General features: G+C 37.5%; 1 protein-coding gene across 1 annotated transcript; it reads right to left on the bottom strand.

Annotated features, from left to right (window-relative positions):
* Positions 1-43,736: 43,736 nt before the first annotated feature.
* RSPO3 (R-spondin 3) lies at positions 43,737-130,515 on the bottom strand. Its single transcript, XM_045499492.1, is given in 6 exon segments — positions 43,737-44,944; positions 89,701-89,757; positions 89,760-89,897; positions 95,472-95,618; positions 97,214-97,405; positions 129,885-130,515. Coding segments are annotated over 6 exon segments (825 nt in total). The 5' UTR covers positions 129,982-130,515; the 3' UTR covers positions 43,737-44,750.
* Positions 130,516-144,179: the final 13,664 nt, after the last annotated feature.

Genomic DNA, 144,179 nt, shown 5'->3' with positions numbered 1-144,179 from the left:
TGACTGAACCACCCAGGTGCCCCTACCATATCACACTCTTAATGTCACCAGAATATTTTTTATTACTTGATAATGTAAAAATTTATTTCTTGGTTTATTATCTGTCTTTACTTCTGAGAATGTAAGTTTCTTGAAAATAGGGGCCTTGAACATCTTTACAGCCCATGGCTCATAGAAAAGAGGTACATAGTTGATATCAATGAAAGTCTTACTTATTCTCTACAGAAAATGTAGTATGATGAAATATCCGAATAAAAATCAGAAGTGAATTACTAGAAAAGTAAAAAATAGCTCCATTGAAAACTTTTAACAAATAAAGTAATTTTTTAGGAAAATAAAAATGACTAGAATCACAAGGCCTATCCAATAATCATGAAATTACTTCAAAAAATAGTTCAAAAAAATGACAGTTTTACTGTTGAGCCCTTGCAAACTTTCATAAATAAAAACTCTCCATGTTACATAACATGTTTGCTAGCCCAGAAAGTGATGACCAATTATTCAATTACATATTTAAAACACCCAAAAGAAGAAATTTTAAAATTCTTACAACCAGAAAAACCTTAAGCGAAATATTTAGAAACAAAACAAATATATAAAAATTTAAATATTTTTATTAAAGTATTAAAGTAAATATTGTATTAAATATTAATATTGTTTTAAAAATTATTTGAAGTAAAAAGTACTCAATTTGTAATTAAAATTCCAAATCAGAATCTGGATGTTATTGGAGGTGGATGTTACTCTTAAATTTACCCAAATAATGTGGGAAATAATAGACAGCTGCTAGTATACAAGTGTATAGGGTTTGATAAAGGAAGAATAAGAACTTAATAAGAAAAGCTATGTTTTCAACACTTTTGTGGGAAAATTGCCTACCTGGAGGAAAAAATATATTACATCCAACTCTTATATGATAAAGTAAATATTGCAAACTGGCTACCCTGGTACTGTAACTGGACCACAAACCATACTGTTTGTTGCATGGTATTTTAAAAACCAGAAAAATTTTCAACAAAATATAAATGTTTTAAAAAAAAAGCCGCGAAGAAAAAGTAAATGAAAAAAATTAGCACTACTGGACTCACATCCCCAGATGGCAGCAATTGGCACAAACAGAGTAATGGCCCCCTGGTGCCTTGCAATTTGGCACAATTCTTTCTACCTCCTGTTTTATTCCAGTTTGTCTCATGAATCTATATGAATGGCTCCAGTCCTGCAGGCATTTGAAATTAAAAACTTCAGATGGGTCAAGTGTTAGATATAAAAGATAAAATCTTGATATAAATTAGAAGAAAACATAGGTATTGAACTGGTTCTTGTGAACTGGCCTAAGCCAATTTGATTTTGTACAACTCTTCAGTTATTTTTGTTAGCTAATAGTAGTCTCCAAGGGCTAGAGGCGGGTGAAGATTAATTACTTCCTCAACAACCCCTCTCTCAGTTTATAAAGAACGCAATTTTCAGTTCAGATTCTTCCACACATGCAGCCATTGATCAGATTGTTATTAGTAGGCAAATCACCTTATTAGGGGTCAAGTCTTGGTGCCATCCCTGAGCAAACAGATATAGGGTTCCCTTGATTTTTGTATACTGCTCAACCAAGAGCAGAAGGCGTCTCTGAAATTTTTATCCCATGTACCTATCTTAAATGCCATTAATTTCATCAATAAGAATCCATCTCACCAACAGATACCCTTGTCTTGATCATTCATATGTTGATTAGCAAAATTCCTGGTGGTGATCAGAAACTAGCTGAAGCACTCGTACATAGTCTTAGGGGAGTGGCCTTTCTGACCTAATGCTAGCTGATTACCCTTTAGATGGGAAATTCTGATTACAGCAAATGACTACACATAATATGTAGCCTAAAGCAAGTTAGCACATACGTGATAGCACACTGTCCATGTCAGCATCCTTTACTTATTTATTATTATTTTTATTTTTTTATTTTTTTAAGAAAGAGAATCTTAAGCAAGGCTCCACGCTCAGTGCAGAGCCTGACTCAGGGCTTGATCCTATGACCCTGGAATTATAACCTAAGCTTTAATCAAGAGTCAGTTGCTCAACTGACTGAGCCACCCAGGCACCCTAAGCCAGTATCTTTTAATGTGAATTATAGACACATAATATTGGTCTTTTGCAGGGAAGGACTTTCCAAGCATGAAAGAAATAGAAGAAATTATAGAGGAAAAGAACAGTATTTGCTGCCATCAAAATGGGAAACTTCTGAAAATAAATAAATAAATAAATAAATAAATAAACAAAAAAAAAATGGGAAACTTCTGTACAGCAAAAATACTTTAAACAAATTAAAGAATGAAAAAGTGTTGGAAATATTAGTAGCAATTATTTCCTAAATGAAATATACATTATGTTTATTACATGTACACATATGTACACATTTATATATATGTGCATGTGTTTCTGTTTTCTTATCTTTTTATATGTTACATTATGCAAGAATGGTTACATGGATTTTCACTAGATGGGTAGATACATATGCTTGCTCTGCAGTAAGCAGATTCTTTCACTAAGCAGATTCTTTCACTCCGGCATGCTCATCTTGCTTCTATGCTGTGTTGCTGCTGCTGAATCTTTCGACTGTTTCTCTGCTGGCCACAGGCCATCTACTGATCACCACTGAGGAAACTCCATCCTGATCTTAGGCAAAGAAACCTCATGTGGTCCAAATAACTGGAATGTTTTGTTTTGTTGCTGGAGAGGGCATTATTTTTGTTTTTTTTGTTTTGTTTTGTTTTGTTTTGTTTTGTTTTCACCATGTACCAGTTATCGACCACTCACTCAGAGGTACCTTCCTTGACGTGGGAGGTTTCTACATCTACCATCATAGATACTGGTAGCTTACCTTTCTTCATTGTTGTTGCTGTTTCATTTCACAAAGCAAACAGAGATTCCCAGCAGCCACCATAGGCGGGTGTAGTTCTAAAATAACACCTTGGGGTCAGCATAATGCTTCCAGCCCCAGAGAGTGAAGAAGTTTCCCTTCCTTTCCTAGACAGGGGTCCTACTCATTTTCTACTCTCCTATTAACCACTGTCTAGAATGGGTAATCTTGAGAAAAATCCTTCCTCTTATATATATTAAAAAAACCACAGTCTTGCACCAAGTTTCAACTGACAATCACAATGTCATTGTTTTACACTGGTACATTTCCCAAAACCTGTGTTATTTGGTCATGCAGTGGACATCTGGTGTTTATGGCTGCCAAAAATCCATTTCCTCTTCTTTTGAAATGGTGCCCTGAACTTACATTGGGAAAACCACTCCTTCACTATTAGATACAACCATGGAGTTATCAATCAAGATGTCCCCATTTCCCCTGGCCAAGGGATGGACATGTGACCCAAGCTATACCAGTCAGATTCTTTCCTCTCCTTGGAATTTGAAGCTCACATGGAATGTGGAGAAAGGTGGAAAAAGCAGTAAGGGATGATCAATCCCATCTGGCTGTGACTGGCTGTTCCTTTCTATTTCCCCATAGATACTTCGACTCCTCACTTTTCCAAGAGTGACTCTGAGATTGTGTAAAGATGTCCCATAGTCTTCAATCCTCCATATATTCCCCTGTGCTTCTTAGGCTGCGTTGATTTTTGTTTCTTGTACTTAAAGAATCCCAAATGATACAAGTTCTATTCATGGTTGCATTTTTATGTAAGTATGATTTTTCTCCAAATTTCCTGTTACTTGGGTGCATCTATCTATGAGGAGAATTCCAAATTGATCTTACCGACACCATTCTTCCATCTGGTCTACTTTTCTCTTGAGTTGCTGGATCTATTCACAAAATGGGGCTAAGATCAGATCGCACCTGTAATATGGTTATTGAGGTCAAATGACTGTCATGACTTACTCTCTAATTATAATACTTTCATTTTTGCTTTTTATTGCTACAAATCAAAAGCAGTCTTTGAATTCCTGATGGGAAGAGAAGAGAATAAATGAAAGCAATGACAGTGATGTGGAGGGTTCTCCTTTCCCCTCTTGTTGCCACCGGGAAGGAGTGAATAGGCCAATGCAGGTATAATTGAGGCTGAGGTTTCTGAGTTTTGGGGTAAAAAGACTGAATTTATCTTTGAGGAAGACATTCCCTTGTTTTGTATCAGACTTCTTAAAAATGTCTCTAATCATATAGATCTAAGGCAAAAACCTGTGAATGAATATATATATATATATATATATATATATATATATATACACACATACACACACACGCACACACACACACACACACACACACACACACACACACCTGGTACAAAGCTCCTAAAATCCTTGTAATCTCCTAAGTGATAAGAATACTAGGAACATCTTTTGTTCTATTATTTTATATTTGGCCCTTGTTCCTGACACAGAGTTTCTAAATCCCTTGGAATTTCTTGGGTGATAGCACTGTTTTTTGTTGTAATGAGGTGTTTCACAGTGGACTCCAGGATGGGGACTGGTCACCAGAAAGACCAAGACATAATTAGAAGCTTGGAACTTTCAGCCCCATCACCTATCCTTCAGGAAGCGGGGAGGGAGTTGGAAATGGAGTAAATTATGATCACGCCTACATGATGAAGCCTCTATAAGAGTCCCAAAGGTATCAGGTTCAGAGAGCTTCCGGGCCGTTGAACACACTGAAGTGTTGGAAAAGTGGCATACCTGGAGCGGGCATAGGGTCTCAGTGCCCCTCCCATATAACTTTCCTTATGCATCTTTCACATCTGGATGTTCATTTGTATTCGTTATCATATCCTTTTATAATAAATGGGTAAACAAGTAAACTGTTTTCCTGAGTTCTGTGAGCTACTCTAGCAAATTAATTGAAACTGAAGGGGATAATGGCATAGGAGTGCGTGTGAGTGGGGGAGAGGCAGAAAGAGACAGAGAGGAAGAGAGAAAATCTCAAGCAAGCTCCATGCTGTCAGTGCAGAGACTGATGTGGGGCTGGATCTCACAAACTGTGTGATCATAACCTGAGGCTAACTCCAACATCCAACGCTTAACTGTCTGACACCAGGCGCTGCATGCAATAAGTTTTTTACTGTAAGTATGTCCCATATAATATTTGAGAGATACTTATACATAAGAATTATTCTGAGTATTCTCTATTTTTTATTTGCTAAATCTGGCAACCCTGATTTAGGAAGAAATATCTTTAAAATACCGAGTCACCCTTTTCACAAACACTCTGTACTCTCCATGTAGTTAGCATTTATATCACTAAGTGATTAGGGTTGTATATCCTGCTTATTTTGTTAGATTTATTCCTAAGTGACTTAAAAATTTTAAGGTTATTGTGAATGAGATCTACTGTTATTGCAGAGGAATCCCACTGATGTTTATACAGTGATCTCCTATTGAACAATCTTCTTGAACTTTATTAATTTGTCTATAAAGTGTCTTGAATTTCTGTATATTTCTTCACAATATCACTGAGAAAAAATGAACTTTCTTTCTTCTGACTGATACCCTTTTACTTCTTTTATTTTTTACTGCACAGACTGGGGCTCCCAATACAAGGCTGAACAGAAGTGGTAATAGCAGGTATCTTTGTCTTGTTCTAAGGAATAGATCTATTATTTTATCAGCATACTATGGTTGTTAAAGGTTTTAATGATAGTTTTGATCAGGTTAAACTTTTTCCATTTCTAGTTTGCTAAGAGTTAATAATAAAATATTATCACGAGTGGTTATTTAAACTTACCAAAAATACTTTTTGTATCAATACAGATCATCATATGGCTTTTCTCCTTTAATTTATTAACGTGGCAAATACAGTAACTGATTTCCAGATACACAAACATCTTTTGGTTCCTGGAATATTCCCATCTTAGTCATGGCCATACAGACAGAGACAAACACACACAAGCGCTAGTGGATTCCATTGTTGATACCTTGGCTAGAAGGTTTATATTCCCTGTGACATCAGCTCATATTTTTTCTTATAGTATTTATGCCTGATCCTGGACTGAAGGCTATATCAGCCTCTTAGAGGAATTTCTTTTTCTATCCTCTGAAAAAGTTTGTATTACTTCAGGTTGATCTTTTCCCTAAAACAATCATTCTCAAACTTCAGCATGCATCACTATACAGATTCAGTGACCTCACACCCAGAATTTCTAATTTAGGAAGTGTGAAGAGGAACGTGAGAATTTGCATTTCTGACAGGTTCCCAGAAGATGCTGATGCTTTTGTTCTGAGGGCTAGACTTTAAGAAGCACTGGTCTATATAGTTGGTAAATCTTATTTATAAAGCCTGATAAGCCAAGTTGTTTCTTTTGTTTTCTTAACTAATGGATAAATTTTAAACTATCAATTCACTATCTTCATGCCCTAGTTCTCGTCTAGTTTGCTTTTAGGTCTATTTGGAAAGTGATAGCTCTTTAAGAAATTATCTATTTTTTCCAAGTTTTTATTAATGTTGAAAGAATTATTCAAGACGTTCTCTTATAATATTTAAAATTTTTACTGCATTGTGTCCTATTTTCCAGTCCTAACATTATTTGTTTGTGACTTCTCTCTAGTGGTGTGCTAGAGCTGGCTTGTAGTAGTTCTCCAGAGCCAACTCTATGCATCTTTTCCCAATCTGTGTACAGTGACATTGTGTTGGTAGATTAAAATCAGCAATAGTGTCAATATTTACACTATGGAAATCAGAAATCTCACAAACTGGGGCCTACCCCCATTCCAGAGAGAGCTGATTTACCACAACACTCTTTCTCTCCTCATCCTCCCCTCCCTTTTTCTCTCTCTTCCTCTGTCTCTCCCATCAATCTTTTTCAAAAAGATTTTTTTGGTTTACTTGATTCTCTGGTTTGTATCTTTTTTTCTTACACAAATTGATTCTAGTTTTATTATCTTCCTTGTTCTCTAAGATTGTCCTATTATTTTTCTTTCAAAAAAATTGTTTTAATGATTATTTACGTTTGAAAGAGAGAGAGACAGAGTGTGAGTGGGGGAGTGTCAGAGAGAGAGGGAGACAGAATCTGAAGCAGGCTCCAGGCTGCTCTGAGCTGTCAGCACAGAGCCCAATGCAGGGCTCGAACCCACGAACTGTGAGATCGTGACCTAAGTGGAAGTTGGATGCTTAACTGATGGAGCCACCCAGGCACTCTTCCCTGTTATTTTTCTAAGCTGATGAATAGCTCATTGATTCTTAGTTTTTCTAATTTTGTAATATATGCATTTTAAGATATAGAAACTGTTTTAATTATATTGAACAAGCTTTACTATATTGGAGTTTAGTTATAATTCATGAATTAATATTTAATGATAAACACTATCTATTATGATTTCTTGACTCATGACTTACCTAGAACTGTGGATATATTTTAAATGTCCAGATATCTGTCATAGTAATTTCGATTTATTTATGTTTTACACTGTCAGTTATTGGTTTTCCATTTTGTAGCAGAGTAGTTAAGGAATGTGGTATCTGTTATTAATAGTCTGGCATTTATTGAGAATACTTTGTGGTCCAGAACCTGATCAGCCTTTGAAAATATCTCATTTGAGCTTGAAAAGAATGTGCATTCCCTAACTGTTCTCTAAATTATTTTCTTGCTCATATCTTTAAAAGTGTTTTTTTAAATATTAACTATTAATTACTGTGCTTTAACTACCACTTTCTGAAAGAAGTGTGTTAAAATTCTCCACTATGTAAATACTTTGTTACACCTCAATCTTCCTGTTTGCCCTAGAACCCCAGCACCTGCTCATATATCTGGTTGAATACTTGTAGGCGAGGACATCAGCTTCACCTACCCTCTCTGTTTATTGCTTCACTTCTGTGTTTATGGCTCCTGGAGTTTTCTTGTTTTGCTCTCAAGCTAAGAGTTATATTAGGCCATTAAAAAAAATATTTCATCCAGAATTTTCCTTATAGTCCAAGGAAAGCCATCTGTACCAGCTCAGCTTGCTGTTTGTGTGTGCTCTTCTCCTGCTTTCCCATTCTAACATTAATTTCCTTTTACTTAGATAAAAATTCCAACTTGTAGCTTCATTGATTCTTGTCTTCTATATCTTTCTTATTTTTCACTTACTATTTTGTTCTAATCTCTTGGGTCCACTCCTCATTTTCTTGTTATTATTTTGTTCTTAATTTTATAAAAGCATTTAAGACTCGACTTCTCTGTGAAGAATTTTTTAAGGAGAGGTATATGTTTTGAGTACAATTTTCTTAGTTTACATTTGTGGAATCATTCTTTTTTTCTTCTGTATCTTTTTAGAAAACTCACTGAGGTTTTACTTGTGCAAAATTTTCCTATTGGGAAGTATGCTTGAAAAGACCATGCAACTTCTGTAGAACTTAGTCAACACATAGCTATTATATAAATCTTATTAATGAGAATATTAATTTATACCTTATATTAGCAATTTTTCATTTAATTGACCACAATGAACTGAGAATGACACAGCACATTTATTTACTCCTTTTGTGTTTCTGAATTTTTTTAAAAATATTTTGTGTTATATTTTTAATGCTATTTATTCAGATGGTAGTTAAATAAATTGGTTTAAAAAGTGATATGATTTATAAGAGATGCAATGGTTTATAAAGTTACATGCCTGTTAAATAGTCATTGTGGCTTTTATACTTTATCACTATATATCACTCTTTTTCCGTAGTTTTTTGCTTGAATTATAATTTGTTATTTCAAGATGCCATGAATAAATAAATAATTGCATCAGTTATATTCTACATTGCCCATTTATATATAATGGTTAAGATGACCAATTCTGGAAAGAGGAAGATCATATATACATCTCATATCTGTGATATGATCATTGTGTATCTCTTTAATTGAATGTTTCCTCAACTGTAAAATGAAAATAGGTGTGGAGTTTATGACATTGTATTAAAATTAAATATTATATTATTATATGTATTATTATGTGTAACACTATACTATATATAACCCTATAGTATCTATCATCTAGGTGTCTAACATATGTATATAGCACTTGGAAGATAGTGAACATTCAATAAATATTAGATCAAAAAATAAAGAAAATTATCCTTAAAGCAGCATTCAAATACTGACAAGTAAACTTTAAAAAACCCAGGAAGCTTAACATATTCCAGTTTATTTTTTTTTTATTTTTTTATTATTTTCTTTTTATTTTTTATTATTTTTTTTTTTATTTAAAAATTTTTTTTTCAACGTTTATTTATTTTTGGGACAGAGTGAGACAGAGCATGAACGGGGGAGGGGCAGAGAGAGAGGGAGACACAGAATCGGAAACAGGCTCCAGGCTCTGAGCCATCAGCCCAGAGCCTGATGCGGGGCTCGAACTCACGGACCGCGAGATCGTGACCTGGCTGAAGTCGGACGCTTAACCGACTGCGCCACCCAGGCGCCCCAACATATTCCAGTTTAATACCAATGAGTCTGTGACTCACATTGTTAGTGGAAAGAAGTTAGAGGTTTTTTTTTTTCTTTTTTAAATTTAAGCAGGGTATAATTCTATTAATAAATAACATTTGTTTTGTGGTTTAGTTTATTAAGTAGTTCAAATTCTGAAAGTTTTGATTTAATTATGTGAGCATTAGAAAAATATCTTTCAATTTTGAGCAGGATACTATGGTGAAGATAGTGGTAGAGAACAATCTATTCTGCGTTGATGGGCGAGAGATCTGACATGGGGTTGAGGATGGGGCCAGAAGGATCAGACAGGAGTTTATTTTAATCTAGAGACATACGATGACAAGAGATCTGAGAGACAGAATTGAGAAAAATAGGAAACTTGCCAAGGAATAACATATATCTTGGTGAAAATAACAGTTTCCAGGGTTTCAAAGTAAATCTGTAAAAACAAAGTCCTTCACACATCTATAAATTCTCAGAATTTTTAAAGGGGAAATTAGTTCTACTTCTATTTAAAAAATAAATATTTTTTCCATTTTTGATCACATAATTATTTGTTTAAAAACACACTTAATATTTTAGATGAGAACTTTCTCCTTCAGTCAAGATGAACTAGTAGGGATCAAATTTTACCCACATCCATTGCCTTAACTTAAAAAAGAGACACAGGGGCGCCTGGGTGGCGCAGTCGGTTAAGCGTCCGACTTCAGCCAGGTCACGATCTCGTGGTCCGTGAGTTCGAGCCCCGCGTCGGGCTCTGTGCTGATGGCTCAGAGCCTGGAGCCTGTTTCGGATTCTGTGTCTCCCTCTCTCTCTGCCCCTCCCCCGTCATGCTCTGTCTCTCTCTGTCCCAAAAATAAATAAACGTTGAAAAAAAAAAAAAATTAAAAAAAAAAAAAAAAAAAGAGACACATAAGAAAGAAAAGTTAAAAAAAAAGAAATAAAAGTTTTCAGATATTGTATAGCAAACAGCATAGGCTTGTGACCCCTGAGAGAAGAAAAGTAAATAGTATGAGCCCTATGATTTTACTAGTAGCTTATATGCTGCAGTATATTTATAGGAACCCAAACAGAGCCCAAGAGTCTTGCTAAGTTGGTGAGTGAAAAACCAAATCTTAGGGAGGCTGAGTTTGTTAAAATTTGCTGGTGTGAATACTGGAGAAGAAAAAAACTGCACAGAAAGAGTTTCAGAGGTTTTCAGAGGGATCTTTTGAGTCTTTAACTGAAAAGTTATCTACGTATAATAAGTAAGAGGAAAACTACTTGAGGATCACATAAAGAACCACCATGAAGGAGTAAGAGGAATAATTCCTAGAAATAATACAAATTTGGGAATTGTTCATGTTATTACCTAAATATGTGTGAAAATCATGTAATACAAAACTCATCTGATAGAATTTTCAAAAGAGTATTACCATAGTGGGACTACATTAGCCCTAGACTGAAGGCTACTCTGGACACTGTTCTGATGAACTCCTATTTGCCCTGTTGGTGAAGGAGGTGTCCCCCACCCTAAATAGTATGAGATTGTCAGACACATGGCATCCAACAATGCACAGAAGAGATTGCCAGCATTTTATTGGTTACATATACTCACAGCTCAAGAATGGACACAAAGTTCCATGCAGGGCTACATGGGGGTTGCCCTTGGGAGCAAAGTAACCCCAGTGGGAATGTAGGAAGCAGGATTTGTAGTTATAATAGGTTCTTATGAGATGTTGTGATTGGCTTGTTTGAATAAACTTGTTAATGAGATGAGATGTGTTAAACCAAGTACAGTGGAGCAGGTCCAGCTGATAGAGGAACTAACCAGATGGACAGCCTTTCCCAATGGGTGAAAAGGATATTTCCATTGAGAGCAGAAGAACACATAGCAAGGCCTGTAGGGACCTGTGAAACTCAAAGCATTTGAAATTTTATTTATTTATTTATCTATCTATCTATTTATTTATTTATTTGTTTTTGAGAGAGGCAGAGGAAGGAGAGAGGGAGAAGGAGAGAGAGAATCTTAAGTGGGCTCCCATGCAGGGCTTGATCCCACGACAGTGAGATCATGGGCTGAAATCAAGCATTGAACACTTAACTGACTCAGCCATCCAGGTGCCCCAGCACTTGAAACTGTAATTTTCTATACTACAGCCACACTATAATAAAGTTTAAAAGAAAACTCATAATGATCTGATTACAAGTAACTTATGTTTCTGTTGTGTAACTTACCTATAGCATATGTGTTATAAGTAAAATGCCAAAATAAAATTTAATACAATTTAAAGAAATGTAACACAGCAACTGATGCTATAAAATCCACAATGTCCATTACCAATCAAAATCAAAATTAAAAATTTTCTGCAAATGAGTAAAAAATTGTGACTTACAACTATTAGAAAAATCAATGAATAGAAATCTATCCAGAAATAACAGAGATAATGAAATTAGCAATGACATATAAACAGCTGCTAGAAATATAACCCACATGTTCAAGAAGGTAGAGCAAAACATGAAATGATGAGGTGAAAATCTTTTATAGAGAAGCTATAAAAATGGCTAACATGGAACTTCTAGAGAGGAAAAATACAATATCAGATATGAATAATGCACTTAAGAACAGACTAGATACAGTAGAAGAAAAGATCAGTGAACTTGAAGACATGGCAATATAAACTATCCATAATGAAGCATAGGGAGGTAAAAACAGATTGAAAGAACCAAGAATCAATGTCCAGTAAAATAATATCTAGCATTTTAATATATGTGTAATTGAAATTCCAGAGAAAGGGATGGAGTGGAAGAGGGTGTCAGAAAAACATCTGAAGAAATAATGGGTAAACATTTTCTAAATTTGATGAAAATTATAAACCCACTGATCCAGAAAGTTCAATAAAAATTACTCAAAAACCATGTCAAATCATATCATAATCAAATTATTAGAAAACCAGAAAAAAATGAGAAAATCTTAGCAGCAGCCAGAGAAGAAGTCACATTATAATGGAACATATCTAAGAATAACATCAGAAACCATGGATGCCATAAAACAGTGGAGGGAGTACCATCTTCCAAGCACTGAAAGACAATATGGTCAAGCTAGAGTTCTTTAGCTAGTGAAAATATGTTTCCAATACAAAAGCAAAATAAAACTTTATTTCATATTAATAAAAGTTGAAAGAATTCATTGCCACCAGATATGTAGAACAAGAAATTAAAAAAGCAAAAAACAAGAAACATAAAAACCTTCTTTGGGCAGATGGAAAATTATATCAGAAGGAAATCTGGATTTAAGGGATGAAGAACACCTGAAATAATAAATAGATGGAAGATGAATATTTTGTTCTTAACTCCATTATTAATCTTCTTATATAATTACTATTTAAAGCAAAAATAAAAACAATGCCCTATGCAGTTTAAACCATTCATAAAATAACATGTATGACAAAAATAGTACAAAGGATAGGTGGGGGAAATGGAAGTATACAGTTTTATGGCTCTTAGACTATATATGAGTTTTAAAAAGTTATTTGAAGGTAGACTGTAATGTTGATGTAAATGTAAACCCCAAAGTAATCACTAAACAAATAAAACGGAGGTAATTAGTTAGTAGTAGGAATAAAATAGAATAAAAAATAATACACAATTCAAAAGAAGGCAGGAAAAATGGATCAAATTGCAGATGGGGAAATAAGAAAACAAATAGTAAGATAATAGATTTAAACCCCTAAATACTAATAATTATATTTAATGTAAATGGCCTAATACACCAATTAAAATGCAAAAATAGTTAGACTGGATTTTTTTTTTAATGGAAAGGCCCAAATATATGCTGTAGACAAGATTGGAATTTAAATAGAAAAGAGCAGATAAGGGGCGCCTGGGTGGCGCAGTCGGTTAAGCGTCCGACTTCAGCCAGGTCACGATCTCGCGGTCCATGAGTTCGAGCCCCGCGTCAGGCTCTGGGCTGATGGCTCAGAGCCTGGAGCCTGCTTCCGATTCTGTGTCTCCCTCTCTCTCTGCCCCTCCCCCGTTCATGCTCTGTCTCTCTCTGTCCCAAAAATAAACGTTGAAAAAAAAAAAAATTAAAAAAAAAAAAAAAAAAAGAAAAGAGCAGATAAGTTAAAAGCAAAAGCACAGGAAAAGATAGACCATGCAAGGAAAAATAAATGCCTTGCAAAGGCCAATCAAAAGCATGGTGGAAGACTTTTACTCTGGCCAAGGTAAAGAAACAGGGATAGAGTTTACCCACACATAAGGAACAAATAAAAAATTGTATAAATAATATGAAGCAATAATTTCAAAACACTACACATAAAGTTTCAAGGAGAATGACTTCTGACAGATGGGAAACAAATGAGGTGAGTACTATGATATCCTTATCAAAATGCTTTGAGAGAGTTTCCAGCTCATGAAGGAGGGAGGAAATTGTCAAATTCCTTGAAAGACATTAATTACCAAAGGTCAGTCATGAACAAGTAGATAATCTAAATACCCCTATAACTATAAAACTTCCCACAAAGACAACTTTAGGCTCAGATTGCTTACCTGGTGAACTTGAACAAATATTTAAGAGGGGGAACAATATTAATACCACACACACTGTTCCAAAAATTAATGAGTAAGGAAAACTTCCCAACTTGTTCTATGAAACTACTATTAAACTGATTCCAAAATTAGGCACAGGCATTCCAAGAAACAAAATTAAAAAAGTAAGAACAATGACTGATCAATATTCCTCATGAGTGTCTTTATAAACGTTCCAAACAAAATTTTAGCAAATTGAGCCCCCAATTAACATTAAATGGATAATTCATCATAACCAAATGGGCTTTATCCAAGGAATATAAGGCTGGCTTAACAGAAAATATATCAACGTATTCACTATGGTACAAGCTGAAAACAAAAAGTCATATTGAAAACCTGTCTCAACAAATGCAGAAAAAAAGCACTTAATAAAATTCTACATCCATTCCTTATAAAATATTCAGCAAAGAAAGAACGCAAGAATACTCCCTCAACTTGAAAAAGGAAATCTATAAAAACCTACAGCTAACATAATACTTAATGGTAAAAGAACAAGTATTTTCCTTCCAACTAAGGTAAGGAACATGACATAGATGTCTGATCTTCCTAACTGCATCACTGGAGGAGAAATGGCTTCATTGTGATGGTGTTGCGTATCTGGAGTGAAATTTCCTGTGTATAACTGTGTGTATACATGCAAGTGCCTATGTGGTTATTCCCCAGTGATAGGATAAACAGAATGGTCATACACTGCAGGATTCCTTACCAGCAGCCAAAAGAATGCAACTTTTCCATGCTTCTTTTTATTTAATAACTTTTGGTTAAGTTAATAATTTATAACTAGTGACTATAGTTTGGATCCCAAACTTCACCCAGCATTAATTCAAATTCCACCTATTAATTCAAAGCCATTTTTTTAAAAAGAGAAAATGATATTTTTAGGGGGGTTAAAGTGAAAAGAACATTGGTCTGGAATCAAAGAACAGAACACTCGCCCAGGTAAGTATGCCCAAATTCCAGACTCACAAAATAATGGCATATAATAAAATGGTTATTGTTTTATGCCATTAAGTTTTGGAGTCATTTTTACACAGCCATAGGTAATGGAAGCAAATGGATATTCTGAATCTTGGACTTAACTTCCCTTATGGGATGGTTTGTGTCAGTTTCCCTCTTCTCTGTCTCTGAAGATGGATAGTTCCCTTCAAATCACACCAACAAAGCCATTCCTGCAATAGGTAAAGACATGTCTGCCTGAATTCTGGTTCCCAGAATGCTTTAGTTGGCATGTCCCATTCTTCTTGAGTCCTGTTTATTTATATGTACATCCTCTTCCACCTTGGTTTGTCTATTGGTCTGTCTTTATAAAGTTTGCATGCCTTATTTTTGTGTGTGGGTATCATTCTGAGCCTTTTTATATCAATTTCACATTGCCTCTGTGCGATGTGTGTGTGTTTCTCTCTGTTGATATCTTTATGTCTGAGGCTTAATCTTTAAGTATGGGTCAGTTTTTACATATTTAATTAACTTTCCATTTTTCCTTTTCAGTCACTGTTTCTATGTGTTTGTTTGTTTTGAGAGAGTGCATGTGCAAGTGGGGGAGGGGCAGAGGGAGAAGGAGAGAATCTCAAGCAGGCTCCGTGCCCAGTGCAGAGCCTGATGCAGGGCTTGATCCCAAGACCTTGAGATCAGGACCTGAGGTAAAATCAAGAGTCAGGTGCTTAACTGACTGAGCCACCCAGGCACCCCAGTCTCTGTCTATTTCTACTTACTTCTCTCTCTCTCAGGACAGGGAGCACAGTGAAGTAGACAGGTAACACATAGACACTGGAGTCAGATTGCCTGGAACCAGACCTCAGCTGTGCTGCATACTATGTGAAAACCTTGGACAAACTTAGCATCTCAGTGTTACAGCTTTCTCATCTGAAATATGAAGATAATAATAGTTCCCAACCCAAAGAGTTGTTGGTGGATAAATACATACCTACGCACACCACATCTATATCTATACGTAGATATGTGTACAGTTCACCCTTGAATAACCAATCCTCATGGAGACAATAATCCACAGATAAGTTTTGACTCCCCCCCCCAACTTAACTACTAATAGCCTACTGTTGACAGGAAGCCTTACTAATAACATAAACAGTCAATTAACACACATTCTGTATGTTACATGTATTATACACTGTATTCTCACAATAAAGTAAGCTATAGAAAAGAAAATGTTATTAAGAAACTCATAAGAGGAAAAAAATTTATAGTACTGTATTGTAAAAAATTTGCTTATAAGTGGGTCCACATAGTTTAAACTCATCTGAAACATGAAGATAATAAAAGTCCCCAACTCAGACTTGTGGGTGGGTAAACACATACCTATAGACACGTGTATATCTACATTCCCATATACGTGTGTGTATTCAGATGATACTTGGCCCACAATATGTATATGTACATTCCCATATACGTGTGTGTATTCAGATGATACTTGGCCCACAATAAGCACTCTCTAAGCATTAGACATGATTGCAAATTTGATTCTCATTGTGACTCCTTGTCTCCATTCCCTGTCCCCTGTTCTTTTCCTTCTGTTCTTCATCCTTCTCTAGAAAGTAATTGAAATACAAATTTTATTATCTTTGGAATAAATCAATAGAATTCAATATTCCCATTAATAATTTTAAAAAGGAATAGATTATGATTCATTTTTCTCTATTAAAAAATTCCACAAGGGGTGCCTGGGTTAGTCGGTTAAGCGTCTGACACTGGCTCAGGTCATGATCTCACAGTCCATGAGTTTGAGCCCCGCATCAGGCTTTATACTGCTCAGAGCCTGGAGCCTGCTTCAGATTCTGTTTCCCTCTTTCTCTGCCCTGCCCCTCCTTTGCTCATGCTCTGTCTCTCTCTCTCAAAAATAAATAAACATTAAAAATATTTTTAAAAAATTCCACGATTGGTCAACTATATCTCAATAATAAGTAAAAAAAAATCCACAATTAGATAGAAGAATCTTTAAACTTGTATGGACATTAACTTATTTTTTTTTCTCTCTTTCCTTTGGTACAAAGACTGAATATATAAAAATATTCTTCATCCAGGCTTAGTTTAGGGAGGGTTTCAACCTTGTATTTTTGTGGTGACATTTGACAGATGCCATTCCTTTGACGGCTAGTAGTTCTGTGGATGAACTTAGAGCCCTGTGCATTTTTTTTTAATTTCTAAAATATTTATTCACTTTTGAGAGAGAGAGAGAGAGAGAGAGAGAGAGAGAGAGAGAGAGAGAGAATGCTAGCAGGGAGGGGCAGAGTGAGGAGGAGACACAGAATATGAAGCAGGCTCCAGGCTCTGAGCTGTCAGCACACAGCCCGATGTGGGGCTCGAACTCCTGAACTGTGTGTGAGATCATGACCTGAGCCAAAGTCAGCTACTTAACCGACTGAGCCACCCAGGCGCCCCATTCTATGCAATTTCTGATAGATCATCTCCAAGTTTATAATTTTTTCTTCTATTCAAGACAGCATATTTTCTTAGGCCAGGTTTCTTACAAGCATACCAACCCCCAGACACATGATTTGTAAAGGAAGTGCTCAAGGAAGATCCCAGGAAGGAAGTAGGGTTAGCAGGACAGGGAAGAAAAAGAAGCCAGGGAGGAGCTTTAGCCTGCTTTTCAGAGAATGTTAAGTCTTCTGAAAAGTAAAATTCACCTCAGCATTTGTCCTGACTGGAGGAGAAAGGGTTAGGCATTCATATTTTTGTGTCAGTAAGTAATTGGCCAAAGGCTGGGGGAATGGCAGGTACATAAGATCTCAGGCCCTCCCTTACTGATTCCCTGATTTCAAAAGTGCCACATGGGCAATTAAACCCATTCCCTAGGCTTTTCAAAGCTTCTCCTCTGCTCATTCTTAAGCCACAGAAAAGGTCAAGCACTGAGGTAGAGAAGTTAGTATTTGGCAGCCTCAGTCTCTCTTTTCTGAGCCTCTTTTTGCCCCCTCTCTGCGACACCTGTGTACCTATTGCCTTTGTGGTTATCCTCTATCAAAAGAGGAGGAAACTGAATTTTAACTATGTTTTTAAACTCTATGGCATTATGGGTGAAACTGTTAAATAGATACTTTCTCAATCCATATCATGCATGATATTCATGTTTTAGCCAATACGAAAGTTGTTATCAACTAGAGATAACACTGGAGATAACACTTGTTGCCAATGTTTGTGGAATACCAATGCTCTCTGAAAACTAACTTTCCTCTTCTCTTCTCTCCTCCCCTCTCCTCCCGTCCCCTCCCCTTCCCTCCTTTCTCTTTCCTCCCTTTCTCTCCTTTCTCTTTCCCTCTCTTCTTTCTTCCTTTCTCTTTTTCTTTTCCCTCCTCCCCTCCCTCTCTTCTTTCCTATCCATCCACCATCCATCCAAGAAAGAGATGGGGCGGGGGAGAGATCATTTCAAGGTTAAGAAGTAAAGCAGGCTGAAACTATTTTGTGGAACAAATCAGAGAAGTCAATTCTCTATAGAAATCAACTGATAGTGAAATTCGAACATGTAGATATAAAAGAAAAAGACTACTCTGAAAATAGTAATGAGGGCTTTTAAGTAAGACATAAATCCCAACGCAGGTGGCCTGCTAAAATCTATCACAGTCATAGAAGAGAATATAAGAAGATTTTAGATTGAGGCAATACAGATACTATTTTTCCTCATTTACACTGGCTAAAGGGGTCTCATTAGCTCCTTAGGAAAAAAGGAATTAAAAGTCAATTTTAGAACTCCACTATACTAGGATATCAGTACCCCACACATATATGAATGTAGTCAGTTGTGATAAAGTATATGAAAGTGAGTGTGTGTATATATGTATATGTGAACTGCAAAAGATTTTTATGGAAAGAGATATGGCTAGCTAGGACACAGAATCACAAGCACCTTAATTGTATTCTTAACAGGTACCTATACCCACAAATAAAACAAAAACAAATACCATGCAGAGAAAACAAAACCAAAGAGCACTTTATTGCTATGTGGGGTTTGGCTCTTCCTTGGAGAGCTCCAGTGGCTAGACTAGCCTCAACCATATGCTGGTTCTTTTGACTTGGCTAACTGGGCCTAAGTAGCCTAGGATCAAACTCCAGTGGAAGACCTACTTGCTTTCTTTGCTTCTACTTCAAATTTTAAATCTAAAGTCTGGATGTCAGCACTCTTTGAGTCAAGGGAAGCACACCATCTAGCAACAAACAGTGCAAGAACACAGAGAAAACCAAGAAAGTGTCTTCCGCCCAAGGCATAGGGCAGAACTGGTTGGATTCCCTTCCTGTGTTTTTTGGGTTGGCTGGGAGAGGAACTCAAGGGAGCTCCCTTGCTCTTCTTATGCAGCTGGGTGGAGAACTAGCCAGGGTTATGCAACATCCATCAGATAAAAGCCCAGCTCAGTTATATGGGGCCAGAAATATAATGTGTCTGAAAATTGTTTTCTTTCCATAAAACTAAACAAATTGCATCTCTTCTCTTAATCAAGAACATCCTTTGTTTCCACAGAGAAATTAAAATTTCTTAAATGGATCTTCCTCTCAAATTATTCCTGAAGAAATATTAAAATTCTAAAATATATACAGAAACACCTATTCTCTTTTTGTCTCTGATTCTGCTACTAGACTGATGTTCGGCACTTCCAAAGCTCTCCTATGTCAGCTCCAAGTCTAGCAGACCACTGTTGAGTTTATTTGCTCAGTAGCTTTCCTCCTTCCTCATGCACAGCTCCTCTGTCTTCCTGTTTTCATACACTTGGCTCACTTGGGGACTGACAGTGATTGGTCCAAGGATGGAAATATTCCTCAAACTGGGCCAATCAGAGTCCCTTTCCAGGAATCGAAACTCCTTCTATCTCTTCTCTGGTCAGGAACTGTTAGGCATGTTTGAGCAGCTGGCAGGCATGTCACATGTTTACCATAATGAGAAATCCAAGAAGATAAAGCTGACCTCTCCACCCCCTCAAAATAGAGGTTAGTGTCTTGAGAATATTACTGTAAATAGAAGACACTTTCAGTGTCTGGTTTATCCTTGAGGCTAGTTCAACACCTGTCTTCCCAAAGTCTTGGTTGTTCGGTATTTTTCTAAGTTCTGAGCATTAGATGAATATCTTTTCATCCCCTTTTGCTTAAGCTAGATCAATGTGGGCTTCTGTCACATATATCTGATAGGGTCCAGACTATTGCATCAAAACTTTCATTTGTTCTATTTTTTTTTTTATCATAAAAAACTGCTATACTACTTCTAACTGGGACTCCAACTTCAAATTCTATACTGGGAACTCTAGTTGATGAGGCCAGCCACATAAAGGTCTCCTTTTGTCTAGACTGGGTTAGCCTGAGTGGCCTAGAACAAAACTGGCCTAGAGTTGTGGACTTTGCCTACTCCACTCAAATTCATTTCCTGCTTTATACCACATGGCAGAGACTGCTGGTTGCCTACTCCAGTTTCCATTTTCCTTTTCTTCCTTGTAATGGAAACTCTGGATTTTAGTTGGAAATAAGCTGCCTGGAAAAAAGTCTTCATTTTCTAATTTTCCTTGCAGCTAGATATGGCATGCAATTGAGGTGAATGAGAAGTAAGCAGAAGGTTTTTGTTTGTTTGTTTGTTTGTTTTTGTTTTTACAGATTCTGGAAACTTTTCTTAATGGGCAGCTGGCTAACGCTCTTTGCCTCCTTTCTTTTTCAGGTCTTCTTCTTTTCAGCTGGCTGTTATGGAGTCCAGCTGGAACTTGACCAGTTCCCTTGGACCATGAGGTAGAAGGAATGAGCTGAGGTCTATGGAACCTGAGTTTATGGCATCATGGAGCCCAGGACCAGCCACAGAAACATATCTTCAGGATTTTTTTTTTAACATGACATAGAAATAAACAATCTTGTTTGAGTCATTATTATTTTTTCATATACAGCCAAACTAATTCTAAGTGATGAGTCATTCCAGTTGGATAAAATTCCAACTGGAGATCACATCTACTGATCACACTGAGATCACATCTACTGGCAAGAAGCATCCCTAAAAAGAAGGGGTCTTAGTGACTAGACTGCCACAGATATATCTTAATGGCACCTGCTACAACTGTGGCCCAATACAGTGCTTCAAGCCTCGAACAAAATTAAACTAGAGTTGTTCTTCTTCATTGTAAGTAGAATTTAAGGTAGGCTGATGAAAGATGCTTGAGTTCTTGCTAAAGCCAACATAGTTATATGTTTATGTGTGGTAAAGAGTACCAAATACTCAATTTCATAAATGGGTCCAGTCATTCTCAACAAACATTAATTTCTTAATAATGTTCAGTGCCATCTTCTAAAATTACTATCTGAATAATGTCACTACTCTGCTAAAAGCCTTTCATTGACTGAAAGCTCTAACCATATTTAGAAAAGATTGTATCCCTCTTATTTTGGGGGGTGGGGTGTTCATTTGTTTTATTATTCCAGTACTAGTGATAAGCTCTGTGAAGCCTAAAGCCACGCCTATTTTATTGTCACCACTGCCCAGCACTGTATGCAGCATACAGCAGATAGTTAACAAATATTTAAGTGTATCATAGAGATAGATGAAGGACACAAAAATGTTTGAATTTGAGAAATTCTGGAGGTAACACGTTGCTGAAGTGGTACCTAGACTGAACCGATTATTCAATAGAGTCAAGATTCTGGTGTGTCAAAAAGATTAAACCAGGCAGCACTTTTGATAAAATCTTGTTTTAAATGTCCTATTTGCAGAGAGTGGGTGTCATTGTATGCTACATTCAACAGACAGAATTCTAACAGACACCCAGTGACCCATGACCTAGTATCACCTGCACCCAATGAGTGGGTGTAAGTGTGAGTATGATGGGATTTCACTCTTATGATTTAGGTCACTAACCAGTTGACTGATAAATATCAAAATGGAAATTATTCTTAGTGAGCTTGACCTAACTGAATAAACTCTTTTCTTTTTAAGTTTATTTACTTATTTTGAGAAAGAGAGAGTGTGAGTGGGGGATGGACAGAGAAGAGAGAGAATCCCAAGCAGAGCCCAACACTGGCTCAATCCCATAAACAGCAAGATCATGGCCTGAGCTGAAATGGAGAATCAGATGCTTAACCAACTGAGCCACCCAGGAGCTCCTGAATGAACTCTTAAAAGAGATAAAAAAAAAAACATACAAACAAACAAACAAACAAATAAAACATCAACAGATTCACTTCACCTGGTCTGGAAGAAAGCAAACATCTGCGTTGTGGCCTGACTATGGGAACCATGTGGCAAAGAACTGCAGGTGGCCTCTGGTCACCAACCAACGGGCAGAAAATAAAAATAAATGGGTACCTCAGTCTTATACTTGCAAGGAGCAGACTTCTGACAATCTGAATAGGCTTGGAAGAGAACTCTGTGCTCCAAATGATAACAGCATCATGGCCAGTACCTTGAATGCAAGTTCATGAGACTCTGAGATGAGGATCCAGGTAAGCCATGCCCAGACTCCTGGCCCATGGAGAACTTGAGATAATAAATTTGTGTTGTTTTAAGCCTCTAAGGTTGTGGCAATATTGTCATACAGCAATAGAAAATGAATACAAAGACTTTCATATATATTTTGTTTTTTATAGCAATATACAGATTTATGTTTATTTCAGTGTCTAGAGATAATGAAACTTATTTCAGAGGGGTTAAACACACTGCCAGTGTCTATCTACCTAGGAAGTGCATAGAATAGGGAGAATTTTAGAAAGGCCCTAATAGCAGGAATAACCTATCTCGTGTGTGCAAATGCTAGAGCTGACCGGGAACTGAGAACTTCAAACCCCTCCACAAGGGGGTGTGATTGCTCCTAGCCAGCTGACAGTAGTGATTGAGTATCTTCATTCCAATCAAGGTATAATAACCTAAGCTAAACCTTTTCAACATTTAATTGCTTACAGATCAACTATTACAGCTCTTTTGGTGCTATTTATGGTGACAGATTTGTATTTATTTCTACTCTTGGCTTTCTATTCCTATTCTCATTTTCCCATTATTTCATTGGATATGTTTTTTATTGAAATCTCTCTCAATCCCGTATGGCATGAGATGTAATAGGCAGAAAGGAAGCAGAAAAGGAAGGAAGAAAGGAAAGGAGGAAGGAAGAAAAAGAGAGAGTGAAGGTGAGATGGGGAGAGGGAATGAAAGAAAGATATGAAAGGAAAAAGACGAAGAGAAGCAAGAAGAAAAGAAAGACAAAAACTACGGAAAGATGCCTTGCACCTCAGGAAACGATGACTCAGGTTAAATGACTTGCCTAATATCAGTTTTTAGATATAATATAGAGGTCCTAAGTATTCTGTCTTTACAATAACCATTGTTTTTTTTTTTTTTTTTCAGGCTGACATAAACATTTCATTTTCTCATCCTAGGATTTTTCAATTTTTGAAGCAGTGTGAATATTTTCCCTGGGCAAGTCATGAGTCAAGTACCCATTCCACCAACTCTGAATGAGAGTCACCAGCACCCTTCTGTTACCAATTATACTTTGTAGTAGGTTTGGCACTTTTTGCCTTGCTAATAGGAAACTGATTAAAATAAAACATGATGGATTTGGATGAACTTTAATCCACATATGTTCCAGAAACCACATTTTGACTTCAGGATAAAACCAATGCCTTCAAAATTTAGTGGACAATGAGAAACCAGGACAAAATACAATTTTTGAAAGGAGAAAAGAATGACAAATTAGAAGGTAATAGAAGAGAGAAGGGTTATAAAACAAAGTAAAGAAAAACAGCTTTTTTTCACAATAAATCTTCAAATCCACTTGTATTTATACGGTATTTTTGCAAGCCTTAAACAGTTCCTGTTTGTGACTCATTTATTATGGATGCAATTTGATTTCTACTATGCTTTAGACCATATGGACTATCAGAGTATCGAGAACACACTGATCCATCCAACTTGTCATTATTTTATTGTACAATTTGAGATGAGATTGTTTGGTTCAAATCATTTTTTTCTCCAGGGATCAAGATGGTTTTTGAAAGTGTTGATAATACAATAATGCCTGTAGTTCATTGAGGAGAAAAGTTATGCTTGGAGAGAGAATAAATGCTAAGGCCTTACCCATGGTATTCCCCATCAGTCAATAGCCATTCAATCCTTCTAGTTGCTCTCATCAAAAAATACTGGAGTCATGCTTAACTCCTTCATTTCCTCCACACCCCACTTGTAATGTATGAGCAAATCTAGGAGCTCTGTTTTCAAAATAATTCCAGGATCTGACCTTCTATACCAGCATGGCTGCCACCATCCTATTCTAAGACACCATCTTTTCTCAGCTGCTTCCTTTGTTCCTTTCCCTCTAATATCTATTCTTAGCCTAGAAGCCAGGGTGATTCTGTTGAAATATTAGTCAGATTATGCTACTTCTTTGCTCAAAACTTCCAGTGGCTCCCCATTTATCTCAGAGTAAAATCTTAAAACTCAAATGTCACCTCCCCCAAATCTTCTTTATTCCACTATAAAATCTAAAATCCACTATATTTAAATTTGCCAACTGCCACTCTATCTCCCTCCAGAATGAAGCTTTACAGTGCAGGGATTTTTTTTTTGGCATATGTTTATTTTATTCACTGATGTACTCCGAGTACCCAGAAGAATGCCAGGCACAGAGGAAGAATGCACTGATTACTGTTCAAAAAATAAATTATTGACTTGAGCCTCCTCTGAGGAATACAGCAGACACAGTTATCAGACCTTTTATTAACCTTGATTAAGTTAAATTTTTCTACTGATATTTGGGCATTATTTTATTATCCCAACAAAGAAGTTATCACAGCACAAAGATGAGACAGAATATGGCCATTTAAGGAAATGCAATTAATAGGTTACTGTTGGAATGTTGCAGGTACAAAGAAAAATGTTTGCAAGAAATGAGGCTGGAGAAACAGAGACCAGACGATGAATTCTCTAACATGGTGTGCTATAAAGTTTGGATTTCATCCTCAAATGAGTATAGCATGGTTATTGCTAGGGTTCAAGGGACTTGGGGTTCATCAAGAAAAAATAAGCCCATGAAGAGCAGTAACACACAGAAAGCTTTATTGGGCATTGCTTGCACAGGGCTGCATGAGAGGGTAAGTCCCTCACATTATGAGGCTGTCCAGGGGCTTCTGAGCAAAGAAGCCCATAAGTATTTACTTACATAGTGAGTTTTTAATAAGTGGAAGTTGTTAGTAAGTTTTTAAAAGCAATGGAGAGCTTTGGGGGAATATTTCAATCGGGAGGACACCTGGCAGCAGTGTGGTTGATGAGTATGACTCCAGTAACTTTGGACAGACACAATGAGGAATGTCTTGTAGAAAACTACACAGAGAATTCCAGTGTATACCAGTCATCATAGGATAATAATAACAAAATTATGGATTTAAGGAATATTATGGGAAAAAATTGACAATTCAATAACTAGATAAATGTGAAGGTTGGATGCAATCTATGACTTGACAAAATGTTTGGGATGTGGTAGTTTCCCAAGATAGGAAAAAAGAAGATAAGCAAATTTCAAGGTAGGAGGAAGATGGGGAGTTCAATTTGGGATGTAATAGGTTTGAAATGTTATATGGCATCCAAATCAAGAAGCTTTGTTTTTCTTGAACTATCCATTGGCTACATGGATCTGGACTGGACCAGGGTTGGAGATTTAGATGTGGAAGTATTAACAATCAATGGTAGTTAAAATCCCGTAAATGAATGACATTTTCTATATGGTAGATAAAGGAGGAAAATCAAGAGTAGTTGATGTCATAACAATCATGCAAGGAAATGATTTCAAGAAGATGATAAATAATATGAATAGTAGAGAGGTAGTGAAAGGTAAGAGCTGAGCCATGTCTGCTGCTTTTAGCAACTAGAAAGATGTTTGTAAGACTGGATTTAATGGAGATAAAGTAGCACAGAAACAGTGGTGGAAACAGTCTTAGGAAATGGGGAAATGGAGGTAAGAACATATTGGTCTTTGGAGCAACTTGGCTCTAAGAAGAAAAGGAAAAATAAAGGGATCACTAGGAGATACAGAGACAAGATGGGACATACTGAAAGAAAAAGAGACATTAGAGATACAGAAGAAAGGAAATATACTGATTTAATAAGGTTCCAAAGATGTCCTTCAAAGAACAGATGGAAGGACTGACATTCAAAATGCAGGACACCCACTTAGCTAACACAGAAAGGAAGGGGGTAAGTCTAGCTATAACTGTATTTACATTTGTATTATACGGAGAGACAGTAGGTAGGGAATGTTCTTGCATGATGGTCACTATTTTCTTACTAAAGTAGAATTCATTTTCTGAGTGTGATGGAGAAAATCAGAGTGAATGTTTGAAGATGTTATTGTGGGGAATAAGAGAAGCAGACCAGAAGCTTTACTGTGTAATGTTAATAGCTCAACTGGTGGGGCAGACCATGGATTTGTAGTGGCATCAGTCCTCATGGTTGTGACATTTGTTTTCAGTAGTGCTTGGCAGCCAGATATGAAACTGGAAGAGGAGTGACTGGTTGATCCAAGGACAGAGTTTTACTAATTAGATGCAGAAGAAGGGTTAAGGGCAAGGACATTGACAGTAATGGCAAGGGAGTTTATTAAGTAATAAATCATGAGCGTTAGTGGACCAGCATTGATAATGATCATTTAATGCCTACTCTTAGCAAGGAGCAATGCTGTGTGTTTTACATAATTCATTTCTTAATCCTCATATTAACTATGATGAGAAAAATGAAGCTGAGCTGAATAGCTGAATGAAATCAGAAGGAGGATGAAAAATTAAGATAAATTAAAGGACCAAGTCCTTAATGAGACTGAAGAATATTATCTGTGGACCAGCACGTTGAGGAAGCAGAAAATTTGGGAGATTGTGGAGAGTGGCAATCCAGAAATTATAAATCGAAAGCTGGAAGAATTCCGAATGTGGTATGGTCCAGGGTGTCCGAATAGAGGTATATAGACAATGAGGTTGAGGCATTGAACATACTAGCTGCACAGAACAGACAGTCATCCAAGATGCAGTAGAAACAGGGGTGAAAAGCTGAGCTGGTGATTGGTCTGCTCAAGGCTTTGATAAACGTGTAGCCAGTGAGTAGGGAGTCAGAAAATGGCAGTTGAGCATAAGTGTAAAGCATGATTATGCTTGATGTCCTGAGTTTCAAGGAGAAGTTAAGCTTTAAAAACAGCAGAAGGAAGTTTCATTCTTCTGGTTCCTCTTCCTCCATGAACATCCCTCTCATCCTTGGTCACCCACCAACATTTGATCCTTTCCCTCTTTCATCTGTGTTGCTTCATGTCCGAATTGAATTTCCTCCACTTCTCACTTTCATCTCTCCTAACCCCATACCTAGAATCCAACATATGACCAAACTCTTTGTAAACCGAGCCCTCCATGTCCATTTGAATGATTCTCTCAAGACAGGGGTGGGCTGGAGAGGGTAGCTGGTGTTTAATCCTTATGTGCTGGGATTCTGTGGCCTCACATTTCCTAAAAAAGCTCAGGGTTGAACTTGAGCAGGTAGTAGCATGAGAATACAAACAAATTGTATTCAAGATTGTATTCAAGATTCCAAATTGTTAACGGGATTTTATTATGGGCCTCTGAAGAAATGTGCAGACACTCAGATGAGCTAGTTCCCACGACTTGACCCTAAGGTGAAAATGGCAGCAGCCCTGAGGGATGGCAAGTTGTCCACAGCACTGCTCCTTCACTAGATCCTTTAGGCACCGTATCAGATGCATCGCTCCCATTAAGCTTGTGATCAAGTAAAACCTTGAAGAGTTGATTTTTTTTTCCTTATGCCAATAGCCATTAACTCTCTTGTTCCTGTGTAGTTCCTCGTACTTTCATGTGGACCGAGGCTTTCTTTTCTTATTGATTGTATCATTTTGGTCCCCGTCTATCATTCTAGTTTTACAATTTTAATCTTATCCAAACTATCAGTTATTTCTCTCAGCACTGTCTTATTTTTTTCAAATTTAGATAAGCATGCTTTCTTTAGCTTCATCTAAGCTACTGAGATGAACTAACAGTAAAGGATGAAGGGCAAAGACTTTGGTGTGCCATTATAGAATCTGCAGGCTGACATAGATAATTTTATCACTGTTCCTTACACCGAGTGGCTCAGCCATCTAATTGTAGCTGCTTCTGTAAATCTTATTCACAAAAATATCCAGAGAAACTCTGTCAAATCCCTTGTTAAATTCAAGATATGGTCTATGATATTTCCCTAATTTATTACTTTAAAAACTCTTACCAAAAAAAGAAAAAAAAAAACCCTCCCAAACCAACCAACCAAACAAAAAAATGGACATGACAGGAAAGTGCAAATTTTGAGGCAGCTCCTGATGTCTGAGACGTGTGGAGATTCCAGGTGGCCTGTACAGTCCCTTTTGACAGTAAAGTCTGGCCTTGCTACCACATCGATAGCTTAATACTAGTTTTAGAATTTTGTCAGGTATAAACGTACAGCTTTAGTGTAGTCTTCAGAATCTACCTTTGTTCCCCAGAATAGGCCCTGCGATTTAGGCAAAAGAAAATATGTTTTAAAAATAAGGGAATTTAAGAAAAATGAGCATTTTTGAGAAGGTGATAAAGGTGATAATTTTTTTTAATGTACAAGAGATATGAGAAAATTGCTTGATTTTCTGATCCTTGATACTTGATTTTATGATTTGGGATCTGACTTGAAAACAAGTGTTTCTCTTTTCTTTATTTATTCAGGGGAACTGTGAAGATAGGAGATTTTTACCGGTTACCTACGTTTCAATTGAGCGGAAGACTAAAATTCTATATTTATCATTGGATCTATACTATAAGCATTATATTAGGTTTTTTATTTTAGACATCAAATAAGTTAATGGAGACAATTTAGCCCTATTTTTGCTGAGCACAAGATGCTTCCTATCAGCAACTAAACACATTAATAAAACATCTAATTTTTAATAGCATAGCTGAACGTGTGCCAATATGTGAAAGATGGGGTTATAAACTGTAACAAAATAGAACAGATTTCAGTAAATAGGACTGTAACCAGTGGGCTGCCACTGCATGTATTTGAAATAAAGAAAAGCAAGTATGGAAAAAAATGTATGCTTAATATAAAATAATGCTTCATAGATCTTAATTTTTCTTAATTTTTTTTTCTAGTAGATAGTCATAAATTGCCATAAACAGTTTTCCTTCTTGTTACTAATTTCATGTTATTCATGATTCAAACACCGGCTTACGACATGACTGAGAAGGCAATAAGGAATCCTTAAAATGATATTAGTAATATTGTTACACTTTATGTTTCTATACTTTATATTAAATATGTATTTTATATATTTTATTACTGTACTTTGTATTTCACATTTTTAAAAGGACTATTACATCCATTTTTTATTGTATCTGTAATTCATTTATAAAGTCACATAAAAAAGTAGAAATTCATGTAAATTTTGGACAAAAGTTGAGCAGGCAATGTTACCTAAAAGTTGAGAAACTTGACCTAGGTATTAAGGAGGGCAGTAAATATATAGATTGGTTTCAGATAGAAAGACCATTTAAGGCGAATTAACATTGCCAAATGTGTTTTTATAAAAAAGGAGACAGTGAAATAAAGGAGAAGTTAAAAAAAATCATCTTTGAGAATTATGAAATGATATGGGCATTTGAGATAAAACTGGGAGAAACAGATTAGAATGGCAATTCTGTTTAAGTTGGTAATTGTCCACCATACTTAATACAATATTTTTAGTTGCACTTTTAGTTTTTTACAGGTTTGCGTAATTCTACTCCTTGTCTGTCAAGCTAGGAAATTCTTTTTTCTCTTTTGCTGTAATGGCTTAACATGCTCCAGTCTAATTTCTGTCTTCATAAAGCGGACCCAAGTAAATCACACCTTGTGATTTCCTCTCAGGCCCTGCTCTGAGAGCCCCTCTTACTGCACCACCAAAATGATTCCTCTGTTGCATGGCCCACATTTCACATCTGCCATTTCCTACCTCCCATTCTGTTCTCAATACACTGAGGTCTGATTCCTCACAGCTTTTTGGAAACAACTTCTGAAAGATGAGCAGATGACCAGATGAGGACCTGGAAAGATGTTCCAGATCCCAGGAACACAGGGGTCTTCAGATCAATTGATTTTGTTATGGCGTTCGGTATACTCCTACCTTCTTTTGATTCTCAACCCCAGTGTCTGTGTGTTACCAGTTTCTCTGTTTGTTATTTACCTCTCAGTCTGGCTGTCTCAGTTTCCTTCACCACCTCCTTGGCCTCTGCTCTCTGGTTAAATATTCCTAGTTGTTCAGTCTCTTCTCTTTAACTGTATTCTCCTCAGGTCCACTCACCCATGCCCTCAGATTTATTTATTAGATGATTATTATTCTTCAGTCGATATCTCCACATTTCATACATTTTAATCAAGAACAGACTTATATTTCAGATTCCCTTGAGTTCATCTCCAGTGAATGTTTCACACATCTTAAAAAGAACAAAGCAAACAAGCAATTCTACTCTTGCCTGTGGCAGATTCCCTGGGTAGTGAGTGACCTTGCCCCCTCAGGTCCACCAAGAAAAACAAGGACTTCACTCACCTGCTTCCTCCTACCGGTTTTGTGACTACTACTTCCAAATGATCCCTGGTATCTAACCCCTCCTCTCCTTCACCTCTTTCTGAGTTAATTCATGCTCTAGCTATTTGGAAGTTAAATAATACAATTTTATACCCATACACTTAAAACTGCTGCTCATCGGAATCTTCTTTTCTTTATTCGTTAAAAAATTCCATCCAGTCATTGCCACCAAAGGCATCTTGTGAGGCAAAAAGAATCATCCCACTGCTCTTCTTAAACTCCTTACCAGACTCATCACTGTTTTCAAGATAAAGTCCAAAGTCTTGTGCATGGCACAGAAGGCTGTTTGTCATCTGTGCTCTACTCATGCACCTCCCTAGTTTCTTGTCAGAGAACACACATGCTACTTAGAGTTCCCCAAACAGTGTATGCTCTTTTCATGCCAGACTCATGGCCTGTGGTGCCATGAATCCTCTCCTATCTTGTTTCACTGGCAAAGAACTACTCATACTTGAGAAATTAGTTCAGGTTTGTAGTCTGTAATCATAAGTTCATTTTATATAAGAGGATACCAAGACTCAAAGAACTCAATAAGGTTAGTCTATGGTGGAAGCATTTATTTTTATTTTATTTTATTTTATTTTATTTTATTTTATTTTATTTTATTTATTTTACTGTATTGTGTTGTATTGTATTTTTTTTTTTTTTGAGGGTCTGGTGGTACTTTTGTCTTTACTTCTATATGTTTGGATTTTCTGAAATAAAGTTTTTCTTTTTAAAGGCCCCTCCCACTCTACCCCTGGCTGCTGGATGCATATTGGAACCATGGGACAGGGGCGGACTTCTCAGAGGGAGAGTACAGTGAGGTGGGAAGGAACAACGAATGCCCCCACCTCTCTCTGGAGGACCCTAGAACTGGGTAACATGTTCTTCCCAGTTTTGAACATGGGAAGGACCCCTACTAGATCCCAACAGGCGCGCAAGCCCAGAAAGCCGGGCCAGGAACACGGGTTAGTTCAGGGTTCGTATCCTGGCTTCTGAGCTGCGTGTAGCCCTGGGCTAGCCTCTCCAGCCACAATTTTTAGCCTCAACAGTCTCGGCTGGAAAGTAGGAGCACCTGGTGGGTTGCGGAGAGTGGGGGGGAGGGGGAGTTGCAGAGCTCACTGTGTATACAGCGCACCAAGCTAGCCACAGGCTTCCCGTCATCACATTATCATCGGGACCACCGGAGTGGTGGACCAGCCTACTTCCCTCATTTTACAGAAAGACATCCCTTCTTGTGGGGTCACTGTGACGAGCCAGGGAGGTATCCCGCAGCAGGGCGGCCCCCTGGGGGGACAGCGAGGAAGGGGCTTCAGGCGCCAAGCCCCAGGGAGCCTACTCACCCCTAGCAGCTCCGCGAAGCCCCAGACGTTCTGCAGTCTTGCTCTCGAGCGCTGGCAGAGGAGGTCTTTCTGCGGCCCCAGACGCCACCGAGGGCCGCTTCCCCGGCCCAGAGGCCCGGGGCTGCCAGCTGGCCATGGGACCCACCAGACCTACGCGCAGGGGCCCCAGCAGAGAGCCAGCCCTGACTGGCCTCACCGCCCACCTGTGGTGGGAGGATTTAAATGCAAGTCTTCTTATCTCCAAAGCGTGGGCTCATTCCACTACTGTTCACTAAATAAGGCAACCCCAGACCTATTTCCTAGGGTTCTCCAATGACTCCATTTATTCAACTTGTTACAGCTTGTAGCCTGGGTAAATCTGACCTACCTCCAACTTTTGCAGAACTGTATCGGATAAAAGACAGACTAGAATTTAGAACATCCTTTAACAACGGGTGTTTGGGTTAATCAGAAAAATAAGAAAAAAAGAAAAATATATGTAATAATATGACTGTTATTTTCAAAAGATAATTTTAAAAGGAAAACCGAGTCCCCCATTTTGCTGGTGTATTGTAGATCATATGTAAGAAATACAATAAACATGTATCTTGGGGAGCAGTCAGTAGATGCTAGGGTATCTCGGACCATGTCTCATCAGTTTTCCTCTGCTAAACACTACTGCTTATGGAAAGAGAAATAACATTTTTTAAACGTTTATTTATTTTTGAGAGAGAGAGAGAGAGAGAGAGAGAGAGAGAGAGAGAATGTGAGCAGGGAAGGGCAGAGAGAGAGAGAGGGAGACCGAATCCCAAGCGACTCTGCAGGCCCAGGACAGCTCAGAGCCCAAGGAGGGGCTGGAGCTCACCAACCATGAGATGGTGACCTGAGCCAAAATCAAGAGTGGGTTGCTTAACCAACTGGGCCAAGAGGTGCCCAGAGAAATAAGTACACTTTTTAAAACCACTTATACAAGATTACATATTTTTACATACTTATTTGACTAAATGAGAATTATTATTCCACTAGTTATTAACAGGTTTATTGCATTAAAAAAATCACGATTTATTGGGGCTCCTGAGTGGCTCAGTCAGTTGAACATCCAACTCTTGATTTCCATATAGGTCATGATCCCAAGGTCATGGGATTGAGCTCTGTGTCTGGCTCCTTGCTGGGGTGGAGTCTGCTTGGAATTGTCTCTCTATCCCTCCGCCCCTCTCTCCTGCTTGCATGTTCTCTCTCTCTTGCTGTCTCTGAAATTAAAAAAAAAAAAAAAATCATGATTTATGAACTGGGAACAAGAAATAACAGTATATGAGTTTGGAATAATTTAGCTGATTATTATTATTTACATAAATTAGGTATAAACATTTTTTAGGAGGTATTACAATTTACTCATAAGTTACATAAGTTTCAAATGCTTCTGTTTCTTTGGCATTGGACATACAATGCTTATTAGGTCACCTACAAAAATATTATCAGAGCGTTACAGAAAATAAGCAAAGTGAGTCCTGGGCAAGTACCTATCTAACAATCCTTAAATGTATTAGCAGAAACTCAAGCATTTCATGTAATTATTTTGCACAGGAAGAGAGCCCGACCAGTTGCTGTAGGGTCTCTATAAACAATCGAATGGGATCACTATACCAAGCTGGATGTTTATGAGAAGCACATAAAACATGGTCTTTTTGCTTGTCATTGCAATGAATAACACTTAAATGTAATAATTACTGTAATATTCTCTTATAATAGAAGTGTTTCATTGTCCTAGTATATTACATTGGAGGTTTTGGTTTCCCAAGGCAAAAAGATGATTGCTTTCTTGTTTACCAGTGCCAATAATAATTAGAACTAATAATGAACTATTTTCATATTTAAATGTATTGGCTTAGTAATTGAACACTTCTTATCCTAGCATCTAACGGTAGAAAACAAAAGAATTAAAGTATCGCTAAGATTAGCCCAACTTGTGAAAAGACATTGCGTACAGACAGTATTACATTCTTTGGGATTTTATTTATTATTATTTTTTTTTTAATTTTTTTTTTCAACGTTTATTTATTTTTGGGACAGAGAGAGACAGAGCATGAACGGGGGAGGGGTAGAGAGAGAGGGAGACACAGAATCGGAAACAGGCTCCAGGCCCTGAGCCATCAGCCCAGAGCCTGACACGGGGCTCGAACTCACGGACCGTGAGATCGTGACCTGGCTGAAGTCGGACGCTTAACCGACTGCGCCACCCAGGCGCCCTCTTTGGGATTTTAAATTAAAATCAGGATGTCTTTGGTTTGTGTTTGGTTAATCATGGGAAGCATTTCCTAAATATAAAAAAAATGAAATCTATATTAACAGAACTAAGAAAAATTAACACTCTGTGTCACTCCACCATATCCTCCGCTTTGGGTCCAGATGTTATTTTGTATTTATTTTGCAATGTCTATTATGACAGTCCAAGCCCTTTTCGTTTTAAAGATACATTGGTCTGTTTATTTATAGAGAGACAGCTTCTCCAAGTGAAGACCGTTTACTCTGGGTGTGAGTTAACGCTACAGAGCGCTAGAAACAGTGCGCGTGTCTGGGTTTCTCTAGTGTGTTCTCTGTTACTCCTTTCATTTCCCTTCATTATGAGGACTCTTTTCCTTTTCATTTTCTCTCTTGCTTTTTCTTTTAATCGTGTAAGGTTTTACATGATTTAGTTGTAAGAAAGAGTTGCATTCCTGCAGCAATTACCCTGCACAGAGAATGAAAGAAACACAAGGTAGAATGGGTAACTGTGCCTCCGTACATTTACTTACAGATCTGGCTCCTGTCGAAGGTGAAACTGGAGATTGACCCAAGGCAACCAGGTTACAGAGCAGTTAGTTGTGTTTTGATACAATCTCTGGTGTATCTTGAACCAGGCTTGGTACTGGCTGTTGGGCAGGGGGAGTGCGGGGGGACGAAGTGGCTGTGTTTGTGAAGTAAAGCTCCATCAAGGTTGTGAAGGGCCCCTGCTGAAAGATTCTGTTATCCTCTTCCTCTATGTGTTGCAAAATAAAACAATATTAAACTGTAACACCAGTGTGAGAAAGTTCAACAAAGTTCTCATTTTTCCCACTGTCACTACTTCCGTACCACTTTGGTCATGTGGAATAGCATTTGCTTTTCAAAAATTGTTTTGTAACATAAAACAGCATTTTTTTCTCAAAAATTGTTTTTCTTACCTCTGTTTTGCGGAGTCCCTCAGAGCATGCTTAGTCTTCCTATTGGGAAATCCAGCACTGAGTTTGTGGTGGGGGCTGGGGGCATTGCAAAACAGAAGCCAGGAATGTGGCATCCAGTGAAGGTTGTGGAGGCACTGAGGACAGTTTGGAATTAGGGCTGGTGTGGCATCTTCAGAAAGTAAGTGCAGCACTTTGCAGTAAGGTTGAAGCTTCATTTTGCAAATTCAAATATATAGGCGATTCCACTCTTAATTATTTTCTCCTACTTTAGTATTATTTTTCTTCCCACATTTTAAGAAGTCGTTCGAGAATTAATTGGTTTTCTGAAGCATTCTTCTCAATTCACTTTTAACCTGATGATTGAGTCTTGTGTAGTTTTTACTGGCTAGTTTAGTGGTTCAGTCATGATTGCCTTCATTGAGAAAGACATTTTCCCTCAAAAAGATAATTAAATCACTTTATCTCTGCAAAGTTAGACTGTATTTTCACATTTTCTGATTTTTTTTTTTTTTGGTTATCAAAACCAATAAAGTTATGTAGCTACTGAAGCAATAATATGTTTTCTTTATTATTTGTACAGACTGGAAAACATTAATAATTATTATGAACACAAGGGTTGGTAAAGCAATTATTAAAATAACACAAAGCCTTTAACCTCTACCCAGAGACCTGATAGAAAATTTTAGAAAAATATTTATGTAGTCCATACATAGGAAAATACTAAGTGTGATTGGGTAGCTCTTTTGGCCCCTCAAAGCACTGTTGCTAATTAGCTATACAATAAGGATGGCAGATTCTATAGCTTCATTATTCATTTATTTAAATGGCACTTCATTAATGGATGGTGCTATGTCTAAATGTGTCCCATCAAAATTTGTATGTTGAAATCCTAATTCCCATTGAGATAGTATTAGGAGGTGGGTGGGGCCTCTGGGAGATGCTTAGGTCATGATGGCAGAGCCCTCATGAATGGGATCAGTGGCCTTATGAAAGAGGCTCCAAAGTGATCCCTAGCCTCTTGTACCATGCAAAGACACAGAGAGAAGGTGCCATATATGAACCAGAAAGTGGGTCCTCACTAGATACCAGATCTGCCAGCACCTTGATCTTGGACTTGTAGCCTCCAAAAGTGTTATCTATAAACTAACCAGTCTCTAATATTTTGTTGTAGCAGCCTAAACAGACTAAGACAGGAAGGGAGTACCTCTATTAATTGTTTTTATATTCATTTCCCAAAGTGATTTCGTTCCCAAAATATTAAACCTGAAACAAATGATGCTCTCCTATAGTAATTGCTCTTTAAGTTTATTAATTTTTAATTCTTCTTTGCCAATTTAGTCTTTATTTATTATCTAATTGACTGGTTGTTTTGGAGAGTGGAAAGAGTAGAGACAAGAAAACTGATACTAGCCTGGAATTTCAGATTGCTTAGGATTGCAGGAATGTCGATGACCAAAAAATCTTTTCTGATGATTGTGGGAAGGATGATTTTTCATAATAAATTTAGAAATCTGGAGACCTAGAACAGCAAATTCTAATGATCTCTTCTTTTGTATAAATAATCCCATCTCAAATTTGATTGGATCATACAGGTACACAAATTCTATTCCGTAGGCCCTAACACATTTGTATATCAAGCTATGCTTTAAATATTCCACAGTCAACAAGTGGAAATATTGGTTTATTCCAATAATTCATTTTGCCCTTCCATTCTAAAAACTCCAACATTTAAAAAGGGGCTAGGATGTCAATCAAGAAAACTAGAATTAATTTGCATGAAAATGACTCCCTTTCCTAAGGATTCTGCTTCTCTTTTTTTTTTTTTTGGAATCATAAATTATTCTCACTGATGGTTTCGATAACACTAAAATCTATTTTCCTATAGCATTTGGTGTATTCCTGAAGTGAATCATACCCATTTTTCAAAAAAGTTTATTTATTTATTTTGAGAGAGAGAGAGTGTGAGCAGAGGAGGGGCAGACAGAGAGGGAGAGAGAGAATCCCAAGCAGGCTTCATGCTGTCAGCACAGAGCCGTATGAGAGGCTTGATCTCACGGACGTTGAGATCATCACCTGAGCTGAAATCAAAAGTTGGGTGCTCAACACACTTAGCCACCCAGGTGCCCCACTATTTTTTTTAACTATGGGAAAAAGATCAGTAGGAGCAAACTTAGTGATAAATAGGACCTGCTTCTAAATAGTTACCGCATGAAGAAATTTCCTTGTATGTTAAATACCAAGTGTTTTTATTTTTATTTTCCCAGTTTCCTTTTGTTTTGTTTTTTGTTTAAAAAATTTTTTTTTATGTTTTATTTATTTTTGAGACAGAGAGACAGAGCATGAACAGGGGAGGGGCAGAGAGAGAGGGAGACACAGACTCTGAAGCAGGCTCCAGGCTCTGAGCTGTCAGCACAGAGCCTGATGCAGGGCTCGAACTCACGAACCGTGAGATCATGACCTGAGCTGAAGTCGGATGCTCAACCAACGGAGCCACCCAGGCGCCCCTCCTTTTGTTTTTATTAAACTACTGCTTTAAGAAGTATAAATAATATTCTTTCCATAGTTTTATATTAAGAGTAGAGGAACTTGCTAAACTATTTTTTTTCCAACATATGCCTACATTAATTTTTAAATCATTGGGTAATATTTTTTCTTCTTCTTAAACTAGTCAACCAAAAAACATAAACAAGCAAAGTACAGGATCAAAGTGGGGAAAGAGGCCAGAGGCTAGGATGATTGACATTGCCACCAGGGAGAGCCCAGTTCCAAGGCTAGAAGTTTGTTTTTTTGTTTTTTGTCTTTTGTTTTTTGTTTTTGTTTTGTTTTGTTTTTGGCATAGCATTTTAGGCTAGAGGCAGTGCATGGTTATCACAGAGTACCTATAGATAAGGATGAAAGTAAGCACCCTCTCCTTCTTTTCAGAATCAGAAGCTTTGTATTTTCTTTTCTTTTGCTTTCTTTCCTTGCTTTGCCTTGCCTTGCCTTTCCCTTTCAGATACTGAGACAGTCATGGCCAAATGCTTGACTGAGCTGGTATAGAACTTCCTACCTCTTGAGAGGTTGGGAACAACCAAGAGTATGCCTGATCTGGGGAGAGAGAGAACATGCACAGTACCATCAACTGACTCAAAAATATTCCTGGTATAGATTAAAAATTTCGTAGTAGCTTATGTTATTATGTCTGAGCACCACAAAATTTGCGAAGTGAAGTGGTGGTGATGTCTCCTGCCCCATTTTTGACAAAGTTCCAATGATAACAGTTAAAGAAAAATATGCCAGAAGGAAAGGCTGCATGCTGCATTCTTAAATATGTGGTCACCTCAAGTATTAGTACTTTTATTAACTCCTTCTTGGGAAAGATATGGGTAATTTCCTCTATGAATAAAGTGTCCAGTGAGGTCAACAGTGTGAAGAATGAGGAAAGGCAATCAATCTGTTGCTGCAGCGAGTGACAGGCTAAAAACAATATTAGCTTATATATTTATTGTGTTTATAATTTCAAAACATTTATAAATGTGTTGTATTATTTTATTATAGAGGTAGATGCTCCTATAAAATTTTTAATGAGCTATTAAATTGGTTGAAGAATCTTTCTCTTACTTAAAATCCATTTGTGATGGAAATTTGATAGGGGGAACTAAAATAGTAACTGATATTAATAGTATAAAAGCTAGTATATCAGTTAAACCTCAACTAACCAGAAATCTTTGGTAATTAAATTTATGATTTATTCCACTTAGCTTGAAATTTTTTCTAATGCATATTTGCCAATTTTCTATTTTTAAAAATAAAATTTAATCTTCAGTAGATGATTCAGTATCTTGTATGGTCTCAAAATAATTTTCAACAATATTTTTCATTGCATACAACTGTAGATATAGAAGCATAAGATTATTTTTCAAGCTGTTGGTATATCAGATTATTTTATGGTCATGCAATTCTGTCTTCTGAAATTACCATGTTTCCAATTTTCCAGTGAATGAAATATTTTTACTAGTTGAGGTTCTCTTAAAACTATATTTTAATGACTATAAATAAAAATGGTTACTATTTTTTGTCTTCTTTCTTCTTTCTTCCTTCCCTCCTTCCTTTCTCTTCCCTTTCCATTCTTTTTTTAACCTGTTTATATGATGAATATGTGGGCCTCTAAAATGCTTGAGAGACAAGATGGGCAAGAAAAGGGGTGTGGCAATTAAAATATTGATACTTATTGTCTGAAGTAGCTGGGAGAAAATGAGGCATTATCTAAAGGAAGTTGTTAGGGCAGGTCCAATAGCAAAAAGACTTGTTGATGTTTCTTCCTGTATCATTTTAATTCTAACCAGAAACTCAATGAAAAGAGGGTCATGTTGGCAAATACCCTGCTTACACTGAGAAAGAACTAAACAGAGCATCAGTTCACAGTCATAAAGGGCTGCAGTAATCCATGACTTTCCCAAGGAGCCATACCTGCTGACGTGCTGTTCCTTTTCTGTTCAAACTATGGTCTTTTCTGATGGCACATATTTCTCATTTTTCCTTACCCTCTGAACATACTTGCCTGCTCCCATTCACTTCCCCACCAGGTAGCCCACAGGCCCTCTGGAGCTCACGCAAAGACAGACACGGATATAGGCACACACACACATTTATACACACATTCAGAGTTGAGTCTTATCCTTGGTTAAGGCCTTTGTGATTTGACTTCTTAGATTCTTGTTCATGAGGTACTGATTCAGATCACAGGAAAATACTTCCACAACGTGTGCCATGGACATTCTTGGAAAGAATAATAAATATGATTTTAAAGGGACATAATGTAGGGGAAGGAACATGGGCTTTGGAGTCAGCTAGAGCGAAGACTGATCTCCAGGCTTATTGGTTGCTAGTTGCGTGACTTTGGACACTTCCCTGTGCCCCAATTTCCTCATTTTTTTTCTTCCAAGATTTTTTTTTTTTAATTCAAGGTAGTTAACGTATTGTGTAGTATTGGTTTCAAGAGTAGAATTTAGTGATTCATCACTTACATATAATACCCAGTGCTTATCACAACAAGTCCCTTCCTTAATTCCCATCACCTATTTAGCCATGCCCTACCCACCTCCCTCCATCAATTCTCAGTTTGTTCTCTGTATTTAAGAGTCTCTTATAGTTTGCCTCCCTCTCTGTTTTTATCTCATTTTATTTTTCCTTCCCTTCCCCTATGTTCATCTGTTTTGTTTCTTAAATTCACATATGAGTGAAAAAAGGAGATCAATAACTCACTCAGACTGCTTTGGGGATAATTACAGAATATAATTTAGTCAAAGGGTAGATGGCTGCACAAAAGAAGCTACAATTTTATGAACTCTCTATTGTAAGAAGCAACAAATCACCCTTAGAAAGAGGACTTTTCGGGGCACCTGTATGGCTCAGTCGGTTGAGGGTCCGACTTCAGCCCAGGTCATGATCTCACGGTCTGTGAGTTCGAGTCCCGCATCGGGCTCTGTGGTGACAGCTCAGAGCCTGGAGCCTGCTTTGGATTCTGTGTCTGCCTCTCTCTCTCTCTGCCCCTCCTCCACTCATGCTCTGTCTCTCTCTCTCTCTGTGTCTCTGTCAAAAATAAACATTAAAAAAAATTGTTTAAAAAAAAAAGAAAGAGGACTTTTCCTTCCTAATTTGTATAGAAATAGTGCCATTGTTTTGAAAAAGTCTAGTCAGTTCCTCTGCTATTAAAATATATCCATGGGAAAGATGGGGTGTCTTTATTTATGCTAACTGATAAAATACATATGCATACTTGAAAGAATGAGTAATTTCTCAGTTTTAAGAAGATTCAAGACAAAACTTGTGTTTTTAGTTATTATTATTGATGTAATTTCATGGTTCTTACATATATAACTTGAAATTATTACATGTGTACACTTATATGGATATTATCACTTATCATTAGTCAAGAAATAAAATTGATTTATATGTGTCACTTGTGAAAGTAGTCATTACTTTTTTAAAAGTAAATGTGTAAACATTTGAAAAAAAGTTTATTTATTTATTTTTGGGGTGGGGGGAGGGCAGGAAAGAGAGGGAGAGAGAGAATCCCAAGCAGGCTTCACACTCAGCACAGAGCCCACTGCGGAGCTTGATCCCCTGATCATGAGATCATGACCTGAGCCAAAAGCCAGTCAGATGCTCAGCCGACCGAGCCACCCAGAGGCTCCAAAATTAGGCATTACTTTTTTAGTGATGTTTATTTATATTCAGAATAGTTATATTGAGTGATGACCATTTTAAATATATATATATATTTTTTTTTTCTTTTTTTTTTGAAGGAGGGAGACAGAGTGTGAGCGGGGGAGGGGCAAAGAGACAGGGAGACTGAATCTGAAGCAGGCTCCAGGCTCTGAGCTGTCAGCACAGAACCTGATGCAGGGTTCCAGCCCATGGACCATGAGATCATGACCTGAGTTGAAGTCGGGGGCTTAACCGACTGAGCCACCCAGGTGCCCCAAATTTAGTCATTCATTACTTTTTTAGTGATATTTATTTACATACAGAATAGTTATTTTATACTGAGTGATGAGCCTTTTAATTCCCCAACGACTTCGCAAGGTACATGTTGCCATTTCCATTTTTCAGATGAAGAATGGAGGCTCTGAGAAACCATACAACTGGCTCAAGGTCATACAGGTTATGACCGGTTAAGTAAAAGAACTGGGATGTTAACGCAGACCACCTAACTTTAGCTATGGAGAATGTCCTACTTTTTTTGAGATCTCCCTTTGTGGAGAAATCTTGAAACCTCCTGGCGTTAGCTGTATTTACATATTCCTTTTTTTCTTTTTCAGTGCTATTCATTTCAATATTTTAATAACCAGGAATGTGAATAACTTTTAAGTCAATAACATCATAGTTCAATCTGTATCCTTTAAGAGCCTATACATATGCACTTTTGGGAAAAAGCAGAGTTGAGGAACCAAAGAACACTACCACTGAAGAGTACTCATTAGGGGCATCACCCTGAACACAGAGGTCACATGCTCCCTTGCCAGTGATCACCTCCAGCTGACTTCTTTCAGGTTGCACTTAAATAGAAACCCACAGCACTTGGGTGATTCGCCAATGATTAACACCTGGGACCAGAACCTAACTTTTGATGATAGAAAAGAGACCACCCTTCAGTTATGAAGCAGAATTTGGAGACCAAGAGTGTGGATCTGATATAGATGGATTTATGTTGCTGTGCACTTTCTCTCCATTTTCTTTGAATCAAGAATTTACCAGCCATCCATTACCATCAATAGTTAAACAGATCCCAGAGACAGAATCAGGACAGAAGCTAATGAGTTCTGTGACTAGTGTGGGAAATTTGCCAGAAGTTGATCATGAGTTTTTGCTCAAAGGTAAGTAGGCTGTCAGTTTGAAGATCACAATGATTCCGTCTGCCTCAAGATCTATTACAGGTACATTTAAAATTAATGGTATCTTTGTCTTCATTATATTTCACCCAAGATGTGCATATTAATGCTAATTTTCATTTCTTTTTCCTTTGTGATAATTCTATTTTTATTTAAGTGCTGCATCAGGAATTTAGATTATCTGCTGTTGTCTGGAGGATCTTGGGGTAAAAGTCTTGAGTCAAAACCCTTGGGAAGACTTGATAGTCGTTGCCACAATTTTTACATCTTTGTTGATTTAGACCATTTTCCAGCACCTCATTTGCAGGCATAGACCTTCCCAGTAATTGCTTTTTGAAAGAATGGAGATATGATAAACATAGAAAGAGACACAAATAATTTGTCCTTAACTTAAGCTTGACTAGATAAGACTGAGGACAAAGATGGTGTCTGAAACCATCCAAAAGTTCTAGAACATGGGAATATACTTCCATTTAATATGGTCTTGTGGGAACATTTTTATTTCTCCTTGGTGATATAAGTTATAGTTGAGAATAAAATTGTTTTTGTACTTTGGGAATCGATCTAGTTGGTTGAAACACTTATCTCATGCAGACTAGAAAAGAAAACACCAGAATAAGAAACAGAAATGCATCATTCAAAAATTTTATATCTTGGAAGACAAAAAAAGAAACGAAAAACGAATTAAGGCAAGCAGTCTACATGAACAGTACAGTTGGTGGAAAAGGGGTGACCAGAGATAGGCAGCCAGAAGCCAGAGTCATTGCCAATTCTTCAGGAAGCATGATCTTTAGAGGGCTAGGCAGTGTAGTGGGCAGAGCAATCATGCATCCTTCCATTACAACAGAAGGTTAAGGTGGGCCATGAGCTCCTGTACTGCTCGCTCAGAGATGCCTCCTCTTGCCCTGGGCTGGCTGTGTCCTCTGTGAAACACTGGTGAGGCCTTCAGCTAGGGTGACTTCAATCCCCAAAAGAGATCCACAGACTGAGAAAATATGGAGAAGAAAAGGCCAAATGTTCAAGATGCAGGAGGAACTGACATACAAGGAAAGATGCCAATTTCTAAACAATGAATGGGGAGCAGTGAAATAATTTTGGGAGGCTTATGCATCTATAGTAGAATTTTGTTGAGTAAGAGAGAAGTTGAATAAATATCTCCTAATATCCTATAAGTAAATCTCTATGTACTTACATAAAGGTGGATTCAAAAAACAAACATTGAGAAATGTAATATGTTCAAATTACATAGGATACAGAATCCTCTTTCCTAATTCACGAGTTTGTAAGAGTAACAGCTTTCCAATAAAAACAAACAATAAAACAAAATGAACAAAACTTTAAAAACTATCAACAAATATATTTATTGTGGTGGCTTTCCCCCCTACTAGACACACCTTATTAGAAAGTAGTATCCCTTTTAGTTCCAGGTGGACCATTAAGCAGGTAATAACATTGTTTTTCCCTCAGAAAACACATGACTTTGCAAACATGTTCTATTCTCCTTGCTCTAGCTTTTGTTTTCTATGAAATCAGAATTTTCTTCTAATAGGTATGATTTTGTTTGTGGAAGTTACAGGTACATGTTTACAGACTTATATAACCTGAGGGGTAGCAGAGGCTGAACCACACAGTGCTGACATAGATTGGAGACCTGTTCCCAGTAATCACAACACTTCACAGTCTTGTAAAGCACAGAAATCATCTCCAATGCTATGGTTTCTTCCACATTTTGCCTTTCTCCAATCCCATATGGTATTCTTAACTCTGGTGTACACTCTCATGTTTCTTGCAGAAGGACAGGGTGAGGGCAATAGAACCAATCTTAACACGGTTGTTTCTGTGCTGAGAAATTCTATGATTCCAAATGCCAGGCCCTAGTATCTGAGCACTCTCTAGATCTCCTGGACAAAACAAGGCTGTTTCTCTTCCCTGATCTCTTATATTACTTTGAAGGGATAATGCATCTTTGAATTTGCAGAACTATCTTTTCGCTTCTTAAAGCAATAGCTTGAACAATTATTTTTATAGGGAAAAGATGGTGCTTCTCCAGATGTCATCATTACGCTGTTGCATCTTATAGCCTATTGATAGTTATGTACAAGATTTCTTGTCTCTCAGGAATGCACAGAAGCATGTAAGATAACCATTTGAAAACATCCCTTCTTTGAACTTTTGGCTCTTTGTTGTTAACTATGCTTGTATGAAGACTATAGCAACTATTTGGAATGTTGTTTAGATTGAGCAGTAACTGACACGTTGTCCATTTGTGGTCCTAATGGCTACAGCACCTGTCCTGGGCATCTGGTTGAGATAGCAGCATCATGAGTTTACAACAATCTCATGGGACCCTCTAATGTACAGTGCTGACTGATACCGATTTCTGTTGTTTGTCTTGGACCTTTCGCTTCTTCTGCTGCTGTTTGTCTTTGTTTTCTCGTTGTTCTGGAGTTTCTCTGCTGGGTTCCAGACCTTTGTTATCAGGTATTGCATCCTTACTTTCTTCTTTATTAAGTTTTTTTCTTTTCCTCTCCCTTTCTTTTTTTCCTAAAATGAAAGAATACACCTTTAAAAAATATACTCAACTATGCTCTCTTTGGTTATTCTAAGTTTTAAAAAATGAGTTAAACTTCTCTGTTGCAAATCGTACTCATAGATACTAAATATCTACTATTTAATTTTTTTTGCTTTTATTACTTATTTTTGAGAGAGAGAGAGAGAGAGAGATGGAGTGTGAGGGGAGGAGGGACAGAGGGAGAGGGAGACACAGAATCCGATGCAAGCTCCAGGCTCTGAGCTGTCACCACAGAGCCCGACACAGGCCCTGCACTCACAAACCGCGAGATCATGACTTGAGCCGAAGTCAGACGCTCAACTGACTGAGCCTCCCAGGCGACCCCAAATTACTATTTAAATTATTCAACTACTTTCGATTAAGTCTGTATTATATTTTAAGAAATGTAAACATGAAGCACAAAATATAAGGAAGCAATGGATATATGATAATTCTAAACAGTCTTAGAGGGTTCTATAGTTGGTAATATACATTATAGTTTTGAATATTTAATATAAAATTTTGAATACATTCCCGCCATATAAGAAAATTTTAATGTGTATTTTGCTATCTGGCTCCCATTTAAGGCACTGTTTTGTATTTAAATTTTTCCAAGTAGTAGTTACATATTTGCAGTCTGCTGATATAACTGCATGCCATCTACTAAAAGAAAACTGGTTTGCATAACAAATACGCAAATAACCAGGATAACTGTACCTTAGTTCAACACAAATATTTATATGTTGAAATTAATTTCCTTTGCAATTACATGCAGGGGTGGTGGCAACTATAACTTGTCAATAACCCTATGGTATAAGCTACAAGGGCAGGAACACTGTGTCTCTATCAATCAAATGAGCAAATATTTATTGGATATACACTGGATTCAATGGAGGTCTCTGATCTTGAACTGGGTCTGAACTATAGATTTAGTTCATATTCACAGTATAGAGCATTTTAAAAAGTGGAACCAACATGATATTAAGGTTTTGATGTGGGAAGACATACTGCAAGGTAGACTGGAGCCAGGGTGGAAACTGTTTCATTCTGTTGGTATTGGAAACTTGCTGAGAGTTTTAGGGGAAGAGAGTAATCTGAGCAAAGTGCATGAGACTTGCACCAAATTGGATAGACTGTTTTTATTTATTTCTGGACAGCAAATTAACTAAATATTTTATAATCATGTAAACATTATATATATGTATACACACACATACATACATATATATTCTAAAGTGCAAAATAATTTCCGGGGAATGGTGTTAGTAACATCCATTGCTACATATATTCCAATGAGAAAGTACTGAATTAAATCAAAATCATAGGAAATGAAAATTAAGAACCTACTAACTCCTTGATGTGGGACAAATTCTGATAATGTATATCCCCACAGACTGAGACGTGTAACATTTGCAATTAGTATCTGTCTACAAAGGATCATTTTGGACAAAAGTATTTTGGAGACTTTATTTGCACGAGAGAACCAAAATATTTTCATGTCCTGAAATAGGCTGCAGATATTGAATTCAGTGGTTTGGCTTTCTTTTCCTTGAGCTCTGGTTACAGAATCCTAGGGAGCAATATTATTAATACTGCATATATATCCTTAGCCAACACAGTCTCTTTGGATTAATGATTTTAGGCCACAACTAGCTTTGTCTGAGATTATATTTGTAAAACCTTCCAGCTGCTTTATGAAAACTTGCTTCATTGGGCTCGACCTAGTGCACCTCCAAATTCTAAACTTTAAAGACAGTTAACAAAAATGAGAATTCAGACCACTGTAAGGCAGTCAAATTGTTTGGATATGAACAAAAAATGTTAAGAGTTGAATATTATGGCTAGAGCTGAGCTAGTTCTACACTGATTCACCAATTCCATTGTTCTTTCACTTAAAAGAATATTGCTGGATTGATAAAATTTTGGTGGAAGGAATCCAGGTTTGGTTTTGTTTTTTTCTTATTCTGGCTTTAATTATTAACACCTTTGAAGTGCTGACAGGAACTTGGTAACAAAACAGAGAAAACTGAAGAGTAAATTTACCTTCTTAAATATGTAGCCTAATGTAATTTTCATGAAACTGTACAAACTGAAAGAAAGAAATGCTGGTTTTCATGATTTGTGCTTGGTTTTCAGAAGGACATGGCTGCAAAGGTTAGATTACATAATATTTCCATTTGAGGAGCATTTTGGAGGTGTTCAAGTTCAACTCTAAAAAAACGGTCAGTGAAAATCATTCCAGAATTCCATAAAAACTACTGACCCCAAACAAAATTTTTATGGAAATTATCCAAAAGTTCAGTGTTTGACATTGTTCTCTTGATGATGGTCCAATATCTTACAGCTGTGATCTTAACCATAATGTTCTGGATACATAAGAAATATATTGTTTCTTTCTTGGTTACAGATTGATTTGTATGTTTTTTAGCCACATGTGACAACATACTCAACTTACAGTGTATTTCTGCTTATTAGCAAACTGATATGATTATTTCTTAAGACAGGCAGACACATTTTTGGAAGTAGCTTGAAACTCAGTATTATAGTTTTATTATCCAAGGAATAACTATTTTGTCTGGGCGGTGAGTGTAAGGGGAGGCTCTAGTAAAGCAACAGGAAACTAGCACATTGTACATTGTTGTTGCCCAACAAAGGGTGATTGCACAATAGAAGAATGGGATTATTATTTTTTACGCGCCATGTGTTAGTGGTTGGAAATACTAACTACCCTTTTGCATAAATAATATATTTTCTTCTTGTCCAAGAAATAAAATAGAAATGCAGAAGAGTGGCTGCAGTCCATTAAAAATCACGTGCAATTGGGGAAATTTTGTAGGTTTTCATTAAAGGGGACTTTTTTTCTATTCTGCTGACTTTTTATTGATGGGATCAATAGTTGTTTTTATACTTTTTTTTTTTTTGGATAATTTTGCAAACTAGGCATTCCAGTTATCACAATCTTACATATATGTTTGTGTTTTGTCATTCACTGCTTAGGCATGTATACACATGCACACAGATAATGGAATTGGGTTGTAGAGGGCTCTCACGATTAAAAGAATGTTCATCATCCCTCGATGTTCCAGGTATGAGGGCAGTGTTAGATAGACACTGTCCAAGAGAAATTGCTATTAGCAATCGAGCACATTCTGAGCCTTTGCAGAGAAGCACTATGGTGCAAACATTTGTTTAACAATGGTGTTTTTAAAGTCAGAAAAACACAGTGTTCAAATTCTAGGTATGTCACCAACGAGTTGTGTGGCTTTTGACAATTTGTTGGTATCTCTCAGGATTAGCTCTCTGATATTTAACATACGGATAATCATTACTACCTACTAAATGTTGTAAAGATTACATGAGATACTTACAATGCACTTAGCATAGTGCTGGGCACACATCAATCATGGGTGAAGTAAAAGCTAATGTTATTAACTCATTACACAAACATGAATTAAGCCTCTACTCCATGCCAAAATGTGCACTAAAACCTGGGGACACTAATGAGATATGGAGACAGGCATAATAATTATAGTTACAAGCTAATGCTAAAATAGAGAGAAGCATGAACAAGATCCTACTGGGAGCACAGCAAGGAAAGCACTGAACTCTGCCAATGGAGATCGAAAGAAAACTCCCCAGACAGGGTGATGTTTCAGCTGAGCCTTAAAGAATGAATGAGCATTTGCCAGGCCACGGAGGGAAAAAGGGCATGTCAGGCAGTGAACAATATTGTCAATGAAGGCATGCAAGGACATGATGAATCTGGGGAGCTGAAAAAAGTAGACTTCCTTGGTTTGATCAGAGTCTATATATAGGACATTACTCAGAGAAGCTGGAACGATATACTGGACTCAACTGCCATGTTGGGAGTTAGTCCTGAGGATCAGTGATACTGAAAACTGGAAAAGGGCAAGAATCAGAATCCGAGAGCAAGGCAGAGTTTGGATATTTCTGTGACTAGTTTACAAAAGGCCAATGGGATACTCTGACATGTGACATTATTTTTTTTATTTCAGGGACACTTTGAAAGTAATTAGAATCCATAGAGGGAGTATAGGCAGTGACAGGTATTTATTTTTGAGCCTTAACTTTTAAGAGTACCTAAAATCTCTGTGCAGACCATTCTAGACATGTGTTATTTAATATTTCATTGCAAACCACTATCATGTAATTGAATACATGATTGATGTTTTTGTGATAGTGAAATTATTTATTATTAATACAGAAATAATATAGTCATTTATCTAAGCACCTCCTAGGGCCTTCTGCAGACCAGGTTTCCAAGTATAGGTGACTTTGAAAAATACATATTCCTAGGCCCCACACCTGGAGTTTATGATTCAGTAGCTTTTATGATGGGCCCCAGGAACCTATAGTGAATAATAAGTTCACTCCTAGTTTATTCTGATGTGCAGCCATAATTAAGAACCATAGCTGTAGGGGCGCCTGGGTGGTTCAGTTGGTTAAATGTCTGACTTCGGCCCAGGTCATGATCTCGCAGTTCGTGAGTTTGAGCCCTGTGTCCAGCTCTGTGCTGACAGCTCAGAGCCCGGAGCTTACTTCATTATTTTGTGTCTCCCTCTCTCTCTGCCCCTCCCCTGCTCATGGCCTGTCTCTCTCACTCTCAAAAATAAATAAAAACAAATTTTTAAAATTTGAAAAAAAAAAAAAGAACCATAGCTATAGACCAAGAGGAGATCCAATTTCCCTAAATGTATACTCTTAGAATTTATTTCACATCTCACGGTTTCTCATTTAATTTCTTATATATAAAGTATGTTTTTTTCACATACTGTAGCTACTAGTTTTTAAGGCAAGTTTTCTGGTTAGGTGTATCTGGAATAGACACCTAGATACAAAATGAAAATTAGTTGCAGACTGTCTTTTAAAAACCTGTTCAAATAGAAATATGAGCTAAAAGGAATAAACATGTAAAAAAGAATGGAGAGAAAAGGAAATGGGCCTGAATTATTTTTCCTAAATTTTGTATTACATATTTAAGTTCCAAGTGAAAAATGAAAACTGGAAAATGCTCAATTACCTTTTAAAATGTAATAGGGTTATAAATAAAAAAGTTGCGTTCCCCAGAATCACAGATGGGATTTATTTGTTGAGAATTAGTCAAATTGTGAATATTAATTCACAATTTTCTGAATGTTTAGAAATGTCTGTGCAGAAGTCTTTATGAAGGTGGCTTCTTGGTGAATTTCTTGCAAGACATCACTAAGGGGAGCCATTGAGCTTTATGGAGCTTCACTTCCAAGGCAAGCTGTTAGAAATTTTCTCAAAAAGCTAAAAATGTATCCCACACCCTAGACTGAGGATTAAATATCAATTATTATAACTAAAACCAATTAAGTAAATATCCCATTAAAATATAAAGTTTATTATTTCTAGGTCTTTTGTCATTATTGGGTGTGGAATGAAGTTCAATTGGAAATGCATGGTTTTATACCTTAAAAAAGCACAAATGATGTGAAAATGGGGTTAACCTGATGATTTATAAATCTAGAATTGACCTTACTTTTATGTATAGAGGAAGGAAATTTTTCTTTTTAGTTAATATATCACTGGGGGAATTTTGAAGAGGAGGGGAAATTGCTGTAGTATTACTTCTTCGGCAATTGTGATCTAGTAGGTAGATACATATTTAAAGGCTTTTGAATTGTGAGCTATACCAACACAGGACAGCCTGACCCAGTGGTAAAGAACAGGTTGAAAGTCAGACCTTCTCAGCTGTATTATTACCAAGTAGAATTAACTTGAGAAATACATTCAAACTTTTTATCTTTTGTTTTTTAAAAAATAAAATTGGAATACTCATTTCCTTGCTATTATTTTAACCTAGGAGTTTATAACAAATATAGTGAAAATATAAAGGAATGGATAGCTTTTTGAAAATAGGCACTTAAATTATCCAAACTGAAGTTTAAAGCTACCTGAATTATTTACTCTCTAGTTTAATACCTGAATTAATTTCATTGCATTTCTACTTAACTTCCAAGATGCTTCTGATTAATTATTCACAGAAAAATAATTTAGCATAGCATTACAGACTCCACCAAATGCTGTTAATTTGGGAAATTACCTTGAACCATTTTTGCAAAGATAGCTCTGATCATTAAAACATATTAAGACTGAAATAGCATTTTCCCACCATTCGAAAAGGACTAATATATGAGATGCAATCTATTTGTGTTGCATTCTTTTTGGGAATTCAGAAACAAGATTGCTCTGACTGTAACACACTGAGTATAAATTTTAGGAGGTGAAAGGGATAAACCTAAGTTTCTTAATGGCCTCATACTTCTGTTCCTACTCACTCCTGCACTTTACTCACCAGAACCCACTATGTTTCCTGACCCCATGTATTTGATACATTTACTAGAATGCACTTTCTACATCCCTTGCTCTAACTCAGACTTTGTGTTTAATTCTCTGCCCACATGTCACCCCTTCAGAGGGACCTTCCTCACTCCCTCACCTTTTCTTAGGCTAGGTTATTTGTATTTCTACCCTCTTTGCTCAGTAACTCCCAATTACTAGCCTGTTGCAGTAACCATGGTGAAGATGACAGGGCAGTCTGTTTCTAAAAATAGTAAGAGTAATGATAATTAAAGTTTAATGGACACTTACACATACCAGGCACACTTCTAAGGGAGAGCGTTGGGTCTAAAAACTCTACTATAACCTCCATCTAACACTGAGGACAATGAGGCTTTTAACCACAATGCTCTTCTGCCCCCCATCACATCTTAACAGAGCACACTGTGGCACGGCATCCTTGTTTTAGTTCATATTTAAGCTACTGAGTAAAAAAAAAAGGAAAGGGTGTGGACTAAACACAACAGAGAGTTTGATAGAAATTATGGTTTACAGTATACTTTCTTAACCTCTTGTAATTTGAATTCTGAGCAGCAAGTTGCTCATCAGATCCTACCAGCATTTTGAAAGAGATGTTTTATGTCAGCACCATCCAGTCACCACATTCTTGCCTCTCTTCCTTCTTTCTTACTGCTACAGTTTACTTATTTTTCAGTATTTCCATCACCTTCCCAGTCACAAAAATGTAGGATGTAGTACTGTGGGTTTTGGAAATTATTTACATATTATGCCATTTATATCTTATTTAGAAACTTTATTTTACCTCTAAACTACCACTGCTACATTTCTGAAATCCTAATAAAATTATCAGAGATTTTTATATTTTGTTACACTCAATATCAAAAGGGAGAAAGAGAAACTCTAATGATTTAAGTTTAAAAATCCCAGTAAGGCATGAATGCAGTCCTAATATAAATCATTTTATTTATAGCAAACATCATAAATATCTAAAATCACAATTTTTTAGAACCTTTATTTTCATGATCTGCTTTAGTACAATAAACTTTCTTTTGTGAAATCGAATACTTTCCTTAGGAATTGATTATTTTCAGTTTGCCTTGACAGTTTTTCCCTCTGTTGTTTAAGTAATTTCATCACTCACTGAAGATTCAGGATCTGAAATTTTGAATTTTAGCTCTATGTGCTGACAGAAATTTCCACGGCCCTTTCACCCAAGGTAACTCCATTCCATCTCATTCCTTCTGCTGACCAGAACCTTAGCCTGGACTCTTTGCACTCAAGAGGGACATTAGCTAGAGTCCAAAACAAACTGTTAAAGATACTGGATATTGCATACTATGCATACTAAAATGTCTTCCGGTTGTAAATCATCAGTGTTAAAAGAATAGTTAAAAGTGCAAAGGAGAAAGCACCCAAAGATTTTTTTTTTTTTTTTACTATTTGCAATATTTACAACCTACTCATCATGAAAGTAAAAGGTATCTTATATTTTAATTTTATAATATTAAAAAAAACATAGGGCATTACAATTTCTATAACTATTTCACTTACATAACTACTTTAAGTTTAGTATTCTTTTATATAAGCTTATTTCTCTTGAATCAACTACCTTTTGATTAAAATTCATTTGTAATTAGTGTTTGCAATGTTCTTTTTTGTTTGTTTGTTGTTTTCTTTCAATGCAAAATCTCTTTGAGATTCTACCCACCACATTCGGTTAGATTATAAAACTCTTGGAAACTAAATCACGCACATTAATTCATATGTTGAAAATTTCTTGATCTAAGCATGTTTGTATAATATGTTTTGAACTAGATCTTGGATCTTATGAAATTGTATCTATTGGATAAGCATGTAAACTTATTCTGATTTTCACTTATTGTCAAAGGGTGTGCTGGTAAATTTCACCTATTAAATTCAGTCAAATTTAGTTCACTACTTTTACTGTAAAATTCATGGCCAGTTTGTGGAATGAATATTAGCTGGTCTCTTAAGGAAAAAAATCACTCTGCATATAATATTTTGATGGTTTTATATACTGTTTATAAACTTATAATGGGGGATTAATGTGTATATTGCTTTCTTTAGAAATTTAGATAATGGTATGGCTGGCTCCACTATTTAAAAAATGACTGAAGCCTGCCTAGTTGCACTGCTAAATGTCCTTTCTGAAATTTTCAGTTTAGACCAGTCTTCTCAAATATTAATGGCTATTTCAAAAAAGTTGATGAGTTTATTTTTTTTTACAATTCTCTCCTCATGCCCATCTGAGGCTTATGCTGCCTGCTGCTATAGACCATCAGCTTATATGTCAAGGTACAAAATATGTCTGAGTCTAAGGAATTTTTATGTCAAATATTTCTTTCACATCATTCTTTAAAAAATCTATTGCAGCAATTTAAATATTTTTAAAAAACAGTAAAATAACCTCTTTGATCATTCCTATCATACGCATATTGCCAGACTTAAAGTATATAAATAGCATCATAAATAGGCTTTCTTATAAAATTATTATAAAACAGAATACATAATTGTCATTCAGACTACTTATCCTGGGATTCCCTTAAGAAGGCTGGAAACATTATTTCTTTAGTATTACAGTATAATTAACTCCTTTGAAGAACTTTTCACATTCTTTGTGATAAATCAGTTTGCTTAATTCTGTGTCAATTTAAATTTTAAATGTGTATTTAACATATCATTAATCAACAATTAAGTTGCAAGTACTGTCTAAAGTGTAGGTTGTGTTGAAAATCTGAGTCTTAAATATTTTTTTCCTGGTTAATTTTATTTTCTTGCTCTAAATCTTTCTGAGTTGACAATCATGCTATTCCTGTCCTCAAAACACATGTTAAAGTAACAGAATAAAGAATCCTTAAATTTGTTGCCTTATGCAATTTCATTTACCTTAGAAAACCAAAAACGTCAGTTGTATCAATATTTGATTCTGAGAGTTAATAACGTTTGATTTTTTTTTCTGTCCTTACATATTCCTCTCAGGAGGGAGCACAGTATAATACCGAGTTTTCATGCAGAGCTTAGAATAACACTGGTATTTGAATTTTCCCCAGTTTTCTTTAGTTAGGTATGTATATAGGCTCACAGCTCAGTCTTTCACACTTGAAATACATGTTCTGGAATTTGTTGAGGGTAAATATCCACCAAATGCCTCTCTCTCTCTCTCTCTTATTATTTTTTTAGAAAGAGAATCACTAAGCCAAGAGCACAGTCTTCATCTTTGATGAAATATAGCTTTCCAATTAACAGAAAAATCCTTCATTTCAAAAGGCTGAACAAAATGCTACTTGAAAATTCATTCCAGCTGGTTAAGCTGAAGAACTGAAAGAATTCCAAGGAAAGAATATTCTCTTGGCATTTATCATTTGATTTTCATTTGGATAAATTTCCATTTGTTCCAAGAACTTGTCTCAGAATTTTGTTCTTCTGAGACAGTGAAAGGAGTGTTGATAGCCATGTTTGACTATGCTGTACTTCCTGCCTAACCCAGATTGTCTACTTGGTTGTATTGACAGAAGGGGATGCCTCATACTTGCTGACACATTTGCAGTGATTGATTATATAAGAAACATTGATACTATTCTAAGCTCTTTCATCATTTTATGCACTAGTTGATTCTGATGTCTAATTCTCATTGTACCACAGCCCATTCTTTCTTTTCTTTTTTGTTGTTCTATTGGGGAAAAAATGAAACTCTGATCTGGAATTACATCACAGAGGGAAAAACAACTACCAAATCTCCTATTTAGCACGTGTTACTCAATGATATTTTTAGTAGAGATATTATACACCTCTATAGCTATAATTTAATATTTTCAGCTATTTATTTTATTTTTTTTTTTTTAATTTTTTTTTTCAACGTTTATTTATTTTTGGGACAGAGAGAGACACAGCATGAACGGGGGAGGGGCAGAGAGAGAGGGAGACACAGAATCGGAAACAGGCTCCAGGCTCTGAGCCATCAGCCCAGAGCCTGACGCGGGGCTCGAACTCCCGGACCGCGAGATCGTGACCTGGCTGAAGTCGGACGCTTAACCGACTGCGCCACCCAGGCGCCCCTATTTTCAGCTATTTATTGATTACCTATGTAAAGCTCACTTTTTTAATGCATCTCATTCTCAAATGTTTTCACCTTGCTTCAGTATTAGAAAAAAAAAGTTTAATTACAGATGCTATCTCAAACTATTGATTTTTTTAAAGTAGGCTCCACATATGGAGCCCAACATGGGGCTTGAACCCATGATCCAGAGATCAAGACCTGAACTGAGGTCAAGAGTCAGATACGTAACCAACTGAGCCACCCAGGTACCCCTCAAACTATGGATTTCTTAACTAGTATGGAAAACAGAAAAATCTCACTTAGCCTGTATTATATTAAAATTTATAAGAAATAAATTTCATTCATGAGGCAAATAAGATGATAAGCGGCATATTTCACTTATGGCAGATAATGCAAACTGTTTTAAGTACTTTTTATCCTACTCTGTTCGTGCAAATATCTGTTCTTAATTGGAAATACTTGCCACATGCATTTCTATAACCAGCAAGATAGCTCCTTGTAATTACTTCATCAATAGTGGTTACATATACTTGAGTGGAATGCAACTGATTTAATTTCTCTAAAATATTTTAGCAATTGAATGTTCACTAACCTAGAAATATGGACCCTATAATTAAACAAGATTAGTAAGATTTTATGACATCTCATTTTACAGCTTTCACTGTACTCCTTTTATCACCGCATTGATGGGTGTTAGGGTGGGAGAGGAGAGCTGGGGAGGTGGGCACATGTTCAGCAAATGTGTGTCTATGTTTGTGTATAAATATAACTATATATGTACATATTTATTTGTCGGTTCCTTTCCACCATAAATGGAAAAGTTCTATTTTTTAGGTGGATTTAAAATATCAATTCAATTCTTTGAAATGTTTATTCATTTTTGAGAGAGATTGAGAGAGAGAGAGAGAGAGAGAGAGAGAGCAAGCAAGCAGGGGAGGGGCAGAAAGCAATGGAGACAGAGAATCCGAAGCAGAGTCCAGGCTCTGAGCTGTCAGCACAAAGCCAGCTGTGGGGCTCAAACTCACAATCCAAGAGATCATGATCTGAGCCAAAGCCAGACACTTTTAACCAACAGAGCCACCCAAATGCCCCTAAAATATCAATTCAGAGATAGAAAGCTTGTTTTCGCATTTAATTTTTAACATGTCTAAAAGGAGATTCATCTTATTATAAGGGTTCTTCAGATGCTTGAACCTTTATTTATTTATTTATTTATTTATTTATTTACATGTATATTTTTAAGAGAGAAGGAGAGACAGAGTGCAAGCCAGGGAGGGGCAGAGAGAGAGAGAGAGAGAGAGAGAGAGAGAGAGAGAGAGAGACAACAGAATCTGAAGCAAGCTCCAGGCTCTGAGCTGTCAGCACTTCGGACACCTAACCGACTGAGCTACCCAGGCACCCCAGCTGCTTGAACCTTTAAAATTAACAGACTCTGATAGGCTATATGACTTTTAACTTTTTCTTACCAAACATATTTTCCATATGCCAAATTAACATTTGCATCCTCTTTTTTTCTTCACAAACTCAACATGTTGTGAGAAAAAAGAATATGGTCCTCTAATAAGCATTTATTAATGCAGAAGCAATTAAAGAATTACTTTCATTCTTTGGAAACTCAATCTTCTATATGTGGACTTTCTCTCCCAACATTGATATTATCCCTATGTCCTATTTCTTTGCTGCCAACTGGTTCATTTCCTTCCATTGTTTTGATTGGGTACCTAAGTGTATAACAATATACTATCGGATGAATTTTTATCTATATTTCTAGGCGCTTTTGTAGTAAGTCAAGGTGATACTGAATGATACTTCTACTTTTTGTAATATTAGGAAGAACGTAGTAATAATCGCAAAAATGATGAACTTTTCTTTGTAGAAACTCAACTTTAATTTTGATTCCCTATAAAAATATTTCAAAAGAAACACAATTCTCAGAACAGGTTATTTTGTTGGTGGGTAGATAATACTGGGGCTTCTAGCAGTAGTTTTCTGATTCATTTGCACAAGTTTGTACACAGAGAACCTTGAGGCGTATGAGGGCCACATACCAGGTACACAGGTAAAGCACTGGTACCATTGCTCCAGAGTGGGGCAGGTAGTATGTAGTAGATACTCAATAAATATTTGTTGAAAAACTTAAATGAAAGATAAATAATACTCTCTTTTCTTGGTTTCATGCCTATCATTGTATTTGGGGGAAGGACAGATATAGAGAGAGATGCTTTGATGTTATTCTTACATATGCAAGCATGCCATGATTACCCAGTATTTCAAACAACTTGTCTTAATGAGTGCTATTTATTATTATTATTATTCTTTATTTTTTTAATGTTTATTTATTTTTGAGAGAGACACACACACAGTGCCAGTGGAGGAGGGGCAGAGAGAGAGGGAGACACAGAATCCAAAGCAGGCTCCAGGCTGATCTGTCAGCACAGAGCCTGATGCAGGGCTCGAACTCACAAACTGTGAGATCATGACCTGAGCTGAAGTCGGACACTTAACTGACTGATCCACCCAGGCCCCCCGAGTGCTATTTATTATTATGGAGTCCTCAGTCAGTAAGCCACATGTGTTCCAATATGGGCTTCAAGTGACAACATCCCGCTCCAGAAAGCTACATCATGGTCGCAGGGAAATAATTTGACTTATTACGCTCTAGAAGATCATCTTTGGGGCCAAACCAATGACAAATAACTAATGTATCCCTAAGGCTGCTTCGAGAAGTTAGAAGTCCAGGTTGCAATGGAGAGGTATCCTACTGTCTTCTATATTGAGAAGGAATTTAAATTCTAGAACAGTTTCAGGGACTTGAAGGCTCTGAAGTTTCACTGAGGTGGGGAATGTGGACCCAGGCCCAAACTGGGAATCAGTGGCCTCACTAAAAGTTTCTGAGAGTGGAGAATGAGCAGTAGTGAGGGAGAGGGTGGGAAAGGGGAAATGGAGGAAGAGAGGAAGGGACTTGGATGATTGTGAAAAGTTGAAAGATGGCAAAATAACCTTTTCTTCCTTAAATTGTCTTCTGTAGCAGGCATGAATGATGCTTTATTTGGTGGAGTTGGGAATATAGTCTTCTTTTAAAGTAATGAAATATGATCCTGGCTCATCTTGGCCCAGTCTTGGAGCTTTTGAAGTGGTACTACACAGTCTCAGAAGTCTGATTTTCCTCTTGATTTTGAATGACCACGGCTTTTGTTGTGATCTATTTAATTTTGCTTGTAGAGGAATTCCGCCCAAATAAAGGGCCGTTGGGTAGTATGATGAAACTTTCAATTTAAGAGGGTGTAGCAAGGGCAGCAAATAGTACGTGTAATGCAATTAATGGGGAGAGAAAGTCCTAGGAAAGACTTAAACAAATGAGCTAAAAATTAAAGGAACTGTGACAATTCCTGAAGGAATGAACTCTGTTTTACTCAGTCTCCCTGAAAACGAACATTCATTTGAATATTTAAGAATCAAATAAGGTGATCTTTGAAATAAAAAGGCCAACTGAAATAGAAAAAGCTTTTAAAGGGATAAATGCTTTTCGATAACCCATAGTTTTGGTTTTTATTTTCTGAGCACAGTGAACAATCTTCCTCTGTACCAGAAGACCATGTTGAGGTAGAAAAGGGAACATGTGGTCAGTGATTGTCTATAAGCCTTTCCCTTATCTTCAGGGCATTTTAGGGAAAGGGGTAGTAGTAGGAGGTGATTAAAAATACCTAGGAATAAAAATGCTTACGGCAGATGTAACACTGGCAGATTTGTCTTTCTGCTGTGCTGGGGGTTAGGGAGGTGGTAGATGAGAGGGAAAATCTTCTCCATTACACCTGGGTCACCCTTAATCAAATGCATTTGGGAGCCCTGCAAACTCTGTTGGTACTTTTTAGTTGCAGCAACCTTGAGGAGTTACACAGAATGTTTACTGGACAGCCTTTCATGAGTATGAACACATCTGGGTATGGGTGTGTGAATCTGTCTAAACAGACAATGATATCTGTGATTTCTAAAAATCATCAAATATTACAGGGACACCTGGGTGGCTCAGCAGTTAAGTGTCTGACTCTGGCTCAGGTCGTGATCTCATGGTTTGTGGGTTCAAGCCCTGTGTCGCGCTCTGTGCTGCCATCTTAGAGCCTGGAGCCTGCTTCGGATTCTGTGCTTCCCTCTCTCTCTGCCCCCCACCCCCACCCCCGACCCTGCTCACGCTCTCTCTATGTGTCTCGAAAATAAATGAACATTAAAAAAATTTAAAAATCATCAAGTATTTCAGAGATCACTCAGATCATAGATGATTTTCACTATCGCTTACAACACATTGTAAACAGTTGTATTCATTATGTAGGTATATTTGACATTTTTGATTCCTACATGGATTAATATATGAACATATTTTACTGTACTTGTTAAGTGTTTTGAAAATCACTCCTTGTGATTTTTTTATACATCTTTCAAGATACATTTCAAAGGCTGCTTTCTTTTTTTTTTAATTTTTTTTTAACATTTATTTATTCTTGAGACAGAGAGAGACAGAGCATGAACGGGGGAGGGGCAGAGAGAGAGGGAGACACAGAATCGGAAGCAGGCTCCAGGCTCTGAGCCATCAGCCCAGAGCCTGACGCGGGGCTCGAACTCACAGACCGCGAGATCGTGACCCGGGCTGAAGTTGGACGCTCAACCGACTGAGCCACCCAGGCGCCCCAAAGGCTGCTTTCTTCATGAAGTCTTCCCTAACAATTCTCCAGCAGGGAATCAGGGAATCAGGGAAGCAGTAAAGTATAGCTTCTGTGACCTTGACTTTAGGTCTTAGATCTGAGTCTGATTCTCTGTCAAACCGTTTAGCCATTGTCCATTCCTAATGTTACAGAAATTCTCAAGACCATATTAAAACAAAACAAAACAAAAACCATGTGCTTAAAAATATGTGTGGCATTAAATTAAATATCAAAAATCAGGGGCGCCTGGTGGCTCAGTGGGTTGAGCGTCCGACTCTTAATTTCAGCTCAGGTCATGATCCCAGGGTTGTGAGGTGGAGCTGCAACGGGCTCTGGGCCGAGCGAGGAGTCTGCTGAGATGCTCTCTCTCTCTCTCTCTCTCTCTCTCTCTCCCTCTGGCCCTCTCCCCTGCTTGTGCTCTCTCTCTCTCAAATTGTAAAAAAACAAATTAAAAAAATAAAAACTCTGAAATGGTTATCAGAAAGTGTGCATTTTAGACTTGGCTATATTACTCAGCTATGTAACCTTAAATGAAGTGCTTTCTGTGCTTCAGCTGCCTCATTTATAAATGAGGCATTGAGGCATTATAAAATGGATTGTTCCTGTTATTCCCACTTTTTGGGGCAGGTGTGAGGAACGAATGATATATATATAGGTACTTAGAAAATGGAAAGAATTATGAAATTATAACCCTTTAAATAATGATGATGATGGTAACAATGATTTCTGTAAAAACGTAAAATAGTTGAGTGAATCAAGTCACCTTTGAAAATAAAACAGCCTTAATCTGAGTAGGATAAAACCTCAGGGGAACTTCATTCTCTTAAGACTTTTGGTGGAAGTCCATAACCCACTCAAGTCCATCTGCTTTAGTAAAATTGTGAAAAATTTACCTCTCACATATCCCTCATATGTGTTATTCTCTCTTCATTCTCATTTAGTTCAAGCTTCTTAATATCTCTAGAATGTATTTTTGAAAAACTAGGGATATTGCTTTTTTTTTTTTTTTTTTTTTTTGCTTCTAGATGTTTTCCACCTTGTTGACACATTATTTTCTTATAAGAAAGCACAGGGTGCTGGTCTCTTGTTCCTGTTAGTGTCTTGTTTTTAAATCTCTCTAGTGCCTGTACTCCCAAATTTTATAGAGCATTATTTCTTTCCCTAGTGTGCTTCTCCGCTAGCCACACTATGTATCTCATGATTGGTTGGTTATTGTATACTCTTGTTTTTATGCCTTAGATGCTGCTCCTCAAAGGAAAGCTTCTTGAGCTGGAAAAATTCTAATTGTTCTATAAGAGCCAATAACAATTTACCCGCTTTGTTTCTAGAGCCTCATACCCATCCATCTATTTTGCCATTTATTTACAATCGACTCTCCCATTAAATTATGAACTCTCAAATGAGTCTCATACATATTTGTATATCTTGCTTATCATTTTCACTTCTAGCATCTAGCACGGGTCCTGGAGTATAGTAGTAACTTAATACATAAAAGCAAATGAAAGGAGGAGTAGACAGTATGTTCAGAGCTAGAATCATGCAAAGCAAGATGAATGGTGACACCACAAGGTTTAAACTAAACAGTTCAATGACAATTCTATGCAGAAACACACATTTTCTAGGAGGACAAGGTATTTTATCAGACTTACTTTTCCTTTGTCACAATTATATGCTTTGTCAGTTTCTTTATGCTATTTTCAGTAAAGAAATCTTCTCTTTCTGGGGATGATGTGATCCAATAAATAAAATTGTCCTATAAATTACCCCAGCGGGGAGCAGTGAAGATACAAGACTAACGTCTACACCGACTATTAAAACATAAGCACTTTAAGTTCCTTTCTGGAGACTTTGATCCAGAAATTAGAGAAGTTGAATTTATTGATAACAGATGCAAAATGATAAATTAATCAAAGACAGCCAAGTGTCAAAAAGAAACGCATACTATTTTTTTTTTAAAAGTTCCTACCTCTTTTCTTTATCCAACACTGTGTGAATCAAAAATGTACCTTTCCTAAAAATTATCTGATAAATTCTAAGCCAAATTGGGAAACAAGATGGGTCCTCACCATTTTATTTTTTTACATATACGGTGAATACATTTTCAGTGTCAATATGTGAACAAGAGTTCCTATTAAGCAGAAATTCATCTGGACTATATCATCTGCAAGATCAGCTTTAACAGAAATGAAAGAATGTGAAAACAGGGAGATTCTTTAAGAATGAAATTATGCCTTCCTCCGTGCGCCCACACCAATGTGGTTACAGAACTTTGGGGAATTTATTCCAATGTTTTCTGCACTCTTGGTGTTCATTGCTTCAGTTCTTCCTATTAGAACCTCCTGAGGTCAGAAAGTTTTGCCCTTTTCAGAGACTTTTTTTTTTTAGCCGGTGAAGGCTTCTGAGATTACCAGAAATCAAAATGGGATGCTGCACTATGTCAGAACTGCATGTTTAGTCTGCCTTCCTAGAAAATAATCAAGAAAAGTTATATGTGAAAAGACACAGATGCTCCTTTCTCAGCAATATTTTCATACTTTTGAACTATAATATGAAAAAATCTAGTTGAAATCTAGAACAATATGTATTTTGTTTATCCACATATTTTATTGATTTCATTTAAAAAGTTCACAAAATATAAACATCCTTTAGAAGTGCCTAAAATTATACAGGTAATGTAATATAATATTATATTATATATAATATGTAATAGAAGGCAATAAATGTCATGTTATGTGGATGTTGACTCTTAGCCCAGCCTGTTTTTCCTTAAAAATTCATAGGCAACTGATATTCTACCATTTATTTTGACTTATAACTTAACATATTTATAGCATGAATGTTTTCATTTATTATTCTTCCAATCATTTCAGGGAACTCTTTGAAGGGATACCCCAAACTACGTTGCTCTCAATATAATCATATTACTTATCTTTTATTTTTTGATTATGTGCAAAAATAGGGTTCAAATTAAAACAGCTTTAAGACATAACATTGTGTTATGAGTTTAGTAATTAAGAAGCCTGTGTGTATACCTCAGAGATTCTCAAGGAGTTGTCTGTAACATTTATAGTTGTTGTTCGGCCCGAATTCTACAAAATGTCTCCACTTGTCAACTATAATATATAACCTATTGCTTAAACATCTATACAGTGAAATAGAATTAGTTAACATTTTATATTTGTTAACATTTTATATTAGTTTTTGTTAACATTTTATATTAGTTAACATTTTGATATTTGGATCTAAGGTAACTATAAAGGTTCTCTTGTAGGGTGGGCAGTCCTAGAAGAGCAGCTAATTAAATACTTATTAATATTAACCGAGTACCAGCTTCATGTCACACTTCATTGCTAGTTCAGAAACGAGCCAAAGAAGGACTGTATCCCACAGATTATAATTTTGTTTTAAACCGAAGTCTTCACCCTCCCACTGGCTTATTGCTTTTTCTTTTCTTTTTTAAAAATGTTTCATTGTCAAGTTAGTTAACATACACTATCTACAGTGTGCTCTTGGTTTCGAGGGTAGATCTCCGTGATTCATTGCTTACATACAACACCCAGTACTCATCCCAACAAGTGGCCTCCTTAGTGTTCAGCACCCATTTTCCCCTCCCCCCCCCATCAACCTCAGTTTGTTCTCTGTATTTAAGAGTCTCTTATGGGTTTGCCTCCCTCTCTGTTTGAAACTTTCTCCCCTTCCCTTCCCCCATGGTCTTCTGTTAAGTTTCTCAAGTTCCACATATGAGTGAGAAAGACACAGAGAGTGAGCAGGGGTGGGGCAGAGAGAGAGAGACACACAATCTGAAGCGGCTCCAGACTCTCATATATTAGCACAGAGCGTGAAGCGGGGCTTGAACTCACAACCTGCGAGATCATGACCTGAGCCGAAGTCAGACGCTTAACCGACTGAGCCACCCAGGCGCCCCTGTATCCCACAGATTGTGAGACTGATACTAGGGTAATAAAATTTATTATCCTCTTTTATTGTTCAAACACACAAACAACAACAAAACCCCAATAACAAAACACAAAAGACCACTGTTTGTTTGGCTCTGACTCCCTTCCCTGGAAGGCCATTAAATAATTGGCTTTTGAGGAAAAAACATGTTTGTAAAGGTTTGGCTTCCTGTGAATCCTTTCTCCATTTGTTTTTCATCGCTTGCATTCAAATTACAAAAAGAGAGAAGGTAGATGCAAATATTTTCAATGTACAATTTTAGAACTTTGCAGTTTTTATTTTATCATTTTAGTTGTTGATCCAGTTCTCATTATTCATTCCTATAGTTTGTTACGTATTATATTCACACCTAATCAATAATTCTAATGGAATACAGAATTAAGTTATTGTGACAAGCACCTACTACTGTCATGGAACATTGGGTGTCAACCTCAGATCAATTCTACATTACATCTGTATCTATATCCTCTTTGTGACAGGGCACTCCTCCCTGCTGTCTTGGGACAAGCCTGCAGCTCCTGCCTGCTGTACGGCCAGCTGGGTTTACGGAGGCGGCAGAATATCGTGGTTGACGGCTCCCAGATGAATGCGCCCCTTCTGTACAGCTGAGATATGGAATTGTCATTGGTGCGCATTTAGTACAATTTGGTAGCTGGAAGGCTGAGAATTTGCATTTGTGATATTTAAGAAGATTTTAGTGTCATTGGCTTAGTCCCAAGAATTGGGTAACATGTTATAGTTTTTGATGATTTGTTGGTTATTTGTTATTCTTTTAAATTCCCAAGAAATGAGCAAAATATCCAGTGGGAACACTGATGTGAGCAACAGACTTAGCAGTCACTTTTCATGAGACATCAGCCATGGCACATCACATTAAAACCCCGAGGCAGGCCAATTTTGGGTCAGGATTCTCCCCAGTTGGAGAAAGTTTCTGCCATTAAGGAAGAACCAAGTTCAAAAGAAGTCTTGGCTTCTAATGTAAGGTTTGAGAATATTAGTGGATTGGTGGGGGGTGGGGGTGGGCAAACAGTGTTTATAGAAAATAAAAATTTGCTGCCACAAGGAATCATAGAGATTATCAGTAATTTAGCTACAAGGAATTCATATTTTACAACAGGTGTCACCTGAGCTAATTTAAGACAAATTTTTACTTTTATTTGAAATTAAATAAATATATAAACCCTGGAGTAGAATATTTCTTCTTTAAATTGTGTCTTGAGCTTTCTCAATGTCCAAACACTAGATTCTCATAAATTTATCCTGAAATCCTTTCGGCTGACTCCTGAGATAAAGTTCCTTTGTTTCTTCCTAGACATTAAAATGCAATGTGCTCTTTTGAAAGTCTGTTTTTTTTTTTTCACCTGCTGTATTGTACCAGTAATGGTCATGAAAATTTAGCTTACCTAAACAAGTGGGATTTTAGGATCCAAAGAAGTTGATAGTAAGAAGTATTTTAGGTCTATTCACAAAAAAGGAAATAGGCTTCTTAATGCTGGAGCTCCAGCCCTTTTTGTTACAGGCTTGTACTTCAGCTTCCTTTTCTGTTTAGTCATTGCTTTAACACCCACTCTCAGATTAATTGCATGACCCTTGGAGATGAATGATCTTCCACTTAATCTGAGCCAATGCAATCTGGACAACCTCAGGGTTGGTAAGGCTCCTCTTGGGTGGTTTTCATTTGTTTTAGGAACATTAAAGAATCTCATAAATCTATATTTATTATATTGGTGAGTAATCTACTATAATTAAATATGAAATGCTCAAGACAATGTTAAGGTAACATTGGGGTCACAAACCTTTTTTTATGATGGTTTCATAGCTGCAAAAATACTCTGGAATTTGCTTTTGTCTTTATGTCTGTATCTGTTTAACATTACAAAGAACCCAAGAGCATATGATCTTCAGATGGGTACTTTATAAGTGTTTTAAAATAATAGTGATGATTTTTGATGATAAATATGCAATACTTACAAGGAAACATTTTAAGATGAATTTTGGAGAGAATATGGTTAACAATACTCTCATCCAATATAATATGTCTTCACTCACCAGTATTAGACAATTTGGTGAGCCAGTCTTAAAGAATACAGTCTTTAAGATTATCCAGATTTGGTGCTAAATCTATTCTTAGTAGTTTTCAGACTGAGACTAATATGGAGATGCAGAAATCATGCTAAGTAATAAAAAAAAATCAGCTTTAGTTCATGAGTTTGGAGTCTACGATTTAGAATAGACTGTGATGTGTGCTAAAATTAACCTTTGCAATATTGTCAGGGACAGAAGGGGTTTGTTAAGCAATTCAATATTGAAACAAATGGTTGTTTCTAGAGGTATTTAAATTATCAGAAAGTATAAGATTTTCCAGCACTTTATACTCACTTACAAAAATAATCAATGTTATTAGGTAGTATTATTTGATAACTGAAGCAGCCATCTAACCAATTTCCATTTGGCAGCAATAGATTAACCATATGCAATTTAAGAAAGTAACACAGCTGAATGTCTTTCAAACTTATTCTTTAATTCACATGAGCAAAGCTCTTACTGCTTTGGATTTTTGGAGTTTTCAATATTCAGCAAGATACATATCCTCCCTTGCCCTGAAAAAACTAAATAATGTGCTTTGGGACGTTGATAAAGGTCCTTCAATAAGGGCCTCTATTTTATAAGTTAGACAAATAAAACAAAACAAGTGGGCACCGTTGAAGATTAACACAATATAGGAGCACAACCATGAATCAAATAATCACAAATCATAAATAACTCTTATACTTGGAAAATGTATATACTAAAGGATGAATAAATTATAGAATGTAAAGAGGGTGAGGTGAGCATTGATTGCTTTCAATAAGCTGGGGAAATCACTTCTTTTCATGTTGAAATGTGCTGTAAAATCTACTCACTAAAAAGTTTTAAGATTGAATAAGTTTTCATGCATCTGTGCTTAAAGTCAGGGGTGTAAATGAATGAAGTCTAAGGGTTCCTTATTCATCTGATGGCATGGCTAGTTTAAAGAGTAAAATAAACCTGCCTAAAGACAGAAAGCTTCTCCATAAATCTAAACACTATTTTTGTTGGACTTCTTTGAAAACTGGTCTAAGATAATTTTACTGAGTACTTCAAATGGAAACCTGTCATATAGCTAAGAATAAATACAAATACATCATAAAACAGGCTTTGTTAAAATAAGGTTGGTGACTATGTTTCCAGTTCTCTGACTCCATACATATTATTTTAAAATACATGGTAGGGGTGCCTGGGTGGCTCAGTTGGTTGAACATCTGACTTTAGCTCAGGTCATGATCTCACAGTCTGTGAGTTCGAGCCCTGCATCAGGCTCTGTGCTGACAGCTCAGAGCCTGGAGCCTGCTTCAGATTCTGTCTCCCTCTCTCTTTGCCCCTCCCCTGCTCACATTCTGACTCTCTCTCTCTCTCAAAAATAAACATTAAAATAAAATAAGATAAAATAAAATACTGGGTAGAACACACATATTAAACTTTGAGGATAATGAAGACTAGTTCCATACTAATGGTCCTAGGGAATATGGCAGCAGTGGGGTCAACCTGAAAACCCACAGAACATCTTCCTATAAAGACAACAGCAGCAACAACAAAAAGTCCAGCATAGAGGCAGTTTCATATGTATCTATTACCCTGATTTCTTAATATTCCACATTTCCCTTGCTGTCTTCACACCTCTTGGTCTTTTCCTGATGGGAGCATATTCACTATTCCAACATGAGGCTAAATGAAGTGTTTGTAAAAATATGTGAGCAATGCCAAAATGCCAACCACCAATTTATTCTTATTTCCATTAGGACATCCTTGAATTTGAAAATCTCTAATTATGTTTCTAGTGACTTGGATGGCTTAATAGACCACTAGTAGGTTTTACCACATCTTAATTCTGAAAATCTGTACATAATTTAAAGAAACATATCCATGTGTTTCCGACTAACTTGCCATTAAGCTTATTTTGTGAGTTCAATTTCATGTCTAAAAAATATTTAAAAGCCTCCTTAAATTTTTAAGCCTTTGCCAAGAGCAAGGTATCATAAACACACACACCATTAGAAATGGGCTGTTCTTTGTCCAAACTAAAGGCTGTAAATGGATATCTAACAATACTTACTGGAGGAAATAAGTGCTCCTTTTTTTTTTTTTTAACAAATAGCTTACTGCCCTCTGTTTGCCTACACGGGTGAGCATGCTGTACATTTATAATGTAAGAATAAGAATTTTGTTCTTATTATAAGTTACTATATTCTAGAAGAAATCTTGCACCATTGCTCTAGTCTCAATCTCATGTGCTTTCAGCAGATGTCTACTGCAATTGAGAGCAGCATGTGATTTTTCCATATAGTCGTGAGTTCTCAAAGAACAAACCAAAAGTCATGCTGCATCTATTTTATTCAAACATGCACATCATGTTCTCTCTTGGAACTCTATCCACTTACATCTTGCTTAAGGCTTGGAAGCCTCCTGGGGTGGGAACTTTGCTCCATGTCTGGCATATTCACTGATTCACACAACACTTGGGAGACCATACATACTTTGTAAATTGAATCAAAAATCTGAACGTTTGAAATACGTTTTTTAGTGAATTTCATTTTATGTTTTCAATGCTATTTTAGTATATTTGAATGGGGTATTGATTTTTATAACATTTAAAAAAGCCAAACAAGGATTTTTATTAGTGTTCATATTTAAACATAACCCTGTGAAAAATTGCACAATGCTCTTAGAGCCTGAATGTCACCAACTCTATTGACTGACAGTGTTTTTGTTTAGACAGCATGATGCTGCTAACATAATCATTTACTGCATTTGAATATGATGTTGACAATTTGTGAAAACCATTTGGCTTTAAAACATCAGTGTGATTTGAAGTAAAAGGAGAATCATTGGCCAATTTGCTCATTAAGTTCAAGCTTCTTCTTTGAACAACAGAATGTTTGTAAAACAGAAAGACTTAGGAAATTTGGTGGTAGAAACAGAACATTCACAATTTTATCAGCAACAAAATGACAATAATAAGAAATAATGGATAATTCCAACCACATGTGTGGTGGGTATAATTAGAAAAGGTCAGACAAAAAGAAATAAATGATTATCTTGAACATGAGGGAGGAGTGTTGGAAAGAGATAGCGTGGAATGAGACTGGATTAATAGACAAAAGAGCCATGTCCTAATCTTGTTTCACTTACTGACTAGCTAACACTCGTAAGGTAGTTACCAACAGTTTCCACCTCAGTTGCTTGAAATCTCACTAGACTTGGGAGTCAGGTCTGGGAGTCAGTTCTGTGTCTGCCAATTACTATGTGTGACTTTAAGTCCACTACTTACATTCAGTGTCTTAATTTCCTCATTTTAAAAGCGGAATTGATAACAAAAATGCAGAGATGCCTGGAATTTTTGAAGGACTGCATGAGTTAATTATGCAAAACTGCCAGGGTTTAGGCAAATCATATTACTAAATCACAGCCCAATTGGAAAGAATCTATGTCAATGGATATGGTTATTGGAATCGAATAAGGACTACAACTTAAGCACATTATTTTCCTGTTTTTTGGCTTTTTGTTACATGATTTTGGGTCCATTGTAATTCCTCTGGAAAGCCATTTTTACTTTTTCTTCAAACTAGAAGTCTCATTTCTATTTTAATCATCTTATCAGGTTCCCAGAATAATATAACTAATAACTGAATTACTGTGTTCTACTCTTTAGTATCCAGAGGTGAATAAAGTCCCTTCCAATTGTTATATTATTTAGTGAGGCTCCATGGAACATAAAGATTTATACCACCTCAGAATTTTGATATTACTTTTTTCAAATTTCTAATTTCAAGAGCTGTACATGTTAAACAATTTGGGTTTTGATTGTGAGATTGATAGTTAAGAACATATTAATGATTCATAAACCTCTTTTCCAGAGAACTGCTTGTGAAATAGGCATTTTAACTTAAAGGAATAGAGTTTCATGGCAGTCCAATGCTTAATATGATGAATCAAAAATACTTTTGTATTTCCTATGGAACTTTGGGTGTTTACAGTTAGAGGATTTTGGATTATATGTTGGTAGTTTTATTCTTTTCATTATTCCAAATATATATATATATCCTAAATATATATATATATTCCAAATATATATATATTTAAAATACATTATATATAAAATTCCAAATATATATATATTCATTATATTCAATATATATATTCATTATTCCAAATATATATATATTTATGTGTATATAAATATATATATTCATTATATTCCATATACATTCATTATTCCAAATATATATATTTATGTGTATATAAATATATATATTCATTATATTAAATATATATATATTCAAGTCCTTTGTGTCTTTAACTAATTTTTAAAAAATTTAGTATTGCACACACACATTTTTAGTTAAGCAATAAACATCTGTCATCTGCCATTTATTAATATTAATTATAAATGGTCAGTGGCTCATGGGATCCAAATAAAGCAGCTGAGATTTTTCTAAATTTGACCTCTTAGAGTTTATATAAAAAGTGTTCCTAAGCCCCTAAGCTCCAGCCAAGTTTAGGCTGGTTTGCAACCTAGTATTTTGGATTGTGCATTTAGCAATCAAAAAAGGAGAGATAAATGACAGAAAGTCTGAAAAAGCATTGTGTCAGGGGATTGGGTGGGACCAATAATAAGAAAAGATATTCAAAATGATTCAATGCATTGCATTTATTACAAGTTAAAGGTTATGTGTACAAGTGTATGTGTTAGGAATGTCTTTTTTCCCATAGTTCTGCTGCTTCAGATGTTAATATGGAAGCTACACTTCCATAAATTAGTAAAAGTGAATACAGATTTGAGGAAAAACCAAGAAACAACAAATACAAAGCCCATCATGTTAGTATTTCCTGAAAGAGCTAGCGTTCACAGCTACTTATTTCTTGTCACCCTACAACATCCTACAGCTACAGTATAATATACATTAAGATGTCTGACATAACCTCTGCATGATGCACACTGGGGGGCACACTGATATATTCTTCCCTTCCAAGATTCAAGTAATTTTCCTAAGAAAAAAATACTTTACTCTAGTAAAGTGTCCATACAATGTCAAGTTCATGTTTTACCTGAATCTAACTGAAAAACATAAAAGAGATTTCATAAACCATCTTATCTAATGATCGTTTAAAGAGTATTCTAGCACGTGGTAAATTGGTTAGTTAGCACTACTTCAATACAAGCACTTCTGTATTTTTAAATTATTTTATATTGCAGTAAAATGCAGATGACAAGATTTACCATCTTAATCATGTTTAAGTACACAGGTCAGTGGCACTGAGTACACTGTTGTGCAACCATCAGCACCATCCATTTCCAGAAATCTTTTTGTCTTGCAAAACTGAAATTTGGTACCCATTAAATAGCAATTCTCCATTCTCTGCTACCCCCACTCCCTGACAACCACCATTCTACTTCCTGTCTCTATGAATTTGACTTCTTTAGGTACCTCATATAAGTGGAATCAAACAATATTTGTCTTTGTGTGACTGGCGTATTTCACTCAGCATTGTGTCCTCAAGTTTCATCCATGTTGTAGAATGGGACAATTTATTTCCTTTAAATTTTTTTTTAATTTAGGTATAATTGCCATATAACATTATATTGGTTTCAGGTGTTCAACATAATGATTTGTTATTTGTATATATTGTGAAATGATCACCACAACAAGCCTAGTTACCATCTGTCACCATACAAAGTTGATGTTTTGGATTTACTCTCAAGTATGTTCTATAATATTATTGTAGCTATCATGCTGTACATTATATCCCCATGACTTATTTATTCTAAAACTGGGATTTTGTACTTTTTAACCCCTTTCACTTGTTTTGCCTACTCCTCTAACCACTCCCTCTGGCAACTACCATTCTGTTCTCTGTATCTATGATTTTTGTTTGGTTTGGTTAGTTGCTTTTTAGAATCCACATATAAATGAAATCATATGGTATTTGCCTTTCTCTGTCTGACCTATTTCACTTAGCATAATACCCTCAAGTTTCATCCATCATTGATGTTGCTGCAAATGTCATGATTTCATTCTTTTTTATGGCTGAGTAGTATTCCACTGTGTGTGTGTGTGTGTGTGTGTGTGTGTGTGTGTGTGTGGTAAATAATGCTGCAATAAACATGGGGCTGTATATATCTTTTCAAGTTAGTGTTTTCATTTCCTTCAGATAAATACCCAGAAGTCGAACTGCTGGATCATATGGTAGTCCTATTTTTAACTTTTTGAGGAACATCCATGCGATTTTCCATAGTGGCTGTATCAATTTACACTCCCACCAACAGTGGATGAGGATCCCCTTTTATTCATATCCTTGTCAATACATTATTTCTTGTTATTTTGATATTGGCCATTCTAATAGGTGTCACTATAACATCTCATTGTGGTTTTGATTTGCATTTCCCTGATGATCAGCGATGTTGAGCATCTTTTCATGTCCTCTTGGCCATATATATATCTGCTTTGGAAAAATGTCTATTCAGATCCCCTGAATTGGGGTTGTATGAGTTCTTTATATATTGAGTTGTATGAGTTCCTTATACATTTTGGATATTAACTACCTATCACGTATAGGATTTGAAAGTATTTTCTCCCTTTCAGTAGATGATTGTCTTTTATTTACTTAAAAAAATTAATGTTTATTTATTTTTGAGAGAGAGAGAGAGAGACAGAGTGTGAGCAGGGGAGGTGCAAACAGAAGGGGAGACACAGAGTCCAAAGCAGGCTCCAGGCTCTGAGCTGTCAACACAGAGCCCTACATGGGGCTTGAACCCCACAGACTGCAAGATCATGACCTGAGCCAAAGTTGGATGCTTAATTGACTGAGCCACCCAGGTGCCCCAATGATTGTCTTTTAGGTTGACAGTTTCCTTTACTATGCAGAAGCTTTTTAGTTTGATGTAATCACACTTGTTTATTTTTGCTTTTGTTGTCTTTGCTCTTGGAGTCAGATACAAAATTTTCTTGGCATGACTTATGTCAAGTATCTTACCAACTATGTTTTCTTCTAAGAGTTTCAGGTATTACATTCAAATCTTTAATCCATTTTGAGTTAATTTTTGTGTATGGTGTCATTCTTTTGTATGTAGCTGTCCAGTTTTCCCAACACCATTTAATTGATGAGACCATCTTTTCTTCACTGTATATTCTTGCCTCCTTTGTTATAAATTAATTGACCATTTTTGTGTGTGGGTTTATTGCTGGATTCTCTATTCTGTTTCATTGATCTGTGCATCTGTTTTTATACCAATACCATACTCTTGATTACTTTTGTAATATAGTTTGTAATCAGGGAGCATGATGCCTCCATATTTGTTCTTTCTCAAGATTGTTTTGGCTAGCCAGTGTATTTTGTGGTTCCATACAAATTTTAGGATAGTTTGTTCTATTTCTGTGAAAAATGTCATTGGAATTTTGATAAGGACTTCACTGAATGTATAGATTGCTTTTCATAATATGGACATTTTAATAACATTAATTCTTCCAATCTATGAGAATGAAATATCTTTCCATTTCTTTGTCTTCTTCAATTTCTTTCATCAATAACTTATAGTTTTCAGTGTACAGGTCTTTCACTTCCTTGGTTAAATCCATTCCTAGGTATTTTGTTCTTTGTGATGCAATTATAATAGGATTATTTTTAAATTTCTTTTTCTGACAGCTCATTGTTGGCATATAGAGATGCAACTAAATTTTGTATACTGATTTTGTACTCTGCTACTTTACTGAATTCACATATTAGTTCTAACAGGTTTTTTGGTGCAGTCATTAAGGTTTTCTACATATAAAATCATGTCATCCACAAATACTGACAGTTTTACATCTTCCTTTCCAATTTAGATGTTTTTAAATTTCTTTTTATTGCCTATCTGCTCTGGCAAGGACTTCCAGTTCTATGACAAATAAAAGTGGGGAGAGTGGGCATCCTTGTCTTCCTTCTGATCTTAGAGGAAAAGCTTCCATCTTTTCTGTTGAGTTTGATGTTAGCTGTGGGCTTGTCACATATGGCCTTAATTATGTCGAGGTATGTTCCCTCTATGCTCACTTTGTTGAGAGTTTTATCATAAATGGATTTTGAATTTTATCAAATGCTTTTTCTGCATCTATTGAGATGATCATATGATTTTTATCCTTCATCTTGCTAATGCTGTACATTGCATTATTTAATTTGCAGATGTTGAACCACCCTTTCATTCCCTGGAGTATTTTCTTCCTTTTAAGGTGGAATAACATTCTATTGTATATGTATGCACTACATTTTGTTTACCCATTGATCTGTTGATGGACACTTGGGTTGCTTCTACCTTTTGGCTATTGTTAACAATGTTGCTATAATCATGGGTGTACCAATATATCTTTGAGACCCTATTTTCAATTATTTTGGATATATATCTAGATGTGGAATTGGTGGATCATATGGTAAGTCTATTCTTAATTTTCTGCAGAACCAGCATGCTGTTTTCCATAGTGGCTCTTCCATTTTACATTTTTTACTAACAGTGCACAAAGGTTCCAATTTCTCCAGATCTCACTAACAACAAGCACTTGTATTTTTTATCTATTTTATATATGGGGATGTGCATAAGATTTCAATAAAGCAGAGGGTTCTGTCACTACAACCCATCTGAAAACTACTTTTCTAATCCAATCTTCTCATCTTGCAAGCATCTATAAATAGCCCAGCAATCTATTACCAGGAGCAAAACAAGACTTGGTAAAACACGCATCAAAAAGGCCACTCTTCTCCCTATGAGATATCTATTACATGCCTCTTCATTACTTTTTTATTTGGTTCCTTTTAGTGACCCTTCCCAGACTACATTTCCAGGGAGGATTCAGCTTAACACTCAAATGTACTTTACAGAATATCTGGCCCTAATTCACTTCAGGCAATGAGAAAAAACTTACTGAGAAAGACCTCACTAATTGAGGGGAGACTCTCTTTCCATTGTAGGAACTAAGGATAGTTCAAGTAGATGGATTATTTTGCTGTTTAAAAATAGAGCTGATAAGAAGTGATTCAAAAAAGGAGAAAGCACGTGAAGTTAGTGCACATCATTAAATATCTGTATAGTTCCACAAATTGAATTACTAACATCAACACAGTTGTTAGTGGAAGTAATAATACAACAGAAAATATTGTGTCGGTAAAGCAGAATGATATAGTGAAAAGTGCAATGTACTGGGATTCTCATTCCCCTTCTGTCATTACCAGCCTTGTGACATAGCCACTTGCGCAAAGTTACTTAATCTCTTTAGGTCTTGGTGTCATTTATTGCCAAAAAAGGATGAACCATTTATCTCTAAGGTGTCTTTTGACTTTCTTATTCTGATGTTTCACATGGTACTACTATTATACAAGAGGAGTCAGATTAGTCCTAACACACACATCTTTTTAATTACACCACCAGAGGCAAAAGTGAGTTTATGAGGGACATGGGGCAAGATAGCTTATATGTATGTATACACGAATATATTACACTAGTAGTGTATCCAGTACTGTCTAATACACAAATGCTGCCCAACAAATGTTTATTGAATAAACACTCACACATTTAAGATTACAGTATCTAACAAATTTTTTAAAAAAATCAGCAACCTAGAAGGAAAAGTTGTCATTATTTAAAAGATAAGAAAACACACTATAGTCAAATAAATATCAGAGTAAGAGAAATATTTGCTATATACGTGACAAAAGGTTGATATCCCTATTATACAAAGAGTTCCCACAAATGATTCAGAAATCACTCAACAGAAACATGGGCAAAACATGTAAATAGGTGTTCTGTAGAAATGCAAATAACTAATAACCATGTGATTAACCTTATTCTTAGTCAGAAAAATACCTATAATAAACAATAGGATATCATTGTTAATCCATCAGATTGGCAAGAGTTTAAAGGACTAACATCATCCAGTTCTGGCAAGGATAATAAAAATAAGCATGTCTGATATACTGCAAATGTGAACTGTTAAAACCTTTTTGAAAAAATAATCTGGGGGAGTAAAGTTTAAATTTATATTTAAAATGTGCACATCTTCTGATTTATCCATCCAAAGTTTGGGACTCCATTTTATATGAGAGCTCACAATTATGAAGTGCTTATCATGTGCCAGATACAAGTCTCAGAGTTTTATACACACTCATTAGCTCCTCGCTATAACTCTGAGATATGGTCACTGTTATCATCCCAATTTTTCAGATGAGGAAAATGGGGTATACGAAGGCTAAATAATTAAAGTTATAGAGTTAGTTAAAAACACAACTGAAATTTGAAAATAGGTACTCTGGTTTCAGAACCTGTGTTTTATTTTGATTATATATTAATTTTTTTAAAGTTTATTTGTTATTGAGAGAGAGAGTTGGCTGAGAGAGAGGAAGAGGGAGAATCCCAAGCAGGCTCCACACTGGTGGGGTGAAGCCCAATGTGGGGCTTGAACCCATGAACCGTGAGATCATGACCTAAGAGGACATCAGATGCTTAACCAACTGAGCCACCCAGGCGTCCCTCAGCCTGTATTTTAAATACTGTGATATATCTCAGTATATATCAGTATATCATATATCATATATACTCAGTATACTGAAATACTTTAGTAAACGGTGTTTTAGCTATTTAAATAAACCAAATTTGAAAGAAAACAAATCCCTTTATGATTTTGGTGTTGGTTGGATATGATATACATCACATCAGATGTTTATAGTATGTATTTATTATTCTGAGGGGTACTTCACTATCATATGTACATATTCCATAAATAATTAGCTATCAAAATGGCATTATGCTAATTACATTATGGAAAACTAGGTTATTATTTCTGTCAATTAGGATAATAAGATTGCAATTAATTAGATATTAACTGTTGATCTTAAGTATGCATATACTGTATGTCTAATTTTTGAAATTAGCAATTATTCATATTTCCCAAGTGTGTGATTAGTTATGTTTATATTCCCTAAAATGTGGTATTATTCTAAATATCAGTGAGAAATAAGTAGCATTATACTTCTAGACATTAAATTTTATGTAATGCAAAAATAAAAAGAATATCTTATTTAGAAATGTACATGTCTTGCATGAAGATATTAAATGTAACTGGACTCTGTTCAGAAACTCTTTCTTAAATCTGATCCTTTGCACAAATAAGAAAAGCAGGCTTTTTCAGTAGAAACAACAAATAAACAAAACAACCCTTTACAAGGCATATTTCTCAATTACGGCCGTCTCGGCTCACAGAGGCTAGAGTTATGACCGGGTGTTGTATACACAGTATAAACACAAGAGTTCAGTAATTAGGTTTGAGTTAATTTTAAAGTTCCAGTGACCTGGTGCATAATCAAGCAAAAGGTCATTACCCACACTGGTACATTTCACACAGAACACTTAGCAGCTAGAATTGGACACGTCTTCACTTTAGCTTGCACAAATCAATCCCAGAAACCACTTGTAGGAGTTGTGGATTCTTTTTCTATTCATTTCAGGGCCACTTTACTCACATAAAAACGTTTCCAGCAAACCAGAGAAATCAGAAAACAAATTAGTTAAGTTAAATTATTATTAGTATTATGCTGGACATGCCTCTCTAGTCTAAAACAGAGAGAGTAGAACTTAGGTTACTCTTCCTCACTTAAATTTTTTTCTTCATGAATAATACTGGACAAGGATTACCCTACAGAAGTGTATAAACCTCTCAATTTTAACATTTTGAATTTCTTTTTTTGAAGGAGGTAATTTGTAACATTTGTCAGCCAAGCATCCTTATATCTATGTAGAACTACCACTCAGAATAGCCCACATGTCCCTTGGCTTCAAGGGTGGGCATGCAACCAATTGGCAGACCAATCATAAGACTCTAGTTCCCCTGCCAGTGATTGGTTCAAAGGGATAGACATGTGACCCAAGCAGGGTCACGTTGAGTCCTTTAATGAGAATGGATGAATAAATACTAGAAGGGAGAGCACACTATCCTTTTGGATTGAGAACAACATGGATATAGAATTAGGGCTGCGCAGGGGCGCCTGGGTGGCGCAGTCGGTTAAGCGTCCGACTTCAGCCAGGTCACGATCTCGCGGTCCGTGAGTTCGAGCCCCGCGTCGGGCTCTGGGCTGATGGCTCAGAGCCTGGAGCCTGTTTCCGATTCTGTGTCTCCCTCTCTCTCTGCCCCTCCCCCGTTCATGCTCTGTCTCTCTCTGTCCCAAAAATAAATAAACGTTGAAAAAAAAAATTAAAAAAAAAAAAAAAAAGAATTAGGGCTGCGCAGAGTCAGCTTTTCTCTTGAATAGAGAGAGGTTCTGCAGCAGAAGAGAGCAACGCCAATTAACAACGAGAAACAGAAGCAGGATGAATTGAAATGATGAGAAAGAGCAAATGATATTGTTTGAGCCCTTAGAGCAAACTGTGCCTAAGCCAGTAGCTTTCTTATTGCTTAAGTTAATTTGAAATCTGTCATTTTTAACTAAAATGTTGGATATTTTACATTTTTAACTAAAACTTTGGCTCAGGTCATGATCTCACGGTTCGTGGGTTTGGGCCCTGCATTGAGCTCTGTGCTGACAGTTCAGAGACTGGAGCCTGTTTCAGATTTTGTGTCTCCCTCTCTCTCTGCCCTTCCCCTGCTTGCATTCTCTCTCTCTCTCTCAAAAACAAACAAAAATTTAAAAAAGAAAGAAAAAGAAAGAAAGAAAGAAGGAAAGAGCAATCGATAGACATAGAAGGGAGCAGAAACATAGTGGATTAAGAGGTTTTGATGACTTTACAATTCACACTCATTTTGTACCTGTTAATAATAATAGCCCACTGGTGCCAGACACTTTATGCTTGGATTTGTCCATCATTAAAAATTATACTTCATTCTATTTGGGGTCTGGTTTGACAGCAATGTATAAAGATTACACTGTTTGAGTGGTGTATTTCCATTCATGATGCTAAAAATGATATAGTTTTAATGTAAACAAGTTTGAGAATGTTTCTGTTTCAATGATGTCACAGAATTTAATTGTAATCTGGTTGTATTTGCCTGGTCACACCTCTTGGGAGGCCTAACTCCTTTCTTCCAGGCTACAACAATCTACAAAGTTAGCCTATAATGCTTCCATGACGAAGTTGCTGGAGTAGATAAAAAGAGGACAAGATAATGATCTATGGAAAGAATAATTCTTTTGTGCCTTCAAATGCGGGGTGTCTTCTCTGCCAAAGAGGTTTCAGCAACACCAGCAGTTTCAAGGAATGACTGTGTTAGGGAGGTGGGAAGGAGGACAGAAGCATGAAAGGGGGAAGTGTCTTTTTGCTGGAGAAATGTTTACTTTGTAATTAGCAAAGGACAAGAAAGCTCTTTTGGAAACTGTACTTGGGGGTCCAGAATTTAAATTTATGCTGATGCTCTCCGAGTCTCTCTCTAGGGAACCCTCCTAATTGGCAGGGATCTCAGTTGGCTAGAACAGGCTGCAAATGAAGCCAAGGTCTTGGGGTCATTTCTCCAAAGGGCCCGTTAACTCAGCTCTGTTCCATAGCCACAAGCTGTATCTTTAACCCTGCTTAGCTGTCTTACAAACACAGATTAGCACATCAACATGGTGGTCACAGAAGAAATACATATATTCGCCTTGAGACCAAAACAAAAGTAGTCAAAGATATTTCATTTTTGCCAGCATAAACGAAATGTCTGTGACTGTGTTAGCAAACTCCAGTCAAGACTACAGCTGCTGATGGAGGGAACTGCAAAGACGAAAACTTAACACAGTTCTATGCTAGGAGTGAGGTGATCAAGGCAATCACTACCTGTGGAATGGCATAAATCATGATGCCAATATCTAGAATAAGATATCCATGATGGCAGGGACTTTTGCCTTTCTTGTTCAGTACTATATCCTCAGCCTGGCACATAGCCAGTGTTTTTTTAATAAATATTTGTTGAATATGAGGGTATCTTGGCCTGGATTTTTATTTATTCTTCCTATTCCTCTCATTACATACAAATTGGAAAGAACAATGGAAATAGTCTCCTATACAACATCTCCTGTATTAACTATTAAGTGTGTTTTTACAAAAGAAGAAACAGTACCTTAGAAAGTATAAAAAAAAAAAGTTGAATGAAGGGCAATCACACTCATCTAACTGCAACCAAGAGAAAGACCTCGTGGCAGATGGCAAAAATGGTTACAGCTCTCCACCCAATCTTGTATACGCAAGCCACCTTGAAAAGTAATTTTGCAGCTTCTCCCACCAACAGGTGAAATCTATTTCTTCAACTCTTAAATCAGGACTGAGCTTATGACTAGCTTGATAGGCCGACAGCATATGGTGAAAGTGAAATTACGTTAGTTCCGAGCCTAGCCTCAAAAGGAACTCCTCATACTCTCCCTCATGGAACCCTATAGATCCCCTTCTCCATCTTATTGATGATAGAAACCAAGCACAATTTCCTGAGTCCTCTAGCCAGCCAACCATGTGAGGGAGCCCAGCCAGAAGTGCATAGTGAGTCTAGGCCTGAATTGCCCACTCACATTTATTGTTAAATAAATGGTTGTTGTTTTAAGCCTCTACATTTTGCGGTTATTTGTTAGGCAGCAAAAGTAACTGAAACCCTCATGCACAGGCAAGATCATTTGCTTGCTTAGGGACTGAAGAATGCTTTTGTATAGTACAGCTACTACTCTATTCTGACTAGCGTGTGCCATGTTACACACACTAATAGGTTGAAAAGCATTAGTTATTTATAAACATCACAAAAAAGACGTATCCGAAAATACAGGCATTTACAAGGATAATTTATCATAAAGACTTTTTTAGAATAGGGATGCTAAGGTATATACCAACAAAGCAGAGAAGCCTAAAAATGATTCTATCACCATAGCAAGGAAGGGACTGCACAGATCATGCTAACACTTGAGTATGTCCTACCATAAGTATGTTCACCTGACTCTGACCACTGTGGATAATGTGACAAATATCCTGGATAGCCAGAAAAATGGAATGAAACTTGGCATTCATTATAAAGAGATTATAACTTCTGGTTGAATGATAAAAATGGTATAGTGCCTAGGATTGCAAGGCATGAAATAAAAAGCTTCTCATTTCCTACAGAGCTTTTCCTTTAACACTGAGAAGTTTAAGAGCATACAATAGGATTAGAAAATATGTTAGAGGTTGGGGTGCCTGGGTGGCTCAGTTGGTTAAGTGGCTGACTTCAGCTCAGCTCATGATCTTGCAGTTCATGAGTCTGGGTGTCAGGCTCTGTGGTGACAGCTCAGAGCCTGGCGCCTGCTTTAGATTCTGTGCCTCCCTCTCTCTCTCTCTCTGCCCCTCCCCCAGATGTCTCTGTCTCTGTCTCAAAAATAAATAAAAAATTAAAAAAAATTTTTTAGAGGCAAGAAACCTAGTAACTGTCATTTCATTTTTTTCAACACCTTTCTAGGTGCTCTGTTTTATAGAAGGCAGTAAACTATACATAGTTTACTCTGTTTTATAGAAGGGAGTAAACTATACATAGAAAGGATTGTGGCATGGTTTTCAACCCACAAAACTGGGCAGCAGAGAATGATTGCAAAGATCCTGCCATTGTAATATCAATACCAGGAGAAACAGTGAAAAAGGTTGTGGCCTGTCACAGCAGCAGTGACTTTCTTTTATCTGTGTGGGTAATGAATTATGACATGTATCCATTGAGTTTGCAAGCTAATTTGATGCTTCAAGGATTCAATGGGACACTGGTGATTAAGAAAAGGAATAAAAGTTGAGTAATATAGCTAAGGAGAAAAAATAATAATCAGATTAAAATAAGGGAAGAGGCCTTGAGTGACCATGACTGAAAAGTATCTGAAGATGAACTGTGAATTTATGGGATCTTTAGAGATGAGTAGTGCCTATATCCTTCAAAAAAAGTAGTACACCCGTACTATTTTTAAAAGCCTAATATTTAAATTAGGTTGAGGTATATATAAACTGTAATCTTTCAATCTATAACAACCACACTCTAGGTCTGGTTTTAGTACTTACAAAATTCAGAGGATAAAATTTTGAAGTATTAGGTTGAACCATCTGAAACTGCTAATATTTGGCCATTTATGACCTACAAAGTGACAATTTCACATGACTCCACCTAACAGGGAGAAGAGTGTTAAAAGACAAGAGATGGGTATAGCTGTATGATTAGTTTTGGTGAAGACAAAGGTAAGTGGTGATTAAACAACTGTCAGGCTTCTCCAGTGAGGACATTAAATGAAAAAAATTGGCTTAGCTTTTGAGAGGAGGTACATACATTTATACCAAGAACCACTTCTCTGAGAGTGAAGGGTGTTATTTACTTCAATCGACTACCTTTCTTGCAAGTTTTAAATATACCTGAATATTTTTGTGCTGGAATATTTTAAATCAAACAATACTGATTTTTAATAAAATTGATTGTTGCCTTTATATTGGGAAATGAAATTTCCCCCTCTGTCCCACTATCTTGTCCTTCTCACCAAAGAGTCACACCATATGAGGTTTTTCATTGATGGTAGCTGGTCTGCCACAGAATTTGAACAAACAATATGTATCAGTAGGGACTGGATAGGCCCCGAGAAGGGATAACAAACAGAGATTGTTAGGTTTATATCAAGGTTTCTCATCCTTGTATGATTAGCAGATAATTTTTGCTGTGTGCAGCTGTCCTCTGTATTGTAGTAGAACAACATCCCTGGCCTCTACCTGCTAGATGCCCGTAGAGTTTCCCTCCAAGTTGTGATAATCAGAAATGTCTCCTGGGGAGCAAAATCATGTGTGGTTGAGAATCACCACCTCTAACGCTGTTATCATTTCTGCTCCGTATTTTCCTGAATATTTTCTGACCTATCTCAAAGGGCTAGTCTATTAATTAGGTGTAGAGAAAGAGCAGAAAACTCCCATCCTTCAGTGCTAACACAGGATGAGTGTGTAGGCCAGCTGGTTGTCCTCCATGAGGTGAAGGTGGGGAGAGGACATCATCCAAATACTCTAGCCAACTGGCACACTACAAAGTTGAGCTAATGAATGCATCTAGTTGAGTTCTGATGAATCGTTCTGGGAATCTTTGCTAAATGTCTTGTTTTGAATTTGAATGCATATTTAATACAAATTCTTCCTGCAGAAAACTCAACTATACTGGAATAGTTGTTATAAACACTTTAAGAAGTAACCTAAAAGACAGAGAAGCAAGCCTAGGAACAAAGCAGACTCATTTTTTATTTGCTTGATTTTTAAAAATTGACTTTGCTGTCATTTTAAATACCATGCTCATGATAAAACATAATGCATATTTATAATACTGGTATTTGAAGAAATGGTTAATTACAATTATGGATTAGCATGTAACATTTTTCCTTTATGTGAAACCAAGATGACTTTTACAACTTTGCTTTTAATTTGGAGAAGGCACATAAGGCGACATATAATATATTCAAATAATGCAATAATTCCCTACACTTATTTAATCCCTGGGAATGACTCTGGACACTTTATTTACAAGACTACCTCATTTTATTGCACATTGCTGTATTGCGCTTCACTGATATGGCATTTTGTTTGTTTATTTGTTTTTGGTTTTGTTTTTTTACAAATTGAAGTTTAGTTGCAATCCTTCATTCAACTAGTCTATTGGCACCAACAGCATTTGCTACTTTGTGTTTCTGTATCATATTTACCCCTGCAATATTTCAAACTTTTAAATTATTTTTGTGTTTGTTATGGTGATCTGTGCTCAGTGATCTTTGATGTCACTATTGTAATTGTTTTGGGGTACCACAAACTGCACCCTCACAAGACAGAGAACCTAATTGATAAATGTGTGTGTTCTGACTGTTCCACTGACTGGTTCTTCCCCCATCTGTCTCTCTTCTTGGGTGTCCTTATACCCTGAGATGCAACAGTACTGAAATTAGGCCAATTAATAACCTATGATAGTCTCTAACTGTTCAGGTGGTAGGAAGAGTCCCACATCTCTCATGTGAAACCAAAAGCCAGATATGGTTAAGCTTAGTGAGGAAGACATTTTAAAAGCTGAGATACACTGAAAGCTAGGCTTCTTGTGCTAGTTAGCCAAGTTTTGAATGAAAAGGAAAAGTTCTTTAAGGAAATTAAATGTACTGCTCCACTGGACATATGAATAATAAGAAAGCAACATAGCCTTATTGCTGGTATAGAGAAAGTTTCATTAGTCTGGATAGGAGATCAAACTAGCCATAACATTCCCTTAAGCCAAAGCCTAATCCAGAGCAAGGCCCTAATTCTCTTCAATTCTATGAAGGCTGAGAGATATGAAGAAGCTGTAGAAGAAAAGTTTGAAGCTACCACAGGTTAGTTAGTTCATGAGGTTTAAGGAAAGAAGCCGTCTCCATAACAGGAAAGTGTAAGGTGAAGCAGCAAGTGCTGATGTAGAAGCTGCAGCAAGTTCTCCAGAAGATCTAGCTACGATCGTTAACGAAGATGGCTACACTAAATGGCTCATTTTCAATGCAGACTAACCAGCCTTCTATTGGAAGACGATGGCATAGGGTTTTCATAGTTAGAGATGAGAAGTGAAGCCTGAAAATGTGACTGAATTGTTGCAGTCTCATGATAAAACCTGATTGGATGAGGAATTGCTTCTAATGGATAAGCAAAGAAAGTGGTTTCTTGAGATGGAATCTACTTCCAGTGAAGATGTTGTGAACATGGTTGAAAGGACAGCAGAGGATTTAGATTATTACATAAACTTACTTGATAAAACAGCAACAGGGTTTGAGAGAACTGACTCCAATTTTGAACGAATTCTACTGTGGTAAAATGCTATCAGGCTACAGAGAGATCATTTGTGAAAGGAAGAGTCAATTGATGTGGCAAACTTCATTGTTGTCTTATTTTAAGAAATTGCCACATCCACTCAATCCTCAGCAACCACCACCCTAATCAGTCAGCCGTCATCAACATTGAGGAAAGACCCACCACTAGCAAAAGGATTACAACTCACTCATGATGATTGTTAGCACTTTTTAGCAATTAAGAATTTTAAAATTAAGGTATGTACATTATTTTTTCAGATATAATGCTATTGCACACTTACTAGTCTATAGCATAGTGTGAACATAACTTTTATATGTACTGGGAAACAAAAAAATTAATTTGACCCATTTTGTTGTAATCTCTGCTTTATTATGGAGGTCTGGAACCAAACCCACGTGATCTCTGAGGTATGCCTATATTTTCATTTTAATAGTTTCCTTTCTCCTTCTGCTAGGAAGGATGCTATTTCTTCTTGAATCAAGAAAGTACACCCTCCCCCATTTCTTCCATGACTCTGTTCTTCTTTCTCCTTTCTATCCCAAGATTATGTGCTACATATAAGTAATTAGTATCTTCTTCATACAATTAAATTTCTTTCATTCTTGTGAATTTCGTTAAAGCCCAATATCTATAGGAAATTCTCTTTAGTTAAACAAATGTAAAAAATGAATGAGAAACATGTTTAGTGATCCTCCTTCCTCTGACCTCTCAACGCCCCTACACACACAGTATCACCCTTTGGCATCAAATACAGGCACATATATATTTCCTGTCCTGTTTCACTTCCCCTTATCTAAGATGATGATGAACAGTATATCAAAAATTCATAAATGTAAGTTGACAACTGTTGAACATGCATTTCCTCCTTGTTTACTTCCATTTCAATACATGGTTTTAATGCTCATGTGAAACTAGTCTATACATTAGCCTTTATACTCTCTTAAAATATATTTTATATAGCTGACATTTCAGATATATAATTTCATTGAGATAGGCTCAAGCTAGACAATATTGCAATGGTAATAACTTCTTATTAAAGTTGGGAATTGAGGGAGAAGTTAAGACTGATTAAAAGGCAATATGTCAGGTAAGGGAAATAATCTTAGAAGAGGCAAACATCAGATAAAAATTTAGGGGGCTACAAAAATTACATTTATATCCTTAGATTCATTTCTTAGAACTAAGTATGAGAAGAATGTTAGTAAAAAGAATGTATGTGTGTAAGATTTTGCAACCAATTTTTTCAACATATATTAAAATACATCTCACAACTTGAAGAATTCACTGTTACTAAAAACTACTTCCTTCAATTCAGGTTCTTCTTTGTGTACATTTTGAAAAGTCATTTCTGGATCTTATCATTCTTCCCCAGAGACCTTGCCTTTGGCAATTACAACACAGCAGAAAAAAATCCTGAACACATGCTCCATACCTTTTCCAAATATGAGTTATCTACCTCTGTCTATTGTGAACATCTTAGACAGGGAGTTTAAGTTTAAATTCAAGATTTTCAGGCTAAATTTCATTTCATTTTATTTTATTTTAGTTTAGTTTTTTTTTATATTTTATTTTTTAAAATTTACATCCAAATTAGTTAGCATATGGTACAACAATGATTTCAGGAGTAGATTCCTTTGTGCCCCTTACCCATTTAGGATAAATTTTATTTTAAAAGCCTTATCTTTTAGTTTACTCATCTAGAAATGCTGAAACCATGAACATAAAAGATCTTATTTATGAGTCTATAAGCCAATGGTAGGAGAAGTCAAATCTTTTTCACTTTATTGTAATTGTCTTCTTATAGCTTCATAAGTATTTATAATATATATCTCAGAATTTAAATGAGAAGACTCTGGGTAACATTATTATTTTGATATGATATTTGATATAGTGGCATGTCCAGATTCATAATTACTTTGCTATTTGATTTCTTCATGTTCAAATAGAATGTTTGTTAAGTTATCATTAAGAGAAGCTAAGAAAACTATTAAGTTAGGGAAGTAAGAAAGGAAGGGAGAAGTGGTATCCTTCCTATCTTAAATTTATGAGCCACTAGGGAAAACATTTTTGAGACATATATAAAGATGAATAGAGATTAAATAAAAGTAGAACTAAATTTGAAATTTAATTATAAATGTGATCCATATTTCCCACTTGGTAGTCTATGCATTATCAAATCTGAAAAAGAATAAAGCTCCTAAATTTTTCTAGTTGTATAAAGTTCTATTTGTAAATGTAACTTATCCTGCTCATAAAGGAGGAAAAAGGACCAGAAAACTTAAAAAAAATGTTTATTTATTTATGTTGAGAGAGATAGTGGGTGTGCGTGAGGGAGAGGGCCAGAGAGAGGGAGAGAGAGAATCCCAAGCAGGCTCTGCACTGTCAGCACAGAGTCAACATGGGGCTTGATCTCACCAACCATGGGATCATGACCCAAGCTAAAATCAGGAGTTGGACACTTCACTGACTGAGCCACTCAGGCACCCCAGGACCAGAAGAAACTTAAGCCAAGCTTATGCCATAGGTTATTTTAAACTTCTGTGGCTTTATTTGTCTTACGTGTGGCTAGTTTTAAAAACTGACATTTTCAATGTTAATATTTAAGTCAAGTGCCAGGAAAATATATTAGACCACATTCTCAAATAAAAGAATTATATCATAATTTAATTTTTCTATTGGATAAGGTTTTCTTTACTTCTATTTTAAAAGTCAAGTATACTGAATACTGATTAGTAATGTAGAATCTTTGTGAAAGTATAATGTGAGCAAGGACCACCTGTAAGTCATTAAATTCCAAGAAAATTTAACAAACATAAGTAAGTGTACAGCTATGGGAGTTTACCAACAAGTAGAGTGATGAAATATTTGATTTCCAAATCCAACTTTTAAAATTTAAGATGTTTTAAATTAATTGGTAACAAATGCCAGAAAGACCTAGCCAACTTTCATTCCTTAAACCTAATTTTAATCAAAATATCTTACACATTTACAAAAGCTTGAAGTTCCCTTTAAAATCATCTATGTCTTCAAAAATTTTATCACATTAATTACTTGATTACTAATAGCAACATCAGGCTGGATACATTGTGATAATGGCCAACTCTTTTGATATAGTGAAAGACATTTTGCAAAGTACCAGTGACCCAAGATCTTTCTTAAATGAGCAATGTTCAAGTTTGCACAACAACCTCCTCTCTGTTCCCACTGAATTTTGTTCACATATCTATAATCTCCCTTTTGTATATGATATTGCTATTATCTATTTAAACATCTCAACCCTCCACTGGACCCTGCATATACCTTCAGGATAGGTATACTACCCCATTCAGTTGTGAATTCCCAGGACTTAGTGGTGTGTCTGGCCACAGAGTAAAAATTCATTGAAACCATGTTGAATGAATGAATGAATGAATGAATGAATGAATGAATGAATGAAATAAGCACAGGAAATCCAACTACAGAGGCAGCCAAAGTCCTTTCAAGCTGCAATTCACTGAGGATCATTTATTGGCTCAACAGAACTACCAATAGATATATAAAGCTACATAATATCTTTGTAAGCAGTGGAGTCGAGGACATTAGTGAGAAAGACAAAAAAATTCTATTTTAAAGATAAACTGCGGATCTTTTTTTTTTTTTTTTTAAATTTTTTTTTTCAACGTTTATTTATTTTTGGGACAGAGAGAGACACAGCATGAATGGGGGAAGGGCAGAGAGAGAGGGAGACACAGAATCGGAAACAGGCTCCAGGCTCTGAGCCATCAGCCCAGAGCCCGACGCAGGGCTCGAACTCACGGACCGTGAGATCGTGACCTGGCTGAAGTCGGACGCTTAACCGACTGCGCCACCCAGGCGCCCCAAACTGCAGATCTTTTAAGTGGAAGCTAACTACCCTAAAACATTATATTAAACGGTATATTTCTCCTTGGCAGTCATAAGACTTCAGAATAAGCTCTGACACAGAGTTATTTATGATTGATCTAATAAGTTCTGTAACTTAGTTTACAAAGTTAGTATAACATGAAAAAAAATCTGGGGATTGAACTTCATTAATGCTTATATTATATTTATAAAATGTGGCCTTGGTCATTTGTAAATGTAAAGTCAATATTAAAAACATATATTCATTTAAATGTTTAGGGGTGACTGGGTGGCCCAGTCGGTTAAGTGTCCGACTCTTGATTTCAGCTCAGGTCATAATCTCATGGTTCATGAGTTTGAGCCCCATGTCGGATTCCATGCTGATGGTGTGGAGCCTGCTTGGGATTCTGTCTCTCCTTCTCTCTCTGCCCCTCCCCTGCTTGCTCTCAATCTCTCTCTCAAAATAAATAAATAAACATTAAAAAAACATAAATGTTTAAAAAATACTAGGTAACCTTTAAAATACATTTAGCTAGAAAAGTTTACAACCGAATTGTACTACTTTGATGGTAGGCAAAGAAAAAAGGAGTAAGTTGATGGCTGGAGTCTCTTCACTATGGTCTTGTACCAAATGGTGTTAGAACTTGTGTTTATGAGGCTTCTCAAATGTGTTCTAGGCACCAGGAAGGCGGATGATAGGAAAGATAATGACCCAAAACAAAAAGGCCTAAATATCTAATGCAGCCTCCTTCATCAAGATTTAATTAACATACTTCTATAATTTTGATACCAGACTCCCATTTTTTAAAAAAATTGCATATCTATATTCTGTAATTTACAGAGAGCATATGCTTTGGTTGGTACACATTTTGGAGTTTTAGACATGACCAATAACACTGTTTCCTAAGAAATAAAGTGAAATTTGTATAAAATTATGAGGCTTCAAATAAGTACATTTTGTTAGTATGATAGTACCTCGTTCTCCCTTCTGACACTTCTTTCTTTGCACTGTACACTTTCTTGTCTCACTGGTGGGGGACACAGGTTACCCTTTGCTGATGGATGCTGTGTTATTTCTCGGACCCGTGTTTCAGTCCCTCTTTTGAAGCCACATGTTTTTCCTTTCTTCATGCATGGACTCCAAGGACTCCATTCACTGGCCTCACAGTGCACTGAAACAGAACAGCAGAAACAAACTTGCTCAAATTCTGAGCAGAAATCCTGTAGAGCAAACTTGCGCAAGGTAACTTAAAGAAAATGAAAATAAAGAGAAAGACAGGAATAAAATGTTTTCACATTTGTAGTGCTCACAGTGCCAGGTAAACTCATTTTTGCATTAGGTTTACTTTTCACTCTAGATTTGTTAACCCAGGCACTAATCTAATTGCTCACAGTTGACCGATGCTTTACAATTTCTAGAGCACTGCTCTAATTTTTGATTGATCCTGACCATAACTTGATAGACTAGTCATTATTATGTGCTATCTTTAGTGTACTTCTTTAGTATGCAACAGAAGCACCTGGAGGGCTTGCTGAATGAACTAGACCCCACCCCTCGTGAGAATGTGCATTTCTAACAATACATGTGATGCTGATTTGCAGGTACCAAGAACACACTTTGAGAACTTCTGTGCTAGAAAATGGTTAAGCAAAAAATGCATCCAGGTCGTTGTCTACAATTCACTTCCTTTTCTGCTTCATGTGCAGTTGAGTACTTAAATATTATTATTTAAAATTTTTTTAAATTTTTTTAAAATGTTTATTTTTGAAGGAGAGATAGAGAGAGCAGGGGAGGGGCAGAGAGAGAGAGAGAGAGGGAGGGAGGGAGATAAAAAATCCAAAAAGGGCTCTAGGCTCTGAGCTGTCAACGCAAGGCCCGATGTGGGGCTCAAACTTATGAACTTGAATCATGACCTGAGCCAAAGTCATACACTTAACCGACTGAGCCCCCCCAGGTGCCTGTAAATATTATCATTCATTAATGGGTGTTCTTCAGGCATAGCAGCATGTATGTAAGTGGATTCTGGATCAACTTCAGTTGATAAGCTGCTTCTGGAATTAACTTGAAGGCGTGATTCCTAAGCTGAACAGATGTAATTTCTATAAAGCTTCTTTTGTAGATTTTTACCCTTTTCTGTATATTAATACCTTCTTTTCAATCATGGCTTTCCAAGGTCTTATAGCAGACTTCTGAACTTCTAATGAAAATAAATATCTGCAAGATGCTATCATTTTATTTATGTTCATACAACTTCCTAATTTACAATAACTGAAATAGCTTGCAGCAATAATTCTTTCGATGATACAAGATTCTCTTTCCACAAGTTTCCATTAACCTTTCTTGCTTCCTTCTGATGAAAAAAAAATCCTTATTTTAGAGTGGAATGCTATCTTTTATGCAGCCTCAAAAAATATAACCTAAATGTTTTAGAAATTTAAATCCATTTGCCATACATTTTTTCCATGTTTTGTAGTTACCATCAGGTATCTGAACGTAACACAGAGTTAAATGAAAATGACTAGATAAGTTAATTTAAGTTTCTATGAACGTAAAAAAATGAACTTTACTGAACCACTCCTATACTAGTTTCATGTTCAGTTATAACATGATTTGAATTAAAGACCAGAACAATGAAGTCACTTACTGATATCATAATCTTTTGCCAGTTAGGACGTATCTCCCATCCTGATATTAATGACACAAAAACAGTGGATCTTTAACACAAAACAAATAAAAACACCTCTGAGAAAGGAAATGGAAAAATGAAAATCAAAGTTTGTGAGGTGTCACTTTGTCCAGTATTCATTTAAGAGGACTAAAAAAACAAAAACAAAAAGAAAAAAACAAAAAAAAAACATGATGTGAAAATGACTAAGAACTTTGGGGCTTCTTCACAATTGTAAAAGTAGTCTAGGAAAATGGATATTTAGACTTCAGAAAATAAGATTTTTAAAATTACAATTATGAGTCCTTAGTCATATGATATAAATGGTTCTAAAAATTAAATTCTAATGACAATATTAGAGAATTCCATTGAGGAAGAAAAAGAGGAAATATTTAAAATTGATGAGTTCAGATAGTAAAAAGCTCTAATAAGAAGGGATAGTTAAAAATCCTTGAGAAGAGGAGAACTTTTCCTAGAGAAATACTATAAAATGAGCCTATAATGTTACTGTGTAAAAAATATTTCTGGAAAATTGGAAACTTTGAAAAACATGTAAAGACAACAAAAAGGATGATTTAAGTTATATTCAGGTCTGAACAACATAGAATTGGGGCATTATTTGGTTAAGAGGTAATTAAGAAAAAAACAAAATTACACCCTTTTTCTATTCTGTTTTCTGTATTAAGGACAATTTAACACTGGAAATCTTAACACAGTTTTTTAAAGTTTATTTATTTATTTTGAGAGAGAGAGAGAGAGAGAGAGAGAGAGAGAGGGAGGGAGAAACAGGGCAAGTGGGAAGGGGCAGAGAGTGGGGGGAGAAAGCAAATTCCAAGCAGGCTCCACACTGTCAGCACAGAGCCCAATGAGGGGCTCAAACCCACGAACTGTGAGATCATGACTGGAGGTGAAATTATGAGTAGGGTGCTTAACCAACTGAGCCACCTGGGTGCCCCTGGAAATCTTTAACTATTCACTAATGAAACAAGGGTCTCAAAAAAGTAATTGGCTTCCTGTCCCCAGAAATGGTCATGCTGTGATAGATCATCAGTCTACAAAGCTATAAAAGGAATTCTTGAATTGGAAGAAAAGCTGAACTGGATGTTCTACCAGTAAGGGCCTTAAGACAGCATTACTCATTTGCTCTCATTCTTTTTTTTTTTTTTTTTTTTTTAATTTTTTTTTTTCAACGTTTATTTATTTTTGGGACAGAGAGAGACAGAGCATGAATGGGGGAGGGGCAGAGAGTGAGGGAGACACAGAATCGGAAACAGGCTCCAGGCTCTGAGCCATCAGCCCAGAGCCTGATGCGGGGCTCGAACTCACGGACCGCGAGATCGTGACCTGGCTGAAGTCGGACGCTTAACCGACTGCGCCACCCAGGCGCCCCTCATTTGCTCTCATTCTTGTTGACTAACTGCATGGCTACACTGAGAACATAGCAAGGGCATGTTCCTTGCTACTCACAGTTTAAAGCTGGATATCTCCCTCTGTGACTACATGAATGAGGCCAACTCTCCCAGAGGAGCGATGAGGATGGCACAATGACAGTGCAGAAAGGAAGCAATATCTACAGCATAAAGTAGAAGAAATATATTCTCCTATAAAATTGGGTTCAGTGGACATTTATGCCTAATATGACAGAAAACCATGAGGAGTGGATATTTTGAGGCAGAAGTCTTTCACCCTAGCTCTATATCAGAGTGGTATTTTCCCTGTTATGACCTTTCCTCTTAGTAACAATCAGGATAAGAAACAAGTCACATAATGTAGATTTCAGGAAAGAGAGGGAGGGACACATTCTTCAAAATCTTTGGTGAACAACAGAGAGCTAGAGTCAAGGTACTAATAATAGCACTGACAATAACTCACACTGTGTCCTTGGAGTCATTATTTCAGCTCTCCGGGTCCTAGTTTCATATTTGCTAAAGGAATAGGCTTTAATGTCCTTTTGTGATAATCAAACAGGTCATCATTTTTCGTGAAATCGTGGGGCAAGCCTCAGTCGTAGCCCACCTACTACTTGTTGGCTAGAGAGCACGTGCTAGGAGACATCCCTTACAGCAAGCAACAAGAGCTGGCTCTCAACAAAAGTTGCGGATTTGCACTGTGTCCTGGGTGATTTATACCTAACTGTTCAATGAGCCAGATTCGCTAAATGGCTTTTAGATTTCTAATCCCTATTCTAAAATATATAAATTTCTTAAATTTCATTGTTTTAAGAATATTTTTCGTCTAAATAGTAGTATGGATTACCAGTAAGCTTTACTAGCTAATCTAACAGTGCCAAGTGCTAAATGCTCTCTATGATAGAAAAGCATTAATACATTGAAGATAAATAGCCTTTCAAGGACTGAATACTACACTTTAAACAACTAAGAAAATCTAAACATGTGCCCCTTTTTCTGGGTAGAGAAATGGCACAAACTTTCTGCAACTCATCCTGATTTTCTGTCCTTGAATACTCCACAGAATTGTTTCCTATTTTTTCCACAGTTTGGAACTTATTACCTTTAGTCATCAGCCCTCAGGACTTAACAGAGATGAACTTGAAGTGCTTTCTCATGTACATTTTACCCTATTTCTAACTAGGTTTTCTGTGTCTTTATTGACTAGAAGGAAAAAAAAAAGAAGACTCAACCAAAATGAGCCATGAAATGTTGTTTTCCAGATGCTTTTGAAATTATCATTAAAATATCATCTATTTGTTTCATTCTCTTAGAAACTTTGTTTAAAAATGAGTGTTTTCTGTTTCAATTATTTCTGGACTTGAAATAGTTAAGTCACCACTTTCGAGTTATTGCTCTAGCACTTTCAATTCTAACGGGGGATCTATCTGTGGGGACCGCAGGGGAATCCTGGAGACTATCTTGTACTGAATCAGAAGGACATTTGTGTGCATATGCCAATATCAGTGCAGCATCAAAGGTTCTTGTAGCTCTTGCCCAGGGGATTTTGAGATTTAGTATGCTGTTTTCCCATTTGGTTGAGCATCTGCTCCCCAACTGTTCATCCAACTCATCGTTGTAGTAGCTGCACAACATTTAAAAGGGAGAAATAAAGCCTGACAGTGATCTGTTATTTAGACAAACAACTGGTCTGAGGGACCTCCCCTTCAAGAACTTCAGCCTGCATTTAATCAGACCCTATGACTATGTCCTTCTGTCAGTTTGAGTAAGTCCAAAATCCTCTCCTTGTTTCTGAATACCTGTGCAAGCAGGACATTTCAGTAAATCAGGGTGAGAGAAAAAAATGAGATTTTTAACTGTATCAGTTTTATTTCTGTAGGTGTTTGGCTCATCTACTGAGTACCAAAGAGCTATATCCAGAGAATGTTGCCTGCCTTTAAGAAACAGCTTTGCTGGGATGCCTGGGTGGCTCAGTCAGTTAAGCATCTGACTTCAGCTCAGGTCATGATCTCATGGTCCATGGGTTCGAGCCCAGCTTCGGGCTCTGTGCTGACAGCCCAGAGCCTGGAGCCTGCTTTAGATTCTGTGTCTCCCTCTCTCTCTGCCCCTCCTCTGCTCTCTCTCTCTCTCAAAAAGTGAATAAACATTAAAAAAAAAAACCAACTTTGCTCACTGGTTGACATTAGACCTAAGTGTTATGTGAAACTCATGTCCTAAAGTGAAAATTTAGTTTAAGACCAAATATATACATATATATATATATATATATTCATATATTTATCTTTATCTTTATATATATGTATGTGTGTGTATAACATATATGACATATACTTGCACAAAGTGTGTATATGGTAAATTACTCTAAATAAAAGTTCACTAAATAATGATATGAAATAAATTTTTAATGATCAGACTATCCAAAACAGTTATTAACACTCCCTAAGAAATAATGGAGCACCCACGGGGTGATAAACTGTACTGTGATACATGCTGGCTGAGGCTGTGGGAGCACTGTTAAGATGGTATCTTTGTAAGGAAGGATGAAGAAAGCCTCTTGGAGATACCCCTTCAGGTTCTTGTGAAACAGAACTCTGAGCAGCACTTCCATGGAGACTGACATTATCATCTGAGGTGTTTATCCTCCCCTGTAAATCTCAGAAATCCTCCTCACCAATACTGACGCACTCCATGGTATGGTTGTTGGCTTCCAACCCTTCTGGGCAATTGTCAAGGCACTTTCCAAGGTGTAAGTAAAATCCATTTTTACACTTTGTGCAGAAATTTTTGTTGAAACAAGTATCACAGTCAGCTTTGCATTCTGAAAGAGAAAAAAAGAAAAGAAATATGCTTTCATTATCTTCACCTACTTATTGCTGGTCCAGGTCTGTATGCTTACAACACAGGCACATGTGACTTTTGTGTCAAAACAATCAGGATTCAAAATTATTTTTCTAAAGTAAATTATGGATTCCTCCACAGTCATTTAGTTGATGAACATCAATCATTGATTTCAAAATTACAGTACTGAGAGTCCTACGAAAGAATTTTTGGCAACGTCTACTGCCAAGAATGTTTATAAGACTGAGTATCCATTTATATAAAATAACAGTAAAAAGTGTTTCGTCAGAACTTTAATGAAATATACTACATATTGCTTTAGTGCTATTTTAGAGGTCCATTCATTCATTCATTCATTCATTCAAGAAGTATATGATTGACTACTATGTGCCTAGCACTATTCTAGATAGTGATTGACATCAGTGCACCAAAAAGAGATAAGGAGTTCACAAAGCTTACATTTTAGGAGGGAAGACACAATAAACAATGACAATAGCTGACCCTTATATGGTGATTAGTAAGTCAGATATTGCTGCAAATATTTTACAATATTAAGTCACTTCAACTTTACAATAACCCAGTGAGGTAGCCCTGATTATAATTCCCATTTTACAGGGAATTATAGAAATCGAGACTCAAAAAGTTTTGAAACCAGCCCAGATCAGAGTGATTTTTGAAACCAGGCAGTCTGGTTCCAGAGTAAGAGGTGGTCTGGAAAAAAGAACGACAACAACAAAAGGTAGGGAAAAGATATGGAAAATGAAAAGAGGAACAGTTTGATTATTGTGAGTTAGCTGGTCATGAAATACTTCTCTGCGAAGGTGATATGTGAGAATATTGAATGAAAGAAAAGAACCAGCCAAGCAAAGATGTGGGCTAAGAGCTTTCCACGCTGCCAGAATAGTGAATGTAGTACAGTAACTGCAAAGGCTTTGAGGTGGGAAGATCTTGCAAGAAGGCCAGTGAGGTCAGTGCACAGTGGATGAGCTGCAGTCATAGGAAATGAGTTTGAGAGGTAGGGAGCTATATGTGGTGCCTGACAGAGGAATGGTATTTCCTAAATCTACATTTTGAAAGGTTACTCAGTCTACACTGTGAAGAGTAGACTTTCGGGGTCCAGATGAGAGGTGATATGAGAGCGTTTTCAACATTTATTTCCAACAAATAGATAAATGTTGTAGTTGTTATACTGGAATTTTTCTTGAAGCAAAAATAGCTGAATTTATTCTTTAAATCATTAAATGTTCTGATAGTAATGCGATGTTGTGACAGTAATGGGAACTCAGATGGCATTAATGCTTATGGTAGTTTTCTGTAGGTTACGTGAGTAATAACCATGTTCTCAGTGTTTGCTTTTATGATGGGAAAAAAAAAAAACCCACAAAACTTGAGTGCTTTTTATAAGAGGTGAAAATCTTCCTGCTCTGAGGGCTAAGTCCACGTATGCTTTAGCCTTATTATCAGGTAAATATTATTATTAACTTAACACCGAATATCACAAATATGCTAGAGGCCATTTCAAATCTGGAAAGTCCCTAAGGGTGAGATAAAAACATAATTCTGTGTAGCACTTACTTGTACATTTATTTATATCTGGATATCGAGTTCCATAATATCCACTTGGACATGAAGAGAGACACACTCCAATCTGCTTCATGCCAATTCTTTCCAGAACAAAAAATAGTCTGGGCTTACATGACAAGCATCCATTGTAATCTGAACACGTCGCACAGCCTCCTTGGCAGCCTTGACTGACGTTAGGATGCACTGAAGGGACAGATGTACAAAGACAAAAACAAATGTTAAATCATAAATATAGAAGTTCAATGACATTCTCTAGGCAGAGATACATTTGTTTCACTAGCTTTCAATTGGTGGTAATGGGTGAATAAGTTGGGATTTTTTCCCCTCTCTTTTCTGTGATCTAGTATTTCCCTTAAATATACACATATATTGCTTTTAATTTAAAAGTTATTAAAAACTTTAAGTGATTAAGTTTGGGCATTTGGAAACTAAGAATATACTGCCTCAAACTATTTATGGATCATATATGTATTTATATGTAGTGAAATATTCTCATTGAACTAGCACCCTGGCAGATTGGAGATTGGGTAATTTTGAGCTTATTCCCTAAAATCAATGTATATTAGCTTTGCTCGTCATTTATGCAATGGATGATAAGCACGTATCTAATTTCTTCAAGCAAAGATGACAACATAGAAAAGGCTTAACTTGAGTAAGGACACTTTGTTCTAGGATGTCTTTTTTCATGTATGGTCTATTAGAGAACACAATATTACTCTTTGATCCACTGCAAATTGATTCTGAAACTATGTAGCTTCTTGGGACTCCCCCACCCCCATGCTTTCTTAAAATATTTCCTCTCACATAAGTTTAATGTTCATCAGTTCAAACTGATACCATGATGACAATGTGATACTTATCTTACCAGTATTTCTACAAGACCATGTGGTTATTTATAATAATATTTATAGTTTATAATATAATATTTATAATGTTATATATATAATATATAATAATTCTACTTCTTCTACTCAAGTATGTATTTGGTGAGGGCATGACACTAAAGACTACTGCTACACATACCCCTAAGAATTCTAAGGTTTCCAAGAGTCATCAACATGTGTGGTGAGCTGACTATTCATTAGCAAATCTGAACAAACATAAACAAACATGTGGAAGAGTCATGTTTACTTGAGATCCTCACAACGTTAAATCTTCTTATTACTATCAACTGGTCATCAACATCTATGTGTGAGCTGGTGTAAAATTGCTGACTAAAGTACATCTCTCATGGAGCTGGTGTTTGGGATGATTTCTTCTCCTAATGAATTCTGTGTTCAAATACACTATAAGTAGCTTTATTGTTCCTCTAGGAATCCAGAAGGCAAAAATTCTGACCTTTATAAGACACAAAGGTTGAAGCACAGGAGTGCAAAGGCACCCCAGTGTATTTCTGATTTCTCTTGTTGGTAGTGGTGTGTGTGCGTGTTGGGGTGTGATGGGCCTTGCCATTATCAGGTGTGTCTTCAGAGTGATGTTTGGTTCTTGCTAAGTCCTTTACTGCAAAAACAAATCCCACCAGGCTTAGTTAGAAAGGGTACCTACAAGCCCAATCAGCCTTACCACAGGGGTGCAAGAATTAGCTACAGAGAGGTCATTTGGTTGACCAGTGTCCTCTGCCTAGAGGAAAGCATCCCTGAATCAGCCACAGGAACCACAAGCAGCTCATTCTCATTCCAAGACGTTTTGTAAATAAACTGAGGAAATGTGGGGGGGAAGGGAAGTCTGCTTTTCCTGTACATGCTCCTCTGTGGGGTGGGAAGAATATATAAAGTGGCACAGGAGGTTTAGGCATTACAGGACTTGGGGAACTTGTAAGTGAAAACTGTTCTCCAAGTAACAGGGTACTTTTTCATTGTGGTAACTCATCATTGGAGACTTACAGAAAATGTGTTTTCTGTAGGGAAAAACCCTAAAAAGGAAAGGGATGAAGAGGGCTTCCTGTGCTCAGACTCTAGTTTGGTCCATTTTAAGAAGCAAGATGTGTAGTTAAAAACCTGTGAAATCTTCTCATAAGAACTGTCTGTGGAGAAGTGGACCTCAGTTTGAAGGAAAGTCACTTCAAGCCCAGGGCACTAAGTGACTCTGAGTTTGAATGAAATTAGTTTTAACTGGCCCACAACAACCTATCTCTATCTCTGAAATGCAGCTGCCCAAAGGAAACAAAATTATAATTTCAAGCACCTTGAAACTTTTGTCAATGATGATACAACTTTAAATCAGTTATGAGAATAAACATGATTTACATATGTGAAGCCTCAAAAACTGATGTACCTTAAAATAAATTTCACTTAAAAATGGGTTTTGGGGGGGCGCCTGGGTGGCGCAGTCGGTTAAACGTCCGACTTCAGCCAGGTCACGATCTCGCGGTCCGTGAGTTCGAGCCCCGCGTCAGGCTCTGGGCTGATGGCTCAGAGCCTGGAGCCTGTTTCCGATTCTGTGTCTCCCTCTCTCTCTGCCCCTCCCCCGTTCATGCTCTGTCTCTCTCTGTCCCAAAAATAAATAAACGTTGAAAAAAAAAATTTAAAAAAAAAAGGGTTTTGGGGATGCTGGGTGGCTCAGTCGGTTAGGTGTCCGACTTTAGCTCAGGTCGTGATCTTGTGGTTTGTGAGTTCGAGCCCAATTCTGGCTCTCTGTCATCTTGGAGCTCACTTCAGATCCTCTGTCTCTCTCTCTCTCTCTCTCTCTCTCTCTCTCTCTGACCCTTCCCCACTCATGCTCGCACTCTCTCTCTCTCAAAAATAAATAAACACTAATTTTTTAAAAAAAATGGGTTTTGGATGTTTGGAAACTTCTCCAGGAAAGAGCTCCATACAAGCCCAATGACCTGGTAACAGTTCCCATCAAAATTTTGAGATGTGACAAAGTACCTCGTTCCATTCTTTAAAACTTTTACTGATGAAATCTAGCACAATCAACTCATAGCGTACCACTACATTCCTTCTGCTTGCTTCTTTTTCATATTGTGCCTTTTTAGACAAAATTTTTTGGCAAAATAGATTTTTGAAAAGTAAAGAAGCCAACTTTATTTCTTCAGAAAGGGTTCAGTGTTATGCTGTGGGAAGTGAGAATAAGTAAGACTCTGAAGCTCAGATTCTAGGATTCTAGATTTTTTTTTACAGTTGAGTAGAGTAGTGATTGTTTTCTTGAATGCTATGTAAGGGTCACTCAATTTTTACAGCCTGTATTACACAACTAGATACAAATTCCCCAAACTTCATCTTAAGGGGAGGTTTACTTTTTACATGAAAACCACAGAAAACTTTGGTCTGGATTGACTGTAACAATTCTTTCAGCCTTAAAATCTTATGATTCTAAGACAGAAAATAGAATTCTGCTTTTTCATCCTTCTTCCTCTTCCATTCTGATAAAAACTTCATTTTGTATTTCCTAATCACCTCTTTTTAAAAAATGTTTTAGCACTATTAGTTTATACAAACAATGGAGGTATTAATGGTGAGGAGGTTTCATAAAATATATAAGGTTTAAACTTAATCTTAGAAAATAAGTTGAAGTTATAAGTATGTAAGTGGCCATCATGAGGCCAGAGGAGGGAACACCCCAATTATCCACATCAGGAAGGAGACTGGCATGAGTTCAATGCATCTGATGCATAAAGAGTGGTTAATGGAGATATGAGGAGTATCAAAAAGATTGCAAGCACTGGGTAGATCTAGATTATGAAACCCTTTGTGGTTTGTGCCAAGGACATTATTCTGTAGATATAAGGGATTTCAACCTGGTGGGTGACGTGATCACTTTTGTATTGGGAAGGTGATCTCCCTGGCAGCATGGAAAACACAGAAACTAGAAGACTAATATAGTGATCAAGGTAAAAGACTGGTGATAGCTTAAAATATAGCAAAGGCAGGGTAACGTGGTGAGGAAGGTATGACTATTCCAAGGATATTCAGGAGGTGGAGTCAGTCAAATACGGTGACTAACAGAATGTGGACCGAATAGGAAAGAGGATTTGAGAAGGTGTGTTTTGAGTTCCAGCCCGTGAGTGAATAGAAGAGAAGAGGGACTTCTGGAGGAGTAAAAGCCTGCAGTTGGAGTGTGGGGGCAAGTACACAGAATAAAAAAAGTCTAAAAATATAAACATGGCTTAGGATCATTGATTTTGAAGATTTTATGAAATATCCAGAAAGTGATCCTTAAGAGATGGAACTTAATATTGTACTGGTTGCTAGAGATGTAAGGGTGAGTCTCTGGCTGTAACTACCTAATTAGAGAAGATATCTGAAAGAGGGAGGAGTTGAAGAATGCCAGAAGAAGGAAACATAGTCCAAAATAAGGGATATTTGGTAAGAAAAAAAGACATATTTTCAGTTGATTTTTAACAATACTTTGCATTTCTACACCATTTTTGCTTTCAAAGCATGCATCTCATAGAAAGCTAAATTAACTCCTTATTAGTAAGGATAGAAGCCATCACAATTATTTATCTTGAAACCCCAAAGTAGGACTCAAAGAAATTCTGAAACTACAAGACAAATAGCAGTTGATATCAAAGGTTAGAACCTAGATCTTTGATGTCTGGTAACAATCTGTTCACATATATAAGTAAACTCTAGATATGTAACAAGGGTAAATCTGAGTGGAAAAACAGTCAGAAATCATGAGGAAGTTAAATTGGGACTTTTTTTTTTTTTTTTTTTTTTTTTTTTTTTTTTTTTTTACAAATTGATGTATCTTTCCCTAAAATTGGGAAAGAGGGAAGCATCTTTTATTAACTTGTATGCAAAGGTTAAGGATGAAAATAGTATATATTAGTGTGTAATTTAAACCAATTTTCAGTGTTCAGTGTCTGACCTGTTAATATCCCTTGAATAAGTGACTTCAATTTTCCTAGCTGTTAAGCTTTCCTACTATTTCTCTATTTGGTAATCTTACGATGCATAACTAATGCAATGGCTCATAAAGGCTACTGTCCTGAGAGTTAAATCAACTTTTTTGATAAAAAATCCAGAACATAGAGTTTTAAATGGTAGAGCATTTGATAAATACACAATCTTTGGCTAGTTATTTTCATTTTTTACGATATACTAAACCAGTTGCAGCATTGAAATTTAAGTTATGTTTCTGTAACAATTTAAGTACAAGCTTCAAGGATTTGCTTTGGTTTAATCCCCTTCTAAGCCCCAACTGCAAATGTAGTCACATCTATTATAAATTTCTGTGTGGAAGAAATTCAATGTTGCATGCTGCCAGTTACCTCTGATGGTCATTTATTTGTGGCTAGAGAATTTCCAGAAGTACAGAATTTAACAGAATTTAAGTTTATAAAAGGTTTTATTGAAGTTTAAAGTGTTAAGTACATGAAAGTAATGTATTGAGATTTTATAATTCAGAGAATAAAAAATAATAAATTAACAAATGTGATAAAAATTAATTTTTTAATAATAATAATTTAAAAAAAACCCCAAATTCTTCCTAAAGCATTCTTGTTCTCACAACATTCACTGCCTGCTTTTCTCTATATGGTGGCCTTCGGAGACAGGGTAAGAAGAGGCCAGTGGAATTCTATAAGCAAAGCTATTTTCACTTTTGTCCTTTCTTCCATGTCCTCTTCTTTTGCAAGGATGTTCACATTGACTTGAAGCTTCTTGAAGGTAGGCATCTGGTCAGTCTTGATAATGTCTTCATAATTTTATTGATAATTCCCAGCTTCTACACAGGGCAGCTGCTTATTAAATGGGTTATCAGTGAAGAGTTTTTTATTACTGAAGAGATGAAGGCAGTAAATATAAAAGATAAGCTACTTATTTGTGTTTTTAAAAATAATAAAGATGTCAAAGAGGTAAACACTTAATAGAAAGTATTTATGATAACTGATTTTAAGTGGAATGTGCCTATAAACATCTGGTAAAGGAATAAAATTTCAAATCATATACACTTTGAGGATGCTTAATTATGAAATAAATCATTCAAAATAAAATAATAAAAGTTTTTCTAGGTGTATTTATTTCAGTTATCTATTCACCTAAAGAAAATGTAGACTTATTTTTTGCTTATGTAAGGATAGCACATTTCTATCATATCATTCTAGATATCTATCATATCTATCATATCATATCTGTCTTGATTATTATGGAATCATTTTTAAGTTTAATATAGCATTATGGTCATGGAACGAGATGTTTCATGAGTCCTCTGAATGTTTGGAATTATTCACTTTAAGAAAAATCTAGTGTTAAAAATTTGAATTACTTGGCAGTCTCCTTTAAATTCTATTGAATCAACCCCAGAAAATATTGAGAGTCAATGTTTCTTATTTATTCATAAGTTAAAGAAGCCAAGGCAGAACAGACAACGCCTAATCTCCATAATCATTTGTTAGGTATAGACAGCACAATATGAGAAGCTGTTTGAATGGATATAATTACTTACTGGTACACAATACTCCTTTACATTCTCAAGTGATGATAACTGGATGAATATAGGTCTGTCATAGTCCTCCAATATTATTTCTGACTAGTAATTTGTTGAGAGAGCCATATGTTTATATACACAAACATATATAGATTTTGATATTTCTGAAATACAGTGTACCATCAGATGGTGTGTACATATGTGTATATATTGCATATGTAATTAGACGCATGATGTGCACACACTCTATATAGTTTTTAATTAAAGTCAATAGCACAGACATTAATTGACCTGAAGTAGTTAGGATAATAGAGTCTGTCACATATTTTGTCCCAGTGAATCAACCTTGAACACTCTGAAAGTTTGTACCCACACCAATGGGTTCACAAAATTCCTAAAGTCTCAGAGAGGAATGTATTCACCAGCTGCTGAATAAAGCCCAGTTAGGGCTCCACCATTATTATGTGGGGAAAAAATACTGTTTTTAATGGAAACTATTTCTTTGAGAACTTGGAAAATCTTTCTCTTTCTCTTACTGAATAATAATTTCCTGAAGGGAGTCTAATATTTATATTCTATAAATACTTTAAAATAACCACAGTAATAACACAGACCTAACATTAAACAGCAATTAGCTAGACTTTCCACTAAAATGAAGCCAGCTCAAAATATTAAGAAAATGGCTAGCAAATGATGGCAGATATAGAATTCCTGAAATCTAAGCTATGATGAATATTTGGTAGCTAGATGCCAACTTGGTGGCCAATGGCTGGGCTTTGTCCATCCACAGTCTACAGAATTAGGACTAGAAATTAAAGGCAGATGAAAGGGGCTGCATTATCTGTACATTGTGAAGACCATGATTAAGGTTTTCAACACAGATTTCTGATAACTTACTATGTGCCTAACAGTACACATGATATAGTAAATGTAGGAGTGAAGACATCTAGTTCCTGATTTTATGATGTTAATCAGTTAGTAAGCAAGTACACAATTAGATGCTTAAAGATTGTGATGGATGGTGTGAGTGAAGTAAACAGGTGAATAAAACAGGGAATAACTCTGGGGAACTACTTTACATATAGCGGTCAGGAAAGGCACGTTTTAGAACGTCACTGTTGAGCTGGGACCTAGAGAATGAGAAGCAGTAAACTATGAAAACCTGAGGGAGGGAAGATATCCCAGGTGGATCACCAGCACGTGCAAAGATGTTAAGTCCATGAGAAAGAACCAGGCATAAGGAACAGCACAAGGGGAACCAATGAGGTTGCAGCAGTGGTATGCGATGAGGTTAAAGAAGGAGGGTAGAGCCAGATCCTAAAGAACCGTGTGGGCCAATGTAAATACCTGGGATTATATACCAAGTGTATTTAGACTTTGCGTTGCTAAGTGAATATCAGAAGGAAAGGAAAGAACACATTTTGCCTGACATAGTTATTTACTTTAATTTTTGTTAATTTTATGGATCATAAAATGGAACCAGCAACTTGTGTTCCTTGGAAACATGTTGTCTTACCAATTTTTATATTAGAGGAGAATGTTCTAACTAGCTACAAGATAGAGATTTACACTCTGATTCTTATCTTTGAAGAGAATGTACATCAATTTACATGTTCTTTGCTCTTGGAAACATTTCATTTCTCCTTTGTTTCTCCTATCTTTCTCTAGCAATAATTTGAGTTTGCTTTGGGGTTTTACATTTTCATTCTTTTTTTATTGGAGTGGAGTCATTCTTTTTTATTATAGAGGTGGTGGTAAAAATACACAGGAAAATTATGGAATTCATAATAGATCATAAGAACAAATAAACAGAATAAAAAATAAAAGATTTTGTAATCTTGCATATACTCTTTTCTGCATTTTTCTGAATTCTTGCCATTAGTGATGCATATTGACAAAGTTTAGGTAATTTAGAGCAACAGCATTATAATTTTCACTTCTGATATAATATTTCTTTTAGAATCTCTATATTCTGTTCTTTTTCTGTTAAATACATTAATAATCTGTGGGTTAATTCCCAAGTTCATTCTTCAAAAGTAGTGAAAGCCATATTAGTTTTCCTGTGACCTACCAGATAACTATAGTTGATTCTGTTGACACTGCAACAGAAAGTATTTGTAGAACCAAAAATAGTGTTTTTTTCTTGACCACAAGTAGAAAATCTATCTTAAGGTTAATGCACCCTGCTACGGGTGTAAAATGTAAGGTACTGAATCAGCATCTCCAGCTGTTGCTAAGGAAGGGAAAGCTTCCCCTTTTCCAAGTGGCCATGTTCCCAAGTGGAGGTGAATAGAGGACAAGAGGGAGTGGATAGGGGTAAGGGAGACCCAGATTCTGTAGAGAGCCAGGACCTGTTGATGAGTTAGTGGGTGGTAATAACAGCATTTTTTCATGAGACAGATCCAACAGTGTTCATCCAACAGTGGGAATCATTATGTACTCTGGTCTGGCTGAGAGTTCCATTCCTTTTTTTTTTTTTTTTAACGTAGAGAATTAATTAGAAATCAACATAAACAGAAAATGTGATAGTTTAATGGTAATGAATCTGCATGGGTGTGATTCCATAACTACTAAGTTTGCATTCTTGAAAGAAACAAACTTCAGTTTGTGCTAAAAACAAACTCTACTTTGTTATATTATGAATAAACTTGGATCTTCTTGCCACATAGCATGCTAGAGCAGCATATCTGATGGCTGAAGTCTTAGTGTAAGCAAACAGCAGGCGAAAGACTTGTGGTATTTTAACAGGCACAAGAAGATGTGCAAATAGAGGGCATATCATTAAATAAATCCAGCTTTATGGGTCACATCTAAAATCCTGAGCAGAAAAAATAAGCGGTTTTTTCTCGTAGATTCACAAAATTGCTGGCAGAACAGAAGGTGCTAGATATCCACCTTTGTGCATATGATACATTTTTGTGCATGCTTCACTGCATCACTACCTCATTCAGATATGGGCCTGCACACTTTCCAGAGCAGCACAGGGACTGGGAGGTAGAGAACTGGCTTTGGATTCATACACAGTTCTGACATTTACTAGCTGAATAACCAAAATTGATCTCTTCATCCAGCTACTCATTTTGACAATTAAACTGTCCAACATCTACATGCTTCTAGTTAGTGAGCATCCAAAGTTGAATAAAACCAATAATCTGTGTCAAGGAGTTCACAGTCTGGTTATTTAGACAAAAGTTGAGTAAGCTTTTTGAACCTAGGATTTCTCATCTGTAACAGGGGAATTTCTATTTGAATTAAGTGAGATCATATGTAAGCACCTAGCACTCTTATAGGCACTCATTACAAGTCAGTATGTAGAAAGCATTTCGTTTTACCCAAGAAGTACTAACTATAACCTTGTACTAGTTCCACTCTTACTCAAGACAGCTGTGAAGCTTTACTCACTACTGACTCTCTCAAAACCCTTCAAGTAAGAAAATTGGAGAGAGGGCAGAATGCTGAGGCTTCTTTCTAACACAGGTGATTTGGGGAAACTCAGGGAGCCTGGAACTCATTAACAGTCACAGGAAGGGGCTACTTTTTAAGGACCACAGACACAGCTTTTAATGAGTATCAGATATGGTAGTCTCACACAACATTCTGGACAACAAGTTCTCTGGGACTCTAGCAACCCACTGAAAACAAGGGCCTGCTTAAACAGGCGGAAAGAGGAAAGGCAAACCACAGAAATGATATCAGAATGGTGTAGAGATCCTGAAGGTCTATGCCAGTTAAGTTCTAAGACTGTACCGTGTGTAAAATTGAGCTGAAGTACTTTTTAATAATGTGAATGCATAGACTTCATTCCAAAAGATTCTGATTCAGGAATGAAAAGGTGAGCCCGGGTAGTCGCATCTATATGCAGCACCCCAGGTGAATGCAACACCGGTGATACAGATAGCCCAGTTTTAGTACCACATCACTGCTGTTTTCACAAATAAGTACTTATTCAGTGATTACTCTTCTAGGACTGAAGACAAAACATGGTCTCTAACTCAAGAAGCCTAAGATATAGTTAGTATAACAGTCTTTTCATATTTTAAGGCCCATACATATACAGACCAGAAACTTAGTGCAACAGAAATTACAAGGCAGGAGCAATTACTGATGGTTGAGGTATCTGAAGGTGCCAGCCTGCAGTTAGGAATAGTTATGAGACTTGAAGGAAAAGAAGACCTTACACAAATGGGAAAGGTGGAAGAGAATGTTATGAGCAAGAGTGTTATGTATGAACACATAAAGAAGATTTGGGAGCATGGTGAATATAACTGGGGAATTTAAGAGGATTTTACAGTTGTTCCTTCCCTCTTAACTTTCAGATGAGAACACTGTGGTCCACATAATTAATTAGCTTCTAGCTGACAGAATCAGAAACCTTTGAAAGTTTAGAGGGATTTAGTTCAAACAGCTTCCCCAGAACAGCCCATTTAATTACATCTAGTAAAACAAATTTTATGATATTTGGGGGCAGCCAATATATTTATTTTACAGCATCTCTACATATTGAACGTCTTAAAGCCTCTCCCCATTAACCTGCCTGTCTTTCAGGAAGTTCTGGTACCATAGAACACACCCAACACATTTTCTCCTTTTTCCTTAAGATTGTTTGTCAAACAAAGCTTGGTGTTTTGGATGGAAAGGTGGATAAGACCTAGGAGTCTGAAGAACAGTGAGAGACCATAAACAAAGTAAAGCCAGGGTGGTAAATATTATGTACAAGGCGTTGGCAGAAAGGAGACAACCATCTGGAACCACCTACTTGGGAAACCTGACATCCAGGCTGGATTTTGAGACACATGAGGAAACTGGCTAGGGGTTTCAATTTAATCTTATATATAACTTGAGGGAACCGTTTATAGACAAATCAGTGACATGATTTAATTTTGTTTTAAGCAAATACTCTGATGACAAAGAGAATAATTTCTGAGGAGGAGACACTCAAAGTTGAGTTATTAAGATATTATGTTCTTACCTGGCACTGCTATTAGCTAAATTAGAATAGCATTAATGGGAAAATGGAAAAAAGAGGACAGGATTTTAAAATTATTTCCAAAGAAGAATGGGCAAGGTTGACAGTATTTAACAATCAATTTTACATGGGTAAATGAAAAAAAAATCTATAAATGGGTAAGCGAAAGAATAATATTGATTTGGGGGTTTCTAACTGGGGAGATCAGGAACAAAATGATGTAATTAATGGCGATAAAAGGAAAAAGAAATATCAAACTAGAAGGACAGATGACTGAAGGAAGGAGAAAAGTACAAATGATTATATTGAGGTCCTAGGGGATTGGACTTGTCTTATTGTCGCTTTGTATCCCAAACTCATAGCCCAGGACTAGGCATATAAATGGGCTCATAATAAACCATAAAGAACAAATAAACCCCTTCATTTTATAAAAAATAATCCCCTCCCCCAAATCAAGAACTGAGACTTAGGAAATTTTGGCGACTTCACAAGGAAGGATCGTCTAGCCTTAGTGGCACTCTTCAGAGGTTTTTTGATTTAACTAAAATGTAAAATTTATGGAGAGAACTAAAGGGAGAAAAAATTAAGACCAAACATGAGGAGATGAATAAGAGGCTAAGGAGTTTACGTGAAGATAAACAAGGAACTGTCATGGATTTGAAAAGTTATGGAATTTGAAGAAAAATTCATGTGTTGGGGCGCCTGGGTGGCTCAGTCGGTTGAGTGTCCGATTTCGGCTCAGGTCATGATCTCACAGTCTGTGAGTTCGAGCCCCGCGTCAGGCTCTGTGCTGACAGCTCAGAGCCTGGAGCCTGCTTCGGATTCTGTGTCTCCTTCTCTCTCTGCCCCTCCCCTGCTCATGCTCTGTCTCTCTCTGTCTCAAAAATAAATGAAAATATTAAAAAAGAAGAAAAAAAATTCATGTGTTCTAGGAGTTCAGAAAACAAAGTTGAGGAGATTCTTCTAATACAGCATCTCAACCATCACACCTGAGCATGCATGAATTTAGGTATGGAAGCCAAGAGTTTTCCAAAGCCAGAGAGCTAAAATGCTGGAGTTAACCTTAGTTTCTTATGGCATCAATATCTGATCACATTTTCCAGAGTCTGAGATCATTCCCTGATGTTCAGTGCTGGTGAGTAGTCACTGTGGAGACAGGACCTAGAAAGTTAGTCATGAACACTGCCCAGAGTAGGACAAAGACACCAAAATTCCTGATTTTCCACCTTCCTCACTGGATAAGATACATTTTCCTGTGGTCCATTAGAAATAATCACTCTACACTGAGACTACAGAGCCAAAATCTTTTGTTACAAAAAAGAGATACAACCTGGCTCACTTTGCATCCTATCTCCACGAGGCATGTTGGATTGTACACTGTATCATGAGAAGGCACACTAATCAACTTTTAGAGGGAGCTAATTTCAGAATCCAAATTCATTACTCTATATCTAACAAAAATACTAATTATAGACAGTGAATAGCAAAATGGAAAAGGTCTTTTTTAAAAAACCATTTCACAGAGTATTACAGTAGCCCCCCCTTGATCCACGGTTTTGCTGTCCACTGTTTCAGTTGTCTGTGGAAACCATGTTTTGGGAGCAGGTGATCCTTCTTCTGACACAGAGTCAGAAGATCAGTAGTAGCCTGATGCTTATGTCATTCGCCTCACTTCATCTCATCACGTAGGCATTTGGTCATCTCACAGCATCACAAGAAGAAGGGGAGTAGAGTACAATAAGACATTTTGAGAGAGAGAGAGAGAGAGCACATTTACATAACTTTTATTACAGTATGATGTTCTAATTGTTCTATTATTGTTCTATTATTAGTTGTTATTGTTAATTTCTTGCTGTGCCTAATTCATAAATTAAACTTTATCATAAGTCTGTATGTGTAGGAAAAAACCAGTATATATAGGGTTTAGTACTATTCCTGGTTTCAAGCATCCACTGGGGAGTCTTGATGTGTCCCCTGCAGATAAGGAGGGACAACTGTATATTACAAAGAGTCTCTATTTTTAGTTTCTTTTAGTTTATAAAGACTATTAGGTGAGCCATGGGCTTAGAGTTTTATTTTTAGATTTGAAAGTATTTTTGGTCAGTCTTTAAAGTAGCTTATTTAGCAGTCTTTCCCCACAGCATCTCTTTCTCCCTGGATGGGCTCACACATGAGTACTTAAAGGGAAAGAACCTTAATGATCCACCAATTCACCTTGTCAGCCAATAAGAATAATCTAATTTGTGAAAAAGATTTCCCCCAATTTATATGCCATTATTGTGAAATCCAAAGACATCATACTAATAGGAGGAACTTCACAGAAGATAAATGGGGATCGTGACCATGCAGGAAAGGCTGTGGACTTGTTGTAAAACAAAACAAACATGCCCCTATCAGAAATTTGAGATTGAGTTCTGCTCAAATTTACTAGCTTTGTGATACTATACAAATCACTTAACATCTTTTGAGGTTCATCTGTAGAATGAGAATGGTAAAACCCTGCTCTGCCCATTTCACGAGGGTATTGAAAAAATCAAATAAGACAATGTTTATAAGCTGTACAAAATTATATTGATATGTTATAGTTAATAGTGGGCATAAATGATACTCTGCCAACTCAGGGCCAGATTTGAATCTAACCATTCCCAAGAAGAGAATAAGAATACATTTGATGAGAAAATTGACAGCTATATTTGATGATAGTATGTGTAATTTGTTTGTTGTTTTAAATTGTGCCCCATCATGACTCATGTTAGACTAAGGCAACAGGTTATAGTAACTTTTTAGATTTGGATCTCATGGAGTACAGAAATAAAGAGATTGTGAAATAAGTGTTGATCCAGCGAGCAGATAATTCTCTTTGAAATGACCATTAATTATACAAATAAGAATCAGATTGCCAGAAGATCCACAGAACACTTCTTTGGAAGGCCAGCCTTGGAACTCTGTGTGGCATTTTGTGTTACAGAACAGCAAGCCACAGGAGTTGTTTCTACTCCCTGGTCCACTACTCCCTGGTCCACTTCAGTCGACTGACTTACTTCTCTGGACTCTCTTTTTCTTCTTAAGTAATATGAGGGGATTATGCTGCATGCACTGCTTCCCGAAATCTTCCTACCTATGAAAACATGCTGTATATCAAATCCACATGTGCTCCTTCTCTAGTATTTTCTATTGAAATGGCACCAATCCAGTTGCTAAAGCCAAGAGTCTAGGAACCCCATCTCTACACACTCTTCCCTATGGATTCTATATCCCTAACCAAGACAGCTCATATGTTTCCATTTCCCACCACCACTACTGCTACCATTTAGCAATTACACAATATATATATACACACACACACATATATATACACACAAATATATATATATGCAATATATATATATATATATATTTAAAAAATTTTTTATTTACATTTGAGAGAGAGACGGAGACAGAGACAGTGTGCGAGCAGGGGAAGGGCAGAGAGAGAGGGAGACACAGAGTACGAAGCAGGCTCCCAGCTCTGAGCTGTCAGCATGGAGCCCCCACGCGGGGCTTGAACTCATGAACCGTGAGATCATGACCTGAACCAAAGTTGGATACTTAACCAACTGAGCCACCCAGGCGCCCCTGGAGTGATCTTTTAAGAACAATAGTTCTGATCTTATCAGGCCCCTGCTTCAAAAAACAACTTAAAGCCTTCTCATTGCTCTCCTCAAGCAACCACTGCTGACAACGCAATTTACTCTCTCTCCAGTTCATTTCTTGTCTGAGTAGCCATTTGTGGTACCATCTCAGCTGTAGAGAGAACTCTCCATTTAAAACTTCTCTGGCTTTCTCTTCTTGATGAAAAGCAGAGTGTAACGGGAAAGCTGTGCTTTAAGTCAGAAGATCTGGGTATACTCTTACTTGTACCATTGTTGGCTGTCACTTTGGTCAGTTCCTTAATGGTTTTGAGCCTCAGTTTCTTCACTTATAAAATAAACTATATCGTGAGATTGTTGTGAGGTTTATAAGAGATAATACATATAAAAACACCTGGATATTTACCTTTCTTTACTCAAAAGCTTTCACAAGTTAGCAATAACACACAGAAAAGAATTGGATCATGCTATTTTCAAGGCTCTGAATTCTGGCAACTGACATCTTTAAAGCTATCAATTGATGTTAGGAAAGGTCATCTGCAGACTTACATAAGAAATCCAAATAACATGTTGATATGAGTTTACCAAACTGGTGCTTTAAGCAGATCAGATTACACCATGTAGTGGTCAAGGGGTTACCATAAAAGGTTTGAAAAATGCCTCTGTGAGATGGACAAAAATGCACTATTTTTAAACATACAATATTTTAATATTTGTTTGGTAAGAGTAATTCCAGTTAGGGAACTAGTGGGAAAGTTCAACTATAGAAATTAGTCAATGTGCCGAAAATGGAAATTTGCTCAGCTAAACTATGCCACTCCATTACAAGCTTTACCTAACAATGCCAACTGCGTTTACAGTACGCATAGCATACTTCCTATGATTGTCACAAATGTCATGCTAAACGATGGCTCTTATTCATTGGTCATAAATTTTCAGACAAGATAATACTGGGAGGCCCAATAAATTCCAGTGTTTTCAGTTGATCTTCCTTCCACCTTCCTGCTTCGTCCTCACTCTTCACATGCTATCTGGTACCCTTATTTTTCAGAGAAAAATCTGAATGTGCGTTGGCTCATTTATGAATGATCTCATTAATTTCCAATTCTGTTTAAACAAGCCTTAAGAAGAAATGCTATACAGCTTGGAAAGAGTGTCTAACAGCTCTGATTTATCTTCAGCTGAATAATGTTTAACTCGAGTTTTATATTTTCTTTCCTTAACCACTGTGACATGCCACAAAGGCAGGTTGTATGTGTGCTTTGCTCACTTTTGTAATGTCAGAACATCCTAAATGTTCAATAAATGGCTGTTGAATGAATGAATTTATGCTGTTTCAATGAGGACTAAGTTTAATCTCAATTTTTCCTCCTATTTTTTTCCCCAATAGAATTTCTTTTTCACTGGTTAGCTTTAAAAACTTATGGTCTAGGGGCGCCTGGGTGGCGCAGTCGGTTAAGCGTCCGACTTCAGCCAGGTCACGATCTCGCGGTCCGTGAGTTCAAGCCCTGCGTCGGGCTCTGGGCTGATGGCTCAGAGCCTGGAGCCTGTTTCTGATTCTGTGTCTCCCTCTCTCTCTGCCCCTCCCCCGTTCATGCTCTGTCTCTGTCCCAAAAATAAATAAACATTGAAAAAAAAATTAAAATTAAAAAAAACAAAAAAAACAAAAAAAAAAACCAAAAAAACTTATGGTCTAAAAAACTCCATGAAAGTATGAGGAGAAACTCATGCCTTTGAATTGAAGCCCTAAGTCCATACTGAAATTGTGACAGACAACTATCTACCTAAGGGAACAGCATGCTACAAGAAGGAAAAGGCAGAGTTCTTTGATTTTCCTGTTGGAGGAAATATTTTGCAGTTCACATTACATCTCCTGCTTTCAGATAAGTGAAAGATTATGACTCTCATTTTATAGTGTGTGCAATGGAATCGTAGACTAAATAAATGTTTTCTCTAAATTATACAGCAGAATATTATTAGAAAACAATCTACCTGCCCCCTAATCTGGGATTTCTTGAACTATAGTCCAAACTCAAGAAGATCTAGGTCTAAAAATGGCAATTAGAAAGATGTTATTTTTCTGCAATGAAGGTTATGAAGTTTCCATTTCTTCTCCCTTAAATATCTTTTTATTGGGGTGCCTGGGTGGCTCAGTTGGTTGAGCGTCTGACTTCGGCTCAGGTCATGATCTCATCGCTTGTGAGTTCGAGCCCCACATAGGGCTCTGTGCTGACAGCTCAGATCCTGGAGCCTGCTTCAGATTCTGTATCTCCCTCTCTCTCTGCCCCTCCCCCACTCGTGCTGTCTCTCTTTCAAAAATAAACATTTTAAAAAATTTAAAAGTATGTATCTTTTTATTAATTTCTCTGCTAAATTTGGATGAATGTAGGATTCAAGTGGCATTCAACTAAAGACTCAGCAGTGAATGATTGTTATTACATGATTGAAGCAAAACAAGGAAAAGTAAAACCCCACTGCAGATATTTTAACATTATTTACATAGCATCTTTTTATTTTACATCTTTTTATTTACATAGCATCATAGTGCTTTTCCATGGGGGAAAAAAAAATCCAGGGCTCCTGGGTGACTCAGCCGGTTAAGCGTCCAACTTTGGCTCAGGTCATGATCTCACAGTTCCATTCGTGAGTTTGAGCCCCTTCATGGGCTCTGTGCTGACAGGTCAGAGCCTGGAGCCTGCTTCAGATTCTGTGTCTTCCTCTCTCTCTGCCCCTCCCTCTCTCACACTCTGTCTCTCTTTCCCTCAAAATAAATAAACATTAAATAAGCATTTAAAAAAATCCTACTCCTATAAAGAAGGCAAACTGCGTATATTAATGAGAAATCTTAGATAGTGATACCAGTGAAGGAAATGAATTAAAATTAAAGGTTTTTAGATTATAGTGGAGGCCTTAAATCATCAAAGGCAAGGAGAAACAATAACTAGTCTACAGGATGTATACCTTTTCTAGTCAAGTGTGATAGTAATCATCAATAGTGTAGAATTAGTTTTAAATTCAGTCAGTGAAGGCTCTGATGCTTTAAATTACTTAGCTGTGTTATCCCTTAGCACATAATAAATACTTCCAAATGCCATGCAAACAGGAAGGCACAGAAGTGGAACATGAGTGTGTTTCTACCCCCTGAGGTAGGGTACCACCCTATTTTTACAAGTGGTATTTGTATAAGCACTAGAGCCCAGCTGTTATCCCTTTTAATAATCTTTAACAATATATAAACCAGAGCTTATATCAGATAGGATCTCAGATCTATTATTACTTTGTTTTGGAGGGAAAGGGAGAAATAGCTAAGAACTGCATTTGAACCTGCTGATAAAGAGATCTGTAATTACCGTCCCCCCCATCTTTTATAAACCATTAAAACACCAGTAGCAAATTTTTATTATTTTCAATTTAAATTAACTCATTTCTCCTACATTCTGTGCAAATTAAACCATGTCTCTACAACAGCAACTTAAGACAATATTTTTCAGTTCACATTACATACAGTTACATGTAATTCCTGTCTTGATTCTTTTTCCCTTAGTCTTTTCCAGTGTATTGGAATCTGTGCATCAGATAGCATAAGGCCTGCTGTTGCAAACATTAATAAGATCTATCATTTAGGAGCAGTTACTTACACTTTGTTTAATCTCTAATGGAAAGGATTTCTCTAAATATTTACACCAGAACAGTTGTCAGAATGAATCCTGCAAAATTGCTGGCATACTCCCAGGAGCAGGGAACTGGTAGGGGGAGGGGAGATTCCTGGTCTCTGGTCGTATAATTTTAAGCAGCCCTAGAATTTCAGGGAGCTGCTTGATAGAATATGAAGGGTTTGTATTAACAAAAAGGTACTTCGGTGTGCAGACCAATTCAAGTAAAGTATCTCAACAACCACTTTCATTTATTGCTCTTGTAAAAATGACTCTCCATTTGCTTCAGGTTTAAAGTAAAGGGATTATTTAGGTTTCAGAGACCCAGTAAATGAATTGTATAGGAGAAGAGAAACTTGTACAAGAAGTGAGAAGAAGCACCAGACTTATTCTGTGCAATGGTTCCCAATGTGCTTAATACATAGAAATGACTTGTTGGTTCCATGAATTGCTGAGTGTGAGTTAGCATGCAAGAGTTAGACAGGAGAGAACTGAAATCTGCCAAGATAAATGCAGCAGTGTTTTATAAATTAACTCGGCTGTCTGTGTGTTTGTTTTTTCTTTGGAAGATTCTAAAATTAAGACTGTTCAACTCATCTTCGTAGTGGTTTAGAATTTTGAGAGTGTTTGAGGAAGTGATTTGGGGCTAGGGTAGGGTAGAGAAAATATCCTACGTTGGAAAATCCTGCCAATTTTCATTTAAAATGTGTTCTTACCTGAAGAACAATAGTACTTTTGCCCCTCAGCCTATTGATTTAGTAATTTGGTTAAAAATTATTACATAAAGGTTTCTGGGCTGTACATTCTCCATTTATAGTATGGATAATATATTAAGTTCAGAGGCAGTTTTTAATGAATTTCTGGAATTTCAGTGAGATGTGCACATGGATGCTGAAAATGGCAGTGGTAGCCTGAAATGGTTGGGAATTTCTTTTCCTGGAACCGTCCTTTGATTTATCAGAAATTAAACTTTGACCTATGGGCTCATAATGCTCACAAGTCTGAAAACAGATATGAATCAGGGCTGGGCCCTGGAACCTCAGTAGTGGGTAGAATGGCACATGCTATTGATTATTGATACCAGGGCCAAGTATGCATCGACAAGATCCTGTAATTCTAACTGGCTTCCTAGGAAATCCCACTGATCTCTGTTAAAAGCTTGGGTCTACATCAAGCCCTGGATAGAACTGGAAAGCTGGGTGGATGTCTCGGAAATGTGCTACAGGAAAGAGAGACTGCCTCCTCTTTATGGAAGAGGCTAAGAGATACCTCAAGAGTTATTCTGAGGATGGCATGAAGTGAGTGGGTGAATAGAGGTCAGGGTGGCTAAAGATGCCACCTGTGGGGTTTCTTGTTACCAAATAGTAATGAAGGCCCTTTTGGACTTAGGTCAACAAATTGGTCATAAATTAGAAAGACAAGACTGAATTTTGTAAGAAACAAATATTCAGCAGCTCAGTATGTGCTCATATAGCTTGTGGCCAAGCAGCATTTGTCTCTATCTTTTGTATTTCATGGCAGAAATGACATGCCATCCAAAGGTAGTGACACAAGTAAACAGAGGTCACAGTTCTGCTGCTAAATTTCCAAAAATTAAATTTTTCTATTCTTAGATTATCTCATAGTCAAATTCAAGACCAAAGAAAATCAAATATACAGTGCTACCAAATTGGTAATATCATATTGTCTAGAGGTCATTGTATCTCTTCAAGGTGCACAGTGCATGAGGCCAAGGTTTATTTGCCAAATGTTACCTGGACATTGCCACTTGCCAGAGAATGCTGGCCAGAAAAAGAATCTGACTGCCTGCCTCTCTACGGATTTAAAGTAAGCAATATCTCCCAGCCACATGTTTAAACAAAAAGAGCTAGTGATCCAAAGTCACAGAAGTATTGAAATAATCTGAAATTATTCTGAATCATAAAAGAATGTGAAACTTCCCCCCATTTAAGGACAGTGAACAGTGGGAACTCTGTGTCTTTGTACAATTAAAGATCCATCACATAGAGTGACAGAGTATCCTTTTTGGATGTTTGAGGCAATTGCCAATAATTTCAAAGGTGAATTTTCACTTAGGTTATCAAGCACAGATATATTTGTGTTACGTGAATATTTTCCTACAGAAATGTTTAGCAGTCTTCTAACTTCTAACATATTACAAGTTTAAAATCAGAGCACCACTTATTGATAACTTCTCCTTATCTACTATGGCATCATGTTTCTAAGTGGTATTCTTTTCAGTACAAGAAATCTTAAGTGCACTCTTGGCCCTTTCCTAGCTCTGGAGGTTTTAGAACCCCTGTCCTGGAAATGTACTATGATTTTCTTATTTCCAAATGTTACTTCAGTAATATTATAACTAACTTGAACTTAGGATGTTTACAAGGATCTCTTCCCTTCCCATCCTAACCAGACACCTCTTCTACAAAGCCTCAGAGTAAGCTTTTTAGGTTCTTCTCATCTACCGAGGATGGGAAGGAGAGTACTTGCAGAGCAGCACGAGCTCTTTGTGTGTGCAAATGCACCCCTGCAGGCAGACAAAGTGGTTGTCAAGTTGATGGTGACATGAACTGCGGTGTATACCGTGTATGCCAGTGGCACAGTTTCATCTCTTGCATGCTTAGGGTGAATAATCTATTGAAGAAAAAAAAAGTGGTGGAAAAGCACTGTTTTCTGGTGGATTTCCTGCTCTCTGTAACTCATGATTGCTCCCAATCCTTAGGGACAAGTAACTAGGTCTGACCACGGAGCAATGGCTCGAGTGTGCTGTGATGACCCTCCTCCCAAGAAGCCTGGCTTTCCTCAGTCTAATTACTTTTGGCAATTGTGGTTATTGGGATTTGGCCTGGTGACTCGCTAGAACCCAAATTCTCCCAAGGAGCCCCCTTAACAAGCCGAATTAAGTCTGACAGGAAGCCCAGACTTCCACTTCACTTTTACATGGAGATTTCCCTGGTTTATGACAAGGTTTGAAAATCCTTCATTGACTGGAAAAGAATAATAGATGAGATGTAATGAAGATAACCACCCACAGAAGAGCACATTAGGACAGAAGTAAAAAGCAGTAAGTTCATAAGTAAACAACCTACCACAAAACTTAACCCATTAACATGGAGTTAAAGTATGCTATTTATAGTAATTTTACTCACCAACAGTAGTCAATCTAAAGTTAGTCAGCAATTGTTGAAACTATAAAAGAAAGGAATGTTTATTTCTTTTAGGCAGTTTTCTAACCATTACGTGTGTTCTAAAAACAAAAAGGGCTCGAGGGCACATTACCAACCACTTGGTAAGACATGAAAACAGTTGTTTATTATTAAGAAGCTTTGAAAAAAAATTTTGGTATGGCTGATACCCCATCTTCTATCCATTTACTGCCTCACTCACCCATGGAGGAGTTCAGCAGCAAGCAGGCTCTCCTCTGGGTGCACGTCGCCCAGCAGCAATGTTCTTGCCCTGTGAAGTCAGTGTTAAACACACTATCGTGTCCTACTGTGTGCACTTTGCTCTCTTTTCTTAGACTCTTCAGCTGAAACAATTCTCTGTCAGATAGTCTGGTGTGTTCTGGTCAGTGCCACAGGTTTAATTAACAATACTCTATTGATAAACAATATGGGGCTATCAGACTACTTTATATTTTAAACTACTACCTGCTCAGAGGACATATATCTCATCTCTTGTCATGCCTCACACAAGTGCATTTTTTCTGTCTGACCCCCCATGAAACTGGCATTGTTTTTAACAGCTGCTTGGCTGTAATAGTTATTCTTGTTTTTAAATGTTTACTTATTTATTTTTGAGAGAGAGAGCCTGAGAGTGGGGAAGGGGCAGAGAGAGAGAGAGAGAGAGAGAATATCCCAAGCAGACTCTGCAGGGTCAGCACAGAGACCGACTCAGGGCTCGAACCCACGAACCATGAGATCATGAGCTGAGCCATGATCAAGAGTCGGGAAGCTTAACCAACCTAAGCCACCCAGGTGCCCCTGTAATATTTACTCTTGAATTAAGGGTTCAACAGTAGTTCTCAGTCTTGGGTGCAAATTAGAATCACCAGGGCTACTTTTGAAAATACAGATGTCCAGGCCCATCCCCAGAGATTGTTTCATTTGGCCCAGGGTGGAGTCTGGCATTAGCTTTTTGTTTTGTTTTGTTTTAAAGATTCCCCAGGTGATTCTAATTTGAAATCAGGGTTGAAAATCACTGTACCAAGGCCCATAAAGCAAGAATTTGGAGTGGAGGTTACTGTTAATACTCATGGTAAAAGTAATGTAACTAGCAGATTTTATGAAACACCGTAAAGATAACTTTTCTGGAAAACAAAAACTAGCCAGTGAAATATCTATTGTGGTTGTAAATTACATAAAAGGTTTTTGATATTTAACTGCAAAATTATAGACTTTCCCACATCCTCATGCCTAAGTTAATCTTCTCCTGGATATGCACACGGTACATGAGAAGAATAATCTCAAAGTACTTCATATAAGATGTGCTACTCTATTGCTTCTAATGAAAAAATCAACAACTTTTTATTTTTAAAAACCATCAGTAGGGCAAATTTAAGGAAAGGGAGCAAAGGGGTAGAAATAAAGAAAGAGAAGTGGGAGAAAGTACTAAAACACCAGAAATGACCTCTATAGTAAATGTTGGGGAAGCAGCTGTGGTTTATTAAAGGAGGAAGAAGAAAAAATGAGCAAAGAGAGAGTAAGGGAAAGAAAAGGTGAGCTGAGGTTTGAGAAAATACACCTATTACCGCCCAAGTAATAATCCCAGGAGTCGAGGAGATGTGAAGAAATCAGGGAAGGACATGGGCTTTGGAGCCAAACCTGGGCTGAAATCCCAGGTCCACCACATTTTTGTTGAGTGCTGTTAGGCAACTTACATGAGACTATTGGTACCTTCCTTACAGGGTAAGTGTGAACACTAAATGAGATAACATTTGCAAAAACATCAAGTACAGGATCTGGCACTCACAGGTGATTAAAACATGGCAGCTATTTTTTTTTTTAAGTTTATTTATTTTGAGAGAGAGAGAGAGAGAGAGGGAGCGAGCGAGCTGTGGAGGGGCAGAAAGAGAGGGAGAGAATGACAATCTTAAGCAGCTCCACACTGTCAGCACAGATCCCGATGCAGGACTCCAACCCATGAACCATGAGATCATGACCTGAGCAATGTCAAGAGCCGAAAGCTTAACCAACTGAACCACTCAGGTGCCCCAAAACATGGCAGCTATGTAGATAATAATCAGTATCTCAACACTCATGTTAATAAGTATAAATGTATAGTGAAGTAACAAATATATGAATATAACAGTGGTCTGAGGACTACGAAACTATAGTTTGCCACAAGGCATTTACACTCACTTTGGTGTGACATTTTTGTCTCTTTCGTATCAGTAAAATGTGACCAATACGCCTGTCCTTCTGCGAAAGCCTTTATCAAGATGACTGTGTTCATACCTGTGACGTCCCTTTGAATTAGAGAAGAACATAACAATGAGAAAATAGCTGCTCTTTTTCTTACCAACTTATCAAGCATATGTTAAAAAAACAGTGTTCTAAAATAAGCATCTCACAAATTCTGTTATTTTATATTGTGTGGTGGTGGTTTGTATTATGTGGTTATAAAATGGGGGCTGCTTTACCACTTGCTTTCAGGAATGTGCTTTGTATTGGGGTATAATTATAAATATGCTTACCAGCTAGTTTTCTGAGGACAGTTTTTAGGAGTGAATATAGTGCATTGCATTATTGTGTATTCATTTTAGAAAGATGTTTTAACATAACTTAATTGAATCCTATGCCCAAGCCAAGTGCTCAGAAGAGAACTAGAAGAACAGACACACTGGAAAACACTACCTGTTTCTGATACAGAAGGTCAAAATTGAATAGGAGGAGAAAGAGGGTGGGGTCCTAGCTGTTACTAGGGCTGGGTAACTACACAGAAGAGATGTTGCAGAGGGAATCCACACACTGTCCAGAGGGACTCGGCTCCTTTAAGTTCCGCCCTATCCTCAGAACCACTGATTATAAGAGAGCACAATTTGGAGAGAAATCTGCTTGAAAGGAGAAGGCCACTGTTATGAGGAGATGCTGTTATGAGGAGATCCCAATGGAATGATTTTTTAAAAAGCATTTTTTACACCTTATGGGAACATATCTTTCATTATCATAAAGTTTCTTAAGTCTCCTGTGATCTGTGGCTAGGTAAGACAGTTCCACAGGTGATAAGATTTCCAAGTATGATGTCCAGTTGCATGATTTGGCAACTTAAAATTGCAGTTCAGGGGCACCAGGGTGGCTCAGTCGGTGGAGCATCTGACTCTTGATTTCGGCTCAGGTCATGATCCCAGGGTTGTGGGATCTAGTCCCAAGTCTAGCTTCATGCTGAATATGGAGCCTGCTTAAGATGCTCCCTCTGCCCCTCTCCCTAACTTGTGTTCTCTTTCTAAAATAATTTTTAAAAATGCAGCTCAGTGACCATTCTCTTATAAAAATGAGAAGCTGCAGTTAAGAATGATATATTAGATTCTTTAAAATACAGAAAGTACCTTAATCTTATTTTGATAACTACCAATAAGAGTGAGTCTCAGTGTCAGCTATGCAAACCCTTTTAATAATAAATACGGCACCACTAGATTTTATTTCATGCATTCAACGATCTCCTTTATGTGACTCCAAAATACTTATCTTCAGCCCTGACACTCTGAAACTTTGATTCTGAGCTAGTAGATGCTCTACTGGCCCTCAAACAAAAGATAGCTCAAAAGAAAAATAAGTTTCCTACTCAGTCTGCTTCTCTCACTTTCCCATCTTTTTGTTTATCTCCATTACTTTTCCATTCACCTAATTCTGAGTCCTTATACTACAAAGTTTACCGCCAAATGTGTCCACGTCTTTTCCCTTCATATCTAATTAGTTGCCAAGACCTATACATTCGATCAATAGAAAATATGTGCTGTATACACACCCTTGCTCAATCAGTCACTATCATAACACAGGGCCTTATTATCTTAAACCTGGGCCACTGTAATTGCTTCTTCCATTCCAGCACAGGCCACTTCTGAAAGCCTGCCATGGTAGGGGAGCTCTGCAGGATCTCTCTAGCGCATTCCAAACCAGCTCCCCAGGCACCCCAAGACTCAAGGACAAGATAGGCCTGCTGAAGACTGAGTATGCTGACTGGTGCTATGGCTACAGTTTTGGGGCACTAGAAATTGTGAAGAATGAAATATCATAATTAATTCAGTCTGTACTTTGATAAGGTACTTACAAATTAATCTTTATATGCATTTGCTTATAATAAATGAATACTTATAGTTGTTTGCATTCTCAATCTTCATCCACTAAACTTAGTTGAAAAGGACAACTAAGTTTAGAAGAACTGTTTAACTCCCTAGCCATGATTTACGTTCTCAAGCCAAAAGATGATAAGTTGAAGAGACTATAGGAATCACTTATCAATCAACCACCCTATTTCACAGATGAGGACTTACAACCTAGTGTGGTAAAGGGACTTGCCTGGGTCATCCAAATATTAGTAGCTATGCTGGATCTAGAACCCAGTTCTTCTACTTCCCAGTCTACTTTTCTCCACCACACTCTGGGGATTCTCCCTCATTGGCATCTTAAAAAAATTTTTTTGACGTTTTTTTATTCCCGAGAGAGAAGGAGGCAAAGCATGAGTGGGGTAGGGGCAGAGAGTGAGGGAGACACAGACTCTGAAGCAGGCTCCACACAGGGCTCGAACTCACAAACTGCGAGATCATGACCTGAGCCGAAGCCAGAGGCTCAACTGACTGAGCCACCCAGGCGCCCCTCCCTCATTTGCATCTTAGGTCCCAGTCTCTACCATGAATTTATGATGCTTGCTATTCATCAAATTCTTAAATGTCAGATGGAATGCCAATCAGGTAGTGTTTCGAAGACTGGACTAGATTTTTGCATAAGGCATAACGACAGCTAAAAGCTATTAAATACATATTTAACTGGGCAATCATATTCTGTAGTACCACTGAATTTTCTCTATAAAACTTCCAGAGGAATTTTAGTGACAGCAGATGGCAACTAGGTCCTTTGCCAAGATAGCAAAGAAAGTAGAAATGCTCTTATCAGATAAGAGGCACCTGTAACTGTATTTTTAAAATGAATTTTTGAAATTATTCAAACTTTTCAAATGTGAAAATGTAGGTATTTTGCTCAAAAGTTTCATATTGTTGCAAAGTCTTTGGAGCAGAAAATGGGATTTCATGGTACTCAATGGCACTTGGACATTAAACATTCTCAGCACCCCCACAATCCTTGAGAATGGAACATTCCATTCTTTTTGGTATTGCTGGATCAGTACTTTAAGCAGAATGCTACTATATTCCTGAATGGAAATATCTGATGGGTGGGATTAAATAAATAGAAAAAATGGGCAGTAAATTTTACAGATGTACATTTCACACTTCATGTTTTGCAAAGCATTTCAAACTTACTAGGTTGTCCAACAGATGGTAAATTTAAGATAATCCAATCATTTTAAACCTGAAGAAAAAAATCCACAATTAAGAAAGCAATCCACATTTTCCCTCAAAATCAAAAAGCAAGCTAAAAAAGTCTATATAATTTATGATGCAACACTTTTCAAATGATCATTCTCAAAAGCATGCCAATGTAAAATGCACTGTTCAGAGAAGAAATAGCTCTAACCAAGTAAAACATGTAATTTCAACACACTGTCTTGCATGATCCTTACCATGCTCTCAGAACTGAATGATGTTTTCCTAATGGTAACCAAAGTTGAATCTTACATTTCATGAAATATAATACCCACTCTGATGGCATTTCAAGAATTCACTACTTGGAAAAGGATTTTTGGGAGGTGGGATGAGTGGACAGTGGGAAAACAGGAAGAAAGGTCAGGACAACATCCAAAATGAAACATTTAGATGGAGATAAAGCAGGAAAAGATGATTTAAGAAATAACAATATGTAGAATAGTTTTATTTTTTGACACCTCATTCTTACAATTTCAGAGGGACCATTTGGTCTTTAATTCCATTTAAGGTTCTGACAACTGTACACAGTATATACATAGAATTTAAAAGAATGACTGCATTAAAATATTAATGGGAAATATTTTTAGATATTTAGTAGCAATCTAGAGATCTCTGTCCAGATTGAAATAGTCTAAAATGATCAAATGACTAATAAATTTGTTTTGCAGTATCGTGGCATGTATGGTTTCCCCATAATAACTTGAAAATCAAATGTAAGTACATGTTTTAACTTCCATTCATTGCTTTCTGGGGACCTAATTTGTAGAATATTAAATTATGTGTAAAATATTTAGTGGAGAAATGATCTAGCAAAATTTTTCTACTTATAAGTTGGAATACTGTTCATATTTCATGCTTAGAGGAACAATGAAATGATATTAGGTCAATTTCACACTCATTCTTACATTCTTAATTACTTTTCATGGAATAGCTCGGGATTAAAAACACAATATTTAAAAATTAATCATTCTTAATGTTCTAAGTAAAATCCTTCTATTAAAGTAATAAACAAGGAATTAAAATAGTTAATAAAAAGATATTTTAAGAAATAACTCTGATAGTATAATAGTGACTATATCAGAATTTACAAAAATAAATGTCTTTTGAGTGTCTTTAGATACTGCCATTACTGCCTACGAGTGTAAATTTGTTGCTTTGATTCATAGATATCACATGATAGGTTGCAGAATATATTTTCTCCAGCAAATTTTACTCATGTCTCCCATCTATTAAACAATGTTTCTCTCAAAAACAAAGTAGACTGGTAACAAAGGTAGACAGATAGGAAAACGCATTGTAGCCAATATCCAAAACATGTTTCCATTCAAAACTAATACTACAAATGCAAAGAATGAAATATTTTTTCTATCCTATAAGTTGTTATTTACTAGAATTAGCAGTGTAATTACCAAGAGTGTATCAGAATCCCAAAGAATGGCTCCACATCCAAAACAATGTCATGAGCAATGGCCAGAGTATTCTAATAAGATGGCTTTTATTTTTTTACCATTAAAATTATTTGTCCTGTATTCTTACTCCTTTATTTCAGATATATTTATGAAATATTTTTAGAAGTTTCGCAGATTGTGCAATGGAAGCTTTGTAATTATTATGCACGCAATGGCTTTTCACAACTTGTGTGTACCTAGAATCCAGACAATTAAAATCCAATTAATAGATGTATACTACAAAGGCATATGATGTTTCTAACAATAATCTTCTGGAATAATATGATCCTACAATGTCTTCTAAATAACCAAATAATGTTATTATATTTAACAAGCTTCACTATTAGTATACGTTATTACTGTTATTACTAAATAATTAATTTTTTGACGTTGGTTGCTAATGTAAGTATCAGTCCAAAAATCTCCAGTCAACCAGAACAGCTTATTCCTCAGACAAAGTGGATAAATGATGGTCTGGAGACCATCAGATTTATTACCTGACATAACTGACATTTTCTCTCTGACATGGATCAGCAGGTAGTGTAACTAGCAGGAGACAAATTCTACCTACTAGTTGTATGGCTTTGTATAAGTTACTTAGTCTGTTTTTCAGATTCTTTCTCTGTAAAATGGGAATATTAATGCCCGCACTTCACATTACTACTTAGGGGTCTGAATGAATAATTCAAGTGAAAGTTTAATGTGCCAGTAAGGTATTGTGGTTATTACCATTATGGTAGATATGACCTTTAATTTTATTAGCATATAATCTGAAACTCAGAAGCTGACTGTACTAAGTTGCAAAGGCTGAGCTGGAAATGAGTTAAGAACTGGATTTGGGTTCTTGATTTAGCACTGTACTTGAAGCCAAGCCTTGCCTCTGAAAACATTGCTGGTTGGGAGTTTTAAGTAAGAGTTGCATTTCATTCTTATCTTAAATAAATTAAAGTTAGTCATCTCTAGAAGCTGTCTATGAATCCAAATAGATAAAAAAAGGTTATTGTGTACCTGTTGCACCCATAACTCCACATATATTTTTAAAGTACACAATTCATGTTTAAAGATCACTAGTTTTCACAAAGTACAGACAAATGGTACAGCAGTTGTGTCAGGAAAACAGGAGAATACTAATGTGACTTCATCTGCTACATCTGAGGATTAACCATGGTCCCTTACACTTCACAATACTTAACACTGCAAACAAATGTCGTTTTTTTTTTTTTTGGCAAGAAACTTTTCTACTAAAACATTCAAGAGATCACTTAAAAAACTTTGGAAAAAACAGCCCTTACACCTTAATTTTCTATCTCTTGTATCCTTAGTTAAGATTTTAAAAGTGTAGAAAAGTGAAGCTATTTAACTACAGGCCAAAAAGGATACTCTTAAATGTTCACATTAGCTGTCTCTTAGGAAAAATAGTAAGGACCGCTTTTTTTATTTTTTTCCTAAAATACCTTTGACTACTACCTTATCTTTCATAAAAGTTTTTCCCCTAGACCGTAATTGAAGAAAAAAGTTTTACACATTTCCTTCCCAAATTTCCAAAGAAACGAGTATATGTACACGCAATTTGGCCTTGAGTTTCAATGGACATTTAACAAAGATCTCTCCTTACCCTCCACTCCTTCCAGATTCTCCAAAAAATCATACTGCACCTGCCAGGAGCCTCGTCTGTCTCCTCAGAGGACGCAAGGGGTCGCCCCTCTCCCAGCGTTGCACCAGCAAACCCAGCCGCCAAGGCCGACTCCAGGGCTAAGAAGCAAGGAGCGTCCCTTGTTATGGGAGCTCTCTCCCAGCACCACTCCCACAGAATAATTGGAATTTCAACCCAATGCCACCCACTCCTTCTCTCATCCCCGCTACACAACCAGAGGGCGCCTCTGACTTGGCCTTGAGATGGTTAAGGCAAGTCGGAAAGCAGCTCCCCCTTTGACTCTGTGATTTCTGCCTAGTATGAGCCTAGAGGTGCGTCATCCCTTGCTCTCCGCAGCTTTGGGGCTGCATCACAGGGCAGCTTCCCGCACACTTGTCCTCGGGGGGCAGGCGGGAGGGTCAGCTGGGAGAGGTAGGAACGAATGGATGGCCCGTTTTTTTCTCCTGTGTCTTCCTTCATTAACAGGGGTCCTTAAACAGCAATCAGAGGCACCTCTGCACTGACGCTCGGGACCCTGTCCCGCCCCAGAATTTGTGCAGCTCCTGCCCCTGGGGTCCTTGGTGGGGTGATGGAAGTAGTGGGTAAGAGCAGTGTAAAGCAAGAGGCTGCCTTTAGGCCCGGCATCCGTCTCCCAACCGACCAGAGACGAGATTGCCCCATCCCGAGGAGGAAAGGAGGCAGGGACCACCAGGGCGCAAGGGCAAGGCTCGAGCCCCAGGCCGTTCCTTCTGTGAGGCGGCCGCACGTCTTGACTGAAAGGGTGGATGGAGGAGTTACGAAGAACACAAACCATTCAGAGGCCAAGAATAATAAATCGGGTGCCCTGACATGTTTAGCTTGGGCCCTCCTGCCCCTTGCTACGCGATCTCAGAGGCGGGTGAGACCGAGCCGGATCCCCTGGCGCTTGGGCCCAGCTACGTTTTTTAAAGGCAATTTTCAGGTGAATCAGACCTTGTCTGCCCGAGGCGAGTGGCACAAAGGGAGCTTTCAGGGGACCCTCACGTCCAGGGGCAGGGCAGGGCAGAGACAGCGCAGAGAAGCGATTACTAAATCTCCATCTCACACAAGCCTGTGCTGTGTCCTCTGCGCTGCGCCCGCCGCGAGAGGCTTCGCGGGTCGGCGCTCCAAGAAGGGTCCGCGCGCCGGACGCGTCGCCGCCAAGCGTCACTGGCTCCCCCGCGGCGGAGGTCCGAGGGGCCACCACAGTAGCGCCGCTCTCTGCCCCCGGCGAGCTCCGGGAAGGTTTCTCCCTCCCTGACCCTACCAGCGTCCCCCACGCTGGAGCCAGGGTCGCCCCCGGCCCTGCTATTTGCGAACAGACTCCCCACGGGGGCACAGACGCCAGCGCACCGGGCTACCCGGGCTACCCGGGCGCAGGGAGACGTGCCATTGTCGCGCCTGTCTCCTAGTTTCTGGAAGACGCCACCTTTCAGACAGACCAGCCCGTGTTGAGGGTGCCCTGGGGGTACCTGTTTAATTCAAGCCAGGGCACTGTTTTAAGACGCCTTCACAAGCTAACCGTCCAAGGAACAGGAGTCAGGATAAGGGGCAGCTAGGAGGCGAGCCTAAGTCTTTGGGGGGAACCCCACCCTCACTGGCCCCGGTTGCCCCAGGGGACCCTTGAAAGAGCCTGAGACGGTAAAAGCGCTCACGCGTGACGGGCAAGATCGTAACTGGAAACGCTGCACCTCTGGCTCCCAGCGGCGGGTTCCGCAGTGCCTACTCAACCCCCCCCCTCCACCCCCACCCCGCCGGCGGAGTGGAATCGCGAATGGCTCAGCAAGCTCGCAGACACGCGAACCCCGAGCGTCCCGCGTGCCTTTCTGGTCTCTCCGTGCGCGGTTGCGCGTAGCGGCCGCGCAGGCGCTTGCTCGCTGGCTCCCAGGCCGGCCCCGCGAGCTCTTCGCAACCCGAGCTAGTTCTCCCTGTCCGAGGCGGCGGCGTGAGGTGAGCGGGCGCCGCGGCCGCGCCTCCCCCGGCGCTTATTCAGTGGCCAGGGGCAACTCGCGGGTCGGGCGTCTGGGATGCTTGGGGCTTCGGGCCCCCGCCCGAGTCACGGAAGAAAAGCACAAATACCTAGAGCTAGTCTAACGAAAGACAGAACTTTTCCGCGAACTTGAAGTCACGAGGGGGCGGGAGCCACGTTAGCGCCCGGTCCGCCCGCTTTGGCACCCGCGAGGATGCGGAGGAAGACAGGGGCGCGTAGCGAGAAGGCGTGAGAGACGCAGTCAATACCGGAGCCTGGACTACCGCCTTCTCCCGGAGGCGTGGGGTGCTGGGCGGGAGGACCGCTGCAGCTGGGAGCTGACTCTGGACAGGCTAGGAGACCCGACAGGTGAAAGCAGCGGGAGGGAGCAAACGCGTAAAAAACAACAAAAACAAAAAACACTGCACTTACTTCTTCGCTGCCGCCTTCCCCGGGAGGCGTTCTGGCTGCCGATGTATTCCATAAAGTTCAAAATGATAAAAAACCAAGAAATCAGTCGCAAGTGCATAGTAACCCAGTAATGTTTCCCTTCCTTTTCTCCTTTTTCTTCCGTTAATTAAATGTTTTAGAAATATAGGTAGGTGTTGGGCGTACAGAGAGGGAGAACGCAAGCAGCGGGCAACTTCTCCCCGCAGATCCGATAGGCGTGCTGGGATGGCAAACGAAGCGGGTCGGGTGCAGGGACACCAACTATTGTACTTTCAAATTGTCCGAGCCCTGGACCCCGGCGGCTCCGCAACGGTGGCTGTCAACACCGCAAGCGAAGGTTCCACGAGCAGCGAGCGGCCTCGCCGGGACGGCCGCAGGTAGCATGGTGAGCGGCGGCGGCGGGTGGGATCCGGGCGGGCGGGGGGCGGCGGCGGCGGCGGCGGCGGCCCACTGGGCTCAGAGGTTGCGGTGGCTGCGGCGGCAACGGCGGGGGCCCGGGGATCCTAGGGGAGCGGGCGCCGTCGGCACCGCGGCCATGGCCAAGGGGCGGCGGAGAGACCCCGAGCTGCTTCTGCTGTTCGCGAGTAGGAGCCGCTCCAGTGGTGGAGGGAGGGAGGGAGGGAAGGACGGGACGAGGGAGGGGGAAGAGGGGGATGGCTGCGGGGGGCGGGGGGAGCTCGGGGGCGGGGAAGGAAACTGCTGGAGCAACAACCCTGAGCGACCTCAATAACTTTCAATTTCAAGAGGGAAAGAGGGAGCTGGAAAAGTACAGGCGTTGCGATTTGGCAGAGGGACGGGAAGAGGCGCCTAAGGGGTCCCGGGTCTGCGACGGAGCATCTCTGGACACTGCAAAGAAGGCGGAGAACGCGAGCCGGGGGGAGTGGGGGAGGCACAGCGTGGTGAGGAGAGCCCCCTCAGAAGGCAGCTCTCGCGGGGAGAGGTGTGCGCGTTCGCGCTGGGAGTGTTGGGGCCGAAGGTCCGGCGGGCGCCAGACCCCCGCCCCCCGCTTCTGAGCCCGCCACTCTCCGCGGCCCCAGGCTGGGCGCACCCCGCTCTCCCGGGCAGAGCTCCCCAGCTCCCTCGCGCCTCCGCCCCCAGCGCTGGCGCTCAACGACTGGCCCCAAGGCAGTTCTAACCTCGCCACCTAGGCAGATCGCCGGAGGGTTTCTATCTGCGGACTCCTTTCCAGTTTTCTTGAAGACCCTCTGTAGCTTTGCTCCCTTTCTTTCTTCCTTTCAATAAAGGCAGCTGCACTTGGGTGCCAGGAGGCTGGTCCGGAGGAGCTCACTGGGCGCTGGCGGTCACTTCGCCCTCGCGTTACCTGCCCGGAGTGGGTAGGAACCAGCGGTGTGTGCGTTCAGGACCGTCCCTTTGGACGTTCAATTGTGTTGAGGCTTTCTTCCAAACTGAGCCTTTGCTGCTGCTTTGGAAGATTCCTCCACCCCTTAGGCAGTTCTCTCCTCAGTCTGATTGCCCTCGCTTGGCGCGTGCTCTCTGCCTCACCCTCCGTCTCTCAATCTTGAGAGGATCTGTTGTGCAGTGTGGTTTCTCATCTAGAGGGCAGGGAATGATATTTGGAAAGACTTTTTCCAGTCTTGGGGGAGGAGGGGAGGGTCCACTACTTCCTTCTGTTCCCAGCGCAGGTAAGGGCCTCATGGCATCTGGAAAATAAGGTTCGCTGGTCCACCCAGGGATGGGAGAACCGAGGGCCGGCGTTTCTGAGCGGTATTCACTCTGGCTGTTATTAGTCAGTGGTAAGCTTCCCACCTCTTTTCTCCCCTAGCACAAGTCGATGAGCTTCCAGAAGTTACTTACTGAAGAAGGATTTAGTTAAAGTCACAAGCCCCCAAAGTGATTTTAATATAAACTAGTAGGTAGTTGTATTTAATAATATCCTAAAGACAATACTTTATAACCTTACAGTTTACACAGCCCCTGAGAGGTCACTTTGAAAAAGTCCCCGACTCATATACACCTTGCTAACTGTTATACTCAAATAATTTGGGTTTGGAATATAGCCAAAGCCTTTCTGGGAAGCAAGTAAGATTTGTATTTCTCTCTTTTTCCTCCATTTATAATCCCTAGACTGGATTGTCTTCTATTTATGTGTTTATAAATGAGAGGGATAAAAAGGTCATTGCTCCTACCCATCCCATTTTGCAAGCTTGCAGTGCTTCAAATTGTATGTCTCTGAAGTCGTCAATGGTGTAGTTGTTATACATCCCAGAGGAGAGGACTGAGGAGATGAAGTGGCCCAGAAGCAAAAGGAAAGGAACATAAAATACATTCTTGTTAAAAAGCTAAAAAGTAGAATCTGAGAGGCTGGCTTTTACCGGCTAATTCCTTAATTAAATATTAATTACTTTTATACCTGTAGTGGAATTTTGAAGTTAGATGTAATTTTCTTTAGATTTCATATTATGGGGAAGACAACAACCGCCTCAAGATTATTTTTGACTTATTTTTAAGAATTGCCATTTGCAACATTTCTTTCTCTGGTGGAACTGTATTTTCTGTACATTGCATGCATGCGTGTGCGTGTGTGCGTGCGCACACATGCACACACACACACATATACTACCCTTTTTTATCCGTTGCATGATGTCCAGTTGCAAATGACTGAGTTTATCACTTTGAACCAGAAAGGTTACAGATAATAGGACACTTCCAATAATGATTATCCAAACAAGAAGCTACTCTATTTTTCTGTGACCGTCCCAGTCAGCTTTGCTTTCCTTCTTACTTAATACCTCAGATCCTGAATATCTGCACCATAAAATGTGGGGGATTTAAAGGCTGTGGGAGGCTCCCTTTGAAAAGGACTCCAGAGACGGCCTTTCTAATCCGGGATACTTGAGCCGGATGGGATGAGATTGCAAAAGGGATGTAAAAAAAAAGCAGTTTGGTGAACAACTTCAGGGAAATAAACACGAAGAAAGACATGTACTTTTCACTCTGTATTGTGCAGACATATGTTAGTTTGGATGAGAATATAAATGGCAGTGTAAATAAATAAACAAGCACAGAGACAGGCTGTAGTTCTTGGGCTATCCCAGGAAAGAAGTACTAGATGCTGTGTTCAGGGAAAGCTTGTCAAGGAATAAGCACTGTTCTGAGGAAACATAAGGAAAACATTAAATAAATGGAGAGTGTATTCTTTCTCTCTTGACGCTATGCTTTAGAATAACTTTTTCTTGATCCATGTTACCGTACTATTAAACGTGTGTTTACTTGCCTGGCTGAGTCGTCCGTTCCCTCAACTGTCCTAGCAACTTATGGAAAGCATGCCATGGCCTATTTTGTGCAACATAGTACCCCCCACCTTTTTTTATAAATCAATAAAATGACACGCATAGAAGTCTGTGGCTGCCAATGTATTCCAGGGCCCAAGCCTAAAGCAAGTTACAAGCCATAGGCTCAGCATAGAAGTCAACGTTTGCTTGTTATTTTTCTCCAGAAAACATTCAAGTCCCAAGGAGTTTGGATAACCAGGAGTTTAAGAGAGTCAGCCAGGAGAATAGAATAGTTTTGGATAAAGATGGGGGACTAAACACATCCAGACTAGTTACTACAACGTCTCATCTCCCCTTTACCACCTCCCCTAGCAGGCAGTGACAACAGTAACAAGTTATTTTTGTCCATGGCAGGAGTGGCATTTTAAGGAAAGAAAATGATTGTCATATTGTTGAATCCATACTCAAATATGTGAAAGGGGGTGTGCTCCAGAAAGAGAGCAAGCCCAATCATTTGGAATGGGATATAGCTAGTAGTGATGAGAGATGTTTGGCAAAGTTCAGGCTGACATCAGTCATTATACCACAGAGCTAACATGCAGATCCTGAAAATGCTCAGCTCTCCAGTTACTCAGATCTGGAGGCATCTGAATAAGTGAAAACAGGGTATTGCTGGTGGGGTAACTGACGCAGCTAGAGGTCATCCCTGAAATGTAGAGCAGACGGCAGCATTTAAAAGCCATTGAAATTAGCAGATGAAGGACAGCTACTATTCTTAGAGCAAGAAATAAAGAAGACAGAATTATTATAGCAATTTAAAAAAATGATTAAATGGTTATATAGCATTAAGAAAATGAGAAAGTCAAGACCCATGATGGATTACTTTCTGTCAACAAGAAGGAATGTTCTTCCTCCCAGATGAAGTTATAGGGCACTTACAAAACTGGTGAGCACTGTCTAGGGTCCTTATTTTTAAAAACTTCTTTCTTTCACAAATAAGCTAATTGCTGGGCTCATTTAAAAGCGAATATCCTGGGGCGCCTGGGTGGCGCAGTCGGTTAAGCGTCCGACTTCAGCCAGGTCACGATCTCGCGGTCCGGGAGTTCGAGCCCCGCGTCGTGCTCTGGGCTGATGGCTCAGAGCCTGGAGCCTGTTTCCGATTCTGTGTCTCCCTCTCTCTCTGCCCCTACCCTGTTTATGCTCTGTCTCTCTCTGTCCCAAAAATAAATAAACATTGAAAAAAAAATTAAAAAAAAAATAAAAAAAAATAAAAGCGAATATCCAGTAGTATTTAATATAAAGAATTTAATACCTCAGAAATTTTTGATTGTAGAGCTTTAATATAAAAAGGCTATGTGTTGTAGTAAGAAGGGCACTAGACTAGCAATCTAGGGACCAAGGTGAAGTTCTTGTTCTGCATTTATCGTTAGGTTTCAGGTTTCTTCATCTGAAAAATGAGAGAATTCAGTTAAATGATCTCCAAAGTGCCTTTTAGCTCTGAAAATAATGACAATATATCCAAAAAAGAAAGGCAGTCTTGTAATTGCAAATGTCAATGCTATTTCTAGTTATGTGACATCACAGCTTTCACTTACAGAATTGTGTTTAATTCAATAGGCCCAGATTTAGAAACCTGCTTGTAAACTTGTTGATTTTCTGGAAATGCTTAACCCATTACAAGAATCCTAGATGACTCTGGCCTAGCAAAATGTGTCCAGAACTAGTTTACTCTTTCTAGATGTCTCTAGACTTTGGGACAAGGAAGAACAAATTTTAAGCCTCAGATTGTGGGCAGATGCTTGGAGTGGTTAAGGAAAAGGACTTTTGAACCTCCTGGAGATAACCACTCCGTCTCAGTTCCTGTTTTCAAAAATCTATAGATGAGGAAGGAAGAGGGATTTCATTGAATGAGGACTTTCCCTTTTATTTCATGCTCTTCCTTTCTTTTTCCTATCTAAATCTTTGGATGAGTATTTATATCCATGTCTCTTTTGCCTCAAGAAACTCTCAGAAAGTCAACAGTGAAGTTTAAGTGGCTGTGGTTGCCGCTTTAGGTTGAGGGCTTACTATCAAAGACATAAAAGTACTATGAAATGGAGAGTGCAAAGTTAGGGGAAAGATCATTTTCGTGAGCATTTATTTTTAAATTTTTAATGTTTTTATTTAGTTTTGAGAGAGAGAGAGAGAGACAGAGCGTGAGCAGGGTAGGGGAAGAGAGAAAGGGAGACACAGCATCAGAAGCAGGCTTCAGGCTCTGAGCTGTCAGCACAGAGCCTGACATGGGGCTCGAACCCATGAACCATTAGATCATGACCTGAGCCGAAGTCAGACATTTAGCAGACTCATCCACCCAGGCACCCCTAATGAGCATGTTTTTATACTTGTTTTTGCATGTGTTATCTCAAAATAGCCTCAAAACAGTTGTTTCATAGAGGAGACAACTGAAGTCAGCAAGGTAAAGTCACTTGCCTAAATTTACATGGAACTATTCTGGTTATTTTATATTACCCTGACATCTATTTTCTCTGTCCTCCGTGATCCTAGGATGTTGACTTCTGTGGACCAGTCATCAGAGCTTTCCTCTTCTGCTTTCTGGTTTAGTTCAGTCAACGGGGACACCAGTGGGAGCATGCAAGGAAAGAGTGATTCTGCTCCCTCCCTGCTTTGGCATCATTCTGGAAATCAGTGTATCCCTCAGGGTGACTGAGGGCCTTTGTCAAGCAGGCCTTTTCCATGGCTTTATCTCTCCCAGGTTTTAATAACACCCTCTACTCTCCCTGCCTCTTGAGGCCTAGGAGTGGAAATGGCTTCCCATTGTTCCTAGTCCCTGGGCTCCTCAACATCTCCTGTTGTATCCCTTAACTCTGCACTATCATAGTCCTGTTGTAAAAGTACCTTCCAAAATTTCTTGCTGGGTTCTTAAGTGACCATAAGTATCAGATCTGGGACTTGAAACCAGCTTGCCTGGTTTAAAGCCAGTGATTTTTATTTTTTCTCATGTCATCTGGCCTTTCCAGAGAATGCACCCTGATTAAAACAGAGTTGGATGAAGGGGAGGGGATCAAGGGAGACTGGAGGGTTACAAGCCAGAAAGGCTTATCAAGGAAGGCCATGGGCACCCAACATCAGAGTAAGGTTGTGGGCTAAGCCAGAGCGAATAACTAGAATCAGAATGTCAAGGAGCAGACCAAAGTTCATGTTCGAAATTGTAGCCCGGCATTAGAAACAACATGATAAAGAGGAAGAGAAGGAGCAAGGCAGGACACAGCAGCAGCAGCAGCAGATGACATCGATTTTAAGGCTGTTTTGACTAAGTCACTTTTTAAAAATTAATTTCTGCTAGATCTAAAACTCATCTTGAACAATTCATAGGTAAGTAAGGGTGCCTTGTTGGAAAGGGTAGTAAAGTGTGGTAGCTAAGGTAAATCGGTCATCCATTCATCCCACAAATGTTTGTTAAGGCTGCCTGCTATGGGTGATTCCAGGCTAGACAAACAGAAGTTTTATTTATGGCGCTTAAGACAAGAATATTGAAGAGATGACTTTATAGTTCGTGTTGATCTTCTGGTTAAAAGCAATGTTATAGTTTATAGCAAATAAAATGGAGTGTAGAGGCACATATGGGTATGCTCAACAGCAGGCTTTAGGAAACATCTCTTTAAAGCTCCTCTCTTAGGGGCGCCTGGGTGGCTCAGTCAGTTAAGTGTACGACTCTTGATTTTGGCTCAGGCCATGATCTCACAGTTTGTGAGATCATGCGTGGGGTTCTGAGCTGACAGTGCAGAGTCCGCTTGGGATTCTCTCTCTCCCTCTCTTCCTGACCCTCCTCCACTCATGCAAGCATGCTCTCTCTCAAATCAATAAATAAACATTAAAAAAAATAAAGCACCTATATTAAAAAATAAAACCCTTTCTCCATTATGTAATTAGCTATCATTTATGGCTTACATTTGTTACTACTGATGTGTTTGGGTAACAAATTTTGGTCAGCTGGTTACTCTTATTCTACATGTGGTGAACACCATGCTAATTTCTAGAGATACGAGACTATGAACAGTAGTTCACATAGCCCTGCCCTCAAGTAGAAAACCCTCAATGAGGGAGGCAGGTGTATAAACCATTGAAGCTTTCATGAAATAAATGCTGTGTGATAAAGTCTACGTGGTATGTTGTGGGAAGAGGAAAGAGAAACAATGCGTGGGGATGGGGCATAGAGATAAACTGTGTCTAAAATGTACCAGCATTTAAAGGACTTGATGGTGAGTCTTACTGTAGATAAGGAAAAACTTTTTCCTTTGCTTTAGACTGGTGCTGATTTCAGAGGTGGAGGTATAAGGTCTTCTATCTTGTTTTCTGGAGGTCAGTGGTTCCAGGCAGCTGTCTGCTTGCTAGGGAGGCAGCCGTAGTCTGGAGTAGTATCAGGACTCCTCCTCCTTCAGCAATTCAAGGTGGCTCAATATTGACCATGTGGGAGAGTTGTTAATGGCTGATACCTGTGTGTGTTGGTGGGGGGGGGGGGGTCTTTGTAGGTTAATGATTTGACCAGCTTATTGTAGATACACTGTGGGTAGATTCCTCTCATGTGAGAAAAGTGACTCTTCATTTCTCCTATATCCTACAAGTGTTTGAGTGTATTTAGAGTAACCAACAAAGAAACGAGGATCAGCCTTCCTAGGTGTCCAGCTGCTCTCATTCTCTTGCCCCAGCCTCATGTTCCACCATTCCCCTTACCTTCTAGAATTCCTTTGCAACTTGTTCTCCCCAAACAATGTTTTATGCCCCCAACCTTACCCAGAATTTCCCTGCTGAACCTTATCCCTTTGGCTGTCTAGACTTCTCCACATTAGCAGATTTCTACTCTGAAACCTCGCCCTAGGTCACGTAGTAGTGATTAAGAGTTAGCTTAGTTCTGCCCTCTCTCTTTCTTCTTTTCTTTCTAGGAACCCATTTTAATTTTATGTTGTCCCGTGGGGTATTCCACAGATGTAGGGAGTTACAAGCCATTATGAGGAATAGAAAAGGTTCTCATTGGCTGGTGCCTCTGACATTTGCATGCTAGCCTATTTGCCTTGTTTTCCTATTGCCTCAGTGAGAAGTATTCTGTAAGAAAATGAGGGGAAACAAAGGATTTTCCTCCCAGGGAGCTTGAATCCTGTTACAAATTGCTGTAACCACCCCTAAAATCTAGTGCCTGAAATTGTTGACTATTCCTGGCTTCTCACAGTTTTGTGGGTTGACTGGTTCTCTTGCTGGTCTCTCTGCCTATGCTTATATGCTTCATTCATATGCTATTCAGCTGGTAGGTCATTGAGTGGGCTCATCTGAGACAGCAGAGAAGGCAGGCCTCTCTCCTCAGGTGGTTTTTCACCCTCTGAGCATGGGCTCTTTGGGGAGACTGCAAAGCCCTTTTCAAGCTCTCTAGTGTCATTTCCACTACATTCTGTTGGTCAAAGCAGGTTACAGGGCTGGCCCAGACTCCAAGGTTTACCCAATAGATGCCATCTTTTAATATGAGAATTACTGGCTGTTTTTAACCCATCATACAGGTAATGAAAAGGTTATTGATCTCTGTATAAAGTCAAGCTTTCAAACCCTTTGGGAGGTCAGAAAACTGATACCAAATTGAAATAAGAAAGCAAAATGAGACTTACCATATACTCTATCTGTAAAGAGTATTCTGGTTCTAGATTAGTTCTTTCTTTGGATTGAGTTTAAATTCCAGTTTTGAGACCTCAGAATATCAAATCAGTACAGACTGCTTTTGCAATGATGTTTTGGCATTAAGTCCATTAATAGAGAGGTGTTATGGTTTGCAGAGGTAACTTCAGCCTGTTTTCCTTCCTTTCTTTTTGGTCTCGAGAGCTAAGATCAGCATTACTAAAAATTTGTGAATACAATCTACAAGTCTCTTCATTAAAAAGAACCACTGTGTACATGCCTTCTTGCTGGGAGGCCTTTCTTTTGTTTACTAAAATTGACTGAAAGACTTGTCATTTTAGTGCATAAGAACATGAAACTACTATCTTATTAAATTCCATAATTCTAAGATTTAATGAAATAGATACACTGATTTTGCCCTACAAAATAGATTTACCAGGGTTTAGGAAAGGAGGCAAGTAAACTAATGGATTTATTCCTTGGCTGTAAATTGATTCTCTAACTTAAGAATGATAATTGATGTTGCATGACTTTATGGTGAATTTTCATTATTTGTGGTCATAAGAATCAATATTTTTTTGTAACGTTACAAATTACATAAAATATGGTCATTCATGATTTTGTTAAAGATGCATAGTATAATAGCTAGAAATTCAAGGCCAGACTAACTTCTAATAGATAATAACTTGAGGACGTTTCCCCTAAATAATGTTACTGATATGTATAGCTTGCTTTCCTCTGTGTGTGAATGTGTATGCATATTTTCATCTATTCTTATTGATTAAGTTATGTATGTCCTGCTTGAAATCATCACAACTAGAAATTTATTTTAAGTACAAATACTCTCAAGAAAGTGAAAAACTTGTGGATTATATTAATTAGATTGTTTTCTTTGTAACAGATCTCTGACATTTGGCAAAGGGAGAAGGTCCGACCTGTGCAGGGCATTATGGAATGTGAGTATTTAGGAGATTTGCATCTAATAAGGATGGTTAGTGGTTATGGGAGGTGAAAAATGAGGGCAGAAACCAAAACTGCAAGAAAAAACAGCAGCAGAGGGGAGGTGTGTTTTAAGGATGAACCTAGTTTTCTAGGGATCGCCCAATAAAGCATTAATAAAAATTTAATTTAGACACTCTGTTGCAATCTCCTTAGTGTAGGAAGAGATTGCATTAAAGATTATAAAATGGGTTGTTCTAAAAAAAATTAAAATTCCCTGACACGACTCATCTGAGTAGGCATGTTCTATGACACAGGAAAATTATCCAAAACGTGCACTGAAGATTAAAAGTAGAGTACAAATGCAAATCAGAACCATAATGAGTTATCACCTCAAAGCAGTCAGAATGGCTAGTATAAAGAGACAAGTAATAACAAGTGTTTGCAAGGATATGAAGAAAGGGAGCCCTCCTGCACTGTTGGTGGGAATGTAAATTAGTGCAATGACCACTATGAAAAATAGCTTTCTTAAAAAGGTCAAAAAGGGGGTGCCTGGGTGGCTCAGTCGGTTAAGCGGCCAACTTTGGCTCAGGTCATGATCTCGCGGTCCGTGAGTTCGGGCCCCGCGTCGGGCTCTGTGCTGACAGCTCAGAGCCTGGAGCCTGTTTCAGATTCTGTGTCTCCCTCTCTCTGACCCTCCCCTGTTCATGCTCTGTCTCTCTCTGTCTCAAAAATAAATAAACGTTAAAAAAAGTTTAAATAAAAAAAAGTTCAAAAAGGAAATACCATATGATCCAATAATTCCACTACTGGGAGTTTGCCCAAAGGAAACGAAAACACTAATTTGAAAAGATATATGTACCCCTATGTTTATTACAGTATTACTTCAATAGCCAAGATATGGAAAGAACACAAATATGTCCATTGACACATGAATGGATGAAGATGTGAGATGTGTATGTGTGTGTGTGTGTGTGTGTGTGTGTGTGTGTATAAAATAGACTATTACGCAGCCATAAGAAAAGGATGTGTGATTTGTGATTACATGGATGCACCTAGAGGGTATTATATTAAGTGAAGTAAGTCACACAAAGAAAGACAAATACCATATGATTTCACTTAAATGTGAAATCTAAGAAACAAAACAAGTGAATAGACAAACAAAAAGAAACAAACAGACTCTTAAATACAGATAACAAACTGGTGGTCGCCAAAGAAGAGGTCGGGGAGGGATGGGAGAAATAGGTGAAGGGGTTGAACAGGTATAAGCTTTCAGTTATAAAATACGTAAGTTATGGAAATGAAAAGTATAGCATAGGGAATATAGTCAATAATATTGTAATAACTTTGTGTGGAGGTCTAAGTATATAGTTTCACTAAAAGTCATCGTGAGAAATCAGCATTTAAAAGATTTCCTTATCAGAAGGAAGTGGGAGTGGAGCCTTTCTGGAACCAAAATGTCCATGAGGACCTTATAATCAAAGGTCAGAAGAGGAACAAAATTCCTCTCTATGCTGGTGGGACCTAATATAATAGTTCAAGAGCAAATTTACTTGGGGGCCAAAGACATCTTGTACAGCATTCAAGAATGGGTAAAAAAATGACCCAAAGAGGTTTCTCTATATTGCTGGCCCCGACATGGCCTTCTGTGGTAGCTATGGGGCTGTTCAGCAAAGTTAAGTGGAGAATGTATACATGAGAGCAGAAGTGACACTAAGTCACTTGAAGATAAAAGTTTTAAGAGTCAAAGTTGGTTTACCACATTCTCTTTTTAACATTGTGATTGATGATCATGGAAGCACTTGACAAAATTAAGCCTTCATCAGATTAACTCACTGTGGGACTATGGTGAATAGCCCTCTCACTCCCTAGCCCCTGCTGACTATGCTGGACATATTGCATGAGTGAGAAATATACTTTGCAGTTATTGGGTTCTGAGGTTTCTCTTAAGTCAGATTCTGATTCCTTCCATCAGCATAGAACCTAGCATAAGCAAACCAAAATGAGTATGCAGAAGGGTAGTAAATAAGGGAATTAAAGTAGGCAGTTTGTATTAAGATAACAAAGAGGGAAGAAATGGATCATTTACAGAATAAGATTCAATAGGTCCTTACAGATAATGGGCAAGACTGACTGAAAAATGGAATATCTGGATCCCCTGGAATAAATATATTTTCTGTTGTTGGATTAATTGAATGGATTCTTTTATTTTATGTCCATTGTTAAAGAATGATCACCTTAAAAATTTATTTATTTATTTATTTTTGAGAGAGAAAGAGACAGCATGAGTGGGGGTGGGGAAGAGAGAGAGGGAGAGAGAGAATCCCAAGAGGGCTCCATGCTGTGAGCACAGAGCCTGATGTAGGGCTTGAACCCAGGAAACTGTGAGATCATGACCTGAGTTGAAACCAAGAGCTGGACACTTACCAACTGAGCCACCCAGGCACCCCAAAGAGTGATTACTTTTAATACCAAGTTGAAATACATGTGTTTTGGAGAACTTGAAGGGTTTGACACTTAATTTAATCTTTAACTCTTGGCAAATGTTCAGTCCGGAGCCACAACTCCCTTCCTCAGAAGTGTACAGTATTGATGTGATCATGGCGCTCTGAACCCCCAAATGCTAAGGGCTTTTAGGATCCTTTACATACAGTGCTATGTGCTGTGACCGTCAATCAGTGGGGGCTGGAGTACAAAAGGGAAACCTGCTTGCCAGTTGAACCTGCGGTAGGAGAATATTTAAAGCATCTCTGAGAGAGGAAAGTGTATATACTGTTTTTAAAGACCTTGGGGGAGTTTCCAATCTTCTATGTAGGCTTTTAAAGATGTAGAACAAATTTCATTTCTCAGCAATGCAAGCTATGCCAACATCCGGTTTCTGTGTTGAAATTTCAAAAGGAAACTAGAATCTTTGCCTAGAAACTGGTAAAACTTCTGATTTTTAATGAATGTTTTAGCTTAATTTGGCTTGCAAAATTCATAAAATTTGAGAACTGTAAGAACTCTTAGAGATCATCTAGTATATATTATTTTATTTTGTATATGAAGAAACTGAGACCCAGAAGCTTAAATGGCTTGCCCAAGGCCCTATGGTCAGTGCTGAGAATAAAATGCACTCCCTTTCATGAGTAGGATACTTTTGATCACACCAGGATTCTGAATGCTGTTTCATCACTCATGCTGCTTTAAAAATTTGTATCCTTTTGTTTCATATCAATGGAATTTAAGAACAGCTCATTCATTCACTAGTTTATTCATTCATTCTATTTCTTTAGTATCTTCTTTGGGCATTATCCTCAATTTCTCATCATTTTTCAATGAAGAATTCTTCATAGAGTTTAAAATAATTATGAATTTACTCATATCCTTGAGTTAAACACTTTAATTTTGGTTCTTTTAATAATTCTTTATTGATATTGATATACTTGCATTTTTAAAGTCTAGGGTCAGGTGAAATCTGAATATAATAGAAGGAAGTTCTAATATTTCTGTATTTACTTTTAGAAATGAAGCCCATATTTGTTTTTATGATAGAGAACTTCAACATAAATTTGTTGTACAAGTGGCCCTGTTTTTATTTTTTAGTCATACTTAAGGAAAAAAATTATAACCTGACCAAATAAATAAGGCAATGTGTTTATTCCATGTGTTAAGCTAACTAATACTGTTGAAATGTATCCATTTATTTTCAACTTCCTGCCATATACAAAAATCACTTAGACTCGGCTTCCACACTGCCAGTTGGTGAGAGTGCTGAGTGTCTATGGTGTGGGCAATAAATTCAAGTTTATTAAATGTTGTGAGAGTGCCACAGAAGAAATAAAGGGCACAGGTCTCCAGGAGGTCATAATTTAGTCGAGAAGAAGATATAAAGAAATACAGAAACAATGAAAATTTTATGTTACATGTACTTTCTCATCCCTAGAAAAAGATTGCTCTTTAGCCTACAGATGAGCAGTTCAGTCAAGGTGCCAGTCTTTGAAGACTTGAGCGTTAATCCAGATTTTGAAGCAAATCTCAGGGAGATATAGGGAAAGGGCAGTTCAGGTGTTACAGTTATTCCTGTTCAAAGGAAAGACTTAGGCTCAAATTCTCCTCCTCTCTCTTTTGAGACCAACTGAATGACCCACTCTGTGCATATGCCCCCTCACCGTGTTCAGATTCACATTCAGGGCCAGTTTGTGAGAACTCACATTTCAGGCTCTACGTGAGGCACCTATGGCATGTTGTCACCTTTGTTCACCTAATAGTTCTCCCATCTAGGCAGGTCAGCAGGTTACTCTCAATCTTCCCTTCCATGCTATTCATTTTACTCACTACTGAAATCTAAAATATATAAATAATGTGTGTGGGAGAGGGAGAGGGAAAGGGAAAGTGAGTGAGTGAGTGCTACCTCTAGCTCTGGCTCCAGTCCCAAATATATCACTTAATAGTCTTAGGTACTCAC

The sequence above is a fragment of the Leopardus geoffroyi genome, chromosome B2 (assembly GCF_018350155.1).
Source record: "Leopardus geoffroyi isolate Oge1 chromosome B2, O.geoffroyi_Oge1_pat1.0, whole genome shotgun sequence".
Lineage (NCBI taxonomy): Eukaryota > Metazoa > Chordata > Mammalia > Carnivora > Felidae > Leopardus > Leopardus geoffroyi.
Note: the sequence above shows the minus strand (reverse complement) of the source record. Positions and strands in the feature narration are given on the sequence as shown.